We start from the raw sequence: 143,685 nt of genomic DNA on the forward strand, positions 1-143,685 counted from the left end.
CCCAGGGTTAAGCCCTTGTCCACCCAAACCAGCAGCACTACCCCAGTTTACACCAGTGGAGAAGCTGGCCCTTTTTGTTTAGCAAATGAGCTCAGGACAGGAGGTGGTCTGCTGCATAATTGTGATGCAGAGTGTATTTACCACAGCTTGAGAGCTTCTCGTTGCTCCAGCAGCCGCCTGACAAGCTGCCATTGCAGCAGTTGCAGTGTTATTGCAAATTCACTGACTCTGTTGGCAAGATGAGGTTTGCAACATCCAGACTGAGAGTTGCCTTGTCCCCCTGGCTCTCAGCAGTGTTATCGGTGGCATTATTGCTTCCCTGCTGTATCTGAGGCAGTACCTGGTACACAACATTCCAGTGAGCAGGGGGACAGTGGAGAGCCATGGACATGGCTCTGGTGGCAGGCTTAGCTGTAGCAGCAGGGAGCAAGCTCTGCAGGAAAGATGGTTTCACTCTTTCCATTCTCCTTGCATCATCTCTGCCAAAGCCAAATCCCAAAGCCCTTGTCCAGTCCTCTTTCAGACTAAACAGCAGTGAAAGTCTGGGAACCAAAGGACAGAAAAGGAGTCACAGCAGGGAACACTTGGCACTCACTGCAGCACAACAGTGTCACTACTCAGGCTACCAGAATCAAGGAGGAATAAAACCCACATGTCTGCAGAGCTGAACAGGACATACAAAGCTAGCCTGAACGCTTTCAGTGCTGCCTTCAGTCCTCCCTCCTAGTTCAGCAACAGTTTCAGAAACAACCCCAAAATTACTGCGGCTCAGCTATCCCAGAACATGTTCTTTCTGGGCAAAATACACTCTTGTTCCAAGCCTCAATAGCTTTAGAAGGGGACAAAGAATCATATTTTTATCCCATTTGGACCAGACAAGTCCAGAATCTGAACTCACTCCTACCCAGAATGGGAAGTCCTTGGTTATATCAGCACCCACATCTGCAGTGAACTCCTAGGAGAGAGAAAGGTCTAACACCACACAAGCTATTATGGGACTGGACATACTTCCCATGTGGGAACAGAACAATTAACAAAGGGATACACCACTGCTAAATACTCAACAAAGGGGATCTTCTGGTTTCCCTCACGCAGCTTGCTTGCTGTGCAGTCCTGCAGTATTCCCCACCTTCCAAAAACTCCTTTCCCCCCAGTTCCCCACCAACACCTCTAAAGAGCAGTCTATAAATACAAGGAGCTTTTCCTCAAAGACTTGTGTTTTTGAAGCCTGGAGGTCAGAGAGGTGTTTCACAGTGAATACCAGTCATTTAAGGTAATGCACTGCTGAGAGAACAAAGGAAAATGAGCAGGAGCCTAAATCAGGACTGTGGAAGACCTGCTCAAAGGACTCTGTTCTGCCTGCCATGTCCAGCTTTCACATACAAATCTGAAGCAGACCCAAATAAACATGCTTTTCTGACAAAACCTGTGCCTCTGAGGAACCCTGGCCTTTCCACTCTTGTATTCCCCCCAGCCCACCAGGATGCCATTTCTCCCCACACACTCCAACCTCCCGAGGCACATGCATTTTTGCTGGGTGGAAAGAAAAATCAGAAGACAGCAGCACATGACACCAAGCAAGAGCTGTGGTACACACGATCCATGGGAAAGTGCTGCTTGGCAATACTTTGTGTGCTCAGCTTCCAGCCAAGGGACCAGCCTTGTCCCTGTGCCAGGAAATGAGCCATTCAGTGATCAGGCAAAGCAGTGGCCACAGAAGATGGAGAAGCAGAAGGGAGCCGTCAAACCCAAGAGAGATGCTTGCTCTCTTCTCCCCATGTGCTACAACAAATGGCAGGAGGGTAAGGCTGGCTCTGGGGAGAGAGGAACCAGAGACATGCTGTAAATTTTAGCTCAACCCCTTTATCCTTTAAGGAAGAGAACTGCTTAGTCAGTGGTTAAAGATGGATCAAAACCAACATACTGAGATGGTATCTGAGAGCTTAGGTTATGAGGAAAAAATCTTCCCATTTATGAGCTGAGCTGTCTTGGAATGGGAAAGGGTGGCATTTTGTCACTGATTCATTTAGAAGTAGGCAGAGTAAAACAGTCAGGAAAATACTGTTAGGAACACTCCTGCAGCAGGCAGGTCTTTGCCACTGTTGATGCTTCATTTTCTCCTCTTGGAGAGGTGACAAGAGCAGAGCAGCAAGCCAGCAAAGGAGAGAAGATATATAAAAAAAAAAATAAAAAAGGAAAAAAATCTCACTCAAATAAAACCTTAGCTTTATAAAATCTAAATCTGTCCTTTCTGGGAACCTGAGAGTAGAGTTTTATTACTGGTTCATGGAAACTGGTTACTCTTGGGATGGAAATGCTGCTCATCAGCTTCACTTACCTTTCTAACAGGGTGCTGCTGAGGTATGCCAGAGTTAACTTTTCTTCCCATTCTCACTTATGCAAACCAAGAGCAATTGCACAGGAGCCCAACATCATACCTGCTATGGGTTTAGCCCAGTGAGACCTGGGACAGATAGCCTAACCAGCAACATCTCTTCAGCTCCACAGCAAAATTCAGACAGAAAACTTTCTCCTGTAATACATACCAGAACCTGCCCCAACACCCAGAAGTATGAATCTTTCTTCCCAAAAGTCATCAGGCACTGACGAGCTGGGTGAAATTCCCACCTGTGCCCAACAGTGATTTCCTCCCTTCTACTGTTTAAAAGAAACCCCTCTGTCAGCCTTTACAGGTACAAAAAGCCTAAAGGCACTGCTGACATGACCAAAAGCATGGCTCTGACTTTTCTGAAAGACACTCAAGAACATTTTTTCTCCCTCACTGGTGCCCCTGTTGCTGGGCTCAAACCAAAGCTGAATTAATTCACACTCACACAGAGCAGAGGCTTACCAGGAAGGATCCAATGGTGTCAACTGACAGAGCTGAATCCAAAGGATCTGCTTTGGGTGGGAAGACCTTCTCTTTGAGAAATAGTACAGTGTTTGCAGCACCACTGAACACCTTTAAGCCATCATCTGCAGTTTTGAAAAGACTTAGGGAACATCCCAACAGAGCTCTCCAGAGGGCTGCTCTGCTGACCAGCTGTGGTGAAAGGCAGGGGCAGACACAGGCTGTCTCTCACACAGGCAGGGGATGCAGCAAAGTGTTTGACTCTGGCTTGTATGAGTGGCTGCAGCCTGAAGAAACGGGCCAATCATTCTCAACTTGCCTCAGGCCACTGATACCTTTCCTGAGGAATCTGAATGAGACCAATTGCTATAAAACTCCTTGTGGCCAGTGAACAGCAGGTAAAGCAGGGGCAGAGAGTTCTCATTTCTCTGCTGGTCTTGGCTGTGGCAGAAGGGTGGCGAGGCTGCAGCAACATCTGACCCTCTCCATCCTCAGAATTTTCTTACAAATATAAATGCTGCAGGTGGTGTAAATTGCAGGAGACCTATGTCAGGTTCCTTCTGTGTGCACTGTAAAGTACTGTATCTTGCAACTGAACTGTGTCATCAGCCAGAGACATCTTCCCTGGTAGGGGAGGCAGGGAAAGGAAAAAAGAAAAAAAGGGAAAGCTTCAGGTCAAACGATTGATTACAGTTTTGAATTACAAGGGGCTATTGATTTTTCATTAAACACCATGTACTGCTGTAAAGCGGAAAAAAAGTAATTCATTGATCAGAGCTGTGGGCCATGTTCACTTATTGGCTTCCTGCCACATCCCATTATTCCCAGTTCTAAATGTATATTGAAGTCAGTTCATTCTAATCATTGCCTCCTGTCACCAGAAATGTCTCTCAGTAACTATTAGTTTAATCATCCCTTTCTTACAATGGTAATGAGTGATAATATCCAGCATTATGGCAGATTCATGAATATTATTCATTGTATTACAGTGTTGCATTTCACAATGCTACAGTTAAGGGTCTGTCAGCATTTCCATTACAAAGCCCCCAGGCCTGGGACTTTATAAATCACTCCTAAAAATTTGCTGCTGGCAGGAATAAGGAGCAGAGGGTGTCTCAGTTCTGGAGAGAATATTGTTGGAACTGCTCTCTGCAAAAATCTTTCTGGCCACAGCTTAGCTGCATTGAATGAATGCTGGAAAGGGGAGGAAAAAAAAGGGGAGAATGAAGAGGAACTTAGCCAGCTCAAGCTGCTTTTTCCAATTGATTAAAATGCCATCATTTCAAAAACAGGATGATCTTGCTGTTACATTGGACAGGGACTCAGGAGACACACAGACAGCAGCACCATACTACCCTGCTGACAGGGATGCTTTAAATTTAGGAATGTCTTATCTGAAACCTTTTGACTTCCACAGTATGTTTTTCTCTGTACTGACTCCTGGCTTCTTGATAACCTGCATTTTGGAAAAGCTGCTTGCTGTAGTGCCAAGTGTGGAAATCCTCAGATTTTATGTAGCACCTCCTCAGATAAAACCTCAGCATAGGGCCAATGGCAAGCACAGTTTACTGAAAGGTTTGTACCTGATTCCAGAATCCAGCCTGGAGTTTTAGAGGGAAACTGGTCAAATTTGGGGTTTACACCCACATCTGTTGGTAACATTTCTGTTTCCAGTGGCAAGGCACAAAAGCTGCCACTGGAACTATATGCTCTAAAACTGACAGCGGGCTCTGACCCATTATTTTCAAAACTTTGAGCTGATTAAGATGTGCTGAGGTGAACATCTGGTTTTATAATGTCACCAGGAGGAGGAAAAGCAGATTTTGCAGGATCCAAAACTGTGGTATAGTGGTAGAAGCTAAAGAAAAAAACAAAGTGTCCTGCTTTGGGCCAGGATAAATGTAATTTTCTGTCTTGTACTTTTGCTTTCACCTAAGTCTCTTGTAAGTAGCTGCACTTGCTGAAATTAAGACCAAGTTTCTCAGACAGTGTCTGCTTCTAGGACTGATAACACTCAATGTTTATAGTTACAGCCAGAGACTGGTGTGCAGGGCCAAGGACACTGCTCAGCTGTGAGGAACATTTTACCCTCCAGAAGGAGTAAGGAGGTCCCACCTGAACCCCTCCTTTGGGGAGGACTGGACAAGATAGATGCCAGAATTGACCAGAGGATTCCATCCCATACATGTCATACTCAGTATAAAGTTGAGGGATCACCAGGGTCAAACCCCTTCCTACTTCCCCTTCTTCTCCTGTCCCTGTTTGCTTCAGCATCCTGGGAGGATTCCATCCCTTCCTCTGCCTATGCTCCTGATCCATACCAGCCTGAATCTGTGTGTTCCTGCTTCCAGCTCCCCACTTCTGCTGACTCCAGGAGTCCAGCCTGGACTTTCCCAGGGCTGTCCTGCAGCCTCAGTGGAGACATGAGAGTTACTGGGGGAAAGCGGGGAGGAACATGGTATCAATTTTCCTGTATATTTGTATATATTTAGTAATTTTTCCTGTTTATCATTACTGTTTCATTAAAGTTGTGTAGTTTAGTTTCCAACTCATAGGTCTCTCTCCCTTATTCTCTCTCCTTTCTTTATCAGGGAGAAGAGGGGGATTAATAGAGACCATCTGATATGCGGTTTAATTGCCAGGCCAGTGTTAAACCCTGACACAAAGCAAACAGAAATTGACTCAAAACTGCTTCCACCTGCACAGAACTAGGGATGAAATATGGTAGCCATAAAGACTATGTTTAAAAAAAAATCCAGGAGAGCATATTTTAAATGCTACCTTATGTACTAAAATAATAATAACAATAATTATAATAATAATAAACAAAAAACCCAGAGTAACAACAAAAAAAAAACAACTTGTGACTTGGACAAAGTCAGAGAACAAGAACCAACAAGGAGTATCAAGTGGCTGAGCATTCTTAGAATACCTGAGTACCTTTTTACACTCATCATCTTTGCCATAGTTTTCCAGATGCCAAAAGTGCCTCTGATACTCAGAGCATGTACTTGAACTTTTCACAGGCTGTTTGAAATCACTTCTCTGGAAGGAAAGGATAAACTTGCTATGTTCTCTATCAACCTCAAAATAGGTAACAGAACAAGCAACACAGATGCACACATGCACAGAGTAATAAATGTGCAACATTGATTTACTCCAGTATGTGAACAAGTGTAGGAAAGAAATATGTATTACAGGAGAAAATATGGAAACAAAACAGATCAGTGACAAACCATAATGTAGCCTGACACTGATTATGTAGAATTAGTATAATATAGGCCCTCTTCCAGCATGCACACACTGATGGTGGTATCAACAATGACTCTTATCTGTCACTGTGCAGGTATGTTCCAAACCACTGATCCCAGTCTCAAACTCCTACAGTGCAGGAGGAATTTACAGACAACTCATCTCACCTCCTGCACTAGAGTCTCCTCCTGCTGTTACACACAGGCCAAGTTTTGCCTTTATTGCTAAAACTGTTGCTTCTTACTATCATTGTTTAGTCCAGAGGTGCAAGTCCTACCCCTTCCATCAGCATTTCATCACCACTATGTCCCTCACCACTGGCATCCACTGTTGGCTTCAACAGGAGTCACAACAAATAGTTTCCAGTGTTCCACCTGCCCGAGGTGAGGGGCTCTCAGGGACAGATTCCAAAGGGGCAAGCAGGGCAGAGTGAAAAGGACTGAAGAGTGCCACCTCACCCACTCAAGGAGAAAGGAACCTCTGTGAATTAACACATTTGCATGAGGCAGCCAAGGGAGTTTTCTTTTACAGCAGAGGTCTTCAGGCCCTCAGTCCTGCTGGAAAGCAAGTTCCAGCTACAGGCAAAAAAGCAACCATTCATTTGCTTACCCATGTTTTCTTGCATGAAGTGTCTTGTGCAATGTGTTCCGATACATTGCCTCTCCCTGAAGCCAACCTCCTGCTGAAGCTCTTCACAGTTTGTTGCGAAGGAGAAGATGAAGCCTGCTAATTCTTGCTTTTGAGTCCAGAGCCTGCACTTGAGAGGTCAAGTGGGGCTCAGAGTGACCATCTGGACAGAAAAGAAACAGCAAATTCCAGTCATAAACTTGCTTTTGTACAATGGTGCTCTGCAGAGAGAGAAAAAAGGATCCTGCACTCGATGCAGCAGAGACGGTGATGGCTACAGTAAGTAAATTGCACTGAGGAAAAGAACTAATGGGTGGGCTATGCTGCGTGGGAATAAGGTAGAGGATGACTGCAGAGCTAGCAATAATCAGCCTAAAGGAATCAGGTAAATAACACTTTTCCTTTCCAAACACATGCACAGAAGAGCAGCTTATCCATGTCAGGTAGTTATATGGCTCCTATTATCAAGTAAGTACTTTGCAATCTTTGCTGTGTTTATCGTCGCAACACCCTGATGAGGGAGGAAAAGAGAATTCTCACAGATGGGAGCAGGTTCACCTGGGAACATTCTGAGTGTGGCAGGGAAAACAGTGCTGGTGAATCAAAGAAAGTAGGACCCAGACTCTCAAAGATACTTCAGCCTCTATATCCCACATAAAATAACTTGGAAGTCAACGTGCAAATCTGAGGATTCTGATCTAAGTCACTGGCCCAAGCTCACATAAGGAGTCTACAACAAAGCAGATTTACCTCTGATGTTCTCCCAGGAATCTCACTTTCATTCCTGCTAACACACATGCACCCAAGGACAGGAGCATCCTGCATTTGCACAGCTTTCACCTAGCCCTACAGAAAGTTAGAGAGAGCAAAGCTGTTATTTTGGCTGCCTGAGCATTCCTTGTCTCTCAGAAAATCCCTTGCCTGCACCAGCCAAGTCATTTGAAATGGATTGGTTGATACTATTAAATCTACACCCTAGGAACAAAGCCCTTACTGGCAGGACTTGTTTTTTCCTCTAATGTCCTTACCTTGTGCCAAATAAACAGTGTTAATGTCACATCATTTGCAAAGGACAGAAATCCTCTGCAGAGCTGCAACAAACATCCCTTCTCCCACACCAGCATGGAGCACACATCTTGGGGTAATAAAGCCTTCATTTCATGCTTCAGCACACCTGAGCTGAGGCTGGGATTCAGCAACGTGTTCATCGACAGATCAAATTCAACACCAGCCCTCACCACCCAGCTTCACTGTGAACACCTCCATATTTTATGCACATTTAACTTTTAACCCTGGTTTCCCATGAGAAAAAGAATACAAAAAATATCCAGACTCTGTACTTTCCACTTCTCCAGTAACTTTTGTGCATACCAGTCTACTGTAACGAAATCTGAAAGAGCACTGACATTCTTTAGTAGAGGTTCAGCACCTGCAAGAGTCATGAAAATAGGTGACTGGTTGGAGAGAAGAAACATTTTACTTCAACAGCAATTCCTAGCAGCTCTTCAGAGCTGTCTCGTTCTCTGCCTCTCTCAGGATAGCTTTGTCCTGCCATCAGACCACGTGGGTGGTCTATCACAGTCCAAGAGGACACAGAGCACCATGAAATATGTGTGTACTTGTCACAAGCATAGCCTAAATAGTTACAGTGCTGTAAATATAAACAGCTGCTGTACCTTACAGCTCAAGGTAAGCCAGAACAGCTGACATAAATTGTACCAGCGTGCTATCAACATAAAACAACAGGGCACAATATATTACTGAGAGCCCCAAGCAGTTCACATCTGTCTTGATACTATCATAAGTTTGACACCCATCGGTTCAAAAGATAAAATACTGCTTGCCAGGGGAATCATTTTGGCCTTGCATCAGAGAACTCATCCCTACCACAGGGCAGGGAGAAGCACTCTCTGTTCAGGCAGCATTAAAGGATTCAGGCAATGAAGCACGAGGCAAATATGCTGATCTGTTCTGCAGGAAAATACCTGTCAAGATAACTCTCAGTCCAGCTGGATGTTTATGCTTGCATATAACCTCAAGCACCCATTTGAGGAGAGCCACTTGCAGTCTTAAAATTATGCACAGACTTCCACCCTAACCCTGTACCAGGGATGCTAAAACAGGATGCAGCAGGCACTGCCTCACCACAGCATTTCTAACAGACTGTTTGTTATTCCTGGCCTGAGCAAGCCTGGGGCCCAGCCTTCAACACTAATGTTACCATGCCCACTACCAAAAACATCACCTCCCCACTCCTGATAGGAAGGCTGCTCACTTCTGAACAGCAGAAGTCTTGATTAGATTATTTATTATTTAAAAGCCAGCAAATGTGTGCACCCATCAAATAGGGTACAAAACTGAAGGCTCACAGGAAATGCAATACCTGCTCCCCAGATCCAAGCCTTTGCTCATCATAGAAGTGCATGGAAGGGAAGACAAAAATGAGTCATTTTGCATATGAAGTTCTGGGTTTTTTAATGGGGCTTTGACCTGACAGAAGCCCTTGGCTTTTAGTTATTCCCCCTTTAAAAATCCTCTGTCCTGCTATGGCAAAATCCCTTTGTCATGTTTAACTCAAAGTACCTGTGTGACCCTGTTGAGGTCACTGGTGCCACTTGAATGCTGAGTGAGAGAAGCTACAGGGCAGGAGACAAATGTACACTCAGCTCTCCTTCCAGCACGTTCCTGGACAGACTGCTTGACTTTGTCTGGGAGCTAGGAAGGGCTTTGGGATCCCTGGGTTCAGAGGGACCCAACAAATTTACATGTCCTCCTCAAATGAAACTTTCAGGGCTTTGTGGGATGTCAGTCTAAACTGGTTCAAAGAATTTGGGCTGTGTGTCAGCAGAGCACATCACCACAGTCCCAGCCTCAAGTACATTAGCCACCATGCTAAAGCCTGGCACAAATCTAAGCAGCTGGCTGAATCATGACCTGAGACAGAGCTGGAGAACAGGCTATGACTTTGGCCACAACTTCTCCATATTCAGTCTGCATCAATTGAGAACACCATTAGGAGGGTTACTGATTTTCACAGGTAATCCCAGTTGCCTTCCTCAGGTTCAAACCTTCAGACACAACCTTGGCCCTAGGGAACAAACGGAGCAGAAGCAGAGCAGAGCCAGACACAGCAGGCATTTGTGACTGCTAGTGAGCACTATTTCCAGCCATTATGAAACACAGGGAAAGTCCAAGCAAGGCTTTAGCCAGTTTAGATAATCCTGCAGGGAATACTACCAATAGGAGCTAATACATATGCAAGCAACAGCAAGCTGCCTGGGAAACTGAACACTTTGCCTTCAGCGTCAGATAAAATGCAACACTTAAACTGCCTTTGGCCCAGCATTCAGTCTATTATTTAATATACATATATCCCCCCAAAGATTGTTCCTCAATATGTACACAGATCTCATTCTCTTGTGTTCAGAGTTGTAGCACAGGAAGGCAACATTACCCTCGTGGTCTGAATTAAGAGCGACCAGTTTTGCTTGTCTGGAAATAGTCCAGATTTCTCTCTAAGTACCTGGGAGCAGAATTTGCTTAGGTGAAGACATCTTGCAGCCCGGATGGTGACAGCAGTGATTTCTTGGGAGTACTCAGAGCTTCTCTGTTTAATCATCCTATACTGCACAACCAGCATTGTGCTCGACCTGCTGGCTCACCTGCTCTTGCTGCAGACTCAAGTGGTCCTTCCACAACCCCTTCCTCCTCTGCTGGAAGGACTGTACTGCTCTGAACTCTGCCATCCTCCTGCATATACTTGTAAAACCCTGACATCCCAGAGGAAGGGCAAGGGTGAGGGCCCACAGGTGACACAACAGCACTGCTTGCTAAGATCAAAGCTTCCCCAAGAGGGGCTGGTCAGCAGCACAAGTGCCTGTCAGAAAGTCAGTGCAAAATTCAAGAGGCTGAGCACTTCCAATTACAATTCCAAGCTGCCGTTTAGTTCATCATGTTTATTTAGGCATTAAAAGCAATTTTCCAAGCACATGTCTGTCACATTTAGACACAATGGGCTAGTCTGTAATTAGGAAGTATATGACCTCACTGGCTTTAATTGGGAGAACCCTGCATCCAATCCATTTCCCAGATGATAGAAGGCAACTGGCATGAGGAGGGGAGCTCGGTGTCAGCTGGTAGAAGGCACACAATACCTGCTGTAATCATCCCACATTCATCATCATCCCCTCTACCATCAGGACTTTGTCAATGGTTTGCTCATCAATTTGCTTGTGTACCAACACAAGAGATCAGGAGAGAGACACTGCATCATAGTGTCTGCATCAATGATCACAGAGTTGTGGGGGGGAGGACAGGGAACAAAAATAAAAACATGAAAAAAACCCAAAAAACAGGAAGGGCAATTTCTGCTTTGGCAAGGGAACTGGGCAAGCACAGGGCCAAAGTTAGGCTTTGCCCAAGTGGCTATAACTCTGTTAACTTCACACCTGCTTATGTTAGGACAGAAATTAGCCTGCACTGCCCACCAGGGTATGCTATAGCTTAACACACTAGAAAAAAAAATTAAGACTGAAACACCTTGGCAAAAAGCAATAATAAGGAAAAGTCCATTTGTTGCAGCAAAATGCAGCAAAGAGCTCCAAATCCTGCTATATGAGCAGTTTTGGCCTGGCTAAGAACCAAGAGACACAGGCTTGTGTCTCCACTGCACTGCTCCTGGTGGTGGACAGGCCATGTAACCACAGCCCATCCCAGGCACTGATTCCCAAACAAACACTGTCACTGTCAGCATCTCCAGGCACAAACCATCGGCCTCCAAAGAGATCCATGCTCGGGTCCAAGAAGTCCTGCTTTCAAAATGGGCAGGAGAGAGGGGAAAAGCTATTGTGTATGAGCTGCACAAAAAGTTATTATTGCCTTTTTTTTTTTTTTTTAATGTGATAGGCACAGAACCTGCAGCTCTGCTAGGTTAAGAGCTGTACAAGTCCAAGGACATGCAAAACAGGTGTTACAGAGAGGAGAGGCTCACATTCACTTCACCACCAAGAATCTCCCTACATTAAAATCACATTCTCTGTGTTCAGGGGCTGACTTGTCAGCTCCATTTGTTGGTAGAAAGATACAAAGAATACCACATATTTCAAAACAGGTCCCAGGTCAGTCACCACACTTATTTCTGTTGGCTATAATGCTTCACCTTGATGAAAAAAATCAGCTCCACTCCTTCCACTATAAGCAACATTTCTCTTCAGCTAACAATATCATATTATCAGGAAAGAAGAAGAAAATTCAGAATTCTAATGCGTCAGGAATTTCCCTATTAAAAAAGAAAAGAAGCCAGATAGATAGATAGACAGACAGACAGACTGACAGTTTATTACCTTGGTTTGGGATAAAAAGCTAAGATGTCAGAACGTTTTCCAGAACAAAATGCTTGATTCCGTTTTTTAGCAAAAACCAACATGCCATAAACCTTGGAATAAACTACCAAACACAACACAGTTCAGTCGCTTCCTGCAGAGGTTCCCATGAGTCAGACAGAGATTCCTTCCATTGCGAAGAGAGTGACTTTATGCCAACCCTGACAAGAGGATGTGCACATCCAAACAACCTTAAAACCCCACAACACTCTGCTGCCCGAGATGGGCTGTTCCTCCTCAAGAGCCACCTGGGGAAGTAGAAAAGAAGAGCATGGAAGATGAAGCCAGTTATGATAAAGCTCTCTTTGAACCTCCTCTGCATGAAGTGAATTATCTACAGGTCTGACTGTCCTGTATGGGAGTTCTCAGCCCCAGATATCGAGCACTGAAGCCCCATGAGATGTGAATGATGTGAAGTCCTGCAGCATTCCAGTCCACCTCCTGGTTCTGTTGAAACTTGAGGGTTGTTCCCTTCCTCCAAGGCGTGGGGACATTTTAAACCATACACCAGCCAAAGGTCAAACACACGCTCCTTCCTTTTACACAGTTTTCTGATATGGCCTTAGTCATCCACCTCTAACCTGGAGATCAAAAGGAGTGACTAAGCACTCACCATTATCCCCAGAGGAGGGGAATCAGCCTTCTGCCCCCCTGCCAACTGCACAGAAACCTCCAGGTGCCAAGGCAAGCAGAACCTGCAGTGCTGGAAGTCAAAGGGAGAGGTGAACACATTCCACTACACTGCTGTTTCACAGCAAAGCTGAGCACGGGAATGTAATCCAAAGGCCACTCAACACTGTCCTGGTGGTTGGACAGGGGCTGCATCTGTCTACGAGCTTTGCCTTTCACTCTTTTCTTGGGTTCAGACCCTCTGTCCTGGCCAAACCTTTGTTTTAAGACATTTTCATAATTCCACTGACCATACCAGCACAGGATTTACTTTGGAGAAGGAATACTGCTGAGATGCTGATCAGATGTTACCAGTGCAGGGGAAATGCTAAATGCCTAGTGTAGTTAATTCTGGCACTTCAGTCCCTTTCTCCACACAGTTTGGGAAGCACAACAGCAAGACCCAGGTTGACATTTATGAACAGTTAGCCCTGTTTCTTAAAAAAAGCTAATTGCCATGAGTGATATGCATCTGCTGCTGATCAGCAAGATGCTGTTAGAAGCTGCTTGTGGTGAACTCCAGCACAGTGACAGAACAGGCTCACAGAGACATGGGATAATCATGTTTTGTCACTGCTTGGAATACAGTGTGCAAGTGGATAAGCTGGTAGCAAGAAATGGCTAGCTTCTAATAGCAAGATCGTATAACAGAACATTCCCAGCAGATTTCCACCTTTTGTTATTAAAGCTAACTGCTTGGCCTTTCATGGCTAACACTTTATTGGGGCAACAGAGAATAAAAGTGAAGTGAGACAAATATTCAGACACAAGGAAATGCACAGGGCAGATAGAAATGAAGGACAAACGCACATGGTTACACTAGTAACTAGTCTAACTTCTGTTCTGAGCATAAATAATGCTCTCCAACACCAAGAAATTGGCCTCCTAAGAGACAGCTAAAGCATGCACTACTTGTAGCAAGGCCTCTTGCTTCCTTCCATTCACAGTTCCCTCCTTCATGTCTATGCTAAAAAACCCTATATGATTTCACATAGATTTCTGCGTGTAATTCCTGTTGATTTCTGTCTGTGCTTGGCCTGCTCCAGTTTTCCTCTGGCATCCCAACTCACCAGGTTCATCCTGTGCTCCCATCCCAGTCACCCATGGGGTCTGTCTGAAAGACTCAACAAAGAGTGAGAGCTGAACTGGTTACTACAGTGTGCCTGATTTGTATTCAGAGTGCGAGTGGGGGACAGACCCCAGCCTCCAGCCACAGCTTTAGGATATAAAGCAGAGCCAATGAGGGAGAGAGAAGCTGCCTGCTTACTGTTTCCAGCAGACATAAAACGTGATTCCCAATGTGTGCTCCCAGTGAAGAGGGGCTGGGGGGTGGAATTAATGGTCATCGAGCATATCGTGTACTGGATTGATGAGCGAAGTAAGTAACAAACAAAAAAAGCATTCAGGGCAGACATCCAGGGGGAGGCTTACTAGGTTACTTGTGAAAGAGAAGGGGAGCAGGCGACGGGGCCTTGAGGGCCTCCAGAGCAATTCAACCCCCTCACTGGTTTTGGACAGGCAGGGCTGGCTGAGGCTGTGACTTGTGCACAAGCCTGGGGACATGGCAAGCTCCTCTCCAGAAGCTGCTGCTTCTCTGACCAGGGGGAGTCTCATGTGAAAGCTGTCAGCACCAGAGCCAGTTGCTGGAAAGCAGAAGCTGGTGCTGGTGGTGGAGGGAGTGTGGATGGTGGAGGATGGTCCTGCAGCACACAAACACGTGCCCATGGGCTGGGGGAGCCCCCGAGAGCGTGGGGAGAGGGCGTCAGCTACAGGAAAGGCAGTGCCTGGCATTGCACGTGGCAAAGAGTGGAAGAGAACATCATTTCTTTAAACTCATCTTGCATTCAGCCAACTGCATATAAATTTCCCTCTATCTCATCAAGCTCTCACTGTTTGGCCTCCTCTGACTGATATTGGCTCATCATACTTAATCTAGGGTGAAATTTCCTCGTCTGAGCTAAATTACTCGCAGCCATCAAGGGAAACGATATTTATTTTTCGTGGGGCTAATGACCTGTCCCCCGGACCCACCCACTGATGGTTATTTACTAGGGCCCAGATGCTTGGGCTCAAAATGAGTGCTAATGTCAGCGGGGGCCATTTCTCATTCAGGTCTCTGATTGAATTGGAGCGATCCCATTGACATTGACTCTGTGACTTTTAAGGCCATTACCCTCAGCAAGAGATGAACCTCTCATCATTGCTCCGGCACTGACAGCTGATTAGCGACAAATTACAAGCAGGAAGAACCCAAGACTTTGTTGGGTGAGGGAGGGGCGGGGGGAGGAGCAGGAGGAGGAGGGGTTCCAGGGGAAAAGTGCAGAGTTGGGGAAGGTAGAGTGAGTAGCAAAGGAGGAGGAAGGAGTGGGAGGGGAGAGCAACCCCCAGAGCTGATGCAGCCCGCTGGCACTGCTCGTACAGGGATCCAGACAGCCACCTCCCCGTGGATATCAGCCACAAGGAACACCAGCAGAGCTGAGGCCAAAGCTCCCTGACAACCCTGATGCACCTTCCAGTCATGGCCCTTGCCTTTTCAATGCTCTTAGCTGACATTAAGTACCACAAACATACCCCAACACAGTCTCCATGACATACTTCACCAAGCACAGTGGTACCCAAGCTTCTCTTTTCACCAGTATTATTTTACTTCAGGATAAACTTTTGAGAGAATCTGTGCCACACTCATGGATTTGTTTCTAGCCACAGAAACACAGCCACTTCTGTCAAATGTGGGAGCCATGCAGCAGCTGCATGCAGCAGCTTTCTGAAGCAGCTAATGCAAGAGACTGAAGAGTGGGTGCTATTTTAAAGCTGCCAGAGAAAAAAAGTATATATATTAAAGAAAATGCTACCCACTGTGAATATAGTTCTTATCTGGGTGATTTGTGAGGCAGACGATGTTCCCCTACGTAAAAGGGAATATTTTTAGTGACACAATTAATATAAATGGAGCCATCCTGAAAGGCATTACAAGGAGTCTTGTTGCTCTGCATAAGCAGGCTCTGAGACTCTTTACAGCTCACATAACACCAGGCCTATTGAAAAGAAAAACTGGCATAAAGTACAAATGGAGAAAATGCTTGCAAGGCTGAACTGCCACAGTAACAACTGCTCTCTCTGAAATAAAAACTGGCTTTGGCTGCTTGGGCAAACAAATGCAGTATGCTTAAGTACAGTCTCAGCATGCCATGTAAGCACCTGAGCTGTGATTTCTGTTGGTCAAGATCTAAAAATCCAAATGGACTTTCACCAGCAGTCACATATCTCTGAATCTCAGCCTCCTAAAGAAGAGTTGTTCTGAGGGAACCCAAGCCCGTGGCTGAACCTCCTGGTGCTGCTTTGGAGCTGCATTTGGCAAGTGTCTGCCCACCATTCCTGAGGAGCACCAGCAGGAGCAGTTCACTGCTTTCCCCTCTTTTGTCCTCCCACCCTCTCTCCACAACATTTCCTTTACTGATCTCCACAGTTCTCTAGGAAAGACACCACATACTCAGACACCCTAAAAACCTCCCAGGGACTTGGCAACAAACAGTGTATTTGAGTAGCTGTACAACTCATTGCATTTTATGGCCTGCTTAGAACTGTCACCTTCATTCATGCTGATGTAAGTACAGAGCTCATCCACTCCCTGGATTTAGATACCCCACACTGCAGAGCTGAGGGGTTTGCCATCAGGTTTGGTTATAGCTGACCAACAGACACCAAGCCTGGCCAGTGCCTTCACAGGTTACAAACCTAGTCCCACCTTCTGTCCTGCCTGTTAAACACTGGATGGCTTCCACAGACTATCCTACCAGCAAACACAGGTTTGTCTTTTTTACCACAAGCATAAGCCATTGCATGCCTATCAGCATGAAAGGCATGCTAAGGGGTGAATGTCCATCCTCTGATCCTCATGGGAAGTTCCCTGGAGTGCTGCCCAGGTTTTAAGGATCCTGGCAGCAAAATTTCCACCTGAGAGACCACCCCATGAGCTCATTGCCTCCACTGAGGTTCTCTTCATAAAAAGAAATTGTACTCCAGCAGTTAACTATTCTTCTAATACAATTTCCCTTTTTCCAATTGCTTCTGTACCCTTACCAGCCCATCAGTGGGCAGGAACGTGACCTGCCCATTCAGCAGGTCCAACCTGTTTTGACATTGCCAAGCCACCCCCTTCCACTACTGCAGACCTGGGTAAGGCCCTTCCCTCTCCCAAAGCAGGACAACATGTCCTTGGAACACTAAATAGAAATAAAATCTTTCTACAGAAAACAGACTGGATTTGATAAGCTCATTTTGAAGTGAAAGCAATAAAAAAGGCTGGATCAGATCACTCAACCAATTTGTGTACATCTTCCAACTTAAGACAGTCTTCCTCAAGAAAAGGACAGAAACAGAGCATCTTTTCCCCACAGAATTAATTTCTCCAACAAATGCAGGGTTGGGAGGCTTCTGTCATCTTTCAGACTGGAGAAGAAATCTGAGTAATTGAAGTAAATCTTTGCTTCACTTTTAAAGTGATAGACTTTTCAATCTTTGAAAGAGGTTTGATCAGAACAAAAACATTGAGGTATTTAACTTACAAATATTGGTTCTGTGAACATGGAATTAAAATGCAGTTGGCATGATTTACAACATTAACCAATATTTAAATTTTTGAAAAATCTCTCGAGGCCCATGTAGGTAGATAAGTTGTTGGCCAAGAGGTAGAGAATAGGTTTGGTAGAGAGGTAGGGCATGTCACTTGGCCAAACAAAACGCAACTAATGCAATAACTGCAGCATCACAACACTTGGTAATCAAGACTCAGAGTATGCAAATATTATAAAATATCTTGCATCAGCCCTTAAAAAAACAAACACAAGTAAAAGGAAAAGAAGAGACTTCTTGCCACATGTTCTGAAAAAAGCAAAACAAAGTTTGCTACTGTCAGGAGGTCTGAGTGAAGCTCAGAGGTAAAAGCTCCAATTTCTGGTTGCTGAGCATCAGTGGGAAAGAGAAGCTGAGGGAGCCCTTACCTGCCTGGGCAAGCTGGACAGTTGCTGGGGTGAGTCTGCAAGACCAGGCATCTAGACAGGCTCCTGTTGCCCTGGCCTGCCCGACTGGTCAATGGGGATGACATATTTTAGGCAGCTCTGCTTACTCAGTGACTGCAACTTGTACACTGTCCACAAATCCCCATCTGCATCTACAGATGGCCCACTTTTTTTTTTCGCCCCCTTCTTTTCTCTGCTGTGTGTAACAGCTCTCAGAGGCTGCAGCGAGGAGAGCCAGAGCTGCAGTGTACTGTGCTCTGCCACAGAAGCCAGGCAGACCTCAAATTTAGCAGAAGGAAGAAAAAAACAAAATCTGAACCTGCAATACTGTCCAGTCTGTGCTGTCAGGAACCTGCTCTCTGCTTCAGGCTCACACACACAGCATGACCTAACAGCAGCATTTGAGCACTGATGTACATGTGTTGCAGCATAGACCAGAGAAACGTCCTGCAAAGTTTGCCACTATACAATCTTCGTTTTTGCTTTAGTGTTTGATATACTGTATTTCAGACTGTAAAATACTCTCTTATTCTGCACTGCACAAAGAATTATAAGATCTACCCAAAACTGGGAATACTTTACAAAGCCTGGAAGATGGGGTGAACTGCCAAAAGGAAATAAAGATCCAGTTTTATTTGTGCTGCAGAATGTCTTTTCACATTTCCCCATTCCTAACTGCTTTCTTCTTCAGTATTAGACAGTGACACTCAGAAGATGGAAAAGACCTCTTTCACCAGTTTCATTTTGCTTAAGGCCTAGTGAAACTGGACCAAACCCAAGGGAAACAAGTTAAATAGAGAAGTTAAACAAATCCTTTCTTCTCTGTATACATATATACTCACACATACTCTGCTTCCTCTGAAAGAAGAAGCTGGTTTACCTGTGTGAGAATCTGTTGGTGCTGGCTGACAAACTATTGTCAAGACCCAGAGTTTTTGCCTAGGAATTTATTTGTTATTATTTTTTTTGTTGTTGTTATTGTTACCTTCAAAGGAAAACAAATACAGATTCAGCTCCTAACCAGGCTGCAGTTTTGCAGTGGCCTTGATGGGTGTTTATATTTTAATGGAGGCAAAGAAAAGTCTTGTCCTCCCTCAGCTTTGAGCTGGGCTTTAGATGCTCCCTGCTGGGTAAACCAAGTATGTGAGCAGATACCCAGAGAATGACCACCTCTGGACTCTGTGGCTGCAGCACCTAACTGCTTCTGTGTAAGGGAAGCAGCACCAGCCATGGTACAGATAATTTCTTTTTTTTCTTTACAAACTAATTCCACATGCAGTGTATCTGCTCAGAGGCATCAAGCCCCATGGAAAGCCATGCTTCAAGAAAAGCCTGAAGGGTGAACACAAGAAAGCTGAGGAGGAATGTTTTACAAGGGCATGTTACCCCTTTTTATAAGGGGTAATGGATTTAAACTAGAAGACAGACTTAAATTAGACATTAGGAAGAAATTCTTTGCTGTGAGGGTGCTGAGCCCCTGTCCCAGGTTGCCCAAGGAAGCTGTGGCTGCCCCATCCCTGGCAGTGTCCAAATGCAGGTTGGATGGGGCTTGGAGCACCCTGGGCTGGTGGGAGGTGTCCCTGCCCATGGCGAGGGCTCTGGGACTAAGCGAGCTTTAAGGTCCCTTCCAGCCCAAAACTCTGGTTCTGTGACTGAGGAACACAGTACCTCCTGCAGTCCATCTAGCAGCCCTGGTAGTCCCCAACAGCTTTTGTGAGACCTTCCAAGTTACACAGCCTTCCCAGCTCAGCCTGTGAAGTGAGGCCACTTTGTACCCCTGCAGCTGGATTTCAGCAATGCATTTTCCAGGTCCAGCCTTGATTTGTGCCTCCTCCTCTTTCACTCTGCAGCAGGGTGAATTTGCAGGGATCTGTGAAAATACTGCAGGGTGACAGCTTCATTAGGGACCTACAGTTTCCCAGTGGTTCTCATGTACTGTCTTCCTTTATGCTACAAATGTATCTTTCCCTTTGTGTATACGGGGAAGTCCTGCACTTCTAGAGGCCAACCTTGGTCACCCTTAGTGGAATTAAACTTACATTAGTCCAACTCTGAAAATATTTTCTATTATATTTTGTCAGTTGGGCCCAAAACTATTAATCCATTTTTAAAATGCAGACCATTTTGTTTTTAATCACATACTTCTATTTTGAGTTGGGTGCACTGTAATCCATGGAGTTCTGTAATTTTCCACCTCATTTATTCTGGATTTAATGAGCTGGTAATAATGTATATTTCCAGCTGAAATGACTGCCTGAAATGTGGAGCAGAAAGTCACAAAAGTAAAGAACTTGAGGAGGGAACATTGCTGCCTGCAGTTTTATGGAAATAAAACCAAGCAAGATGAAGACATGCAAGATTCAAGAAAAATCAGCCAGTACACGTTGTTTGTTCCATGGCTTGAAGATACAGTCTGCTTTTCCTCTGCTCCAGGAAAGCAGTGATTCAATTGTAAGCAAGAGCAAACAGAAGTTTCACGTGTTAGATGCATACTTATGTCTAGTGCATGTTCCTCTGCTCCCTCTGGCCACATGTCATGTCATGTTACCAAAAAAAAAAAAATCCTTTTTTGTCTGCCAAAAGATATCCCCACAGTAACTTTGTTTCATGTGAAAATACATGGTGTTTTAACCTGGTTTAATTTAAAAAATAATAAAAAAGTTGCATCTTTTTGCACAGCATCTCTTTTGATGCAACAGTAAGTACAAAATCAGCTCAGCTCTCTATTCTTTGTCAGTCCCACCAAGTGGCAGAAACAGGAGTGTTTCCAGCAGCTGTGTTAGACAGCCATGCTCACTGCTAGCACACACAAGCCAAATGCTGTGCTTCAGCACAGCTACTTCAGCAAGGACCTAGTCAGTTCTGGGTCACCTAGATCTCAAGAAGAAGCATGGCAAAACATCTAGTCTGTCTCTTTAATAGGGAAACTGCTTTTAAAGATGATGTTTAAAATATTAGTTTAAATGCTACATACACAGTCCTGCTCTGCAAACTGTAAACAAAAAAAGATTAGCCAAAGACTTTTTCCCTGTCATTAGATTTGCTCCCCAGTTAATAAAAAAACCAACAAAAAACCAAACCACTAATAAAAAACTCACAGGGAAAAAAAAAGTCCTGTGGTATATTTTCACTGCTGTACACAGAATGCTATGAATAATGTAGCTGTGCTAATTGGTACCCATTCGGGCACTGAATCAGAATCCCACTGCACCAAACAGGCTTCCTTTTCCTGATAATAATAACACTTGGAAGCAGCCCCCCAACAATTTGGGGGCTAATCATAGAGACTCCTGTATACAGTATAGCACTGCATTATTCAAAAACCTAATGAAATTCCAGGAAACATCAGATGCAGCAGGTACATGGAGATAATTTTGTTTTTATAACCAATTTCAGTCAGATAAATACTAGAATCCTTTCCAATTTTCCCCCCATGAAACTAAAGTGTCACTGAGATTTACAGCCCCCTCAAGTTCTCTTTTCAGAGGAACATTCATTTACATAAACAGATAATCCCAGATAAAAATTTCCATTAGACAAAGGTGAAATGGATCAATTTTCTCTGCCAAGACAAATCTTAAATCTTGAACAGATAGGGTCATTATTACACCAGGCCCATTTCAGAAATAATGTATTAAAAAAAAATCAGCCGATAGCAGCCATTTCCAGCTTTCCAATTATCTTTAAGAAAAGCTTATTCTGTGGACAATAAAGCACATTACTGCACAATATGATACAGTCCATAAAGATCACAATGTTTTATGAAAGGTTAAAGAAAGCTCAGCACATTTAGGGGAATGTCATAACCCACAAAGTCTTTCAAGACTTAACTGAATCCACGCACAAGCTGTGCAAATATTGTGCTAGGATTGCAGTGCTCCCCTCCTGGTATCAAAACAGAGCCCTGGGAAGCATATGCCACCCTGCTTCCACCCTGGGAATCAGGTATTCACCTGCCATAATATGAAAGCGAAAGGAGGTGCTTGCACAGCTCTCCTTCCTCCAGAGAGGAAGTGAATTCACCCATCCCTACTTCATGTGCTCAAGAGGAAGAGGTGGCTGCTCATGAATACTCACCAAACCATGGGTCCCTCTGCCCTTGCCTTCAGGATCAAATGGCTCTCCTCAGCCCACAGGGATGGTGGCCCTGACAAAAAAACCACATGTGAAGGTCTCTGTCCACCTCATCTGGCATGTTGCCCCTTCCCTCTCCACCTCCCCCCACAAGCTGGTTTCAGCATGAAGGCAGCAGATCTCCTCCCCACCACTGCCCCTCACTCCCCACCAGCCACTGGAGCCCTCAAGGCAAGGCCAGACAGCACAACCATCTCCTCAGCCCTTCCCCTGGCCCAGAACCCCAGAGCAGGACTATGGCAAAGCCAGGCTGGAGCACCCTCCTGCAGCAGAGGGGCCACGCTGCTCTCCAGTGCCACATGAGTTTGTCAGGCCTCTGGGAATGGAGCTTATGAGGGGTGACAGTGGCAAGGAGAAAGTGCTGGAAATCACTGCCTAATAGACACAGCCACCAAAGCAAAGACAAGCAGCAACTCACCTGACTCGTTTGTTCATCTAAAAGGAATAAGATCTGCTATTTAACTAACTGCCCCTTACAGGTATCACGTGGGGAATGGGGAGAGCAAGGATGTAAGGCCCGAGTGAAACCTGGATAGTGGCAAGAAATAATATCCCATCAGAAGACAGAACCTGCAGGAAGGCTTTGTAAGGGCCAGTGCCAAACCCAGGCCTGCAGAGCACTACATCTGCTCATGATTTGAAGAGATAAGGCTGTGTGAATGAATCCCTGGGAGAGCTTTAGAGACCACAGTGCTATAGGTCCATGAACTGTCACTAGCTCTGAAATGAGAGAAACAAGAATTACCTGAAAAATAAATGGAAACCAACAGGCACATCTGGACATGCTTTTCCAAAGTCTTCCTCTGTAAGTGTAAGGCAAAGCTGCTAAGGGCAACACAAGAGCATTGTGTGAACTGTCTTCTCCTGAGGGGGGACACATCTTTTAAGGAGGCTCTTTTAATGCTCTCCTTGAGAGGAGTCTGTTGGCTGAAAGGCCAGTGGAACAGAGGCTGCTGGTTCCCTTACAGCTGCCAGCACTCTAGGTCCCTGGCTCACCTTCTGTCTGGTCACCATCACAATAGAAAATGCAAACCCTACACAGTAACAGCTACTCATCTAAATGCAAGAAAGATGCAAGTTTGCACAGGAAATATTCACACCTCTCCTAGGCCCTTCTGATTTAGCTTCTTTCAGAATTGGTTCGAGACATTGACCTAATGGTCAGTTTCTTCTCATAGAATCGTAGATCTGTTTTGGTTTTCAAAGATCTTTAAAATCACAATCCTATCAAGCATCTGCTAAAACAGAGCCTGGTCACAGTGGTGTGAACCCCACTGATAAAAAGTGATGTATCATCAGAAGTTGTGCCATTCAGAGAGGGAAATCTTCATGATGGCTAATTTGCTCTGTAAGAACTGATACTCACAGAGCAAACATCTGTGAAAATAAGAACTCTTCATTCAGTGTAGCCACCAAAACCAGAGACAGACCAAATCTGAACAGAAAAATGGAACTGTCTGGAATACCTGCTCTCTGTAAAACAAATTACCACATCACCAGGAATGAAAAGTTCCTTCCTGCATTGCTAGAAATGTAACTTCACTGACACCAGAGAAAAACCTGACATTATGCAACTGAACAATTCTACTGCTCAATAAAGCTATATATCAATTAGTTAGCTGACAGCACTGATGCTGAATGAAACTATGTACACTGTAAAAGATTAACACTGCCCTGAAATGAAATCTGGTCAGATCTTTTAAGCAATGTTTGTGCTTATCTTTCTGCCCTATAGAAAGAGGACAGAAAGCCTGTTGCAAATTTCCAGCACTTGAAGCTAAGTTTAATCTACTGAAAGAATCACTCTGTGCAGAATTTCCGAATGACTATTGGAATCCTAACAGAATTCCCCCTGTTTGAAAAAAGGCCCTTTTCTGTGAAGTGAACAGAAGCCCTAGAGATGAACTTAAACAGCTACACAGAATATACATATGTTCTATCCCACCACAAACAGCAAAAAGCTCAGCAACACCACTTCTTTTCAACTTTTTAAACTCCCTCAGCCCATGTGTCAAAGAGAACAGATCTAAAAAGACTTCATGATTTACTGACCACTGCACAGAAGCTGTAGAGGAGGGACTTGGGTGGCCCAAAGCAGGGTCAAATCCTGCTAAATAAAACAAGATAATTGTAACCCAGGAAAAAACAAAAACAACCAAGCAGGCTATTCCTATGAACCAATACAACTATGATAGATCATGATGGGGCTTAATCTGTCTCATTGTGCAACATTTCAGCTGGATTTCAATTGGCTGAAGATACAGAAACCACAGTAAAAGAAAAATAATTTTGATTTTCTAAAGTGTCAGGCAATGTGACTGAAGTTGTTGGGCACAAAAGTCAGCATAGCTTGACTAAACAAACACTTGCAGTTCACTAGAAGATGGTACATGCCTGTCTTCATCATTTTAGAAACTGCTTTAGTTTTGAGATGAGAAAATCATCCAAGTAGAGCTACGGTTCTTTGAACTGTTACCAGAAACTTTTTTTAGTATGTGGAAACACTTACTATTGCAATGGCTGGTGTATCAGTCATAACATCTAATGATGTGGAGATTGTTGCCTTATAAAATTCACAGCTGGGTAGCTACATGGCTCAAGGCTAAAACCTATTTTAAAATCCAGTGTTTTAGGAGGGAGAATATTTATTAAAACATTTTGCCCATTAAAATTATATGACATATCATTGGTCATTCCATATGATGCAGTGCCAGTCCTTTTTTAGCCAGTCCACTTGGGATGACTGCTGAAAACCTGGCAAGTCTACTTGACAAGTCCACATCTTAATAATTTACTAATCCATAAATAAAAAAAGAAAAAAAAGAAAAAAGAAAAAAATACATTCCAGCAGCCTGAAAGAAACTCACCAGTTTGCATGCCCAGAATCTTGCTCCAACATACAGCCACAGTTCTCTTCATGCTGTCTGTCAGAGACTGACATTCAAAAAGATAATTGCTTGATCTCCACCTGTCATGGAAGAACAGAGAAGTTATATTAAAATAATAATGAGGCTGTAAGTCTCTAGATTTTTTTTTTTTTTTTTAAAGGAGGTGAAGAGAGAAACCCTGATAAACATTATTTCAGCAATTCCGCAGGTATTTGGAATCTGCTTCCTTGAGCTGATGTGTGTCTTAACTTGAAGAAGAGGAACACTATGAGGCACCTTGGGGGGGTGAGAACAAGGGCAGGCTGGACTACCTGAATACAAGGAGGTGGCAACTGTGGCCAGACTCCTCAATGTTGGTAGAGTTACCTGCTCTTCATATTTGAGATGCAGAAGAGAAGGCCAAGCACAGAACAAAAAGAGACCTCCCTCAATGAACAGCTGTTAAAAAGGCTTTCCTGCCACAGCAGAGGTTTTCTCTGGAAAGTTCAAGAGGAGGTGCACACAAATATGACCAAGGGACTCAAGAAAGCACAGCAATATCCAGTAGATCTTTGGTTTTACAAGATCCCAGCTTGGCCTTTGCTTTGGACTAACTCTCTGGGAAAAAGAACACCATGTTTTACACTTGAAACAAAAATGTCACTGTTGCTAACAACCAGGGGAATAACCCTCTCCTCATTGTGCATCCACGTGTATGACAATGCATGGATACTGTTATTCATACTTACACTGTACAAGTGTTCCCAAAATGTCAGCCTTTCCTATTGACACTGAAGTGGTTGGAAATTAAAACATAGCTGTGGGCAGGGAAACAACTCCACTAAAAAAAGAGAGACACCTTGGCCATTGCTCATAGCTGCTCCTAGCTGTCTATGGGTTCTATATATTAACTAAGCTTATGTACAAAAGCCAGTTTTTTAACTACTGCCAGCTCTGCAGAGTCAATACAGCAGCAGTAGAGCAAGCTGTTCTGCCTCATGCCTCATCAACATTTCTCACACTCTGTATCAAAGCATGAACATTAGCAAATTCAGCTGCCCTTCAAACTTCTAGCTCCAGTCAGGAGAAAGCATCTGTGGCTGTTTAACTCCTTGCAAGGCTGCTGAAAAACATCTTAGCTTGCCAGGAACACTCACAATAGCCAAGCCTGACTGTCCTATGACACATGGCCGTAGGACAAGCTCTGTTCACTTCCTATGGCTCCCTCCAATTACCTCTCACAATCCCTCCCTCCCCAGGAGCAGGGAGCAGCAGGCTAGCTGTAAGCTTTCATAACTCACTCACATCATTCAGCACATCCATGAGCATCAAAAGATATTAGAAGGGGAAGAGTACACTTCAGATGTTGGTAGGATCACTTCCTAGTGACACAGCAGAAGCTGACAAAACAGTAGTGATATATCTGTCGGGGAGTAAAAAGCTTTCAATCCAGCAGTCATTTCGAAGGCTGTAATGCTGTCAGGAGGCATCCATCAGTTCTGCAGACTGTAGGAAAAGATGAAACAGGATAAAGAGGGGCTTTGGGCAAGAATAACTGAACTCAACTCCTTATGGCTTGGTGTGCACAGCACAGGCTGGGAGTTAAACCACTGCCTGGCTTTACCTGAGTCTAGCATTGCAAGGAGAGACTCAACTTCATTCAAAGGTTATGGAAAAGGAGCAAAAGCACAACAGAATTCTAAAGACTGCTCAAGTCCCAGTGCTCTGCAGTGCTTCTGGGGTGTGCTGATGAGTCCTGTATGACTGACGAGGTATGGTGTGAGGCATGGAGTCTGAACCAAAGGAAATGGGAAGGAAGCTGTAGCTGGAGAACTGCAGAGAAAAAATCTAAGAAATGCTTCAAAGAGTGCTAAAGAATCTTGCATGGACCTTGCTTCATGGTTGGTAATTAAAAGAAACCATCAACACCTTATCTTAAATATCTGGAATTTTCTGATGAAACAGACAAATAACTTGATGAAAAAAGGGGGAAATGATGCAGGGAAGCTAACTAGACAGACAATAAGGATGAGACAAGGATGAACTATACATATCCAGAAGATAGAAAACTAAGGAAAACCTAAACACTCAGAAAACAAATTAACTAGCTGGGGGAAAATCCTAATCCTGGCAAATAGACCACAATGCCTACACTGCAGTCAGCACCATGAGACAATCATTTCCTTACTGTTTCTCAGATCTTTGTGTCCCAAATATTTTTGCAGGTAAGGCAAACTTTTATTTTGACACCCCCAATTCTCAAACTGTACCACTGCTACTAAGCAGAAATTTTGGCGTTTAGCAACAGCCAAGGGGAAAATCCACCATGATTTGCATGGGCTCGTTTTGGCAGATGAAGAAAAAACAAAAGTAAGTGCAGTAAGATGATCCCAAATGCCAAGCCCCCAGACCTTTTTCAGGGTTAAAGCAGCATGTCACGGATCAACTTTCAGAGCACACTGCAAGTTTGGAAGTGAAAATCAAGCTAGGCATACAAGTCCTCATCAGAGCCAAATGAGAACGTGTGTCTCCTGTCAAGTTTACAATGACTCTCAAATACCTAGAGAGGTCAGTCAGGAACAGTGTGGGTTTACAATAGAAGTGCTGGAAAGGGCACCTAATCCCTTGACACTGAGAAACCACTCTGAGTGACCACACTGCTCAAAATGTGCTTAAACATCATGGAAAACCCAGCCTTCACGATCTGTTGAGAAGCTGCCCAAGAAGTTAAAATTGTGTAAAACACAACTGTAATACTAAGGCTGTTTGAACTCTTGAGAGAGCTTTAGAAAAACAAAAAATTTGGGAAATTTGCTGTCAGTCTTTGACCATGCAAAGGGAGATTCAGACTTTAACAGGAATGTTCTGGTTCTTGCTTTAGCAAAGTCAGAAACCCACATGGCTGTCCAAGGAGTGAAATTACCGTATTGACCAAAGCTGTCCACAGTCCCTCACACTCATTATAAATAAATCACACTAGAGAAACAAAACCTCTGTGGTCAAAACAGTTCGTCTCAAAATGCCTTCTGTCATTAAATGAATTTCAGCTGTGACAGAATCTGATGGGCAAGCTGGAGTTACAGAGACCACTAAGTATGGAAAAGAAACCCCAATCCTATTCTCTTAAAATTCAGGACTACACAGGAAGGAGTTCTTATTTTCCCCTACCAATTTCACTGGGGAGCAGGTTTTGTGCTAGGAAACACCATCCCACATGATTAGCAGGCTTCCAAATAGCTTGCTTCTTTCCCTGAAAATCTACCCATTTACAAAAAAAAAATTCCTTTGTCCTTTCATCACTTTCAGCTTCAGAACCTATATGGAAAAAACCCCCAGCCATTTGTCAATTAATTCCAGTTATTTAGGTTTAGGACTATTATGCTGCACAATTTGTTCATACGCATCTGCTTAATATGGAGGGAAAAAATGCAGCTAAAGTGGAAAAAAAATAGCAGGCTGGGCAGAAGAGGTGCCTTCTTCCATTGTGTGCACAGGGCATTTTTGCTGACTGTAAGCTCTCACTCGGCAGGAAAAAGCCCAAATGCCATCCCTGCTCTTGCTATTGGCAGCTGTTCTCTTATCACCAAAGAGAATTTATCGCACCACTGACAGATGCTGAAATTCAGAAGCTGGAGCTGAAAGCCAAAGGAATTGAATCAGGAAACAAAAAACGCAAAAAACGCAAAAAACAAACAAAAAAAAAGGGCCCTACCAAAACAAGTCACTTCACTGCACACACTGCACATGCATCTCTCCACGGGGAGAGGAAAGAGAGCCTGAACCCCCACAGCAGATGTCAGGCGTTCTGTTTTGGGTACTCCTGGAAGCTGCTCAGGCTCTGCATAGAGAAGAAACGACAGAGAATTTACCACGACAATCCTGGTGGGTACAGAGAGAGAAAGCAAGATGGATTTTCAGGGAAGAAGGCCTTGGCATGAAGCTTCTTTAGTGTGAAGGTCACTCTAATGATCAAACACCCGGTAGCTGAGCTTCTCATGCTCGCTCATAAAAGGAGTGCATGGGTTGGGGATTTCTGTTCTTTCCCCTTCCCTACTCTATCAAAGTCTCTTTGACTTCCACAGAGCTACAAACCTGATTATCTTACATACAACTCCACCACACAGCAACCTCCACTGGTTAATTTCACAGATGCTTTGGGTTCTTCCAGTGAAGGATGAGACAAGGTCTGCTTTACATGACAAGGCCCTTAAATATCACCACCTCCTGATGTAAACATGCATTCCCTCCACAGCCCTTTCAAGTTTTCATTGCACACTGATACAGAACCAGAGCTGAATAACTAGGTCTTTATGTTCATAAACCCCTGTCAGTATTTTATTCACAGGCTTTGCAGTGTAGCATTCTGCTGAACACAGAACTCTGAATACACCTCCCTCTTCCCACCCCTTCTTTGCAACCATAGGCCAGGAAAAGCTGAGCTGGACTCTGACACAGCTGTGAGCAGGATGCAAAACCAGGCCATACCTTCCACCAACATGCACAGGTACATTTTCCCAACTTAGGTCAGACTGAGAACAGATCTCAGTCCTGGGCAATGAACTGCCTTTTCTGGAAAACTCAGAGCAAGCCGAATTCTTCCACAGCATCAGATTCCAAGAGTGCCAAAAGGAGTCCCAGGGCACCTCCTATCTCTTTGCTTGCTAGAATCATATAAAAAGCCAGATCCCCCTCTCAAAAAAATGAAACTGGGAAGTGTTTCACCAGGTACTTTGAAAGCAAAGGCTGAAGCAGGGAGGCAGAGCCATCCCAGGAGTGCCAGCAGTGCCTCGATGTACAGTGCTGCAGGCTGGCGAGAAGCGGCAGCGCCGGGATGAGAGCCCAGGCCAGGGCACGGGATCTCTGGCCAGGCCCAGCAAGACCCTGCGGAGCCGGGAGGTCAGCCCGCCGCGGGCCGATAGCACAGTGCCAGGCTGACACCTGGAGGGAGCCTCAAAAATCAGCACCAAGGTTATTTTCACTCTTAGTTTCAAAACTGAAAACTTGTTTGTTCTTTTCTAGGGTCTTTGTGCTCCCATTTCATCTTGAGCATTTGAGATCTTTTGTTTGGATAATTCTTCCTCCAAGTCATTTAGTCATTTGCTCCCTGAAAAAAACCGCAGTAGAATGGAGCAGGATATAAAAAAAACCCCGTTAGTACTAGAGAACCTACACCACACAGTACAAATAAACTTGCTGCTCTCTCCCAGGATTTCCTCAAACATCAGGCACTACACAGGCAGACTGCTGACAACAGGAGAACAGGGCACGGCTGGGGCTAACAGGAATCAGTTCAGCAACCTCCTCGATAGCCTTCCCTACCTCTGACTGCAGGGATGGTGAGAGTTCCAACAGAAAAGCACAGAATATTCAGGCACAGTCATCTTTACTCTCAGCTAACCTTATCTGCCAGCAAAATTAGGGAGACAGTATAGGAACCAGGGCAAGCTACTTACTCACCCATGAGGTCGATTCAGGTCAAAGCTATCATGCACGGATCGCTAATTTCAATCACGCATACAACACAATTGCTCAATAAGCTCAAAATAAATAGTAAGTAATTAATTTAAAGCTGCCCTAATTGTTTCTCAGCTTTCCGTATTAATTAAACCTGTAACACTTCTCCTATCAAAGTTTCAAAGCTTTAACTTAAGAGCCAATTAAAGCTTCTTTAAAGCAAAACAAAACAAAAACCAACCAACCAAAAAAAAAACAAACCACCAAAAAAAGAACCAACCGACACCAGCTCTGTCAGCTCCCATTCCTTCTGACTGAACTCTTTGAAGAACTCGGATTTCATTTAAATTGCACAGGGCTTAGAAACAAAGTAGTTTTTTCCAGGTATAGTGTTCTTAGTGAGCTAATGAGTCAATGGACGCTTAAGACTAATTAAGGTTTTAACTTGTTAGCACTTTCTAATCAGTGTGTGTCTGGAGTAACGTGAGTCAGGGCTGGAGCACACGGTGCATGTCCCCGGGACAGCCGCAGCTCCCCTCGGTTACCGTGCCCGCTGCACTCCTGTGCCTCTAAACGCGTCTGCAGAATCGTGCCTCACCTCCCTCACTCTCCAAGAGAACACAGCAGAGAAAAGCCAGAGGGACACCTGTTAGGATAAAGACTGCCACCATGCAGACGCCACACTGTTAGCTTGGTCACACTGGGCTGCTCCAGAGGTTTCAGCTCCCCAGGGCAGCAGGTTAACCCAAACAGGGCGGTTTCCTACGCGGGGCACAGCTGGCACAGGTCAGCGGGAACGGAGCTGTTCTTCCACCAGAGCAGCAACATCCAGCCACAGCCTGTGGATCATTTCTCTTTTGGACAAGCGATCAGGTAACTCCTTCGTGGCCCCTGAAGACTTATCTCCCGGGACACTTCCAGCGGAATCCCCAGCCCTCCTGTGACCCTGTCAGGTGGGGAACTCACCGGGACACCCCCACAGCTCCACACGGCTTCACTTTCCTCAGCATCCTACCCCCCCACAGAAATATCTTCCTCAAAGAGTTTCTAAGGGATGCACAGCATTTCTTTTTGGACAAAATTACCTGTTGTGACAATAACCTAACATTTTCTTGTACACCTTATGCCATGAGAGCTCTACCTGGAGAATCAAGTTACACTCACGCTGACAACTTCCAAGCAGAGCCGCATTTTTCCCCACGTCCTCTCAGGCTGGGGCACCGCGGGACATCCCAATCGGAGCCCCTCACCGCAGAGCTGCAATCCCTCCTTTTCCAGCCCGGTTTGCTCCCCGAAGGCCCCGGGATCACCGCTCCCCCATCTCCGCCCTGCCCGCTCCCGCCTGAGGGGGCGAACGGCGCCCCCGCGCGCCCAACCGCCGCTCCCGCCAGCAGCGCGCGGGCGTCGCGGTGACGCCATCGCCCTGCGACGCGGCCGCTGCCGCTCAGGGCCGGGCGGCGGGAGCGAGCGGGCCGGGCCGGGGCGGAGGGGCGGGAGAGGATGCGGGAGAGGATGCGGGAAACGGGGGAGATCCCCGCGGGCGGCGGCCCGTGAGGGGGACGGCGGCGGGGCGGTCCGATGCGGCGGCGGGGCGGCGGTCAGGATGCACCAGAAGCTGCTGCGCAGCGCTCACTACATCGAGCTGGGCAGCTACCAGTACTGGCCCGTGCTGGTGCCCCGCGGCATCCGCCTCTACACCTACGAGCAGATCCCCGGCTTCCTGAAGGACAACCCCTACATCACCGACGGCTACCGGGCCTACCTGCCCTCCCGCCTCTGCCTCAAGAGGTGAGGGCAGCCCCGCACCGGCCCGCACCGGCCCTGCCCCGCCTCGCCCCTCACCCCCCGCACCGCTCTGTCTCCTCGCAGCCTCTTCATCCTCTCCAACGAGACCGTCAACATCTGGAGCCATCTGCTCGGCTTCATCCTCTTCTTCACGCTGGGCATCTACGACCTGACGGCCGTCCTGCCCGCCGCCGGCGCCTCCCGGGAGGACTTTGTCATCTGCTCCGTCTGCCTCTTCTGCTTCCAGGTGGGGCTGGGGGCTTGATCAGGAGAAGGGGAGCGTTAAAACACACCAGCAGTGCTTCCACACACTGTGTGTGTGTGTGTGTGTGGGACTGCACAGCAAGATGGACTCGGGTCACAGCTAAAATCATAGCAGCATGGGAGGGTACAGGTTGGGAGGGGCCTTTAGAGCCCATCGAGTGCACTGGACATCTCTGGGCAACATCAGCCAGGGTTTCACTACACTCACTGTCACAAATGTCTTCCTTACGTCCAGTCTAACTTCACCCTCTTTTAGTTTAGAACCATCACCCCTTGTCCTGTTACTACAGGCCCTGATGAGCAGTCTGTCCCCATCTTTCTTGCAGGCCCCCTTTAGTACTGAAAGGCCATTTGAAGGACCTGGGAAGGCATGTTTGACATGGCTGTTCTTTTTACAGACTTGCAGGCTCACGGGTTGAGTTGATTTTGACATACTCAACATCTGGAATAAGCCAGGGAGGAGTCAGCAGAGCTGGTGTAGGAAAAAGGCTCTGAAGGAGAACTAAATTGTGCAGGGCTGCATTCCACAGCTTCAGCAGGGTTGCTGGGGTTCAGCAGTGGCTGCTGCTGGGAAGGGCCATTTCTCAGGGAAAAAATGAGAAACTGAGCAGTCTGTGCCCCTTCCCTTGTGCTTTCCCTCAGTCAAGTCAGGTGGGTGCCAGGCAGATCTGGGCTTTGGGTTCTGCTCGGGGCAGCTCCTGGTCCCACTGTGCTCATGCAGACACAGCCCTGCTCCCTCACCTGCTGTCTCCTTGCTGGGCTCAGACCTGGCCTCAGCAGCCCCCTTGCTCCCCTGTGCAGCCTGGGGCCCTCACATCTTGCCAAGTTCTCTGCTCCTCTGCCAGAGGTGGTGATGTCCCTGCTGCCCGTCAGGACAGAACAGATGAAGGGACGCCCTGGGGGCTTCAGAGCTTGAGCTTGCCCTGCTCGGTGCCGCTTCCCCCGCCACTCACGGGCCCTCCCGCCCCATCCCAGGTCTGCATGCTCTGCTCCGTGGGCTACCACCTCTTCTGCTGCCACCGCTCCGAGAAGACGAGCCGACGCTGGATGGCGCTGGACTACGCGGGCATCTCCATCGGCATCCTGGGCTGCTACGTCTCGGGCGTCTTCTACGCCTTCTACTGTAACAACGTGAGTCGGGAGCACTCCTGCGGGGGGGCCCTTCAGTCCCTCGACCCAGGAAAGGGGGGTCCGGGCAGGGTGTCCCAACACAAGAGGAGTCAGGGTAAACTTCAGAGGCGCTGCTGCTGCCAGGTGGATGAGGCTGATCAGGGCTGATCATCTCCCCAGCACAGGGAATCAAACCCCTCTCAGGAGGCAGAGAGAAGCTTGTCTGTTCCTCTGCTGCAGGACAAGTGCAGTCAGCTCTGTCCATTCCAGCCCCACCACTTGTGCTCCCAGCAGTGATCTGAGATCTCAGCACCTTCAGCAGCACAAACCTCCCCCCAGAGGAGGCACCCACCAACTTCTGCTGTTTCTCTCCCCCCAGTACTGGCGCCAGGTGTACCTGATCACCGTGCTGGCACTGATCCTGGCAGTGTTCTTTGCCCAGATCCACCCCAGTTACCTCACCCAGCAGTGGCACAGGCTGCGTTCCATCATCTTCTGCTCTGTCTCTGGCTATGGAGTTGTCCCCACCCTCCACTGGGTCTGGCTCAACGGCGGCGTCGCGGCCTCCATCGTACAGGTACCACCTGAAAGGGGAGGGGTGAGAGAGCTCTGATGCTGTGTCTGGAGGAGGATGGCAAATGAGGAGCTGGAAGGGACCCCCAGGGATCATCTAGCCCAGCTCTCCCACTGGAGCAGTCCTCTTGCACTGGGGAAATGAAGGGAATTAAAGTTTCTCCAAGCACAGAATTCTTACAGACAATCTGATCCAAATGCAAACACTTAAAAAAACCTTACTGAGAAGCAGTACAGGGGTTGAGTGCATTACATCTGCTTTGCTGATGGAAAACTGCACCATGAGCAGGAAAACTGGACACAAGGGTGCAGAGCAGCCTGTGTGGGTGGGATGCACCATTGCTCCCTGGGGGACAGGGAAGTCTGTCAGGCTGCACCAGTGCTGAAGGGAGGGGAACGAGAAGGCATTGATGGGATGATGGTTTGCTTCCTCTTCAGCTCCCTGGGTTAGCAGCAAAAATCAGAATTTGTCTGTTTAGCCTTCTGTCTCTCAGGCAGCTCCTCAGTGAACAGCAGCAGGAGGTTGCTGAACTGTTCTGCCCCCCTGTAGCTCCTCCTGGGGTAGCAGAGTGGTAAGACAGGGTACATGTTTTGTGTCCAAACGTAAGAAAAATGCTCTGCTTCTGGTAACAAAACTTGCTGTTAGGGAAAACAACCAGCAAAGCATGACTGGGTTGCTTGATTATTTCCCATCCAGTGTGCAGCAGTCCTGTGGCTGGGTTTTAGTGACTGCAATCCCAACCAGTTGATGAGGTTTTGCACCACAACCACCCTTCTCACTTACCCTGCTGGTTCTGCACAAGATCAGTGTGTTGGAGAACATCCTTTTATTGACAAGTCTCAGGCCTGCTCCAGGCTGCACAGAAGCACTCAGGGGCTGGTGTGCTGAAGCAGGGGGATCATGATAAACAAGCTTATTCCCACTCAGAGTTTCCCAAACTTTGGCATTTGCTTCTCTGTTGGATTTTGTCCATAGATAACACAGGCAATGAAGTAAGATTCAGATCTACCATGCCTTTTTTTTACCTTAAGGGGCTTTTTTTATTTTTTTCTTTCTTCTTTTCCCTTCTAAGAGAATAGGAGAGCTTCCTTTTCTTTTGCAGGAGTTTGCTCCACGTGTAGTTGTCATGTACTTCATCGCTGCTGTAGCTTTTCTCTTCTATATTTCCAAAGTTCCAGAAAGATACTTCCCAGGTAGGAAATTCTCTTCTGGGTTTTTTTTCCCTGCAGCTTAGCTTCCTGCAATGTGACAGTCCCTTCTGCCAGTCCTGAACTCCCTGCCAGAACAGGTTGACCACAAACTATTCTGACACAGAGTAAAACATTGTGTCACCAGAAGGCAGACAGCTCCTGATGGAGTTTGTTCCAGAGCTCTCAGTGCCTCCCAGCGAGGGCAGGGTGTGGTTATGTAGTTGAGCTTTGGAGGAGACTGATTGCTACTTGCAAAAAAAAAAACCCAAAACTGCTGAAACTAAAACTAACAGCTTACCCACTCTCCCTCTCTCTTCCCGGCAGGACAGTTGAACTACCTCGGCTCCAGTCACCAGGTGTGGCACGTCCTGGCAGTGGTGATGCTGTACTGGTGGCACCAGTCCATGGTTCACATCATGCAGTACCGGCACAGCCAGCCCTGTCCTGAGCACAGCACCCACCTGTGAGCCCAGGTACAGCAGCTCCAGTGCTCCCTAGCAAGTATAGAGCTACATCATCCCTGTCCTTGTCACACACTTCAGACAACCTTCCTCATTAGCTGTCCCAAGGAAAGTGCTGATTGGTGTGACACTTGGGACTGAAAAAGCAGTGAGCTTGGTGGCAGGCACTCTGCTGGGCCACACAGGATGGGAGGCTCTGTCAGGTACAGTGTCAGGACAGGCTGGACAGAGCCTGCCACATTCCTTTCATCTGTTCACAGTTCTAATAGCCTGGAGCAGTTATTAGTACTTGTTCTAAGCTGCCTTTCCCTCAGGCTTTTGTTACATCTTCAGCCTATTAAACACTGATCTGGTTTTTGGGTTTTTTTGGAAATCAGGTCAAGAGCTGATAATTTCATGTGCACAGTCAGTGACTAAACCTGTTTCCCCACTCTATTCCAGAGGCACAACAATGGAATTTCTGACTTAGAGGGTCTGGACTTTGCCTAAAGAGCTGAGCTATGAAGTTAAGCACTGAGCCAGTTGCTTTTCTGACTCCTGGACTGTTACCTGCTTGCTGGGTGCTACACAATGAGTTTTGAAAACACCAACAGCAGTGCCTGGGGGCTGATGTTTATTTCCCACCTGCAATCAGGTACAAAAACAGGACTTCTGGAGAGGGACAGAGGAGAAGTGGGCTGCAAAACTCTGTTTGGATCACAGCAGTGTTTGTTTTGTTTGGTAAACAAAACCAGCAGAGGCAAGTACCCCTGCTGAGCCCACAGACCTCTGTCCAGCTTTTCAGGGTTTTTTTCAAGTGCATAATTAAGAAACCACTCCTGGCAGCAGGCTTGTAAGGCCACAGGGACTCTGAGGCCTGATCCTGAAGCAGAACCACAGCAGTACAGCATGTTGGATCCTTCACAACCTGTGCCTGGATGGTGTGCTGTCCCCTCCCAATCAATAGCTGACATCCCCTGGTGTTCAGTGGACTCTTGTACTGTTCTGGATGAACTCTTTTTCCTGGAAGATAAAACCACATCATCCACCATAGCTGTATCTTCATGTCAGATCTTGAAAATTAAACCTCCCTCCCAATATGGGTAGTGCCACTACTGCAGGGACTGCCTCTGGCTCCCTTTGGTAACTTGGAATTAGAGTGCTGATGTATTTCAGGAGTAGCACTAAGCCTGTGCATTCAGTTTGTTTCTCTCCTGCCATCAGTGGAGTTGCTAAGACTTTTTTTTCAATGACATTTGTTCAGCAGGACAAACTAACACAGCACACCCAGAGCAGTGAATCTGCCATGGATTCAACTCACTGAACTTTCTTGTCCTTCTCCCATGCATATCCCACTCTGTCCTGGCTGTTGCTGCCCTCCTGGGGATGCAGAGGGCAGGGTGCTGACTCCATCCTCCTGGAGAGGGGTGATGGCAGTTTGTAAGTTCAGTGGCTGGGTTGCAGTTTGTTGTTGGTTTTTTTGTTGTTTGTTGCTTTTTTTCTATTCCAGAAAGGAGCAGTGGCAAGAACTGACTTTGCATTTAAGATTCAGCTCCCAAACCTTTGAGCCTTTCAGTGTACACAGGTTTTTTTACTTTTTTTTTTTTTAACTTGACAGCCAAGCAAGTTTCAAGTGCACTAATTACTACTACTGAAGCCTGACAAGGAAACTACAAGTATAGAAAATGTTTCCAGTGTTGTGTGAACAATATTTGAAGAATGTGTCTATCTATTGAAAAAGCATACTGACTTTCTAGTTTGCTAATGTATTATGTATTTTTTTTATGTAAACTAACTACTGCAGCAGTTTTCACTGGGCAAGGAAACTGCCTGCAAAGCTGTACATTTTTAATACCTTGACAAAATTTATCAAGCTGCATGATGGTCTTCTGTGTACATACTGAACCTGTAAATAAATATCAGTTCCTTGGAAGTTTACCTGGAATAACACCATTCTTGCATCTCACACAGGGAAGTGACAGATGTGAACTGCTCAACTGCACAACTCGTCATCTCCCTGGGTTTTAAATACAGCAGGAGCCAGGCTGTTTGCAGGCACAGCACAGAGAGGACCTGCACTGCCCCAGCCCATGGTGTGTGGAGAGTTTCTCCTCTGGTTTTGGAGCAGTGCTCACTGGAGCTGAGCTCAGCTGTGCAACCTCCCCCCCGGGAGCCAGCCTGACTCCAGGCTGAAGTCCTCCTTATCCTTGAAACACTGATTGAAGCACCAATAGAACAGCCACAGTCACTCGTTTAAGGTGAAGGCTCCAGTTAAACTCTTCCCCCATGGATTTGCTCCTATGAAATTCAGACTGGAAGGGGCAATGTGCAGCAGACAGAACAGGCAGGACGTGAGCTGCTCATGTCCGGGGCTGCTACTGCTCCAGCTTTCCTTCACCCTTTTCATTCTCACTTCAGTTTCCCCAAGAGTGAAATTAGAACATGCAGCATCCAAAAAAACCTGCTTTGGTAAGCAATTCCTAGAAATCATATTAAAATGATGTCCCAAAGGTGAGGGACAGAACCAAGTCCACAGAGGTGGCCTTGGGCCCCAACATAACATTTTGGGTACGGAAAAGGGACCAAGGACCAAGTTTCTGTGACTGCCTCGGGATTGGGACCCATCCTTTGAAACCATTCTGCAAGAAGGTTTTTAAGAGTAATACTGACCCTAAAGAATTAAAACCACTTACATGATCTGCAGGTTTTTAACAAGCTGAACAAAGACAATTGGGCAGCAAATACAAGTATTTAAAAAAAAATTAAAAAGTGAGAGAAGCCTACAGCCACAAACAGCAATCTGGAGAAGCAGCATTACTTCAGAGTGAGTAAAGCCTAAGTGTGAATACTCAGTAATGCAAAGTTTAAGGAGAGCTGCAAAGTCACTGTTACCACATTTGTTTATTTAACAACTGCAAGTTTTTTATGACGTACATCAGTTTCACAAAGAAGTTAAAGTTCTCTCTTTAGTGGTACACAAAAAAAGCTTTAGAAACTTGAAGTCCTAACAAGAAATGGAAGTGTAGTTCAGGAAAGTGCACTTAAAAGCTGAATGCCAGCGATTTCAAAATAGTTTTTACACTCTTTAATGTTAAGTGATGCCTTAGTCACAAATTAAGCTATACACACAAATGTCCTTGATTTTCCTTTTGAAATAAGCACTATGGAAAACTAATGCAGCAGCTGCCCTTTGCGCTTTTCTCTTTTACAGCTTTTACTCATATTCACTCCCTCAAGTCATGGAAAGTGATTGTGGCTGCTGTTACTAAAAACACAGCAACTCCAAGAGATCCATGATGTGTGCGAGCATGTGTATATTTTATATATACTTTTCATATATAAAAATACACGATTTAGTATAAAAAAAAACCTCCAGATAAACTCTTATTCTCACAGTAGCAAATATATCAACTTATTTTCACAGTACTTGGTTTTACTAACTGAACACCCAGAGGGATTACAAATTGTTTCCCCCAAGGCTGGTGCTCATGGGCCCCGTGTCCCATGGGCCAACCAAAGCCACCGTGAGAGGAACAACCCCCCCATCTCACTGTCCTTTCCCTGACCACAACCACTGAGGGCTTCTTTGTACCTTTAGACAGAATCTCTCTCGAGCAGCTGACTCTCAAAAGGCTGTGGTTCAGTCCTTCAACACACTGGAAGGAAAGCTGCCCAGACCCATGGATGGTTTGGGTTGGAAGTGTCAGCTCCCCACCTCACCACTGCTGTCATGGTACGAGGTACTGACACATTCCCTTCGTGACACAGGGATGGGCACACACAGCAAATAAAGGCAAAAGGGCATCTCTCACCTTCCCCAGCAGCACATTTTGTCTCTGCTGAACAGTGGATCTCAGCTCAAGTCAAGCCCAGCAGGGTTTAGTAGTGTGTGAGCAGCCCCGTGCTGCACACACCCAGCTGAGCAAGATGACTGACCTCACCCACAAGGGTAAGAACAAAATGTTACATGGCTGCAAACCCGCCTGTTCTGTAACTAGAATACAAAGAAGAATGTTTATCAAGGCCATTAGAAAGCAGACATCACCAGGCATAACTCCTCTGCAGCCAGAGGCATCCTGACACTGTGGGAGAGAAGTGGGTCCCAGTCTGCTTCTCCCTCCCCCCAGTTCCTGTGCCCAGGTCCCCCTCAGCCGTCCTGCCCTGTGCTGGAGCCACTGACAGACCCTCTGCCAACCCCCAGCCCTTCCACCCCAGGAAATCCTCTGGCACCCTTCAGCCTCCAGGTGAGCAAATGAAAAACATTCCCATTTCCTTCTGTTCTTCACTCACACTTCAGCCCACAGGCCCTGTCTGCACAGGACAGGACAGGACAGCTGCCTCCCTGGCAGGCCCTGGAGCTAAGCACCCTCCCATGGCCTTGGGAACCCTTCCCTCTGGCACCAAACAGCTGAGCAAGCCCTGAAGTTGCTTTTCCAGGAGCTGAAGCAGCAGCTGATGGCTTTGGTGAGGACCGCCCCACCGAGGACAACGGGGCAGCTGCCTCTTGTTTTATTCTCCTTTTATTTCCACCCCCTGCCCCACCAACCATGTCACTCTCCTGGGGCAGGCGAGGACCTGTGCAGAAGGCAAGGGCAGGAAGGCATCTTGTGAGCAGGCAGAGAAACAAAAAGGAAACAAGAGTTAACCTGAGTACCAGAAAATGCTACAAAACTCAGCGAGCGCTTCTTACAGCCTTTGGCACAAAACCCCAGGTGAGAACAGTAGTAATAAAGCCTAGGAAACGCCTGTGCAAAGAGAGCTGAAACATTTCTACTCATAACCTCATAGGAGCTTAATTTCTAAGCCTGATGAAGGCATTCTGAGCCAAGCACAGCTGTAACAGTTCACTTCCACCCCACAAGAAAAATGAAAATGAGGAAGATAAAGGCAATGAAGGTTTACAGATACTGTATGAGCTACCTTCAAACTCCAGGACCAGGGAAAGCCATCTCATACATCCAAGGAAGAGTTTTATGAAATCAAACCCCAAAGAAGTCAAGTAACTTGTTTTTGATGCATCGTTTTCAGCAAATATTGAAAGGGATCCACCCACAACCCCCTCACAGAGCTCTGGGTGGCTGTATAGCCATCAGGAGACTTGGAACAAAAATGCACAACCCTAAATATTTCACTTCACCTCCTGTGAAGGACACACACACACACAGGGACACAGAACCACGACTGCTTATGTCCTCCATAGATAAACATCCAGCTATCTACTCATCAGCACTTGGTGAGGCAGGACAGAGGGTTGAGACCAGCAGAGGAACCTCCTCCTCTTTCAGCCTGCCACAGCACAGGGCAGAGGAATGGCCCCAGCCCGAGGTGTCCTGCTTGGCAGGGGCTGCAGGGCCTGGCAGGGACAGCAGAGGAGCCGTGCTGCACACACACAGCACTCCTACACCCTAGGCAGGGAATCCTGTCCCTGAGGAGCCTGTTCATGTCCCCTGCCCAGCACCACTCCAGCCACATCCTGGGTGCTGGTGTCTCCCAGGGGTGGGTGGGCAGGAGTCCTGCCCTAAGGCATTGAGGTGGGAAATGCAGCTCACTGCCTGCTGCTCACTGCTTCTGTTCCCAAACACATCTGGGTTCAGGGAAAGGTTCTTCAAAGCTCAGTGCATGGAGCAAAACTTTCGTATAAAATAGGCTAAAGTACAAGAGATTCATCAGAACCAAAGAGAACATCAGGTTACAGGCAGTTCATAAAATTATTCTTGTTTAAAAAAAACAACAGGTTTCAAAGAATACAAGTTTTCTTTGCAATAAAAATCTAAGAGAAAAAAAGAAAAGGTATTTTCAGACACAAATCCCAATCAAATAAATCTGATGGTTGCATCTCACAGTCAACTGTAGAAGTCATCTGAAATACTCCTTATGTGCCAAATGATTTCCTCGTGTAAACCAGCCTCTCTCCCCAGTGCACTGAGTAGGTTTCAAAGTGCTGCAAACAAACACATCCCTGCTGGTTCACCCCCCCACATTCAGGTTTTATGTCTCACAAACCACTATAGTCTCCATATCTTTAGTTTTAACTCTAAAATTCCAGTTTGCTATTTTACATTAATGGCACTTATTGTAAAAAAAAAATTAAATTGAATGTTTAGGCACACAAAAAAATAATCTACCTTTCATCTCTGCAGCTGCATAGATGTCTACCAGGTCCCAAGTCACAGCTGTGCTCTGAAATTCTGGGCCACAGCCCCTTGAGGACTTGGCTTCTCTATTTTCATGATTAATACAGGTAGTTTGCACCTAGGAAGCAAAGGCTTGACTATTTCCAGCACACCAATCTGGATATTAGTACATTTTGGTTCTTAAGTCTATGGTGACTGAGACACAAAGAACCACCACAGTTCCACCAGGCCACCTCTGCCTGTGGAAAACGTTTTTCATGTGACCTCTGCCTGTCCCCCCCCTCCTTCTCAGCACATCACACCAGGCTGAAAAGGCAAAGCAAAAGTGCAGAATGACAATCTCTTCCAGGGCCCAGAGTCAGTGACAAGACAATGATTCATTTCTGATTTCTCTTTTCACTCAGGGAGCCATCTGTCATAACAAAATCATGCTCCTGGTTTGGTTCTTTTTCTATTTTTTTTTTTTTTAAAAAACCAACCAACCAACCAAAAAAACCAAAACAAAACAACCCAAAAAACAAACAAACAAAAAAACAAAAACAGAAAAACCCCAAAACAAAACATAACCACCAACCACCACAACAAAAAGAAACAACCAACCCCCCCAGAAAAACAACCCTTGAACAACCCAGCAGAAATTTAGATTTCATGGTGCAAGCTGGCCATGCCTTCTTGAACAACCTGGGCAACCCGGGGCCCTGCCAATTCAACCAGAGAAATTACTCCACTAATTAAACCTCTGTGAAGTCACCGGGAGAGGTGGTGTGGGGGAACCCACTGGAAGCATTTACTGTTTGGAAGGAAAGGGAGCTGCGCCAAAGGGATCTAACTCAAGCAGCTGCTGCTGGCCCTGGGCACTCTGCACAACCAGTTCCGTGAAGGGCACTGCCCCAAAGTCATCTGTTTTCAGCCCCTCTCCTGCGTGCAAGGAGCTCTGCCTGGCTCTGGCAGCCCCCGGGCCGTGGTCCCCCCGGGGCTCAGCGCAGCCCTGGTGCTGGGGATGCCGCATCCCGTCCGGCGGGTGGAAGGGTTTGGCTCCGAAAGGATCCAGCAGGCTCTCGTCGGGCTGCAGAGGGTTGGATCGGTCCTTGCCGTCGGTCAGGGCAAGGCTGATGTTCTCTTTGGAGTCGGAGATGGTCAGGAACTCGTTGCTGCTCTGGGAGTCCCTGCGGGCTGCCCTGCGGTGCCGGCGGGCTCTCTCCGGGGTGCGGTAGTTGGGTTTCAGCCCCTTCTTGGCCGTGGTGGGGGTGCCGTGGTGCCGCTTCCCGTTGCTCTTGGAGCCCTCCTGCTTCATGCGCCTCTGCCGGGAGGAAAGCTTCTGCAGGTTCCGCTGCTGCTTCACCTTCTGCTGCTGACTCCCCGTGATCTCTTCGAAAGGAACCAGCCCGAACAGGTCCTCTCTGCTCCCACCGCTCCTGGGGAGAAGGGAGGGCTGAAACGGGGTGCAGCCAAAGATGTCGACGCTTCGCGGGGAGGTGGGGGAGAGCAGAGGCTCGGTTCCCACCACCTGGGCATCTTGCTGAGACACCTTTTTGCTGAAGGGGGCTTTTGTGAAAACATCGAAGTCATCCTGGTCTTGGTTCAGGCAGGGAAAAGCCATCTGAGAAGAAACATCTTTGTCCATCCTCTCTCTCTGCTGAGGCTGCAGAGTGAAAAAGGGCACTGCCCCAAACACATCGAATTCTGGGCCAGGGATTGTTTTTCTGACAGTACTTGGCACCTCAGACGGGGGCATATGCAGTGAACTGAGTTCAGTGACTTCACTGCTGCCCGCATCATCTCTGAACCTACTGCTCAGGAGCCCTTCCACAGACTTTTGTTTGGTACGATCAGAATCAGAGTCAGAACTTTGCTTCTCTTCCTCCTCTTCCTCCACCTCTTCCTCAGAGTCCATGAGGAGAGGCCGGTGGCCTAAATTCTCAAGTTCTGTATCATTGTCATCATTGAAGTCTCCGTTTTCTCCTTGCAAGACTTCTTCATCCTCCTGCTCTTCCTCTTCCTCACTGCTCTTGGGAGAGGGAGGATCGGATTCAAAATCACTCTCTGATTCATCACCTTTCATCACTTGTCCCTCTGCAGGTTTCTTCCCAGGCCGGGGATCTCTAAAAGCATGGCTCAGTTTTCCACCTTTGGTTGGGGTCCCCAAGTTATTTCCTTGATTGCTGGCTGAGTTATCCACTTGTTTTCCAGGGGAACCTGCAGGTCCAAAGAAAAATGCAAAACAAAACTTGAAATACATTCAGAGCCAACACTTATTCCTCACACACCAAGAGCTGATGGAACATACAGACTGTGCTGGGGGAAGCAGCCACAACGTGGACATGTGCCCACGTGCCCAGGGTTTCTGCCTCCCTCGGGTGTTGATGGGGGGGATCACAAGTTCATGTCACCCTGTGGATACAGAGGTGCAGGGATAAGGATGATTCCCAATTGCTTTGGAATACTCTCTGTTCCTCCCTGCAGCCAGGACCAAAACCATAACCTGGACTCATAAATCCCACTGAGAATTAACCTTGATGGTCACTGCCATGTGGGCATTTGAAAAGGTCTCCCCAGGTGCCCCCCTTGGCTTTGGCAGAAACCACCTCTCCCCGTCACAGCCTTCCCCATGAGTAACCCCAACAAAGCACACACCGGGACGCAGAACAGGGAGAGCTTTTACCTTTCTTCTGAGAGCAATACTTGCCCTGGCATGTCAAACCTATGCTTGGAGAAAGTCTATTTATCTAGTGACCCTGAGGCTCCACATCTAGCCCCTTCCAGTGTAGAAATTCAGGCAAAAAAACAGAACCCAATTAAAAAAAAAAAATCCCCAAACCCTATTCCTCTTTTGCTTTAACTTAGAACTGTTTTCTTGCTTGCTTCTAAACACGATCTGCCAGCTCACTTTCTCTATGGGAAAAATATTTCTCTTCATTTTACTCCTCTGTCTTTATGCCCACTGTTTACTATCTGACAAGGAGAGTTAAGAGAGCAACTCACTGACGACTCTTTCATGGGTTGGTTGCCTTAGAAATACTGGGAGCAGAAAAAATTTGCAGCAGTAAACAAAGCTGATGGGAAGAGCAGGCAGAGCAAAGGGTGCACTCCTCAGGCTCCTGGAAATGAGTTTCTCCCCATGCTGGAGCCCTGCTGCTGCACAGAGATGTTTTCAGGGTGCCACTGACTGCCAGATTTCTATCTGAAGAGAACAAGCAGGAGGAAAATCAGAACACTTGGTCTGAGCTGGGGAAAGGCTGCTTGCTCTCCTTTAGGCACAGAGCCACGCTGTTCTCAGCAGCTATGACTGAGCAGGCAATTCCAGCAGCAGCAAGGTTAACCCAGCTCCTGGCAGGCACAGGATTGTGCTCCTGGCAATCCGTGTGCAGTGCTTCCCCCTCTGGCTACAGCTGGATGGATGGTGTGGGGACCACGCTGCAGATGTGGATGTCAGCAATGTCACCACCAACCACATCTACACCTGCACCAGCCAGGGCTGGGACTGAACCTGATGGCCACAGTGAGCCCCCTGTCCCTGCCACACAGCCACCACCACAGCCCGGGGGCTGCCAGGGGCTCTCAGCTCCAGGACCCACCAGAGGGCTTCTCCTTCAGCCCATCCTCAGCCTGCTGCAGGCACAGCACACTGCTCTGTCCCCATCCTCTCACCTAACACACACTGACACCTTCCAGCCATGGCTTGCTGAGACAACTGCTGACGTTTCATCAGCTCACTGCGTTCAGAGGACTGAGAGAGCTGGGGAGGGATGTGTGCACCACTCATTTCACCAAAATAAACCTGCAGGATCCAGGATCCTGCTGCTGGCTCTGGTTCTCACACCATACAAAAGAGTTTCTTCTTCCACGAGGGATTTACCAACTTTCAGACCAAATCACATTCTTTTTTTCTTTCTATAGTCCAGTTCAGGCCAGAATATTAAGTTTTAAAAGAACAGTTTCTTCCTTTTTTTAACAGGAATCAATAACAGATTCCTTCACCCAGCACCTCTTTTGCTCTTCTGCAATTATAATTAAAGTAACAATAAAATGATAAAAATTCTGTGGCAATATATTTTATGTGTGGATTTAAAACCAAGATGAGCAGAATGACTAAAACCATCAAGTGATTATGGCTTTGAGCTGTTTCTTCTTAGCTTCTGGTGTCAGATTGCTTCTTATGTACTGTAATTTTAAATACTACATATTTGTTTTACCCACTAAATTAGAAACTGGATTATTTGGCTGCTTACTTTAGATTTCCCAAAGGTACAGCCTCACGTTGCTCTATATAACCCTGTCTTCCAAATCCTGCTGTTCCTAATATTTACTGAAATACTAATGTTAACACAAGTGCAATTAGATTTAAAAAGAGAAGAAAAAAGGAAATATTTCTAGGATAGATGTTAACACCACTTACATAAAAGGTTTGGGGGATTTGCTGTGTATGTCAATAACCACAAGTTTACACTCCCAAGGCACGATTACACCATTGTTCATGATTTCCAGATGCAGAGAACAATTTATAATTTTTTCCTAAGAACTGAACCACAGTGTACCTAATATACCTGACTTCCCAGAAGGTTTAAATATTTTTTTTAACTGATGCCACACTTGCTGGAAAACAAACTGCAAAAGACACGGACAAGCCAAAAAACCCTAATCCATCCCTCCATCTCTGACCTGCTGAAGCAGGAGCTGAAGCAACACAGTGCTCAGGTCTCAGCAGCAGGGCTGTCTGGCCAGAGCAGCAGCCAGGACTTGCCAACACATGGCAAAACACTTGCAGCAGTTTCTCACCAACCTGCGTTGGTGCTGGCACATCAGCCATCCCAACACCTCCTCACAGACCCACCTGGGTCTGGTTTTCTTGCTGAGAATACACATCAAATGAGGTGGGGGTTCTGGCAGCCAGACAACCTCATTTTAAGGAACATAAACATCCTAAAGTTCCTTTCTCCAGTCTACCTACCACCAGAAAAACTGGGATGAAGTCAGGGACAGTTCCTTGAGCAATCCCACTCACTGGAGAGAAGTGTTCTACAGCAAGTAGAGACCTCCCGCTCACTGTGGATTATGTATGGAAATTTATGTTCCTGTATTTGGTACAGACTCAAAATCATCAAAAAGCCAATAAATTTTGCAGTGCTTAGACACTGATAAGCTAGACTACCACCAGCAGCCTCAGTGGAGGTGTATGGCCCTATGTGTATGACCCTGTGTGCACAACTGGACAGCAAAGCAAGGGGCAGAGGTCAGGCATTGCCAGGAGCAGCAGCTGCCCCTGCTGCAGAGATCTGAAGCAAGCTCTTTTCTGAAGTGTTTCAGCAGTGATGACCTGACTGCTCCCACATTTGTGTTTTTCAGGAAAGAAGCAGCATCCTGCTTTATTCTTTGGTTTGTGTTGAGGTGTTGTGAACAGTCATCTGCTCCAAGCAGACATTAGTCTGTGCTCTGTAAAGATATTTAACACTTTACAGTCTGACAAAGCCAAACTCTGTGGAAAAAAGTCTCTCTCACTGCAGTGTTTGTGGTTTAATCTCAACAACAGGCAGAAAACTGCAGCAGACTGCTGTCAAAAGCAAACTAAAACATGTATTAGCTCCATTAAGCTACCAATTTTAAACCCACAAAAGGAATATTCTGTTTGGGTTTCTGCACTTCCAGTTCCCTCTCTTTCATCCCTAAAGAAGCCAGTGAGTTAAATAAATACACACAGCACTACAGACCTGTAGTGTGAGGAAACATGGCCCAAAAAAGGAAAATGCCCTGGTTAATGACAATTTAATGCTCTGGCCAAATAGATTTCAAACCAAAGTGTTCTGTCATGTTGATTTCACGCCACCTCCTCAACCTACCCTGCTGCAGAGACTGTTCAGATACATCCTTATAAAAATGCTGCAAAATGTTGAGTAACATCTGTTTGCAATGTCCTGTTCAGATTACTACACTTCTAATCAGGTTTGCATCTTGCAGGAGACAATTGTTCTGTGCTCAAATGCGAGCCAGGTGGAACATCTTTAATCGCATAAGAAGATCCCAATCTTCAAGGAAATTTTCTGTTCTGATGTTCTTTTTCAAGACATCCGATTATAAGAGGATGAATTCCCCCTAACAACTGCAGTAATTACATGCCTTCTGCTAGTTCATCAGTTCAGGCATTGTGGGGGTGGCAAAAGAGCAGGGCATAAGGGCTTTAAGCTCTCTTTGAATTGGTAACATACTGCCACCATCACTGCAGAACAATTTGCCACATGTCAGGCCCAAGGATTACTGGCACACTGCAACTAAATCTGCACTAGTTCTTTGACAAAAGCAAGGGCAGCAGCTGCTGAGTGCTGTAATGGGGCTTTACACTGCTTACCACCTTTATTTTCAAGGAGAACAAAAATGGCAGATTAAACCACTCCTGTCTGACATATATTGCTTAGATATTCTTTCAAATAATTAGTCTACAAGTTGAAGTGTGGTTAAAAAAAAAAGTGAAAGGTGATCATGATTGCTCCAATATTTGACACATAAGAAAATAATCACTGAATCCTCTCAGAGAGAAAAGGCACAGCACTGGCACAGCCCACACATACCATTTATTCTTGTGATGTGTGAATAAGTTCAAGTTATTTTGGAAATGTTCTCTCGAAAAGCTAAAGATCATTTTGAGACAGGGAAAGATCCTAAACCTGCATTCAACAATACCTGAAACCACAGCCAAGGAAAGGGCAGGAACGCAACCAGTATTTGCAGTGAGTACAAACAATTATATGAACTTATTTTAATTGTTAATTTACCTAATCTGGAACACTGCACAACAGCCACATCAAGCTGTGGGTCTGGGCAACACTCTACCAACACCTCGAGAACATCAGTTTCCAAAGAAACATGAACTGAGGGCATGAGCTGCTCAGGGTTGGTTGTAGAGTCTTTTTGTTTCTCCTGTTCTCATGTTTTGTAGTTTCTTGTGAAACTGTAGTGAGCTGTTTCACTTAAAGCTCCTGACTGTGCAGCAGACCAAGGACTCCAAAGCTGTGCTACAGAAACTTGTGGTGGTTTGAAACCCTGCTAGAAGCAGTGTACAACAAATGTAACCAAATGCTTAATGGTCCCTCACATTTCTTCAGGGCAGAAGAACAGAAGAACACATTTTTCTGCTTTAACACAGCGACTGCTATGAATTGGCTACTGCAGCTGAGTCCTTTCAGGGGCATCTCGTGTCCCAGTCTCCAGAGGGTTTCCATTGTCCTGCTCTCTGGCACACAGCTGTCTGGTTTGCTGCCAGAGCCACACAGCCACGATTAATGAGCTATGTACCACACCACACAACTGCTCTTCTTCCAAGACAGACACTTATAATGATCATTTGAAGACACAGCCAAGTCTTCAAGTGCAGGAGTCTGGAAGTCAAAAGGAAGCCACTACAGAACTAAACTTGCTTTTATCCCCAGTTTCTGCACAGTGAACATGCCCACAGTGATGTGTATGTCAGAAAAAACAACAGTGACTTGCTCCAGCAGGAGCATGTCTGCAGTGCAGAAGATGGGCTTCACAAACATTCAGTAGAGCAGATAAACACACGGCCTTACCCCAAGCCAGAGGAGAGCTCACAACAGCAAAGCACCCAGAGGACAGCTTCAGGTGAGCACTTGCCAAGAAATTCCAGTCCAGGTTTCCCAACCTCTCCACTTCTCACAGTCCTTCTACATCATTTTGGAGATACATCAAACTTCTTATTACATCTCTAAGTTCTAGTACTAAGCTGAGGGAAGCAAAGGGAAGCAAAAGGCAATCCAGCCCACTTTAATTGCAGAAAGAATCAATGTAAACAAATATGAGATGGCAAAAAGCTACTGAGTACAACTCAACAGCAAACTGTACTATACTCATGACATTTCCTTCTTATCATATGAAGACAGTGGAAAATGCATCTCTCCTGAGTTTCTGCAATACTCCATGTTAACAAAGGATGTTACAACACAAGTGTTACAACACACAGGTTTGAAGCAAAAGCTTCCATTCCAAAACACTGCCCCTGGAGCCAATCCTTCCACTGCCACCAATGCCAGTGTTCCAGGCATTTAAGAACCAGAATGTGTTCTCCACATGTTGAGTGCCTGTCCTAAGTGTTCCATTACTGGCTATTCATCTGTGCTTTCTTCTCTCTTTTTCATAAAACACTTGCAATGTTAGTTTTGTTTCTGAACACTGCAATTCTTCCTTAAGCCAACTCTCTTTTCCATCCATCTCAACTTCTAAGCCACAGACACTCAGACATACAATCACACATATAGTGAGCTTAAATGTAGTCTTTGTGAGAACTCTTCTTATAGGATACACACCAAGTGCTTCTACACTGTTTTCCTGCCAGCTACAATAAGAGGAACCCAGGAACACATCACTTCTCACAGCATTCACCCTCTGCATCACTTGTGCAGGGACACACATGTTCCTGGCTCTCCATTCCCACTGAGAAGAACAAGCACAGAAGCTCTGGTGGGTAAGCAGCCTCAGTTCACCCAGCTCCAGGTTCTCTTTCCTGATGATCCAGCAGCCCTGGAAGGCACTCTCACACCCACAGGGAAAACCCCCAGGGCTCTCAACTCCCAGCACCCCCAGGGTCCTTTCCAGCAATTCTATCATTTTAATTAAATGTCACCCAACCCTCTGCCTCTCCCTTGTGCCACCTTCCTGGACACATGTAAACATACCTGACAACAGTTGTTTTGCTGGGCTGCCAGCACATTCTGTTGACTTGTAAGTCAAAAGATGATCTGTGATCTTCACTTCTTGCTGCTACCTCACATCAGATGATAGAAATCAGTTCACTATTTAGTCAAGTGTTGCTTTCAGCAGAGAACCCATAAGCCCCCCAAAAATACTCTGGGTTACTCTACTGAGCTATACCCCATGTACAACATTTATGAACCTGACATGTATGTCACACAGCTAAAAAACCAAGATGACTGCAGCTCCAAATCTCAGGCTGTTAATACAGTAGAACCCATCTTCAACAGGAATCTCCGTTTTTAAGAAAGTAAAAGTTTCTTTTTTTATTTGTTTTAAATCAACACTTCATCACATCATGATTCAGGAATTCAAAAAGCAGTCAGAAACCAGGCTGGACAGTGACACCCACTCCATGTTTGCTCTCAGTTAGGAAGTGGCACTCCTGCTCCAGGAGCTCCAGGCAGCTGCTCACCCAGCACTGCAGCTGTGCATTAAACCTCTGCTGCCTCTGATGCCCTGAGTAAGGCACACATGTGGTTTACTTAGTTAAACCTTTTACAATCATATGGAACAATCCAGAAAGAACCTACTATACAGAAAGGCTGACTGCAAGGAGAAAAATAAACTACAGATAGCCCCTCAAATTGGTCCTGGGTAGCCCTCAACCAGAAATACAGTTTGTCTCAGTCAGCTCCATTCTCCTTTCCTTAGTTGCCTTTCCACACCACATTTCAAGCCATTTCCAAGAACAGTTCCATGGGGAAAACAAACCAGTTTTTAAAAGATGTAGCTTCAGAAGTAAAGACTCATCATGTTAGATTTGGCTGCTCAGTGTAATTCACTGTTAACACAGAATTAAAAATACCTTCCTTGAAATCTAGCCAGTATCTATGCTTGTTTAAATCCCAATTAGCAGTCAGTAGAACAAGGCTATTGAAAAACAACCTTATTTTTTTTCCAATGAAACAGGTAACAGTACACAACCAACTCAGTGCTTCTGAAGCAGTCCGTTTCTTCAGCCATAACTCAATTTGATTTTTTTTATTTAAGAAAAGGCACCTCCCCCTTGTTTTTGTGGTATGTCAAGAACTAAAGCTTGGATTCAAAGTAACAAAAATAAAATGACATAAAACAGTGAGGCCATTCATGACAATCTAAGCTGTAACTATCTGAAGAACAGTAAAGAGAAAATACATTTCCAAGACCTAGGGTGAAGAAAGTAAAAAATTAAATAATAATAATAAAAAATCACTGGTCACACGGGTATGACAAGGACTCTAGAGAAGGGACTAAGCAGCTGATAGTCACCATCCCAGATGAAGTATAAGTACTACTGCTCATTTTGCATGGGAATTTAGGCTCTGCTATGAAAACAACACAACCTCTTTAACCAAGACTCCAGGGTGAATCCTCCCCAGCTGCCACCTGCAGACTGCACTTCCAGAGCTCACAATTCACTGAACAATTGCTCCCACTTTGTAGTGAACTCCTGGCTGTTCAAAGGATGAGGGCAGGTAAACTTGTCCTTGCTGAACGAGCAGAACAAGAAGAGAAACTAAGAGCACAGTAACAGCCCAAGCAGAATTAATTTGAGTCTTTCTGACAGCAGGAGCAGAGAGGGATGCAGAGGTGTGCTTACAAAGCATACAGGAGTTACCCAGAGCACTCCTGGTTAAGCAACCCCAGCAGAGGATCTTCAGGAATAAAGATGACAGCAAAAGGAAACAGGGATGCTGAGGTTAACCCCAACTGGTTTATTTTAAGGTATGTTACCTGAGCTTTGGAACTTCTGTAGGAATGGTTTTTAAAATTTGTATTAAGGCACATTTATCACACAAGTACACTCCACAAAGCTTTGGTAGGCACTGAAGAGGCTCAGGAAGACACTGAAGCTCTTCTTACCATTCAACTGTCATCCAAGACTTACTTTGCCAGTGGTACAAAAAATATGATTAAAGTGCTGATCAAATGTTCAAACTGGCAGTTAAGATGATGCAGTCTCACCATCAATGCTCACATATAACCCCCCCAAAAAAAAGTACAAATAATATATATTTGGTGTCTTTTGACATAGTTTTTACCAGAACTATGCAGTAAATGCAGCAGAAGATTACAGTCTTAACTTGGCTGGGGAACTGATCAAAACAGACAAGTTGGAAGCAGAGAAGAGGGAAGTAGCAAAATTTGGTCTTAGCAAGTAATTTGCATTAAACAGAATCTCTTCTGGTTCTGTGCAAGTGATTCACACTGCACTGGTCCAAGGTGCTCACACTGCAAAGTGGTTTTTAATTGGAGATGTTTCAACATACTGAAAAAAAAAAATCTCTTTAACCCACCTACTGTCATGAGACAGCCAACCCGTTTCTCATTCTGTGGTAATTTAACTAGATGTACATACTTCAACAGATACATAGAGATCTATACATATATGTACATATGTATACATATATATGAGCTAGTGATGCTACAGATGTAACTTGCCTGGGTGAGAAATGAAAGGAACAGAACCAAAGGGATCTTCAGGAGGGTTTTTCTGTGGAGCAGAATGTGGCTCCACATTCTTATCTGAAGATGCTCTCCTGTCCACCAGCCTGTCTGTAGAAAACAAAATGAAACAGAACAAAAAATAAAATAAAATAAAAATGGCAGGTCTTATACCTACACAGAGATATCTACTGTACAGAGTGAGGGAGGAACAGACTCTTAAATAGAGGATTTCTGATGTTTTAAAGATGTTGCACACCTTGAATTTATACTTCTTGATCATTCAGGACCATTCACCTGCACCAGCCTCTTGTTAATCCCCCTCATCTCCCCAGGAGCAGATGTATTTGGTGCAGGAATGCTTCAACTGAAGATCTCTTACATGCTATGCAGAGCCTAGGGGCTCTAACAGGAACCACTAGTCCTTTGTGCTCTTGAGGTTTTAAAGTCAGAATTACTATGTTATCTACAGCACAAAATTATTCTTTTTATGCAACCCCTGGCCAACCTTAGCCACAAAAGAAGTTGACAATCACAAACAAAATAGGCAGGAGTACTTTTTATTAAACATGTAATTAAAACCAATCTGAGCCTAATCTAACAGAAATGTAGTGTTTGTTTTGTATGCTCTTCAATGCTTAGGAAACCAAAATTTTTTCTTCTTCCTCTTAAGAGGCATACAGGTGGTTTTTAACTGAGTCAAAAATTTGAAGCACTAGAAGTATAAAGACAAGCTTTTCTGCCTAAGCTCTTGTTCTGCCACTGCTGCCAAGATCCAGCCCAAGCACCATACTGCACTGGAGGGTGCAGCAGCCCCTGGGCCATTCTCCTGTGAGAAGGTGGAACACCTGCAGCTAACATCCTACAGCAGAAGACACAGCATTTTGCTGCCCCCCGTTTTCACAGCAAGCAGCTGCTTTTCCGAGCAGCCTGCAGCACAACCTTCTTGAGCATGTGCCCCTGCAGAGATGCCACTGAACTCTGCTCTATGAATCAAGCTACCTGCACGTTTTCTCTTTAATCCTTCAATGCAGGAACCAGGAGGCTTTACAAAACACCCAGGGACCAGCCAGCCAGCTCCCCTGCCTCAGGTGACACATTAACCCTCTGTGCAATGCCCAGGAGTTTTGGAATGACACACCAGCTTTCACAGAGGAGTGTCCTGCTCACATGATGGTCTAACATAACTCTTACTCTTGCCTACTGCCAGGCTCTCCACAGAAACACGAGTGGGAGTTGTTCCACTACAGACAGCCCCTACTTCACACAGCTCAGCCCAGCTGAGGGCTCCTACAGCAGACTAGATAGCTCTCACCTCAAAACACACATATTGAAATCAGCAGAGCCTAACCAAAACAAACCAAGTTATCCTGCAGTGGCAGCCATGCAGAACAGGATACCAGCCAGGATGCACAGAAAAGCAAAAAGCAGCAGCTGGAGATTTTATACCATCAGTGCTAAGCCTTGCAGACAACTGCCAAGCATCACCCCCAACAGCAGTACTTATCCTTGAGTCTGAACAGTCAGACCCACACTGCTCTCTCCTCAGCAGGCAGGCTTTTGTTTTGGAGGTTGGTTGTTTTAGGGGGGGTGGGTGCTGCTTTGTTGGGGGGTTTTTTGTGCTTGTTTTTGGTTTTTTTTTAGTTTTGTCTTAGAAGAAATGTACTTGACCTCCAACTTGCATCTTTACAAATGCAGGCTGAGTGAGGGATGCTTTTGCTCTGCTGTCCCTAGTGTCTTGCCTCCAGAGGAAAACCAGTTGACAGCTGCACAGTTTGCAGGCAATCACATTCTACAGGAACTCTCTTAAAATAGAGTTTTTTACTCTCTTTTAAAAGTGCAACCAACTTGAAGTCCCTGCCAATTTCTGGCACACAAGACTATGCAACTGCATGCCCCCAGGTTCTCCCAGTTTGAGCAGCAGGATTAGGGGTAGTAACAGAAAATAAATCAGATTGAAATGGTAAGGATGAAGGAAAAAACAAGGTGAAATGAGTAAATACAAGGTTTCAAGTCTTCCTTGGCACCTAGGCACATAGGTACTGCAGATATACTTTGCTGTGAAACAACATTTAAAGTTTGTTAATTTACCAAATGTAAGGCTATTAGAAAAGGATGAGCCAAATTTCCAGTTCTCTGAAGCACCAACCATCTCTTCACCTTGCAACAAGATCCAGTTCTCTTTATCAAAGTGTTTGAAATAGAAGAGACAGGGAAGGTTTTTCCAGCTTCAGGCAAGCAGAAGTAGATTCAGCAGGACTAGCAGTATTACAGATCTTTTTTCTTCAGATGTAACTTCCTTACAATACAGATCCAAGTTTTTTTTCCCCTCAGTGAGCAATCACACAACCAGACTGCTAATGGAGACATGCCAGGGGGCACAGCAGACCCTACTGTAGGAAAGCACACTTATTGCAAGTGTGCTTGCAACAAGGAATCCAGCTGTTTCCATCCAAGTGACAGGCCCAAGATTCCTCAGGAAAACAGCTCTCAGGACTTGTGAATTATGAGAAGCACTTGCACACAAGGAAAGCCTGGTAAGAACCACAGCTCTTGCCAGCCCAGGTGGCCCTGGCTGCCTTCTTCATTCTGTACATGCTGCAAAGGAGATGGGCAGGAGAGCTCTGTAGGCTTGGCAGCCACAGGTCCCTCTGCTGAAGCACCAAGATGATTCTGGGCCTGTGAAGAATCCTTGTGTCAGTCACTGGGAAGGCTGTACTGGTATTTTTTCCTGGTGAGAAAGCCAACTCATGGTTACAGGGGCTCTTTGTAAGAAATACATTGCTTCTCAGCATCATGTCTTGCTTCTGGACTGCCATTTCCTCCAATGATAACAATAAGAGGAAACAAGAGTGTGCACAACAACCAGGAACTCAGCAGCCATGTTCTCCACAAGGTGCCAGCTCAGAAATGTTCCTTCCATCCCACATCACATTTTACTGCAACTGCTGCTCCCTAGGAAAACCTTCCCCAGGTGGAAGCAAGGTGCTGTGCTTGTCAGGTAGCTCCCTTTCTACAGGAAAGGGGATCAATCATCACCGCAACACCCATCACTACACTATGACATCCAGCTCCTAAACGCATGGAATGGGACAGTAACATCAGCCTGACAAATGGTGATGACTCCCTGGGTATTCAGCTGCATGTGCATCACTGTCATAAACACAACAGCTTTAAAAATATTTGGCAGACTTAAAATAATATTTTTAATTCATCTATAGACCATTATCTCAATAATACAAACCAGGCTTTTGGAAGTGGCAAAAAAGGGTTAGTGCTCTGAACACTACTCAGCACCATGTAACATGGCAAAAAGACAAATTATGTAATGCTGAGTATGGGCTGTAAGGACAGGACAGCAGCTGGATTTAGTAACAAAAATTATCAAACCTTTATCTTCAATTCTCCTCCCTCTAGATGGCAAAATGAATACAGTAAACTCCAAAACTGAGCAAGAAAATTACTTGGTACTGAGCAGTGGTTCTCTTTTGTGAGAAATAACCTACATCTAAAGAGAATTAAGCCTTGCTCCTTAATATATTTCTGAGAAAATTCCAGGCAGAATTATAAAGTTAGACAGTTTTGTAGGTATAAGCCTTAACTGTGCAATGAATCTCCCAGATTTCTCACTAATCCAACTAAGTTTGAGAAAGTACCAAATTAAGTATATCTATTTCTGCTCTTAGTGCAGTAAAGGCATTAACACTTCAAGGGAAGTTCATGCCATCTTTGGCACAACACCCTTAATAACAAAAAATAAAGCTTAAGGGATCTGAAGTCTTTGATGTGCATACCTGTGTACACACCAATACCCACGGGCTGAGGTTAAACCCAGCAATGCTCCCTCTACCAGGCCTCTACCCCAACTCATGCCAGAGCCCTGAGCCAAGCTGTCTCTGCATCTCCTACCCATGTGCCCAAGCCTCCCACTTAATGTGCCACTGGACAAGAGAAGAATTTTTAAAAAATAATTAGTTTTTGTATTCTAGTGACTAAAAAACCCTAATGCTGGTTGTTACTAAGCAAAACTATGCTATTGTACTTCCTTTACTGATACAGATCTTTAGTGCATTGAATTATCTTTACTAAGGAGTGAGCCAAAGCCCATCCTTAAGTAAATTTAGTCCTTAAAAACCTCAGACTATTTTCACAAATGTAGTACAAAAACTGGATAGTGGGAATTACAGTAGTAGTGAACCATTCATTCTGCTGGAGATTTACAGATGGCAGCAGCATTTAGCTCCAACTTACTGTAGCCTTTACTAAGTCTGTTCCCACACAGTTTAATATTTCTTGTATAGCATTTTCCAGTCACTTGAAATAAGCTCTGGTTAATATCTTCTTCTGCACTCATTTGTCCAAAATACATGGCTTAACCAAATCCATCACACAGAACTTACCATAGCTACAGCAGTCCAACACTCAGATTACCCATTTCCAGACTCTTTATGTTGTTCTGACCTTTTGGTTCAAGTCAGCCTGCTCCAGATTGAAGAGCAACATTTCAAGAGCTCTATGGCTTTGACTGGAAGCAGCACACCGAAAGAGGTTAAATTCTATTTTTAAGTAATTTCAAATTCTAAACTTGGATTAAGAAAATATGACTCTTTTTCAGCAGGTACATTATCCATATTGCCCAACTAGTAGTAAGACATTTTACTGTAAAGTCTGTGCAGGCTACAACCAGATCTCAAAACAGGAGTCTCATGAGATCAACACAAGATAGAAGTGAAAACAATCTACTGGAGTTTCACAAAATAACCCAGACAACTTTGCTTGAGGTTTAGCTGGTAGTGTGCATATCTTGTTCATCTAGATTTAGGAACACGGAGATCCAGGATGAAAAAGATTCAACTGAAGGCAGAGTTTTGGGGTTTTTGTTTGGTTGTTTTTTTTTCAATTATTTGAAATTCAGCTTTACTGCACTTTTAATTGAAAGGAACTTGCTGATAGACAGCCAAATATACACAGCCTGTTTTTTGACACCATCACACCTCTACAAGTCTCACTAATAATCCTCATCTTGACAAAACCAGTTTTAAGAAGAGCATCTAATGAGCATGTGTTAAGCAATTAAGAAAAGGAAGTAACTTCAAGTAAAAACCATTGAGATAACTGACTTCAAGAAGAAAAAGTTTATTCAACTATTGTCATATCAGAACAACAAGGCAGCCCTTACATGTAGCCACTTATCAAGAAGGACATTACAGAACATTAACATAATGCAATAGATCAATTTCTTTCAGGCATTTTCAAAGGACACATCAGACCCGCAGATTCTTCTGTTCTGGTGTGCAAGAAAAAAAGCTGGAAAGGAATAAAGCAAGCAGCCCGACTTCCTATCTGACAACATACCTCTGCTGTTCAGAGCTTCTTGGCAATCCAAGTGACACAAGCAGTATTGAAGAGCTAGGATATAACCATTTCTGCAGTGTTTCAGCCAGTAGCTATCAGGCAGGGAGTTCCTATTGCACACGATTTCAGGAAAGGAGAGGAGAGAAAGAAGACAGGCCCAAGTGTGCCCTCAAATGCTCAGAAAGAATATTCTGTACAGACTGCATGGCCCTTTGACAAGACAGGTGCTGGAATTGCTGAGCAACTACACAGCCCTTATTTACTGGGAAGCAAAATAAGCCTTCAAGCGTCCCTTACTTGATCTTAGCAGGTCAAATTCTCTGTCCAGCAGCTCCTCCTCTGTCAACTTGGAAAAATTGTCATCTCCAAATGGGTTCCAGCCTGACATATCAGGTGGGTTACTGATGCTCTGCTTTGGGTAACTGGCAACTGTTTCAGCATCAGGAATACCTGACCTGCAAGTCAGATAAAGAGAAACACGACCAAATTGTTTATCAGGTGAAAATCCATGACATGATTCATTGTGCCAAAATACTACATACAATAACACAGGTACACTAGCAGCTTAAGATCTGAAAGCTAATTTAAGGAAAAACTGATCACTTAAAATGTTTATTTTATTTGGCTCTGCAGGCACAGCTCTAAGGAGAACCCTCTCTCCAAGGGAACAGAAAGGGTAAGGGGCTACTTCCTGCCACCCCCCAGACAACTGGCTCTTCCTTCTGAGAGAAGGAGAAACTTGCCACACAATGCAATGCATTTAGTATGCCAAGGGAAAATAAACTTATCACCACTTCCTTTGATACCTGAAGTCACACTTGTTGTTTACAAGATAAAAAGAACCCTGTGATTTTGTTTTTAAATCAGGAAAAGAAGGGTTCTTTTTATTCCACTGTTTTTCATAAGAATTCGCAGAAAAGTAATTAATTATAATTTATTCATCAAGGACAAACCCACAGACCCCAAAGGGCCCATAAAGGTGCACTTTATTCTCTAGCATACTTAAACAGAACCACTGATCAAAAGACAAGAGTTAGAAGCACTAGCAAAAAATGTTAACTGTAAAGTCTCTCAAAATTGTCTTTGAGAGGACTTTCACATGCCCACAAACTCATCAGCACAGGCTACAGACCATCCTAACTGAAGTGGGTAGCAGTCAGCTCCTGCAGTAAGTCCATGAACAAGAAGAAGTAGAAGACAAGTTCTTTAACAAGTTATACCAGGCTCATCTGCTAACAAGAGTCACACTCTCCTCCCAAAATATCTTTTACCATTAAACAGCAGCTACTCAACAGCTTTAAGTACCCTAATGTTTTAATATTTTAAATATTAAACAAATATTTTAATAACTTAATACCCTAATATTGAAGCAAGTAATTTCTGAGGAAAGGCTTCAGCAGTGCTCATCACAATTGGGAAGGTAAGCAGCAAGCAACCCTCGGGTACAGCTGTGCCAGAATACTTGCCTGCTGGCAGGGTAGGGAGAGTCTGCCACTGCTCCAGTATGCACTGGAAGAGACCCAGGGTAGGAGATTAAGGCTGGTGAGAAGTCTTGAGGAGAAGTGATATATTCAGGAGACTGTGCCTGTTGTGAGCGCTGCTGCTGCTGAGCAAGCATCTGCTGCTGTAGGAGAGCCTGGTGATATTGCTGCATCTAAGTAAGATAATGATCATGTCAGTAAAAAACCCCTGGGCCAGGAGGAGTCTCTTCTGCAAAGCAGCCTTGCAGCCCCATGCACTAACCACCACCACACCACAACAGCTCAGTAGCTTCAGCAGAAGCTGGAAGCCAGACCCACCCATTACACTGGTGAAAAGCAACTGCCCTAGCAGGGCAGTGGTACCCTTTTCCTCTTCCAACACATTGCCATTTATTTTTTTGTAAATTATTGCAACCTAGGTATATGCTACTGCAGCACTAAGTTGTTAGTTTTCCTCATACCCTATTCCTGAATATTAATAATCAACATTTCATGACAATTTCTCCTGACTTTTGGAAAACAAATTACACCAGTTTGCCCTGTAGCTTTTAAAATAGGAATTTGAGGTAGCATAACATACACTCAGTGCTGTGGTTACTACTGGAAACTGTAAGCATCAAGTATGCTTCAAATTAGTATACACCTCCTTAAGGAAGGTTAGGATACATACCATACAATTAATACATAAGTGCAACTCTATACAAGCTTTTACACCCAAGTCTGGGTTACCCTTTTTCCCCACCTGAATATCATCTCAGATGCTGAACCTCACAGTATTTATCATCTCCATAGCTCATTGCAGCTACCCACAAACTTCTCCTACAGAACCACACAGCAGACTAACAAATAGGAGGTGTTTCAAGACTGTACCATCTACACTCTACTGCTGACATACCACAGCAGGGTATGGAGACTGGGAAGGTTGCTGCTGGTATGCAGACTGCATCAACAGCTGCTGCTGGACCATCTGCTGGTGCATTGCTTGATGATACTATAGGTGAAAAAAACCAAAGAAACAGCTTTAGCTTTAGGAATCCACGCTTTGGAAATACCCAGATATTTAGAAGCATCATCAATTAAAATACCACTTCTGTGACTCAACATCACTTTCCAGTTAAGATGTGACATAACCAAGAATCAACTTGCAGTTCAGTCACTGAATTTTTATAACTGCGTTGGAAGCTTTTCCTTGTCTTTTTTCCTCCCAATACCAGCCTGTTTAACAAAAAATTAGATGACATATGACATATTCAGCACTGCCTTTTCCAAGGCAGGACAATTAATATCCCAAGCTTTGCAATTTTCATCAGTGCTGAGCCCCTTTGGAAAATAATTCAGGTGTGTTTAAAGAATAACATGTCTCAACATGAGAAAAGAGGAGGAACATCATTAAGTGTCTTGGACAGGATGTGAAAATTCTAATCTGATACAGCTATCTTTATGTTCTGTTTACAGTTATTTACATTACATAGCTTAAGCAATTATACTTGACAGTGGTAAGATACAAGCTATCCATGAAAAATCTGGGCAGACCCTAAGGAACTCTTCACTGACAAAGAAAAACTGAAGAAAGCAAAAGCTGCAAAAATCCTAATCAGATGATGTATGTGCAACCACGTACTGCCAGCACTGCATCACCACCCAGATTACTCTTAACATTTGTCTCAAGGATGTTTACACATGCACAAAATCTTTACTTGGGCCACACAGTGAGGATTCAAAGCAAGCAGGGAGTCAGGGTCAAACTGCAAAGACAAGACACCACAAAGAAAGCCCCTGCCTAGAATATGCTTTACAGTGCCTATGAAGAGACAAATCCAGGTTAACAAGAAGGGGCAGGAGCCCCTTCTCTCTCTCCTAGCAGGAAAAAAATCCACACGACGACAGCAGGGATGCTGAGCTAGCATGTGATTCTAAGTGTTATTAAACAAGAGTAACACGCCTGGTAGCAACTTGCCAAGCAGACTTGAGTGGTACCTGCTGTAGGTAAGTGTCCTGCAGTGCAGGCTGGTGGTGCTGGTGCTGCAGCTGCTGCAGTCTCCAGTCCCCCTGCTGCAGCTGCTGCAGCACCCGGTTCTGCTGCGGGGGGTGCTGGCTGGTCCCTGCTGACAGGAGCACTTCTGGCCCGTTCCCTGGTCGCGGGGCTCCTGTGATGTTCAGACAACACTGGTGACACGCTGGTCGCTACAGTTCAGCTAGAGAGGGCCCTGGCAATCAACCTTTACACACTGCTAGGTGATGAACCTCCCTTCCCAGTCTGACAGCTGACACAGAGAGCAGGTACCGGGTCCACTTCTCCAAAAACACCTCCCAAACAACTCTCAGTGTGCTATTTCTGCTTACGAGATGCAGGAAACTTCCTGTGGGCTCACACAGAGCAAGCTGGGGCCAAGACTTCTGCATTACCAAAACCCAAGTTGCACCTTCTACTATTTCAAACCCAAACCCTCAAAGCGTATGGTTTTGTATTGTGATTTTGTACATACAAATTGATTTATTTTTAAGGGAACTATTGTCTCACTTGTCAAATCCCCCTCTAAGCCCCATCCAATTATTTTTGCTATTCAATTGTTTTTATAGCCATTTAAGTTAGCAGTTACTAAATCCATCTTTTTCTCTCTCACTGCATTTATATTCAAGCACTCAGGAAGGATCTGTTCTTCGTGATAACATGAAAAGCTTTCCAAGTTGGATATTATTTGGATCATGTCTAGTAAAACTTGTTTACACCTGGGACAAGAACATTCTCAGTGGCCTTTTGACTGGAGGCTTTTCCCAGTGCCATCCCTTTTCTCAGTACTCTTCCTGTACTGCAATAGACATGCTGAAGTGCAGCCAGGAAAGTATTCAAGATATAAATGAAAACTAGGTGAATATTTATCAGAGCTGTATCTCTTTTGAAATGAGATAAAGAAACTCAAAGGATTTAGTGAAAACCCAACTGACTCGATGGAGTCTCCCTCCATTACTGTCACCCCTCTGTGGCACCCACAGTGCAGGGTGAAATGCACCCTGAGAAGTGAAGCTTCCACATGGTTCCAGCCTATATCTAATGCCAATAGATTATCACACAATTCAGAGGCACAGGGAAAATATTCTTCCTACTAGGATGAAGTTAATTTGTTACACAAGTGCTTTTTACGAATTAAGTCCAAACAGAACTTCTCTCACAGTCCACAGTGGGAAAGTTAGTTCAAAATCAGTGATAAGCACGACAGAAAAAATAATCTCCAGTTCAACTGTTCAGATTCAGTTTTTGTGACATCTGACCAAATTTATTACCTGCACATTTGAAGCCTTTAGAAAAGGATGAAGATTTGGGTTTTGGCATATTTAAAAAAGCAGATGCATTGGGATTTTACATGTTATCCCTTCTAAAGCAAGCAGGATAAGAAATACAAAATTCATTCCCCTAATGTTTTGGTCCATCCTTAGACCCAGTCAAGTTACCTTTTTGCCCATGATTACCAAATTCACCAGGAACTTGTACTTTGACTGGAGTAGCTGAGCTCTGGATCGCCAGCACGCTGGAAGCAGCAGTGCTCGAGTTGGCCTTTGGTCTTTGTCGAGGTGCAATTGAGGTTTCTGTTGGTCCAACAGCATCTGTTATTCTGAAATGGCAAGTTTTCCCATAATAGAAGAGACTTGATACAAAAAGACATAAGAACTTCAAGTTTGGCACAGTAAATCTCTGAACAGCTCTAATGTTTCAACCAAGCACTGTTCTAATTATGAACTGGATTGAATACCTTAACATTTGCTTCAAAAATTCCACTCCCCACCCACTGCAGCCACAGGATACCTGACTGCTGCAGATCACCACAAAGAAGTAGCTGTGGAACAGCCTTTTTCCCCAGGACACCATGGCACTGGATGAAATTTCCCTGGAAAAGCTTTCCTCAGGGCACAGAAGTCAAAGTTATGTCCAACACTTGAGTCATGGATTATCAATAGGTGAAAAAACAATGGAGCAGAATCCCTAGAGAGACCTGAAGCTCTTGAACTGCAGTTTATCTGCTCTGATGACCTCTGCTACTAAGATAATTTTTTATTTGATCACAAGCATATGGAAACAGGTTTCAGACAAAACTATAGCTTAACAATATCAGAAAGAAAAAAACCCTAAAGCCACATTGCTGCTCACCTTGCTTTTATTTGGCTTTTTCTAGCAGCTGCCTCACTAGCTGTCATAGGTTCAGGAAGAGTTGAAGGGACAGGAGAATTCTTGGGAAAAATAAATTTGAATAAATTAAAAAAACAAAATCCTGAAAGAAAAAAATCATTATATATTGAAGAGGAATACTTCAATTCTTGTTTTTCATGTTACAAGGCTTCATTCAGAGCTCACTTACATGTCTGTAAATTAAAAGTATTTTAATTTAACTGTACCTCTATGTTCTCTGATCTGTTGCAAAAGTAAACCAAAAACTTCACTGGTCTGTTTTGTCAACTACTTGGCTTCATGTACACACTACCAACTATCAACAATCAAGTAAAACATTCTCCCAGTACAGAAAACATTATGTAAAGACTACTTACATTAATGTTGGACACTGGACAATCCTTTTTGGCAAGTTTAAAGGCAAAGTAAGATACCTGATAAATATCAGGTCTCTGTTCTTGATCTGGTTCAAGCATATATCCTGCAAAAATCAATAAGATCAAAGTATCACTGTTGGATACCAAAAAGCCTGCTGAGATGGTGTGCTCTCAGCAAGAAGAAAGTCAGCTTACCCCTGAAAGAGTCATTTTTATTGTTATCTTATTAGCTTCAGACAGAAGCAACATAAAACCAACTCGTGTAACTAGAACCTTCTAGGGCTAATACCCTAATGTTCTACAGGTCTAGTTGGCTATGCACACCTTTGTACATGAAAAAAAAATCCAGTTCCATGGATAAAAGGACTTTTCCTAACAAGACACAATTTCTGATGTCTATTTCAAACATTAGCTTCCCAAACTAAAAAGTGTTGGCATTTCTGAATCAAATAAAACTTAGTTTATATTTTTTTACAGTATGATAAAGAGTACACCATCAGGAAATCTTGCCTAAGTGACTGGAGAACCTAAATTAGCAGTGAAATATATTTTCTAAACAAGATAAGCCTCTAAAAACAAGTTCAGCCACAAAGAAAAAGAACAACCTGTGGAAATTTAAGTTCTCAGTGTTGATGAAAAAAACTGAGCTGCATTTCCAAAACTGCTCAGTAATACAGCCAACCTTCAATAAGATTTCTTTAAAAAAATCAAGTAATAATTTGAAAAAACAGTAATTTTAGCCAGATCTTACAATTTTAGTCAAAACCATTATTTCATGGCCAATATAGTCCACAGCAATTTTTGTTTTTAACAAGTTTTACAAAATAAAACAGATTTGAACTTGAAGTGACAGCACCATTAAGTGGAAACAGAACACTTACAATGACACATGTCCTGCCACTTGATGATGAAACAGTAGATTTGAGGTGGAGGATGTTCAGTTTGTGTCCCCCCACACCTTGCCGTATAAAAGAGCTGAGATGAAGCCAGAAGTCCCTGAAATACCTTTTATGACCAACTGCAGCTTTTTTTGGCTTCTATTCCAAATGGAAAAAAAGGGAAGTTTACATTATGAGATTCTTTGCCACCCACATATATTCCATGCCACCAATAATCATCTTGGCACAGCAGCTCATTGAATCTTAATAAATCAGTGTTCATACTTGTGTGGAGACAGGAATAAACCCAGAACTCTTCTAGAAGTAGCACTGTGACAGGGAAGTGTATTTAATAACTAGAAAAGTCCTCTCATTTTGTCAGCTACTAAGTCTTTTCAGAAGGTAAAGGCTTAGCATAGTTAGCAGCTATCTCTCATTATGAATGTGTGCTCAAGGAAGTGGCTGGGATTTGATATTTCCTATTATATAGAAGCATAGGCTATGTGGTAAACACATTTTATAACACAAATTTATTATAAGAGCTCCTATTCAACCCTTATGAGTTTTCCATTTTCTGTTAGTCTCTTTCTTCCAAGTAAACCTGCTCAAAGCTGAAAACAGACAACTGGAAGGACACACTATTATTGTGAATATTAGACCCTGAACCTCTGTACTCAGGTAACAGACTAATCAACAAACCTCTGAGCTTCTTGTTGTTCCAGACTTTTCTTCAAACTTATCAAACTTCAAACTTTTGCAAGAGTTCACATGTGACACCTGGGGATCCACAAACTTCCAGATTTTTCTTCTGTTTTCAATCTCATACTTACTATAAAATTGCCCCCAGTGCAGTTCATATCAGCTCATCTATTTTTCTAAACTCAATTTGAACTTAAGATTCATCAAACACAACAGCACAGCTTGGACATAAAAATACTATTAATAGTTGACATTCCATAGAGAAAATACACTTTAGAGCAAACAAGAACTATGAATAAATTAAGAGCTACTCTTAATTCCTCTTATCCCTTTGTGGTTTATGGCCATCTAAAAAACCCAACACCATGCATGCCTCCCAAAGAAAACAGAAAGGTCTTTTAACTCCACCAAAGCTTCTTCTGAATTGTGAGGTCTTCTGCACCGTTTTATTCTCTTTCAATTCTGAAGTTACCATCAACTCATCCATTAAATGCTCAGAATACAGTATCTGATTTTAACACATCAGCTGTCCAGGAGAAAGCCTTGTTCATACTTCATTCACCTGTCTTACTTTTAGCACAATTTGAAATAAGTTTTCTGGAGGCTTCTGAAATTCCTCTGTAGGCTGGCACCTGGGTTCTGTACCCTGCACAGCCCTCCATCAAGCCATGGGACAAGCAAGCCTCCCTTCCATGGCAAGTGCAGGCATTGCAGGATGGATGCCAGCCAGGAGCAACACCCAGTGGTCACTCCAGAACCCATCCAAGTCACTGCATGCATCTTCTGGTTGCTATTTGATTTATGAGGCAAAAGAACTGCTGTGCTGCCCAGATACTTACTTATCAAACAGTGTATACTAGGTGAGTATCTGGAATTGTCTGGAATGGTAAAGCTTCCATCACAAATAGCAACTTGACTTTCTCCAAAGGGAAGTGAAAAGAAGCAGAGTTTATACAGCAAGCAGCCAAGTGCCTGTGAAAAAAAAGCAAATCCAAGCACTGTAAAGGGATCAGAGTCAGCCTTTTACACACAAAAGCACCAACAAGAAAGAAACTGCAAAGTTACAGCTGCTGCTTACAATGTGATGTAGAAACTGGTGTATGATTAAACACACAGTGGATGTGACAAGCTGGTACAAAAAGCAGCCCTAGAAAGGCTTCCCTTCCCACCAGCTCCTAGATTAGACAAACTAACAAAATCAGAGCATACTCCAGGAGCTGCATCCACACTGTCATATCCCCCAAAGACACCACCAGCGTTTCTGCCCAATTCAACCTTTATTTACTTCACTGCACATCACCTATTAAAACCCATTTTCTTTACCACACTGACAAGAGGTTTCCAGGAAGAATCACTGGTAACTATCAGGCAGCAACTTCAGATGATAAAAAGGGAAAAAACCCTAAACCATGTCCCCCTTCCCTCAAAATAACCACCACATGTCATTCATTTTATTTACAGAAAACCTCACTACTGAAAACCCTTCTGTCACATTCTACACTGCACAGCTGCACAACAGATTTCCTTTCAAATCATGAGTTTTTCCCTTAGCCAATGCTGATCTTAATTCCCTCCCAACACCTCTGAATTAGTTCCACACTCACAGCACCCAACTTCATGCTTACCCATATATCTGCCTTGGTAGTAACTGGTTTTCCTCCATAGAGATTGATCATTTCAGGAGCTCTGTATGACAGTGTTGTATACCTAGCAGCATATCACGAAGAGGACATAGATGAGAAGTGTCCCTCAGAACAGAAAGATGTTTTCCTATATCTGCTATGCACACACCATTTCCAGATCTGCACTTGAGCTGTTTTACACAATGCAAGTCATGTATTGCATTTGCAGCACCACAGAGTGTACCTGGAGTAGCATCATAATACTACCATACACAAGAATAAATATAAACTCAGCAAAAATCCACTTGTAATTTCCCAGGATTGCACTTTTGCAAGAGCCATTTTGCTTAGATACTGCAGTAATCAGTCAACTCAAAGATACATTCAAGAATCCTACAAGACTATATTGACATACTGAAAGATACAGAATGTAGCCTTCAAAAAACAACTAGTATCTCAACATAGCTGCTAAACTGGTAGTAAAAGGTTTTTTCAGAGTTGGGAAAAAAACCTGTATCACTTTATAACTTGAGAACAATAGCCTATGTTTATTCCTCTGCAGTGCTTAGCCTGAAGGAGTAAAACCTAACTAATAAATGTTTTCAAGAATGTGCTTGGAATCAACACAAATATTTTTCTGATCAGCCCTTGGAGCATGAACATGGACTTTGATCTATAAATATGACTATGTAAATACTTAGTTCTTTTACCCTCATAGCACTAAGATGTAGTAGCACACGTTTAAAATACTAAACTCTTAAAATTGCCAGTAAACAGACATTTTTTAACAATTTCAAAACAGCTTTATTCTTAAGAATCAGTTTTGCAAAAGCAATTTGTGAATAAACAGCAGAATGTTACCAAATGTTTCTACTGTTTCACTGTATGTCAATTATTAGTTGAAATTCAACCATTAAGTTCAATTAGTTCAATTTGTATTAATAAGATATAAACACACTGCCCAATGACACAACAATCCTTGCTTATGATAGAAAGGCTATTTAAAAAAGAACTTACTTTTTAATTTCTTCTTCAACCACATTAACACCATCTTTTTGAGGATTAAGGTACTTGTTAGTGGCACTGCCAAAATCACAGAGAACATAGTTCCCACTATCATTTAACAATATATTCTCCACCTTGAAAGGAAATCAACACACACAACATTAGATGAAAATAAAGGCATCCATTGCCAACCTCATTGCTATGATGTATTCTCACACACAACCAACCAAAAAATCATCTGTTAGCCCTGGCAGAGGCAACAAATGATGTCTTACAGTTCAGTCTCTCTCCTTACATCTCCACCAAGAGCTTGTGCTTCCCTAACTAGGGCTCAGCCCCTGTGACACTGTGACATGCCTCCTGTGCTCACAATCCTTTTGAAGCAGATAACTGATTTTAATCTAGATGTTCCTTTTGATTCAGTTCCTACCTTGAGGTCCCGGTGAACTATGGGGGTTTTGCACTGATGGAGCCGGGCAACAGCTTCACAGGTATCACAAAATATTCTCATCACTTCTGACTCAGTAAAACCTGTCTGCAGACGCTGGTTCATCTGGTTCACAACCTGCCCAGCTAAAGAAACAACAAGTGGGTTTCACTTTTATGTTTTGTTAGTAACTGCTACCATGCACATAAGTAAACACTTATTAATACACACAAAATTTCCACACATAAGATGCAAGAAAGATTTCTATAATTCCTGTGGAAATTACTGTCTCAAATAAAAAGAGTCCCTGTGACTGAAACCTGCCTGGGACAAACAGTCACAAAGCAGCACCCATAACACAAAGGTGTTTCCTAAGAAGTGTCTTGTCTCTTGTGCTTACCTCCATAGCCAAAACCCTCTCTTTTATCTTTCTGGGAGACAAAATAGAGAAAAACCAACCAAACAAAACCTTAACCTAGCCTTCAAGAAGGACCTCCCTTAACCACTTCAGAGGTTTCTTCCTAAGCTGGGGAATCCATTCTTTTCCTGTTTCCTGAAATATTTTTACAAGATAATACCAGGCTCTTCCTACCAGAAAGCTCACTAAAAGATGAAGCAAGGCTGATGCAGGGCCTTGGTGAGCATTCTGTTGGAACAAGGATGCTTTGAAAAAGAAATCATAACACTGTCAAGTCATCTGACAATTGAAATCCATGTGGCTATTATATATATACTTATACATATAATATTTATTTCTTGTAACTAAATACTACCAATTTGGAATCAGAAATGACTTCCCACAGGAGTATAGAAATTCACCCATACAAGCTGGATAGAGGGCCAAAACTGTGACCAGCTTTCAAGTTCTCTTTATTCCCTTCCCAAACTGTACATCAAGGCTGTCTTTGGTGCCTTATGGCACTAAGTGTCATGCTTGCTGCTTCTACTGAAGTAGAAGGCATGTGAATCTCAACTGAGAGTGTACTTGGAGTATTCATTACAGACAACAGGGTGGCTTTTTGTTCTAGTCTAGAAACATCTACTTTGTATGTGCAGCACTTGTTCTAACATCACCACCTATTTGGGTTAGCCAGCATCCTGCATTACAAGGTCAGTGCCCAGTTACCCCAAACTCCAGAGAAACTTCAGAAGTTAAGCCCGATGGGAAGTTTATTCCAATGCTTATGTGAGATGAGGGGGAAAATAATCCAGAAAGTATTTGTGTTAAGATATGGTTTGAAACAAAGTTACACTCTAAAGGAGAACCACAGGACTATTTTTTTTTTTTTGGCCAGGATTACCAACACTAATTGCACCATGCTTCTTTATAACAAGTCACCTCTCAGGTAAGAGTAAGGCATCTTTAATATTACTATGTAAACCAAAAACAGCAGAGGAAGCATAGCAGTGAAAAGCTACATAAACAGAACAATTTCATTTTATCCTTATACAATTTACCCGTTTCTAATCAATTACAAAACAGTGTGAAACTGACCTTGACATGTTCTCAGTGCCCAAGAGCTCAGTGCCAACAGCAACAACACAAACAGAAAAGCAACAAGAACTAATTGGATTCCAGCTGTCAGATATGAAAACCTTTCATATTAAAGGAACCATTCTATGTAAAAATCCCAGGTAATCACTACAGTTTCCCTGCATTTACTCTGAAATCCTCAGAGGTGTCTCTTACCTCGGCAGTACTCCATGAGAATGAGCACCTCCCAAACGTTATCACTGACTGAGTTAACAGCACAATCCAAATAGCACACAATATTCTTGTGCCCAGATAACTCCTTCTGAAAAAGAACACATTACACTTCAGCACAGAAAAATTACAAGTTCGTACAAGCTACCAGACAACCATTGATGATTACAAGTTAAGTTAGTCCTTGTCCCACATCCACTGCTCTTGACAAAGTGTCACACACCATTGCTGGTGGCTGCCAGCAATGTCAGAGCAGCTGCTGCACATCAACCACAGTGCAGTCACTGCTCAGGAAAAAACATTTACTTGCTGCTTTATTGGACAGTGCAAACACATCCAAACTGCTGCACTCTACAACAACACTGTGAAGCAGTCATTGCTAGATATGTAGGAGATAAAGCTACTTGTGCCCATCCTAAGCTAAGATGAAAACCAGTCTCTAAAAGTTATTAAAAAGGTACCGGGAAAAAGTCACAACTGTTGTAGTGTGAACTTTTATGGTTTTATAACTTCTTACACACAAGCAAGTTAAGGTGTCCCCAAGGAAAAGAACAAAAGCAAGTTTAAGAGTCATTTTACATGCAGAATTAAGTGATGGTTATTTCACATCTGGCTAAACGAGTGCTGTCAGCTGTACTGCAGAGGTGGTGTCTATGAGATACCTTGAGGCTAACATAAAAGCACCTCTTATCAGATAATGGGATAGGTGCTGCTATCATTAGCACATGTGTAAGCTATAAGTATAGGGAGATGGGAGATAGTCTTCACAGTATCTGTTGGAAGGCATTAACAGATGCCCAGTCAGCAACTAATTTATTTTTCTTTTAATTACATTTCACTTCACCATAAACCCCAGAGTGCTTGACTAAGCCTTCTAGTTTCTCCTTCCTTTCTTCTCATCTGCTGGAAAACAACAGAAACTCTGATGATGCAGGGGAGTTCAGCTACACCCACATCAGTTACCTCTGCAGCAGACTGCAACTTCAAGACCATGCTTATGCCTACTCAGGATGACAACAGCTGTGGAAGCCACCAGCAGCATCATGCAGCTCTGTGGCACACAGAGGCCTTGAGAACAAGTTACCACTGGGGAACTGGAAGAAATGACTTTCTGTTGGGAACCAGATGCACTGATCAAATTGACTGTGGTATTAAATAATGTTTTTCTAATTGCTTTAGAAGTTAATCATGCACCAACCCTAAACTCAGAATGAGTTTCTGAAATGAATTGTGCAAAACCAGGACCACAAGATCAAAAGTAAAGGTGGTCTAGATGTGATTATCAGCAAAGTAGTATTTGATGTATGTATGTTACTAATGAATACATTACATACTTACAAATGATGGTCTTCTTACCATAATTGTAATTTCTCTCTTGCATATGTTGAGGTCTGGCACATTATTAACACACATTCTTTTCAGAGCACAACGTATCCCACTGTGGGTACGCACGAGAAACACAGTTGAGAAGCCACCTGGGAAAAAAAATTACAAGCAATGAAGTTACTCAAGTTTGTTCCTCCTCTAGCCCACATCCCTACATGTTAAGAAATGAATAACGCACGTGAAAGGAATCATTACCCACAGAAACAAAGTGAAACAGCCTATCTAGCAAATGCTGAGGCCAGCCCAAGGGGAAAATGACTCTCTCCTGCCTTAGCTGCCTTCTGTGAGCCTTAACCACTGCTGAAGGGTCCAGCACATGACATTAGCATCACCCCAAAGTCCACAGGCACAGCCTTCCCACCTCCTGCCAGCCATGCTCTCCTCCACTGCCTGCTGTCTGATGGGAAGCAGCTATCACCATGGGGACTTTCAACCAGTGCCAACACTCAGGTATCAATCAGGACAGAAATATGTAAATTCAAAAGATTAACTACCTTGATAACCAGGCAGCCAATTGAAATGCACATGTCTCATGTTTCCAGACACAACCTGCAAGCAGTGTGTATCAAGTGAAATAAATACACCTCATCTGACACAGGTCTCACATGCTGAACAAACGTACACCTAGTAATCTACAACTGAAGCTAAGTTTCCCAATGAAACTGTTAAGTTTCCTTTCAGCTTGATTGTTCATTTAGCCAAATGAGATGCCAGCCTGTCAAAACAGAATTACTGCCACTTTTGATACAACACCCAATGCTCAGCAAAATGATTATACTGATCCCAGTCTACACAGGGCCCTCCCCACACATGCACAGGACAATTGCTCTAAAGTTACTCAGATTCTAATACCAAACTCTACCTAGGGCTGCAGTGATCCTATAGTGCTCCTCCAACGCCAGCCTGGGGAATTGTGTTAAGAATGTACAAACCTTCATTAGTGGAGGATTTTTTTGTATTAACCTCTCAAGAAAGACTGCATTTTAATGCACCAATACTCAATCAAAAATATAAAGCAACACTCAGGTAAAGCACAAAAATCTAACCATTAGAAGACAGAAATCACTTCTTGACTTTTTAATCCGTTTTACAGCCTTAAATTCTCTGCGACTAGATGGAAGAGAGAGAACAAAATGCCACCTTTCAATTTGCCCTGGCAATTGTTCTTATGTAACCTGAGCAGACATGACAGAGTAAAAACCATCCCTAGCCAAGTAGTGAGAAAAACCGAAATAATCGACAACTGCTCTTCTCGCCATTAGGTGGCAATATTACCTAATGCTTGGACCCAGGCAGAGCCTCTAAACCAGACCCATTCCCCAGTCTGCCAAAGAGAAGATGGGAGACCTGGAATAGTTTTCCATTAGTAAATACCACTGCTATTAAAGTCTGTTCAAAGAGCCAAGTGGCATAACTCTGAACAAACCCTGAGTATATTAATATTTACAGAAAAGATTCTGGGAATCTTCATGCAGCAAAACTCTGAACCACTAGACTTTAAACCTTTGGAATAACTTTTGATGTTAAACTTCTCACTGAATGCACTAAAGCAAGCAACAGTCAGTACCATAAACATCCATAAACACTCGTTTAACTCTGCTGAGGGGAGAAGGAAGTGTGTACATACATGTCCTTGTCCCGTCCAGAAACACAACTAGAAATCATGAGTAGTTGCTTGCCTCCACACTGCATGCAGGATGACCACAGCTACACCTGTATGTCTATCAGCATAGGACCTGGCACCTCACCAACATGTGCAAGAGCTGAAATGTTTTTCTTTTATCTCATGTCACTGAAGACAGAAAATGCACTTATCCTTCCACAACACAATGCATAAAAAATTTGTCATAAGCTATGGCACATAGAAAGATGACAGGAAGCCCCAGATGTTAAGTCACCATCTTTACACATTTTTGTTATTTGCCACCCCTCATGACAATTCTGGTTGTCTCTTTAATTCCTCACACAGCCAAGTCTCAAGTCCCCCCACAGCATCCTACATCCCCATCTTCCCATGGGCAAGAAATGCCACAGCAGGGCACAAGGTAGGAATGCTGGCACTCATTCACCAGCACCTGCTCCTCAGCCACTGGGCAGGGACACACAGCTTTGCTGATTTTTAGGATTTTCTATGAAAAGGCAACATAACTTTAGGTGGTCTTGTTTATGACAGCACCAAAACGTACAGTACCTTTGTTAAAAATGGACAGAAAGGGCACTGGGACCAAGTGTAAAAACCTAGCAAAGTGACAGAGTGCTCAGGCTGCTGACAAGTTTGGCAATTCAACTACGTGCACCTCACTGCCCTTAGTCCCCGTAACACTACGGGTAGGAGGCCCTTTGGTTTACTTGTCTGGAAATAGTTTTAGATACCATCTAAAAATTGTCACTAATGTATTCAAGACAACATACACAGGGCTGCCAGGCACAGGCATGGAGCATAAAGTCACAATCTGTTCTTTTTTCTCCTTGGTTCCATAAGAACTTGAGGCCACAGAAAAAGCGACTACAGAAACCCTAAGGCCAGTAACACAGTTTGCACTCAAGAGCTACCTATGGGACTGCAATTCTGAGGAGACTCACATGCAAAGCAAGAAAAGCATCACCCTGTAAGATGGCAGCAGCATGGTGCTCAGCCAGCCTGCACTGCCCCACATGAGTTTTTCGATATCCCCCAGCCTTGTGTGAACCAAGGAGGCAGTGCAGCTGTGGGCCTCACAACCACAGCTCATCCCTGTTACTACTCACAGACCCTGCCACAAACAGCTAACAAGATGCTGTCTTTCCTCTCAAAGCACACACATCCTTCTCACTGTGTGCTGCACTCCTGGCATCGAGTGCTCTCTGCCCCTTTCCCAGATCTGAGATCTGTAGTGATCTGTCCTGCTGAGCAGGGCTCACCGAGCACCAGGGCCCCTGCTGCTCCCAGGGAGCAGGGGGACCCAGCCAGGACAGCTCTCCCCAACAGACCAAAGGATATTCCAGACCTAGAACACTGCTCAGCAATAAAAGCTGGAGGAAGAAGGAGGAAGAGGGAGGATGTTTGCAGTGATGGTGTGTGTCTTCCCAAGCCACTGACCTACAGGACACAGCCCTGTTTCCCAGGAGGTGGCTCCACACCTGCCTGGGTAGTGATGAATAAATTCCCTCTTGTGCTTTGCTTGCATGCACAGCTTTGGCAATACCTATAAACTGTCCTGGTCTCAACCCATGACTTCAATCTTGCCCTTTCATTTCTCTATCCCACTAGAGGCGAGTCCCAGGGGCTTCATGGGGCTCAGATGCCATCTGGGGTTAAAGCACAAAAGACTTGCAGGAGCCAAGTCTCTTCAGGTCTTGCTGCTATGGAACTCAGAGCCTTAAATATTTAAAAGTTACACAGGAAAGTCATATTGCACAAGTCCCTTTCCTTGAAATCCTTGCTAAAAAGCCTTTCTTTAACATCTACAGCTATGCAAGTCTGTAGATATTTAACAAAACTAAAACCCTGAAGATTTGACAAGTAAAAACATTAAAAAGCTCAGCAAGCTGAAATTTAATTCACACCTCTTTCTTAGGTCATTTCATTCATCTTGAGCATTCACTTTTGGGATTTGATTAACAAGCCACCTAGCAATGTTTCAGGGTTTTGTGGGCTTTTTTTTTTTGCATTGTTTTGTGAGCCATTTTTTAAACTTATACATCAGCCACATGTTCTAGTCTGTTTTCTTCCCTATGCATATTAAGGTCAACCTTGAAAAATTTCATGGGCCTCAGTGTTCTATTTATGCTTTACCACGTTACATTCCTGAAACTCCAACCTGGAAACAGCATAGCTGTCACAATGCAAAATATCCTATTTGCTTACTCAGATAGAAGAAAATAACAATCTTCCAGTACCTATACCATCTTTCAGATGGCTGACAATGGTTTTGTGAAGACAGATTATAACATTACCAGAGATACTTTGAGAAAAGTTATGCCTATTTCAGATATAGAGACAATAAAATGTACATATATATATATATAATTAAAATACCTAGAAGCACCAAGTGTTTCTTCAGCTGGTGAACCACTGGACTATAACTCAAACCTTAGCCACACAATAGAACCTCACGAGCAGAAGGAATTTAGCTGTATAGTCACATGCAATACCCACCATCCCTCACCTGTAAATGCTGAACCAGGAACAGGAGCTACTACAGTCACTCACAGAACCAGCAAGGTACAAAACCCTCCCTGCAAATGCAGGAAAACCTGGCTGCCAACCAAAGCCACAAGACTCCAGCATGCTCACTGCCCAGGAAGCACTGCATGGAGGGCTGCCTGCTGAATAAAGGCAGGATGAAATGACACTAATCATATAAACACACATTTACATTTTTATATATGCTTGTGTGTGTGCATGTTTACAGTAAAGTCTCTTCCACAAGTCTTGGTCACGAGCACAAGGCTCAGACAGCTCCAGCTGGAAGAGCACTTGACAGATGTTGCCTGCAAGCTCAAGAGTTCACTGCAAAACCCAGAGAGCAGAAATAGCTCACTTACTCCTAAAACAATTCACTTCTATGCACACACATTTTGGAGTTCAGTATTTATCCACTTGAAGAGTGAAGACAACACATTCCAAGGGACATACCACTGTTCCTTTCCCACTGCCCACACAAATTCCCAGTGTGGAACAGTCTGACTACCAAGGCTGGCTTAGACAAGAAGCACTGCTCACTTCAACCAGCATCTGGTTTGTGCTGTGGAATCACAGCCCAGCAGGGCCTGAAGCACACCCATCCAAAGCAGCTCAGCTCTGCAAGCCTGCACCTCCTGACCCTTAGCCCTGCCATCAGCAGTCACTCTCACCTCCCATTTGGTCCAACTCTGCAAAAAGCTTGGATAAAACCCCCTGAAACTACCTGGGGCATACGAGGACACTCCAAGTTACTGAGGTTATTAAGGTTTGCTATAGATTTTTGTGAAATGTTTTCTAATTTAGTAACACCTGCACACAAGAGATGCCCAGGTGCCCAGCCAAGCAACAGCCAACCTGGTGCTCTTGTTGGGACAGAGAGAAACTGTTACATTGCAAAGCAGAGCATACAGACCCAAATGCACAAATCACTGCATTTTTTAGCCTTTTAAAAATAACCCAACTGTAAAGTCACAACCAAAACCCACCAGCACCAGTGATGAAATTAGGTACAAGTATCTTCATCATGAAGCAATAGTGAAGCTTTAACCCCAGCAGACTTTACATCCTTAAGAGACTCCAATATATGTCAACTATACTTTCTCTTACCACCACACATCTCAAATGCTTGCTACAATTAAAAAAAAAGTTAACTCATGCAAATTTAATTGCTGCACAACCTGCTACAGGAAGCTGCCCAGAAACGTGAGGAAATCCCCTCACAGCAACACAGGCAATAGGACAGATGAGGAGGCAGAATACAAAGAAACATTTAAAATATCAGTCCCAAATCATCATGTTCGTTCAAATCTGAAGAAGTATTCCTATGGTATTGACCTCAACAATTTTTCTTCACGGTAGTGATGCTATTATTCATCAAAAAGCCTTAGCAGGAATTCCTAGCCATCGCCTCTGCACTGCTGTCATTCCCTTCTGGCCTGTAAGGAGCAGGAAAGCAGCCTGAAATAGTCAATGCAGAGACACTCCAGCTGTTTCAGGGAACACTCTGCATTTTGAAAACCCTATCCTCTGCTTTCCTCCCTTCCATCGAGCAACATCCCTCTCTCAAGGAAAAAATATCCAGGGTGAACAAGGCTAAAGCAGGCGTGTGTGTTTGTGTGAGCAACAATCTCAGATACTATTAATGGGCCTCTGAACAGGCAAGTTTCCATGGAGTCCAGGAGATGTCATTTTTCTTGCTACAGCCAGCACTGTGACTTCTTTGTGAGACCCTCACAGAGAGAAGCTTGGATCAAGCCCACCCATGCACTAAAGGGCTTAATTCAGACACCTATTCTGCCAACCCCAGTATTAAGCACATTTTTTATAAATCATAACTGAATGAGGTGATACAGACCAGAAAATTGTTCTCTAGGCAAGAAACCTGTTGCAGTCAGCTAGGAGTCCTACAGTTCTCTGATGGACTGTCAAGTACACCTCCTACAGACAACTTCAAATTTCAGTACTAACATTGTAGCTGCAGATGTGAGCAAATTTTGTCTAACAGCTGGCTGAGTGAGATGCTCAAACTTGGAACAAGCCAAGAACAAAAGGAACAAAACTCAGCCTCCTGTAGTAAAACAAAGCTTGCTACTCACCCTACATGCTTCTCATAGTATCCAGGTGATCTCCTATCCACAGCTGAACACTAGAATGACAGCACTGCTCCTGTGCCACCTCCAGACTTTCTGCCTCAGCTAGTTTGCTTCTCGAGAAACAAATGAACCAATTTCCTGGTGCAGGGAAATTAAACTATTCAACAGGAACACAGCTATGGAAAAACACACACTTGCAGCTCCTGCAATATTCTGCAAAGTTTTGGATTTTTTTCTGAAAAAAAGCAATTTGATAAACCCTGTAATACATCTCATGCATTCTAGACAAAACATTGTATTTCCTACTGCAAAACTGATCCTTTTGGTACCTCATATTCCTGTTATAAGAAATATGAAAACCCCCTACATTTCCATTAGTCGTAAGGGATACTTTCATAATACTATGTTATCACCTCCTCTTCCTTTCCACTGAAAATAAATTTAATGCATTCATCTGTAAAACTGTATTTAACAGATTCTTCTACTTAAGTCAATTAGCTACCTTCTCTTAATAGGGAAGAGAGTACAGAGCATGACTTAGTAGATCACCATCAGTTCAGTTGATTGTGAAGAGGAAGATGTTAACCTCTTTCCACCTACAGATTCCAAGATCATGTTGTAACAGAAATTACTTGAGAGTATTAACAGGTGCATAATCTACACTAGCAGAAACTGAAAGTAGGAAATTATGGTAAAACCTGGCAACAAGTCCCAATGTACTGGCCTTCACTCACAAAGCCAGCTCTTAAGCCTCGGGGACTACACTGGCATGGAGAGACTTGCTACTTGATTTATTAAAAACAGAATATAAGACAGAATATAAGGGGGAGGGTTATGGATGGTTTATCTCACAAAAAAGAACAAGAGCTTTCTTCTCACAGAAACAGGGCAAGTATTTATGTTTGAAGAGATTAATGCAGCCTGCTCCCAGCACTGGTGGGGACCAGGGAACACTTCAGCACAATGCAGTTATCAGAGTTATCTTATGCAGATTGGAGTACAGAAACAGGAGAACCATTTGTTTACAGACACCTCGGTGACAAAAGCTAAACAGCATTCAGCTCAGCAGCTTCTACATCACTGCACATGGAGCCTCTTCCAGACTGAAAACAACCATGGATCTTCAAGGATCTTCAAGTTTAACTGAGTACAGTAATGCAACCAATTCATTTATTTTCTTCATACTCTTTCCTCCTTTTTTGCACAAGTACTTCTTGCACACCCCAGTATATTTCAATGAACATGCTCTCTCTTTATAGAGCAGGATAGTGCTTTGAAAGCACGTTTCATTTGTACAAGCCTCCAAATTCTGACAAGTCTTGATGCTGAGTTTACACTCCACAGTGTGTTACAATGAGAACTGTACCCTGTACTAACTTGGCACTTTCCAAACCTTTCTGCCTGTCATAAACCAGTTCAAGAATTAAAAGGGGAAAAAAAAAAAGTTGAAGAAACAAAATCCACATTTCTGAAGTCAGCAGTGACAGCTGCTTGCAGAAGCAAGCAAGATTTTTCACCAAGATACAGAGCTTTGCATTCCAAATGTAAGCTTCAAGAACAAATAGAAACCCACAAAACAGAACTCCACCAACCAGCCTGAGCACTGCACTTCTTTTTGGTCTCAAACAAGACTGTTGAATAAACATTTATATAAGTGATTATAGTGTGTAATCTAGGCCGGATCAGTTAATTCAATTCCCTTTCACTGTGCCACTAAACCTCTAGTCTCTCAAACCTCAGCAGCCCAGACATACCATGTTACTCAAGGTGTAACCAAGGTGATGCCCTTAGGCAGCATATGCTTCCTGCCCAACTTTTCACAAGAAAGCTTATCAACTTGTCCAAGACATTGCTAAGACATGTATAATGAGCATCCACTAGCACACCGTGGAGGAAAGAAAAGAAAAATTAAAAAGAAAAAAACCTCAAAAAACCAAAACCCAAACCATCAACAACAACAAAAAACCCCAAAACAAGACCAACTGCTGTTTCAAGTTTTTTGGTATCTTCAACAAGTGGGAAATGTTCCCCCCATCTTTCTTGAGCTTGTTCACTGAACTCAGCTCCATCTGTAGTTTACTCTGAACTGACAACAGAGGGAGTTTGACAAGCAGAACGATGGCATTATCTGTGAGTATAGACTGGACAAGAAAATGAAGTTAGTCATTCTACAGCACTGAGGCTATGATCAATAGAACCCATGAATTAAATTCATTTTATAGACCGATGTTAGATGTCATTTGCTAAAGCACTTTTAAAGCACTCAGTTTGTTTTTAAAAACTTGTTTTGAACTCCAGTATAATAAACAAACATCTAAATAAAATAGTTACAGAATGGTCAAATCAGTGGGTACAGACACATTATATACCTAGTATGGAAGCACTGCAACTTTTTTGGATCTAAACTCCATTTCCATACTAAACAGCTACCACACAATTAAAAAATAACACCACTTCTTTAACTAACCCTTATTTGCTCTGCAGTTTGTTTTTCATTTTCCTTGAAATCACTATTTTAAATATGTGATTTAAATATGCAAGCATAAGAATCCAAAGCAGAGAAAGTAAGAGAATGGAGTTAACCTCACACATGAATAACTCAGCCACTGAATACCACAAAGCACAGAAACAAGGCAAAGCATAAGGTTCCCAGCCTCAGCAAAATGGCTGGTTCTACAGCATCTTGGAGAAGTGCCACGTTTCATTGCAACAGAAACAAAAGAGTCACCAGGCCATGCAGAGATAAACCAAGCAATTCATAATGCTAGAAGCATTTCAGACTAGGGCAGATGTCACAGGAAGATTCTCTGGGTTCCTGTTTCTCTAAGGCATCATACACCTACTGAATTCACAAGATGGAACCAAAAGGTAATACTGCAAATTCAAACCAAGATGGAAGAAACTTGCAGACATCTACATGACCAAACTAAAGTATCTGCAGCACGGTGGTTTCTTGTGATGAGCTCCTGTGTGATTACACTGCTTTTAGAACTACCATAACAAGGTAAGCTCTCTTCTGAGTACCCAAGGACCCTCCCAATAGGTCATTCTGAGACCAAATAATCCTCCTGCTCCTTTCATGAGCTCTCATTCAGTAAAAGAGAAATGAGATGACACAAGTGACAACTCCTCTAAACAGAGCTCAAGGTGAAGGTCTCAACTCTACATGTACAGACCACTCTACTGAGCTACTGGGGACAGACAGCTGGGCTCCAGTTACTTCATTTCAGGGTGTTTCATTTTTTTGTTTTGTTTTCAGCAAGTTTGCTGTCCTGCACATCATGCACACAGCAAACCGATCCCCTATCTAAAACTGACATGACAAACTTCGTTCATACTTCCTCTTCTGGTCTCATGGAGCATTTGCTATATTCAAGTCAGGTCCTTATTCACATCTAAGTCAGAGTAATTACAATCTTTGTGATCTTATAACCTTTAATCCTCTATTTGCTCTACATCTGAGACAAAGTTCAAAACCAAAGTACTAAGAGCAATCACACCGCTGTGATCCAAAAGCACCTGGTTCTGCCAGAGTTCTTAAATAACACAAACCAACTCCAGGCACAATTTGCAGTTAGACAAAGATTAGCTCCAAGTTTTGTTCCTCCAAAGCTTGTTGCTCCAAAGAAACGGCTGCTTTCATAGAGCTTCGTTAAAGCCATTTAGTAATAACCCAAAACAAGAAAGGAAAAAATGTTTAATAACACTCTTACTAAATAAAAGCACATTAAGTTTTTCAGCCTACAGGAATTGCAGAAGAATAGCAGAATACATCTATTAATCACTGATTTTGAAAATTGTATTTTATTTTATAAGAAAAGTGGCAAAATGCTGCCAGGAAAGGAAAACTCATTAAAATTGCTACTGAAAGAAAAGATGCACAGACAAAAAACAAAAAAGAGGAAAAAATGATTCAGTAAACAGAACAAGAACTCACTCTCACATAATCGTTTCTTCAGTATTTCCACCATTTGCTGCATCAGGAGTAGCTAGGCAGGAAGCTAAGGAAAGTCTATCACCCCTTTATGGGGAACACTGCAAGTTAGCATGAGTCCTCAGTTCCACAGCACAGGTGTTTGTAACATCTGCTTTCATGGTGCTCAAAACCAATGCAGCAGCTACTTATCTTTTGCTACTCAAACCAAAATATTTCCCATTTAATTAAAACAGATCCCTGGGACTATCTATTTTATTTCCAGTTGTTAACTTGTACTCCTATGTGCATTTTCCTCCACCATGCTTCTGCTCAGAGACCCAAGTTTCACAACCAACCCCACCCAGCCCCAAGACACTGCTACCAGCAACAGGTAACTCACCTAGACAAGCATGCACAAGGATGGATGAATCAGGAGAGGAGGGGAAGGACTCCTGCCTTAACCATGACAGTTAAGAGACTGAAACCCATTCCCAAGACAAGCAGAAGAGGAATTCATCTTCCTTCCCTGTCAGCAGCTAGACAATGATGAGGAGAAAAACCAGCCCAGTCCTTCAAGAGAGCAGCAGTGTCACGTTCACTGCCCAAACCTGAGCTGGAGAGGAAAGGACGGGACATCTTGACCACAGCAGAGCAACAGACTAGAGATGACATGACCCGTGTCAGAGTACTGCTGCTTGGCATCACTGGAATCTGCAAACCAGCCCCAAAATTTCAGCTTAAGGTATTAGGAATAGGGGAATATCCCCAACATGTCAGGAAGTATCATCAGCTTTTAAGCTAAGCATATAAAAAGACACATGGAAAACCTTCCATTCCAAAACAGATGCTTGCAAACCCAACAGTTTCTGAGGAAAAGGACAGTATCTCAAGCACCCAAGTTACAAGTAGGTGACTGACCACGTCTGTGCTCCTGCTTATTCCCAAATGCAGAATAAAATCTGTTCAGCAGCAGCACTTTGGCAGACAGAGCACTCAGTGTCACTTAACTGCTTACAAACAGCAACTCATTCCACTGTGGTATCCTACCTGCCTAGACTGTTAAGGAGGCAAAAATAGCCACAATAGTGACTACAGAGTCCCCAGGTTAAGAAATTAATCACTTTCAAGAATGAAAACTGAAAAAGAACCAAAGCCATGCCAGAGAGAAAGAGCAGGACCTGCTTACCTTCAACACTCAGGGTGAAGTGTACATGGCAAGCAGCAAGACATTCATCAGGCAGCATGTGTGCACACATCTACAGCTAAAACCAGCCAACATCGACACCTAAAAACATGTCTGAGTTCACACAATTACTGGGCATACATTGAAGGATGCTCATTCTTCCCAAATGCAGAAAGAACACAAAGCCTGCAACTACTCTGCTGGGTACAGACAGAGTGCCAGCTCTGGCACTGGGTGCAGGTCCCCAAGCACAGAACTGTACAGATCCTGTGGCCATTACATGGGTAATGTACTGGCTAGTGACAGCTCTGACACCACCCCAGCAAAAGTCCAGAGAAATAAACACCCTCTTCCCAGAATCACTGGTTCCCAATTAACACCTGCTGAAAATGAATTATACTTTCATTGGAAAACAAAGTTTCTTTTCTGCGTTGACATGCAAAATACCAAAGCTTAATAAAAAAAAAAAAACAGGAAAAAAGCACCTTTCAGTTGAAGCAACAAAACACACCCCCAAAGTGAGATCTTGTGCAGCTTCTTTTAAAGCCAGGCCAAGGCTTTCAAAGACAAAGCTAATATCTCCTCTATTATTACATGCTGCCTTACCCCTTGAGGGTGTCCGGGAGTTTCATAATAAAAACACCTGCACACACACACCCCTTTTTAATTACTGCTGCAACATTAGCATGCTTTATCAAAACGTCTCCACAAGAAAAAAAGCAAGTAGATGGCACATACATTTGTTACATCTGTCTTTTGTCAAAATTTGGCAAAAGAAAGATGGGTTGAGTTTGTGCATCATATTAACCTGATACTGCTATAAATCAAGTTGCTTCTCCTATATAACCATCTGACTCTTGGCCTTGCTCCTAAAATCTTTGCTTAGAATTACTAGATTCCAAAGTACTTGCTCAGTATTTAACTACTTCTGGGCACAGAAAAGTTAAATTGATAAAGCTCTTGAAAAAGAATGGAGTGATTATGTGCAGATAAGAGAGGGATGGGATTCCATGTTCATGTACCTTGCAATGCAGAGAGGAGAGTCCTTATGGGATACAAAGACCCATAACTCAGCAATCAAAGAGCATCAGACCACATGTCCATATGAGCTGAACTTGATCTCAGCTGTACAATAGACACCTTTGTCAGCCTACAGATGCTATTTTCTAACCTAGCCTAGCCTGTTATTTTCTCCATTTACAAAGAGGCAGCACACAGATCTCTGGAGAGCACAGTGAGAATGGCTGTTCTGCCAGGGCACCACCAAGGTTCAGTTAGTACACCAGTTATCTAACAGAAAGCACTCAGTTCATGCACTACACTACATAAAAACCATAATTTTACCTGCATATTCTTGCAAGCCTAGGATCACATGCAAATACCCTAACTGTTTCCTGGTTTCTTTTCTTTTTTATTGCACAGAACAGAGCGACATCCTGTAACAAGCAAAACAATGCTCTTGTTTCAAGTTACTAGGTGCCTTTGTTAGACTTGAAAAGCCTGGAGATAAATCACTACTGCACTACAGCACAGGCTCCCTATCATTCATTACCCAGAGATCAAACCTGGTTCAGCACCTCACCACCTGCCACTCTGAAACAACACCTGAAGTAAGGCCTGCTACTGGGACTGCACAAAAACTTCACTGCACTATTTTACACACATAGCCAAAACAATAATCAGGGTGTTTCAAGTACTCACACTGCTTTTTTTCCCCCCCACCTCTGTCCTCCCTTTATCTTTTAAATTTGAACCAACCATTTCTGCTGCTCAAATATTAGCAAAGCAGAACTGTGTGAGAACAGGCTTGACCTTTACAGTCATGTGTGAACAAAGATTCAGTAATGTTACACTCTGGAAAAAAAAATTAAAAAAAAATCAACATGATCAGTCCCAACTCCAATCTGACAAGGTACCTTTCCAGACAACCTTCCAGCTCACAACCCACCTGAAGAACTGAGCTGGATTCCAGCTGGAAATAAAGCAGTGACTACTGCAGAGTGACAAGTCACATAACCACTGAAGCAACCAAGAGCAGCAATCCTGGGCATGTCAGCTTGCCACTATGAGGAGCCTGCCATGCCAGACAGAGATGACAGACGTGAGCCTGCCACCAGAAGCTCTCCCCCTGTACAGTCAGAACCTCAGAGTTAAAGTGCCGAACGCTCTGAAGTTCTGAACTTGCCAGATCCCTTACAACAGCACTTCTCTTTATTTGCCTCTTCAGAACAAAGCAACAGCAATCAAGTCACTTCACAAGAGAAAGCAGAGCCTGCTCTGCAGCAGCATGGTTAAAAATTTATACAGGCTGCCAGAGTTGCAAATCCCCAGCATAACTTAAAGACCTAAAAATCAGGGTAAGAAAGGTTAATTGAAACAAGGCTTTACAGAGCACCCTAGAAGAACCACCTTATGCACATCAGAAAGTTCTTCTATTTGGATTACTAACTGAACTGCTATTGCTAGAGACACATAAGGTAGAAAAAAACACCCACAACACAAGACTATACTAATTATAGGATTGATTTTGAAAAAAACCTCTTTCCTGAACAATAAGCAATTCAAGCTGTACCATAGCTGTGATGCTGACCAAATGTTAGAACACTCCTTCCCCTAGAAAATTAATTGAAGAACCTCCAGAAGAAGACATTTGCACTAAAAATTAAGCAGCATGACAATCTGCAAACACACAGCACAAGACCTAACAAAACAGGACTTGGATTTCTCTGCATTATGGTGCTCATTTTATTAGGCCCCAACTGGAACACTATAAAAATAAAAGAGCAACTGAATAATAAATGTCACTCAATAAAAGTATTGAGAAGACTGCATGCTTGATTTAAGTAGGACGACTTGCAAGAAGCTTGCTCTTTCACTGGTGTGCCAGTAATGAATCCAGGAGGTTACAGTGCAAGATAGACTGTAAAAGAAAGGAGATTCAATTTCCAGTTTCATAAGGGGAAGATTTGAGGTTTCACTTGTCCTTCCTTTTGAGAAAGTTCTTCTTCACACATAAGTATATTTAATAAGATATTTAAAGCAACCAAGACAAATACTCTGTATTATAAAAGCATTAACCAATTAGCTTAAAAGCAATCACCACTTGAGTGGCTTTTTAGAAAAACAACAGCTTCCTTAGATACAGCACCAGAGGGCTTAACACCACACAGCTTCAAACTCACCATTTTATCAGCTGGAACAATAAAAAACCAGTGTAACCACTATTACACTTCTTTCCACATATACTAGGGCAGAGGAAATAGAGCAAGTTAAAGCACAAGAGCAGCAATGTGTCACGTTCAGCCTCTCCTATCCAAAGTCTCCAGACTCAGAAACACAGAGAAGCACAGGAGCAGCCTATTGCCTTTTCTAAGCACAGTGACATTACATACCAATTGTTCACATCCAGTTTGGGTGCTTCTGGCAGCAACCTGCACAGGGTTTCACCCAGCTTCTTCCTTGTAAGCCTCCAGCATCTCACCTCCACTTTCACAAGCAATGCACTTGCTGGTGGGAGGGTTAAAATGGAAAAAAAATCTTAATTAATGACAAAAGAGTTCTGCTTCCTCTAAATACAGGCAGCCTAGTCCTTCCTCAAAGGCCAAGTGTTTCAGATCATCATCTCTGTGTGACATATTTATAGCACAATACAACATTCCTCATCCGTAACCAGGGCTAACATCTGTATCACAGGCAAACTAATTATTGGTTAATCCTGTGAAATCCAGTTCAGTAAAGCTCACTCACAGACAGATTAGCATTCCCAGTGTGTGACAAAAAGAAAAAACAAAACCACCAAAACAGAACACACACAAACAAAACCCAAAACCCAAACAAAAAAACCCAAACCTCATGCTTGTTTCTAAAAAACTGCTTCTTTTACTTCAAGGTTCTTTGCTGAAGATGACTCCAAGTCCAGTGGCACAGGCCCAGGACATAAGTTTACCTGATAGGTACCTGCTAGGCACATCATGCTTTTATCATGCAGAGTACCCCATCAGAACATGCAAGCTCTAACCCTCCTTCTTACAAGTAAAAACCCCAGGTGCCCTAAGCTTTGCTTCCAACCATCTCCCTTCTTTCAATAAGGGAACAAGTCCCAGTTCATTTCTTTGAAGCACTTCTAGCTTCATGAACCAGGAGAGGTACAGATTTCTGCCTCTCTGTTGCAGAACTTACAGTGGGGCAAATATTTAGGCTGTGCCCTTAAACCCAGGTGGAGAGTCGGGGCAGGGACCCACAGTGGGGTACCACTGCCTGACAGAGTTACCCCATTTCTCTGTTGGGCTAATTGTATAATTAAGAAATCAAGAAGTGTCCAGATAGGGTACTAATTGTCCTGGACAAGCCTGAAGGAGTCCTTGAAACTATGGTATTTTCAACACCAGGTCAAGCCATGCAGGACACTGGATGACAGCTTATTTGCTATACCAAAGGAGGGAAAACCACTACATAGTATTACTTTTTTTTTTCTCTTTCCCCCCCCCACCCCCCCCCTTTTTTGGGTAACAAGATGCAACAGCACATGCCCCACAGCTCCATTAATCAATTCCACATAGGAAACAATGAAGGGAGTATGATGAAAGAGTCTAGTGCACATTTCATATAGAGTTTCCTTCTGTTCTTGTTTTTTAACATCCATAACTGTCTCTGCTTGCTGCAGACATTATCTGCACACATTAAAAACATATCTACACACTACAACTAAATATTTAGCATGCCCACTCTGGTCTGCTCATGGCACAAAGACAACTTCCAACCTGGAAAAGTCTTCATTTGACTTAAACACCAAGTCCTGCCAAGCAGTCAAGGCAATAGGACAACCCAGTACCTTCTGACGCCCACTAAGAGTCTCTAGAAAAATTAGTTTCACTGCAGTTCTTACACTTCAACAACTCCTTTCAGTTTAACTCAATGCAAACAATGAAGCAGTATTACCCCCATGCCAAGCCACAGCTTTTACCTCCTCCTTATCTAACTTTGGCAAGCTGCTAATTTTCACTTTCCTTTTCACTCCTCATATCACAAACTGCTTTGCACTAACATTCTACATCTACACCTAAAAGGATGTTTAACACTTTGTCATGTCCAGTTTATTGCAGCTTCTGAACTAGAAAGTCTTTTTGCAATACTGGAGTCACCATAACTAGAGTTCCCTGCACAACATCTGTAACTCTGAACAAAGAATCCTCTACATTTTGGTCAGATTTAATTTTTTAAACTTCATCTGCATTGCACACGTTCTTGTTCAACAGAATCACATACAGAGAAGGCCTTCACTCTACCCGTGTCAGGCATTTATTTCACGTACCTCTATCACCCCCTCAAAATGGATAAGAACTCTTTTCCTATCAAATCTTAGGCCAAATTCATTGTTCCCCCCTCATCTCCAAGAACTTAACCTAAAAGACAAATTCCTCCATCTAGTAACATCCTAACCATTGGGTTATGAAGGCAAAGCTGTCATAAGAGGAGAGGTATGCTTAAAAAAAACAACAAAAAATCCCATCCAACCGCCTAATAGCTACAGCTCTCCAACCTTTATATCTACTTTGTTACAAAAGGAGCAAAAACAAAAGTTGCTTTAAACAGCATTACATGAATTCATGCAAAAAAACATAGATTAGGATGTGACATACTTCTGCCTTTAAAATACTGCAAGATAAGAACATTGCCAAGAACTCTCAGAAAATCACTTTGAAGGCAACATGTCAACATGGGGAATCTACCAAGAATCTACTGCAGCCCAACCATATAGTTAGAACTTCAGACTTTTGGCATCACTACTGCCAGTCACTCTGGCTACTGGTGGCCTGAGTCCTCTGCAAAGCCAAGAGCCAGCTTCCTAAGACAAGACAGATGCAGAACATGGAAGGGGTATATGAGGAGGGGTGGTAAAGGTGTTTAAACAGTTTGCATCCCAAATATATATAATGCTGTTAATTCTAATAAAAAAGTTAAAAAGACCATCCCTACCACACCATTGCTAGCAGAACATTACATATTCAGTCTGAAATAGGCTTAAGTTCATTGCATTCATTAATTTATTAGCAATGCTTTGTGTTACACAACCTAAAACTCTATGAGCCTCTTAAAGTAACTTGTACATGGTATTTCATCAGCACTGAGGAACAGGACCTACCTGGCAATCCTAAGACCCTCTGTAAAACTGTGTTTTAGAACATGAAAGAAGACATTCCTTATGTACATAGACTAGAAAAAAAAATTGTTCCCTCCTCACCCCCACAAAGAAATGGATTATCAAGCAGGGGATTTATAAAGTGTTAAATATTAATAACAGATTGCAATATGGCTAATATCAGTATCATGCAATTACCCAGTATTAATTGTTACTAAGTCAAGGGAAATCCTGACAGTCAGCAAGTAATTCATAGATAAAAAAGCAACCTCCTCATTCATAAACTGTTGTGGTCAGTAAGAAGCCCTGGCATCCCACTTGAACCCTTCTCACCCATCACCACGGGGCGCACAACTGCTCCCCACACTGCCCTGTGAACCCAGCTGCTTCCCAACAGCCAGGGACTTGTAAGAGGATCCTTCCCCACCTCCCTCACTTCTTCCCTGCTACCTCAACCACCCCACACCACCTGTTATTTTCTTCTCCAAGCCTTTTTGGGTCCCCCCTACTGAACAGCTGGGGTGCTGGGTTAGAAGACTATTCCCAAGATGCAGCAGATTTATGCTCCCTGACTCTCAGGAGTTAAAGTCCTAGGCCACATAAAAGCTGTAAAAGACTTTCTGCTTCACCCTCAAAAGTAAGGAAGCCAATTTGCACTGCTCAGCTGCTAAAATTTGTACCCCCACTGCCTCCAAGGGCTATGAATTTGTTTCTGCAAGCTAAAAAAAGGAGGAAAAAAGCTATATGTAGTGGCTCTTAAAAGAGCACACAATGAAAAAACTTCATAGAAGATGCTAAACTCAACTAAGCACCATTTTTTCCCCTTTGAACTATGTGTATGGTTTGTGTTACCACCTCCATTTGTTCAGGAGGCTATTTCCCTAATTTTTTATGAAGTCTCTATCCTGCAACCCGTCCTGCAGGGAAAGCACCTTCTGTCAGATCACAGTGACTTTGAAGGAGCCCTCAGCAAGGACCTCTCATATTTTAAATGCAAACAGATATGCAGTTGGATAGGCCCTGACCTCATTTTCATCAGCCAAAGACACAACATTGCATTCTAAATATTAAGTACCAATTCTACTACACTTTTAAAACTTTTCCAGACAGCAATAAAAATTAATACCACCTATGTGCTTCTATTTTAAATAGTAACTGAATGTGCTTGTTAAAACTGTATCTTAAATCTTCATCAAGTAACGAAAGTTTACAAGTACATCCATGCATAAACTAGCTACACAATACACAGACAACAAAAAGAAAAAAACAAAGATATATTATTTCACCCACAACATCCCAAGCAGTGTGCTGTAATGCTGTGAAATTCAGTAACTGTGAAGCATGCAGGACGGGTCCTGAGCTCAGTGGCCTAGGAAGTGAATTAAATTTCATACAGCTCCGGCTGGTACCAACTGCGAGGCAGAACCCGGTACCGGTTCCCCCGCCGCTCCCAGTACAGCTGGGTTGTCAGCACCGTGCCCCCGGGCAGGGGCTGTGCCAGCCGCACCGCCCGGGACCCCCGCCCAGTGCCACGGCCACCCGAGTGCATGCAGCCCTTCGACCAGACCCAATGGAGCTCCAACCACGCCAAGCCCAAGCTGGAGACCACAACGAGAAGCCAAGCGCCCTGCAACAAGGGGAGGACAGCGGCTCCCGACAGCAGAAGTTGATAGTGCTGCAACTTCACTCGTGACCCAGAAATCCACGGCATTCCACCAAGGAAGATCAGGGCTTTTATTCTGGGTGCGGGTGTTCCTTTCTGGTTTTTTATTCTTGTTTTACGGGGCAAGAGCCCACCACGGGCTGACACCGCCCTGTTCGGCGGCACCGGCCGCACCATCCCCAGACCCAGCCGAGGTGACCCGGTGATCCCCCAGCCCCACCAGCAGCCCGGGCTGGCTCGGACACCAAGTATCGGTTTACTCACGATATGCCAGGAGACTCCTAGCGAGCCCCGGGCACCGGCCGAAACATTAAAAAAACAAACGAAAACAAAAAAAAAAAACCCCAAACCAGAAGCCCCGACCCCAAAGCCCCTGAGCCGGCTGACGGCGGGGCAGCAGCTGCTGGGGGGCGGGAGCGGGCGGTGGCGGGGGGCCCGTCCGGGCAGGGAGCGGGGCAGCGGGCCCCCGCCTCGCCCCGCGGCCGCGCTCGGCCTCCGCCGCTCCTTCCCCTGTCCCAGGGGCACCCGGCACGGCCCGGCGCGTCCCCTCACCCCCGGTACCTTCCGCCAGCAGCTCCTCGGGAGTCACTTGGTACCGCCCCACGGCCAGCACCTTGCCCAAGGCGACGCCGCTCCCCCCGCTGCCGCCGGAGCCCACGCTCGCCGTCCCGCCGCCGCCGCCGCCGCTCCCCTCGGACTTGGGCATCCGAGAAAACTTCTTCATGGCGAGCGGTGGCCCCGCAGGGCCGGGTACCGAGCGGCCGAGGAAAAAGCCGCCGGGGTCACGGCGAAGCCTGAGGCGAGGGGCGGCCGCTGACCCGATAGCTGCCGGCGCGGGGATGGGGATGCCCCGCTTCACATGCCGGCCGCGGCCCCCACCCCTCTGCTCCTCGCCAGCCGCCACCACCGGCTCCCTGAGCTCCGTGAGGAGGAGGAGAAGGAGGAGGAGGAGGGAAAAGGAGGAAGGGGGCGGGCACAGCCCGGCCGCAGCCCCGCGGCGGCGGGACGGGGATGGGGGGGGGGCGGAGAACCCGCCTGGCCCCTGCGCCGCCGCACTGCGCCTGCGCGGCCTCGCGGCCACACCCCTCCCTCAGGCGGCGCGCGGCGGGGCGGGCGGGGTCCCTCACGGAACCGACTGCCCCGGGTAGAGCACCCATAGCCCCGGGTACGGCACCCATAGCCCCGGGTACGGCACCCATAGCCCCGGGTACAGCACCCACCGCCCCGGGCAGGGCACCCATAGCCCCGGGTACAGCACCCCCCGCCCCGGGAAGGGCACCCATAGCCCCGGGTACAGCACCCACCGCCCCGGGCAGGGCACCCATAGCCCCGGGTACAGCACCCACCGCCCCGGGCAGGGCACCCATAGCCCCGGGTACAGCACCCACCGCCCCGGGAAGGGCACCCATAGCCTCGGGTACGGCACCCATAGCCCCGGGTACAGCACCCAGCGCCCCGGGCAGGGCACCCACCACCCTGGGTAGGGCACCTACCACACCGCGCCAGCCAGGAGACGGATGTACGGATGTACCCTCAGGATGGGGCCTGTGGAGGGGCACAGCCCGGCCCTAGTGAAGCACCTTGGGGGCACAGCGAGCTCTGCACACCCTGGTCAGGCCTGTAGCACATCCGAGGTCCTCCCAAGTGTGTGTCCAGAGGGAGAAATAACTGCAAAACTCTAGGGGAAACAACTGTAGGAAGCGCAGAGGACACGTCGAATTCCCAGTGGTGGTCTCCACGCAGGCACTGAGCTGAGTGGGGACTGAACACCAGAGGTGAAAGGACGGGAGCAGGGCAGGACATGAGGTGAGCGTTTCCCGCTCTCTGCGCGTCCTCCCTGCAGACATTGGCACACCGAGGAATGTTCCAGCACAAGCTTATTTCACCTGTGAAATCTTCAGAAGAACAAGAACTGTGTTTGAAAATGACACGATTTTTCCCAAATTCAGGTTTCTGAACCCCAAGAAGCTCTGTGTCCCACAGGCCCCCCCTGAAGATCACCAGCCCTACTGCCAGGCAGGGAGCCGCAGCAGCCGGGAACCAGTGGCTGTAGGTGAGGCTGTTGTCACCTTGCTGCTCGGTGGCATGTGTGGCTGTTTGAGGCAATACTTGTCAGAGTCCCCTAGAAACAACACTGGGAAACACCCTACCCTGCCAAATTACTTACCTCAAGTTTCCAATTCAAATCCACATTCAGACTGAAACCACATCCCAAGCTGTCAGAAACACCAGTGACATCCAGGTTTTGTACTTAAACAGTGATTCTAGTCATCAAAAATGGTGGGAGATTTGTCACTTAAAAGGTAAGTTCACTCCAAACATGTTCTCCGTGGGTAGTCTCCACTGTGAGGTACTGTAAGGTACTTGTGCTCTTTTTCTTTTTTCCCCCCTTACGAAACGAAGCCACACAATGCAACCAAAATACTGTGGGATCTTCTGTCAGTCTCTCGTACAAATTAATGTAGCTGCATTTTTGGCATCCATAGTAGGAATTTGACAATGCAGCCCTTCACACCAAACACCTAGCTTTTGGATTGATGTCAGTTGCAGCTGTCAGCTCAATAAAACCTGAAGAAGCCAGAAGCTTAAATCTTTGGGATAACGTTTCAATAATCAAATTAGTTTTGACTTAATCATATTGCCATACTCTGAGTCAGTAACAAACCAGCAATATTTCTCTATTGAAGTGACAACTTGTCATACATTGAAAGGACGGATACAGCTATTTGCATGAGTAGTCCCCTTTCTGTTGTCATTGCTCTCCTTTCAGTAACAGATCAATTTTTCAGTAGCACATAGACCATAATTCAGTTTTTCTTAGAAAATAAAGGTATTCTGACTGCAGATGAAAGAAACGGAGTACTGTGAGAGGAACAGCATGATCAGCAGCATTTCTTTATTAAGGACGTACATACAGTCCTTAGATTTATGTTTTTAATTATGTCTTTGAGAAAAAATGCAGCTGGGTTAAAAGCACATAAGTTTTATGCCAGTGAGTAATACAATTTTGCTTATCATCAGTTAGAAGAAATGTATTTTCTGCACGTCACTGTGAGAGGGTAGGATTGGCCTTTAGGTTAACTGGTAAGTTTCTCCTTGTTTTGGGGGGTCCCTATCCCTGCTCATGTTTTCTTTTTTTTACAGTAAGAGGTTGAATTATTGAGTTATTTATAGGCTGGACAAAATGAGCACTCCTGTTATACTGGGATTAACACTACTAATCTCTGTCTTAACATCCTGGAGGACATAGAGGTCAATTACTAGGCATAGGCAGCAAATAAGTGTATCAGTGTCAACACAGAGTGGTGGTGATGAACATGTAGGTGGCCACAGAACTGGCTGCTTTCTTGTAAGACTTAAAATTACAAACCTGGGACCTGCTTAGTTTTTTCATGTAAAATGCCAACATGTTGTGAGGAGGAGGTTTTGTGTCACAGATTCCCTTTTATTAAGTATTGGTCAATGAGGTTGAAAAAAAAACCAAACAAGCCAGTAAACAAATTCTAAAACCTTGAGAGGACCCACAGGTATGGTTATTTTCTGGTTGATGTGCCACGTTAGATGGTTTGAAGAAAAATCCAGTGACAAAGAACACAAAATCAGAAGTATGAACTCCAAAGTGTGGACACATCAGCTACAGAGGTGGAGGAGGATCAGGGCTCTTTGTGCAGAGGCTGCACCAAAACCAGGGTATCAGTTAGCAGTGTTGGGGTATTGGTTGCTATCAAAGTTCTTTCTTAAACCTCCAGCTTGATGAATCCTTAAGTCAAAGGAGTTATTCAGCTGTCATTATTTTTTAAAAAAGCAAAGTGCAATAAAGGTCATCTGCTTTTTATAAATGTGGAGTCAGCAGTGAACTTTCTCTGTATGAAACCAGAAAAGTCCCAGCCACATGCTGTGTATGTCTCCATCTCAACACTGGTACGCCTTGCTCCTTCCTTCCTTTTATTGCCTGGGCTCTACAATGCTGATACATTCTTCCCTTTTAAATAATTTCATAATGGAAGATCTATAATGGCATGTAAATTATTCCATTTATTGTCTATATTCAGCACAAAATACACATCTTGGATCTCCTCTCACAGCCAGTTACACAAAAGCAAACCTCCAGTTGTTTGGTTTTTTTTTTCATACAGCTATAACTGTATCCTCAGTGTCAAGACAGCAAAAGTCATAGCTTGTATCAAGCAGTGTATCTGTGGCTTTATTCAGAGTGCTTGAAACCTGGATCCTCCTCCTGACTCTTGGCTGCTAGGCAGCCATAAACACCTCACTATAAAAAAACCAAAAAAAGCAACCAAAACAACCAAAAACCAAACAAACCATCCCATCCATAAAATCAGGATAAGGCAACTTTAAGCATGAGGACTCACCTCCATATATGAAGAATTTTTCCATCTATAAAATTAGGGCAATCACTATTTACTCTGTTGCAAAGTGCTTTGAAGATTTATGGAGGAAAGCTCCATGTGAGAACATTACTTGAAAATGAGAACTGAGATATTTCACATGAGTGTGGAGTTGGAAACGTGATGAATTAATCCTCTTTAAACTGCTGAATAGTTCAAATGCCTTTACCTTGATTACTGTTCCTTAAGCATTGCTCTCCTTACATCTCTCACTACTCATAACTCTTTCCTCTGTACAGTACATAAATTGGTTTTAAATCAGTCCCATGGGAATAAAACAGCTTCTTGCAAAAGTGTTACATATCCCTTCAGAAAGCAGTTATTAAGGCAACTTATTAAGAAAACTTTCTATGTGGAAATGTTGCTTTGGAAATGTCTCCTGCTGTTTCTGGACAAACCCTTTTAATTCTAATTACCCAAGCTAAACACTAGAAAGTAAAGGAAAAAATTCTAATTTTCTAGAAACATGCTCTTTACATATTAAATTATTGTTTTTAAGTGTCACTTCCTTATTTTCCCCCTTCATTTAAAACACAGAGATCTGTGTCTTTGTAATACAGACTCACAAGCATTCAGCAATTATTGCAGTAATTTTTTTTGTCCTTATTCAGGTATGTTAAGTTTATTTTCTATTTTGTAACAATTCAGAGTCAGTGTGAACAGAGCACTACCAGAAAGGAGGCTTTCCCAGTAAACACACTTCCTTTTTCCCCCCCTTCTTGTCGCCTCATTGTTGTATGTTTATTTTCCTCCAGGTCCCCTGGGAGCTGTGAGAAACATCATTTTACACAGAGAGGCAGCTATACCATCTTCCTATCTTAGTAAATACTGTTACTTACACTACTCATACTACTGAGCCTGATGTGTCTGTTCCAGACACAGTTACTAAAATCAGAGAAAATGTTTATGATGAACTAAAAGCTAAGAACCCCCAGGAGACAAGTGGTTTGAGTTTGGTTTTGCTTTTTTCTAGGACCAAATAATATCCCAGCTCCACATCTCAGAGACAGCAGTGGTAATTAAAGGCTTTTTTTGTTTGCTTAATTACATAAAGGAACAAGCAGAAAGATTTTGGTATGTTGTGAAACATACTGGTATGGAAAACACGTTGGTATGAGGGAAAAAAGAAAACAAAACCAAAGACGAAGTCTTTGTGCAGAGGGGTGGCACAAATCAGCTCGAAAGTTGGTGTGCCATCTCCTGCTCTGCGGTGCAGGCTTTGCACTGACCTTGTGAACAGAGACAACTTGCCAGTGGTTTCAGTTTCTATCAGCTGTTCTAACCCGGAAAGAAACAAAGAGCTGTGGAAAACAACTAAGTCACTGGTTTCTGACGTTAAAATGGAAACAAACCGAGGAGTGAGCTGATGAAAAAAGCTAAGGGACAAATAGCTGACATCAGCTTTGGTGGCACCCAGCACAATTCCCACTGATACTGAGGTCAAGAGTCTTATATTGCAACACAAGAGTTGGTGATTTGTACCACAGCTGGCCTTGGGACCAAGAAAAATATGAATTGCTTGATGATACAACAACCCTTGGCAGGTACAAATCAATGGAAAACAGCTAAAAACTGCTGTCTTTGTGAGAATCTAGGTAGAGATTGTGGAGGAAGGAACAGTAAAAAAGTTACTATGGGTTCAGAATTGTTTGCATCTTGACCTGGTAAATTGCTTTGTAACAATCCATTTCCTTTCTGGAGAAGAACAGTCTCCTCTCTTTGTCCTGATGTCCAGGACTCGTGCATCTTTGATATAGCAACATATTTATGTAATGTAACAATAAACCCTCACTTGGTAAGAATGTTCTTAGATCCCCACTTGACCTCTTGCTGTTGAATTTCTCCCAGCCTTTTCTTGTCCAGGTGCCTGGCTGTTCCCAGCTCACTGCCAGCCTGCATCACTTCAGTCTCTCATAAACAAAACCAAAACTCCACCAACTTACTTTTGCAGCCCTAAACATACCTTAGAAGTTTCTTAGTTTTGCTCCTATGGGAATGAAGTATGCTCTGTGCAGCCTTGTGAAGGAAACTTCAATCCTAACTTATCAGAAGTCTTAGAAAGTTACTTTCTTCCTTGAAGAGGATGTGTGTGTGACTGAAGCACGTGGCTTTTCTCAGCAGTTCTTAATCCCTGGTACACTGTTCATGTCAGGCCTGGTGAGAGCTCACAGACATGGCTGGTGGCACAACATTCTCCCTTCCTGAAAGCTAAACCTTGTTACACTAAAACTAAAATACCTCAGTTCCAACACCAGTACTCTTCTGTTCCTGCAGTTGCTATTGAGATAGAAAGGCCAAAAGGTGAAGGCCAGGCACAAATGGCAAGTCTGAAATATCTTCATTTCAACAGCACACAAGTTAGAATATAGCATCTGACATTTAAGAACATTTAAGTAAACATAGGTACATTATTTTATAGCACTAGAAAAGCCCAGACACATTGGCATGACCAAAAATCACTTGGAGCAGTAAGAAGTCATGGAAAAAACACAGCTGACATTCAAAACTAATGATTTTATTTCCAATCTTTTTCTATTTACCCTGTTTGCAGAGATAGGTTTTAATGTTATAGGTGTTCTACAAAATGAGTAATGACAAGTCTTTTTGTCCCACGTATTTTTTGAGTCTTATACAAGTGTAAAAATATCCCTGGTCATCAGTCCTTATGCTAAAAATACTTACTTCTTTATATAGTCTTCTGTGCTGGAAGGGAGGGGAAAAATCCTTGGAACCGAGAGCCTGGGAAGAAATCATGTCTTCTGGGTCACAAATGAGCAGTCTTTGTGCTAGTGTACATTGAAACATCAAAATGGTGTAACTGCAGGGACTGCAGCTGTCATTGCTGCCTGACCTGTACCTTTAAAAGACCACTTATAAATACAGGTATGTTGCTTATAAATTGCTTAGTATTGCAAACAGGTTATTTCCCCTCACAAACTGTTAGCTGAAAATACAGTTAAGATACCACGGAGATGTGAACTCAGGTGTTAGTTTTGTTTGGTTAGTTCTTTAGCCACTAGCACATGCATCCAGGCTAAGGAGAGGTAAGATTTTACCTGCCAAAACATTACTAGTGGGAAAGACAGAGAAAAGAGAATTGCTGCAGTTTATAAACTATACAGGAAGATGGTAATGACTGTTCATAATTTTGCAGAAGATCATACTCCTTAGTGCATGGCAACAGGAGAGCTGAGTGTGTTTCTCTCAACTCCATTTCTACATGTGCATTCAGGACAAGGGGACACTGACTCAATCCAATTTAATGTGACATGTAAAAAAGATATCACAGGCCTTAAGACTCAGCGGTTCCAGCCTGCAATGTGCTGGCTGCTTTCATTTACTCTGCTGTTCTTCAGTGTCCTGCTTCCAGCTGGGACAGATTTTTCTCCCTTGTAGCTGGTGTCATCCTGGACATTAGGATGAGCTGAATTACTGGCAACTGCTGTACAAGGAAGAGATTTGGTCACTGAGATAGCTCTAGAGGAAGCCAGAGGGACAAAACCAGGGTGCAGGGAGGCTGAGGGAAATGGGAGAGACTGTAAGTTAACATTGGGGAAGGGCAGGGGAGGAAAAAATAACTTAAACCCATGAGTTGTCTCACTTTTACCCTTTCAATTCTCTCCCCCGTCCCACTGCAGGGTAGTGACTGGGTGGCTGTGTGGTACTTACTTACCCACTGGGCCTAAACCACATTGGTTTAAACCAACCCATTGGTTGGAATGGGTCTTCAAACTGCTGTAATGTTAATTTTCCGGAGAAAATGATTCCAGTTTTTATGGATAAGTCACTGAAGCAGTATAGGTTAGCTTTCCAAGCACATGAAAACTAGCTTTAACAGTAGAAGGAAAAATTAGTCGTGTGGCAGAAATACCAGCAGAGGCCCATAAATAAGGATTTGTGACAGGGGTATGTTTGGAAGGAGGGACTGTAAGCTAAACCCAGCAAAAGCATAAAATGTTTTTCAAGTTCACTTTTTAAGCTGGCTAGGAAGTTGGAAGATGATTAAAACAGCCTGACAACCTCTTAGGACATACATTCTTTTCAGAGCATGCATCAGCTTTTCAATGCCAATAAAATTGTGTAATCCATTTAAAAGACCCTTTTTGCATTTTTCCCTTGCTTTTTCTCAGCTTACAATTGCAATAACAATTTCTCTGCAGGATCTTGGCCCATTGCTTCCTTCCAGCCTTTTATTAAGTCTCTAGGAAATGCCTACACCTAGTCATTACTGCTTAATTGGAGCATCCCCAAATAATGGTAATACTTTGGATCTTTACAAAGAGTGATGAATCAAGTTTTTCAGTGTCCTTGAGAGAAGATTAGGAAAAGCAATCCAAAGAGCCATGAACAAAGCCTGGGCACTGCCCATGTAAACACAGTTATTGCTGACAAGAGCAGAAAGAAATAAAAAGGCATAAGCACTTTAGACTGCAGCCACCAGAGCCCAGCTCTCCAGCAGCAAGTGATTCATCATTCATGAGCTGCTCCTCTAGATCTTCAGACAGGCCAGGCCAGGCACAGGTTTTTAGCATTTGAACTCTACATATTTTTTCCCCCCAAATCTTACCAGGTAGAATTGTCTAATTATGAACATTCCTGTGATTACACCATTCCCAGCCTCTTCCCTCATGAGGCTGCTCCATCTTCACTGGTTCATTTTGTCCACAGGTAACAGGCAGTGAGCCTGCTGCCTGTGAGGAGGAGGTATCCCTGGCAAGTAGCATGGCATTCATGTTTATTTGTTGCTATCCTGCCCTATATAAAACTCAAATGTCTAAAAAATAAATCAGCAAACTGCCACACCCAAATCCCAGGACAAGAGTATGTGAGGGAAGAGTAGACAGGGCAATGCTGATAAGGCTATGACCCTGGTATTGGTATAGAAAACTATGAATGAGACAAGCTTATTTATTTAGTATGCTCTGTATTCATGTTCCAAAAATAATATAACCAATTAAGCCCAAAAGAAGCTGGTTTAAACTGTTTCTGAACAAAAATAAAAATATACAACAGCAGATAAACATTAATATACATGGAAATACTATGTTTGTATATAATATTGGATGAACCTGTCAAACTCTTAGCCACTAAGGGTATGGATATTAAGGTATATCTTAATAGGTATGTGCAAAGGAGACATCTGTTTTGAGAATGAGAAGAGTCACAATTACCTCAAGCAGCTTGATAAATTATTGTCATTAATGAGCACTAACTTTAGTGCTTCATTCCAGATAATGAGAAGAGTCTTTATTATTTCCATACACATAGTTTACTGTCTCCTGATTTGTCTAGACTTTGAAAGTGAAGCACACTACATAAATCAGCATCAGTTACCAAGCTGTACTTCATAAGATATATTCTAATGTTGTTTTAAAAATATTCTGGTTTACCTAAACAGCTCATCTATCTTCAGAACACATCTGTGTATGCTAGAATTTTTAAACAATAGTAAACATCTTCTAAAAAATACTGTATTTACTTAAAATCAAAATCTACTGAGGGATTTGCCTTCTCCTGAGAGGAAGTATTATTGTTTTCTTAGCTTTCTTACATTACATATAGTTTGAGAAATGAGAAAGACACCACTGTTGTGCTTCACTTGGTTTGTACTCACTGACTCACTAAGTGCCCTTTCCAAAAGTGTTTTCAGGCCCCACTGTCCTTATGCAGCCAGATACTTTTCAGTTATCTGGAAATGAAGAGCATGGGCTGTGACCTAGGAAGGCAGAACCTTCTACATGCACTCCTGCTTTTCTGTCACACTAAGGCAGCTTAGTGACAGCTGCCTTGATGCTTAAGTATCTGAGGTGAAACTTATGAGAACTGTGAGAAACTTGTGGTTATGGTCCAGATCCACCAAAGATCTTGAGAAGCTGCACTGGTCTCTAAACAATCAAAAGCTGGGGAGAGTTCAGTAGTTTAAGACCATAAAGGCTTTGGTAAGCACAAAGGGCAGGGGAGCACATTTTCCCTCCTGTGCCATTAAAACCTCCTTTTTTTAAATAGACAGCTGTCCAGAGCTAAGATAGGAATGACTTTTAAGCCTTAATGGTGGTTCTTTTTTGAGTCAGCTCAGGTGGTTCTGCTGGAATGGTCTTTGTGCATGGAACACATGCAGTCACATGGATGTGAGTGCAGGCAACAGTACAGGCAATCTGCAGCTATGGTCATCCTCAGTTACTGTTGGAGCAGAGCAACACTAGGCACTCAGAAGTAACATTTGGTATATTACATTGCAGAGGTTCCCTTTTTCTAACCCATTCAGCTGGCAATGTGTTACTCCTTAGGGAAGGTATGGAAATCTCTGCTTGGCCTTCTGTCCACCTTGGCTGCTTCTGAGAAGATGACCACTGCTTCCATTTCTGAATGCTAGACTCTCATATATAAAATGCTTTAGGATATGGAAGAAAAACCAGCCCAGACTGTCTTGGCATGGGCTTGGTACTGCAGGCCCCTGTGTCTGCCAGAAAAGCACATTATGATGTACTGCTGTGTGGCAGAAGCCACAGCGTCACAACAGGACTTGTGACTCATTTACAAAAATGGCATCCAGGCCTTTATTCCTGCACAGCCCACTCCTGAAGCCTAGGTGAATGAAGTGGGATGTTTTGTACATTGCAGATACTGCCACAGAGATCTGGAACTTGCCTCTTTTCCTGCAGAATAAATTGTCTTTTAGAGCAATGGAACTGTTACAACAGAACATAACGTGTATGGAGCCAACTTGCCATTCATGCGATGATACAAACTCAGCTTTTTGATGAGGGGGAGAGCATAGTACAAGTCATCAACTCAAACATTTCCATATCCATGGTGAACACATGTACATGGTTAGGACAGAAGTCAATACCAGCACACACTAAAAGCCTGCATGGTCCAAAACCATCAAGGACTGCTAACTGCAGCACAGGTTTTCTTCTTCTTTGCAATTATGTCTGAGGCTTAAAGCTATAGCCTACTATCAAACTAAATAATTGCTCATCTGAAATTAGGTACATTGCATAACTTTGAGCCAAGCCAACCCATAAATGTGGTTTTGCTGTTCAGAAACACTGATGCTGCTAACCAGTAACAGAAGGCAGAGGGGTTGCATTGTTTCCCACAAAAGCACAGAGAGAAGCGTTTGCCCACAAGTTTCATCATAGGCTCTTACCACAGCACCAAGCTGGTGGTGGTGTTCAGCAGCATCACTTATGCACAGAAAGGACAGTGAGGGCATGCTTGTGTGTAAACCCCAGCTGACACCCTGTCTGAGGTGCAGCTTATCCCCTGATGTGTCTCACCAGCTCTGATCATCACATACATCTGAAAGTATTGAAATATTCCCATACACAAATGCTAAACCTGGGCATGCTGAAAGGCACCAGAGGAGATGAAACCCCCATGATGACTGAGAAACAAACATAACACTGGGAGCCCTTCCCACCCCAAGGGCCAGAGCACCCACTAAAGCCCTCCATCCCAATGAGGCAGATGGGGCATGGTCATCCCATCCTGCCCGTGTCCCTGCAGCAGAAGAGGGAGAGATCAGCATCTAACAGAATTAGCAGCAAACAGTCTTTATATTAGCATCCTAGAGCTAAAGCCTATAAGAAGGTAGAAAACATGCTACTGAGAGTATCAGCCTGATAAAGTCACCACAATACCCTCAATCTTGATGGCAGCACGAGTCCTCTGCTGAGCTGTGTTCTACAGTTCTTCCCCAAATGTGCTTTGTCTCTGGAAAAACGCATGTGCGGCACCATTAAAAGCAGGATACAAGCTTGCCTGTCATTGATGAAGTAGATAAAGAATGGCTTGATGTTCTTTGAAGTACAGAACACACAGCATATCTAAGAGTGCAGATTAAATTGCCCGTATATTCCAGATGAAAAACAATGTCACATTATTGAAGGCACACTAATGCACCAGAGAACAGGCTTAAGGCAGCAGACTCCTTGCTTTGGCTTCCCAGCCCAGGAGGTGTGTGTATTTCTATTAATGCTGCAGGACTCACTGGGAATTTCACTGTTGACTGTTGTAATACCCAGAGTAAACACCCATAATAAATCAAATCCTTCTTTTTTGTTTTTCAGGAGAGGTTGAGCTGAAGCCATCCTTACCCTGAAACTCAGTGACCTTTATTCCATCATTTAGCTCAACAATAGCTTGTCTAAGTGTCTGCTTTTAATTGGCAGAAAGTTAAAAGAAAGTTTCAAGTCTGCATAAGGCAGGCAAATGTGCAGCCTTATTTTAAGACAGAAATCACTACTTGACCTCCTGTGAACCATTTATACATTGAACAATGAAGATTAATGGCTCTGGGGTCTGTCTTGGCTAGTATCAAGCTAGCTTCTGTTGTACTGTTTTTTGTTTCCATGATTGTTATCCTAGTAACAAGGAAAGCTCCCTTTGCCCAGCCAAGCTTACAATGATTACACCAGGCAGCTCATCTCAAGCTTCTCTTGCACTGCTCAAGTGGAGCACTAAGCCACGTTCACAAATGTAATTCCAGCCATTCGTTTTGTACCCTCATACACCAGGCAATGTTAGGCAACTACAGGGAAAAAAAGCACAAGTGATAAAACAAAAGTCCAAGGGACAGCTTAATACAGCAGGAAGCAATTCAAACAGCTGTCTCGGTTTATCCTTCCCACAGCACAGTGTTTTCTTCATTCCTTAGCCAGCCTATCTCTTCCAAAAAGAAAAATCAAACCTTTGTTAGTACCTACTAATTGGGAAGAGATGGATGAAATTGCCAAAGAGTTTCTTCATTTGTTTCCCATTTAAAATATAAGGCTTTGCCTTTTATGCTACTGTGAGGGTTGTGTCTGTACAAGTTCATGCTTTCAATTTGCAGGAATTAACTTGGCACAGACACTAAATGTATGGAGACTTGCTACTATTTGCAGACTTAAGGATTCCTAGTATACTCAAACCCAATTTTTCCTTACAGCAAAAGGCAAAGAAAACAAAAATACTCCATAACAGAAACATGGAAGTTGAAAAATTTAGATGCCCTTTCTCTCCTCGTTCCCCAAACACAGGAAACATAAAGCACTCAGCTTTTCACAGATATTGCATTAGCTAGAAGTCATTCAATAGCAGTCCCTCTAACAAGTGAAAGGGAATTAAATAAGCTCTATGTGCACATAAGAACTCTACCTGTTGCATATTTAAGTCAGTCTGCTGTTAACTTGGCCAACATTCTGCAGTTAGTTTTCCCTCTCCTCCAGCTTCTATCATGCAATGTTATCCTTCTTAGGTAAATTCTTTTGAAGAAGGAGCATAATCCCACATTTTGGAGAAGCACATAGCTCGTGAGTCATTCTGTCAATAAATATATGAAGACAGCAGCCCTGAAGTTGAAACTAAAGAAAATCACAGGGCTATCAGAACTAATAATTCCCCAACTTAATCTTAGTTCTTCTAAGAATTTACTGCAAGTTACTTGCACTAAAAATGCTGAGATAAAATGAGTAAATGAGGAGGGAAGGGCACTCATACCACCCTGTCTCAAAGGGATGGTGCAGCTGCTGGGGTAAGATAGGAAGAGCATTTAGGGGCAGTGGTAGGAACAAAGGCAGCCAGAGGAGCCACCAGAGAAAGCTCCACTGAGCATGAGGCCTGGGTCCTGCCTCAGGGCTGATACTGCATTTTGACACAAGCAATAAATCCATCTGGTCTCCTCCTGAGGGGACAGTGTTAGGACAGCCAGAGATAAAACCTGAGTACCTCCCCTGCAGCAGGTCTCTTTCCTCCTGGTGAGAGCACACTGTCACTGCACATCCAAACCCACCACTGGCACGGGTCTCACAGGCTCTTCTCATGCTGTAGCCCAGCATGAGGCTGTAGAACACAGCCATGTGTGTTGGCACCAGCAATGTATCTACCTGCTTATTTCCAAATTTAACATTAACATACAGGTCCTGCTTCCAGTTCTGACTCGAGGCACTTCGTGCTGCCTGACTTGTCAGTGAACTCCATCTGGGAAAGCAGTACTGTAGTCATTCTTCTGAGACTCTCTGCATGCTGATGCAAGCCTGAACATGATTCCCTAGACTCAGGTTGGGCAGAGGAAGCAAACATGTTACAAAATATACCTGGAGATAAAGTCTTGAAGTACGTTAATTTTCATGTACCAGTTCACTTTAAAAAGTTAGCAGGACAGAAGGAGTGAGTTTCAAACTAACCCCCCCCAAACCTGTGCTCACAGTCGCCTCTGGAAGACCCAGAGCTCTGAAATGAAGAAAGCCTTCAGCAGGGCACACAGGCAGAGGCAGAACTGAAGGTATCTCAGTCCCTGTGCAGATGAGATGTGTAACAGGACATAACACAGGCCAGGAGGAGACAGAAGGCCAAATCTCTCCAGTTTAACCTCTACCTTCCAGTGAGTCACATTGCCCCACAAATTTCTGGAGCCTCTGTTTCTTTAGAAACTTACCACGAGGAGGGAACACATTCTGCACCACAGCATCAAGTCCCAGGGAAGCTATTACAAAATTACCGAGGAGATCCTTGCCCTACACAGATCTCTGACTAGAAACTTCTCAAAATAACCCGATTTCTATGGCTTAAACAAACAAACAATACAAACAAAACCCCGCCAAAAAAACACACATAGAAATTGTTTATTCTCAAAAAGACCAACCAAACCATCCTCTGCACTCAGAAGTCCTCTCCAGAACTGATTCCTTCCATGCCACCTTTTCATCTAAACACACTTCTTTGATTTTAAGTGGTGTGTTTAAACTGTGCATCTCTTGAACACCACCTACCTCAGACTCAGGAAGAACACCAGTATTCCTTGTGGGACTCTATCATGAAATATTTGTATATGCTGGGACAATTTTGTAATATTCTGTAATATTTTTGTCTAACATTTCCTGGGTTAGTTAATCTCAGCTTTTTAAAAATGGAGAGCTCTGTGAAAGGAAACTGCATTAGAGGGAAACCAATAAATGCTTCATTCACTGTGCTGGGCTAGAATAGCTCACTGGATCTTGGAATGAAAAGACCCTTGTCCATAACAACACAGATATTAATTACAAACAAAGACAGGATGGTGTTGCCTAGAAGGGAAAAGTGTCTTGTAGCATTAAGGAGAAGGGGTCAAAGATCTTGGTGGGAAGGGCAACTGGTCTGATAGTTAGGAAGCTTATACTGGGGAGTGGGGAAGAGATGAGAGGTCAGCAGTGCATGGAGAGCAAAGTGAACCTGATGTCTTCCTAAGGAAACCCTCTTGTTCCCTTCCTGCCTCCCTTAAGAGAGTATTTAGGATAACTCATCACAGAAGCTTTCCACAGAAAAAATACAATTATCACTCTCTCCTCTTCCATTGTTCTTTAGCTGAAGTACCTACTTGAATATTACACTTGACTGAACGCTTTTCAGTGTCATTCTTCCATCCCTTCATCTTGACTGTCCTTTTAGCTTCTCTGGTATTAATCTGCAGTTCCCCTGTAGCTCCTCATATCTCTTCTCTCCCAAGGATTCATGCTGCAGATGGCAGCAGCCAAAGCAGATTGAGGTGCACCTTAGAAGCCAAACACACAGAACCTGGGCACTGATTTGACACAGTATCAGATCCCACAGCTGTGCTAAAAAAGATCTGACAAAGACTTAGTCTGTAAAAAAAGGCACCATTCTTGACCAATCCCTGTTTATTTGCCATCAGTTAGTGGGTCCCCAGGCTAATCAAAATGACCCTAAAAGTTTCAAATCAGAAAGCTGCAGAACTGAAGCAGTACTACACATCCCAGAAAGGAAGCTTGGGTGAGGCTCAGCACTTCACCATTTTCCCTTCTTGCTTCCCTGAAACTCTGAATTTGGTCTCAACAAGAAGGGCCAAAGAAACAGTAGTAATGTCTAAAACAAGCATTTTATTCTGATAAGAAAGTCACAAAAAGTTAGTCTTTTGGCACGGCTATAAATGCAGAGTAGTGTCAAATACAGGGAAGACAGCTCTGCAGTGCTGCGATGTGGCAACTGTTCTGAAAGGATCTTTCTGGTATCACAGTATTTCTCTCTCCCTTCAGGGAGTGCTGCTTTCAGTCCCTCCCTTGATCACAAGTTCTCTGACAGGACTGCCTGGGAAAAAAAAAATGTTATTTTCAAGCTCTACTTAGACTGCACTCTTTTCATAATCACAATTGCTAGACTTCTATTCCATGAAAAATTCAGACTACAGAGACAAGACAGACATTCCCCCCGCTTTGAAGTACACAGGAAATTTAAGTTAGAGAAGTGCATATAGTGAGCAGCTCATGGGATGCACAGTGAGCAGCCTCAGGTGCTCTTCCTGCTACTGTACCAACCTGCAGTGACACAGGAATAACAGGGCTGTGATCCACCTGCCTACACTGATAAAAATTAAAATTATGCATCAATTACTCCACCATCATGAAACCTGCAAATACAGAGTCAAGTTTAGAGTAGGAGGAGATGATGTCCCATCTCCCACCACGGGAGCAGAGTCTCTACAGACAGTGTGCCCTCATGGAACTCCGCGTTTTGAGAGCAAGGGGATGGGTTTTGTTCCAAACCAAAGTGCTTTCTGAAGAGGCTGCTGCATGTGTTCCAGATGGGCTTTGCATTAGCTCTCCATACTGTTAGGATACACTTCAACAGCACTGCCAGCAGCAGGAAGTTGCTGATGTGCTTGCTTGCATGTTTTAAGATGCCTTAAGGTGAGCTGCCAGATTTTCAGACAGAGGTTTTTCTGTTTTGCATGCCAAATATTTCTTAAAGAAAACATACTCTGTTTTCTCTTGTCTGTGATATCACTCAGTTGCCCATGCCTGGCACAGGAATTACCTTCTAGTCACATCACAGGAAGAATACTTTGGTTTGTTTTTTTTTTTTTTTCCCTGGAAGGGGTACCAAACCAAATAAATAGCTGATTAAATTACATCTTCATCTTGAACACACCCCATGTAAAAAAATGTGTCTGTCAATATTGCTGTCAGCTTTCAGGGGGATAATCATCTGTAGCAATACCAGAAGCACTCACTGACCTTGCTCTCAAATGGAAGGTTGTCACAGCACATGCCAACATTGTCTTACACCACTGTCTAGACATGGCCACAATTACTCTCATCCTTTGCTGACACTGTTACGGGGACAGAGATAAGTCCATCATACAGTTTTTCAACCCAAACAACACAGTGCAAAGGAATTTCTTCAACTTGAACTAAAAATGAAACCAGACAAATATATTCCCATCTTGGCCTACTAATGCAAAGCAGAATTATTTTTGCACTCGCATGTCAAAATGAAAAATGTGCAGCTGAGTTATTATTTTAATATTGTAAATAAGAAATTAACTCAAGACTGGAAAAAAAAAATTGAACTAAGGTTCATTTTGCTGAAATCTGCAAAAAGCCACGGAGACTTCCTCAGGGAAAGTGCCAAAACCATCGGAAATTTACTCAATTAAGTAAATGCACACCAACTCATATGCATCTGCTCAGTCCAAAATCAAAGCTCCAAAGCTTTCTTTTTCTCTCATTCCTTTTTAATTATCACCATGTGTATTCCTCCTTCTCAGCACTGTGAGGCATAGAGTGCAACAAGAGGGTACACCAAGCTCTGATTTCCCAGCTTAGCATGTGCTTAAAACTACAGGGTCAAGGAGGCATTGCCAAACCAAGGCTTAAGCTTTACAGGACAAAAACTGCCAAAGACAACACCATTTGAAGATACAGCTGTTTCTGGACTTCACATCCTGGATTTAATTCTCACATTATGTAATGCCATCTTTACCTAAGCTACTTCACCTGTCCAGGTAATGGCACAGTGAACTGAGCTGAACATAGCTGCCTGCCAGTCCTAACCCAAGAGCCTCTCTCTACCTGGGAAGCTGCAGTAGCTTACCTGGCTCCAGGACAGCCTAACACACATGCTGCTGCTTAGACTGCACACAGCAAAACTCTTCTCTTCTTTGGTAGGACCAGATTTTCCTCCCATGGAACCACCCCCCTCCTAATCTGGTCAACAAGCCACATTTTCTTTAAAATTATAGTGCAAATGCTGGGAAACAAGAGATCGTGGGTTTTGGTTTTTTTTCTAATAATAGCTCATTTATCTTTCTTCTAATATAAGTAACCTAGTAATGATGTACAACATAATTCTGCTCTGCCTTTCCCATCCTACTTGCTTCCCTTCAGCTGACATCACTTTTCCCAGGTAGCAAAGCCTCTTCTCAATCAAGTCATATCCCACTTGATTGTGGAGTTTTCTGCAGCTGGGGCAGATTGTGTTGCTACCTTCCTGGCTTAATTTATGTTTTAGAACCCTTCTTTTCCCTGTGCCCACCCTGCAGTGTTTGGTTTCTTCAGGCTAAAGCTCCCCATTTCTTGGTACACTTAGCACAAGGCCCAAGCACAAAGCACAAGCTGCTGGTGCAGCTGCATTTTTGTAAAAAAGGCAATTAAGGGGAGGAAAAACCCCTTAGTTTCTTCATGCTGGAGATGAGCAAAACAATTAACCACTGGAAAGCACAGTTTGCCTGATAGTGGTTGGTTCCCACACAGGTTCCCACCCACTTGCCAAAGCAGCCATGCTGAAAACCACGCTGTGATCATACAGCCCAGGCTTCAGCACACTGCACAGCACCTGGGAACAAGCTATGAACATGGCTCTGTTCCCTGTGAGATGCAAAAACAATACAAGATTGTTGTTCTTCTCTTTTTAAGCATGACATACAGCATTGTCACTACAGTTCTATCACCCCATATCACTTAACACTAGACAGGGGGAAAAAAAATCACATTACAGCTCAAAGAATCTTGAGTGGCTTTAAGACTCACTAGTATTTGATATCTCAAAACATGTACTGCATAGTCAAACTAAATTTGATTCTACTTTCATTTGTCTTTAATTGCCTTTGGGGTTTTCCTTTCCTTGGATACTCAGGCTATTCGTGTGTGCACAAACAGAAAAGCTACATTTCTTACCTAAAAAGGTGACAACAGAAGCTGAAACAAACTAATACTGCAAAGCACACAATGCCAGATGCTCAGACTGCACCTCTGGAAGCACCACTGAGGCACAGGACTGTGGTTACCTGGTCTCTGCAGCCAGTTCACTGGATGGCACTGGGAAAAATGCTTTGCACAGAGACACTGACTGCCTCTGAGTACAATGAGCACAGGACATCTCTCCCAGGGACTGACTTCAGGAGGAGCTGTGCTTGAGAACGAGTTAAATAAATATGGGCTCCTTCTCTGTATTAGATGACTTGTGTATCACAGGCCTTACTCGGAGTCACCAGCTACTCAAAACAGCTCTTTTGAAACCTTGGAGTTTCCCTTTAAGATGTGATGAGATCTATGTCATTCAGCAGCTCGTTTTACTTCCTCAGCATTTCCACTTCCTCACTGTATGTCCTGGCACTCATGAGCTGATCATTTCAGACCAGCACCCTTCTGCACACGGGCAGGTTTGAAGCACCAGCTCTCATTTCACACCAGCACCAAGCCAGCAAAACATCACTAAGTCCTGATTGCTTCATGAGGTGAAAAGCTGATCCAAACTCATTCAGAAAATTACAAACACAGTTCTGCAAAGTATTGAAGTCTCTTACTTTTTCAGACAAGAAGCCCTGGTTTAAAGAGAACTGAATCACATTAAACTAACTCTGTGTTACCATCAGAAATCAAGCTTGCTGCAGATCATGGAGTTACAGTGTAGTGTAAGGAGCACACACCTTGAGCTCAAATCAATCTAAAAAAAGTTGTAAGGGATGTAAGGCTTTGTTTTCCAGCACTCTCCCCTCCCACCCAGTGAAGCAGTAGATGTTTGTGTCTCACAGAATTGCCATTTCACTTTTGCTAAAGCATACAGTGAGTGCAAGGGCTCATTTCTCTCCGCCTGCAGTTCTCAATTTCAGAGGAGTTGTGCCTGCCTGAAATGAGAAGAGAATCAGACATTCCATCTCCAGTGTTCTTGTTCCAAAGATAAATGGCTGTGTTTTGCTGCTTTCCCCATGGCTTATTCCAGAGATCTGCTGCCAGTTCAGACTGGCTCAGTGTCAAGACTTGACACACAGCGAAAACAGTTGAAAAATAGCAACGTTCCATCTGATCAGCTCATTTGGCAGCTTTGTGCACTCAGAGCAGTAACAGTTGGGAAGGCAGCAGACCCACAGCATTTTTAGATACCTGTTTCCACCAGAGTGCTTGCAAAAGTTTACTCTGAGCTTTGGACAGGAAGCAGATGAGTTGAGAAGCTTAAACATAAAAGGGAAGAGAGGAGGAAGGGAGAGAGAGAACAGAGAAACTGCTAATTGCTATAGAACACGTGCAAATGTAAACGTGCAGCCAAGCAGGACGCACCAATGTGTCACACGTTTGGACAGAAAATAAACTGGAGGTCAGCTAGGACAGTGCTGCAAAGACAAACTGATGACATACAACTGAAGTCTCTTTTTAGAAGAATGATCTAGTTCCAGTGCTTTATCCCCTGCAAGCATTCACAATTTTTAAACAAATTTTCACAAGAAAAAAAATATTTGCTCCCTGCCTTAAAGACACTGAAAGAAGCAGGGCCAGATTCATTTCCTTTGAGGCTTTTTGTAGAGATCTGTCAGAAAGAAACATATCCATAGAGACTTAACACCTTTCAGCTCCATCTATCATCAAGTCCACATTGCTGAAAATAAAAGTCCTAAAACACAAACAACAACATGTCCATAGGGAAATTGTATTTTGCATCTGCTCCAAAGCAGACAATCACATTCCCATCTACAAGTAGTTTGCACACAGAGTACTGTTTTGAAGCAAGTTCTCAGTTAGAGCAACTGCTTTTTATCAGGAGTAACTCCTAGAACAACAACATGTGTGAGACAAGAGTTCAGCCCCAGTCAGAGGGACGTCAGCTGTTCGTGTCATGCTGTAATGTGCACAACTCGTTAAAAAACTATTCAGGCCACAGACTTCAGCTTCAGTCTAACACCTGCTTCCATACAAACCACCCCAGAAGTTCTTCATGCAATCTGGAAAGGAAGCTTCACCCTGCAGGGTGAGTCTGTATATGAAGCTGTTTATTTTTGTTTCTTTTCTGAGTGCACAGAGCTGCTGACTAATCAAAAGGAGACTCTCCTGCTTTTCTGCTCCTCTTGGAACTGAAGAGCAAACATAGTAACAGAAGAGAGACTTCTTTATTCTCACACTGTCAAGAAAAGGGTTTCAGTACTGTTATTTACAGGATGCAGAATTTTAGTCCACTGACATCTCACCTGTAAGAGATGATAATTAATTCAGGGTTTTCTCTTCAGGATGTGTGCAAGAAAACCTACATGAAATGTCAGCATCCACATTTTAGCATTAACAGATAAAACAACAAAAGGAAACTTCCTGCTTCTCAGCTGCTGGGGTTTGCTTGGGAGAGACACAGAGGGAACTGCTCAAGATTTTGATTCTACATGGGGTGTCATCCCCTATATTTTATTTTTTTTAATATCAACTTTTAGAACTAGGACTTCATTTTCAAATCTTCCAACATAAGGGCCTGACTAAAAATAGGCTTTTGGAAAAAAAAACTGTTCAGTACTGCACAGTGCAAAACTCCCATCGAATAAGAAAATGAAGATGACAGAGTCTTGGGCTTGTTTTTACAGAGACCACCCCAGCTGCCCATCAGCTTAGAAATGGCATCAAAATCCCTCTCTTTGAGGGGCATGTGGAAGCAGCTGTGGGAGAGAGAAGAGCACAGTAACTCAGCTCTGAGCCCAGCCTCAGCCAAGTAATTTAGGATGCTCAAGTGTTCCTAAGGGATGAAACAACATCTTCTGCACTGATGGCTGCAGCAGAGCAGAAATGTTACAACCAACAGATGGTTAAATTCACTATACTCTGGTGACTGTTTAAGCAAGCTTTATGTAAATACTTCAGGAGCTTTTCATTCAAAATAAAATTCCATCATCCTACTCCAAAAGCCTTGATGCTACTATCTTAACCAGGTTGCTATCTCTGCTTTGAAGCTTAGATTTCTACATTTTCACTGATACTTGTTAGAGGTGACTCTTGGCATAAAGATCTCTGGTCTGTTCTCAAGGCCATAACCCTTGAATATAAAGAGTAGAGGTGCTCTTGGTTGGTGCTCTTGCATGCTGATGGACTGGTCCAAAGGCAAATGGCAGCTCAGATGAGAGGACTCAGTAGCATTACACCACTACTGGCCTATTCCTCCAATTCAGAGATGCCCACAAACTCACGTTAATGATTCAAGTGTGCTTTAAGAAGGCAGACCATATATTCAATTAACTTAAGCCAGGGAGTCCCAACCCCCACCCAAGTCGTAGTGGGGGGTTTTTTGGGTTTGTTTTGGTTTTGTTTTGGTTTGGGGGGGGGTGTTTCAGTCTGGAATATTTCTTTGCTGTGTTTTATGCTTCTGGTATTCACTTTTCAGTTTCTCCTCACCATCATGAAAGAGGCTCATTTAAAATTCCCCAGAAAATTCTCCCTTAATTATAAGGTTTCCAGAGCTGCTATTTCAAACAAGGAACAGCTCACATGAGATTTGTGGTTTATAGCGATAGAGTCAATACCACCAACCTGCCACACCTCTCAGTAGCTTCACATTCTTTAACTGACATAATAAAGGATCTTTTTGCCTCTCTAAAGCACAAAATCCTCCACAAATTGAAATGAGAACTGCATGAGATCATCTACTGCCAGAAAGAGAAGGCAGAATCACTCATTCAAGGTAACAGAGCTGACTGCCTTCCAATTAAAGAGGCATTCCCTGGGATGGAGATCCCTTTTATCTTGGACATGGAAACCTGGTGGCCTCTCTCCTCACAGACAAGAAGATTGTATAATCCTTACAGACAGAAAGCTCCAATACCCTCACATAGACAAGACAAAACAGGCATAACAAATCCTCCACGTTCTTACCAGACTGAAAGCAACATGCAATGCTGCAGAAGTAGCTATTTGGATTTTTGGGTTCTGTACTTTAGAAGATCATAAAGCAATTTCCAAACCACAGCCCTCATATTCTGTGGAGGCTTAAGGTCAACCATAACCTTACCGACTGGAGCTGGAAATGAACAAAAGCAAACAGAGCAAGAACTGGGCAGGGTGCAAAAGACCAGGAGCTCGTAGCTATCTTCCCTTCTTTATGGCTTATTTTGAGGTTAATTTGACTTTTGTATAGAGGAGGGAAAGCAGGGGAAAGAGGGAGGATACACCCTGCCCTGAGTTCTGGAGCAGACATTTCCTGCCCAGTGTTACAGAGGAAGGTCAAAAGCATTCCCTCAGCAGCCAGGTCTCAGTTGTGCTGCTTTTTCAATGCACATTCAGTATTATCACTGCATGCATCACACACCTTTCCGCCACCTTTATTGGCACAAGGGCCAATCTACATTGCATTTGGGGCCAGGTTGAACAAAGGCTTCTAGTACTGTGCAGCATGTAAAGGGAAATTTCTGGAGTTATGTTCCATAAATTCAATAAAAACAGCTAAGGCAAAGTCTTCTGAAAGCCTTGTACTGCTTCACTGCCTACAAGAGGATTTTAAAATATTTCTCTCTAAGAAAAATAGTCAGTGAAGGACAAAACTATCTTTTACTTCTCCTGGACGGGGACAGAGTCCTAGTGTCCCACAGAGGCTAGAGCTGCCTGTCACACCACCACCATCTGGCAAGACTTCACAAGTGCCAGTTCTGTACCACAGAACTGTACTCCAGTTCTGTACCACAGCTCTGCACCAGTGTTAGGGGAAAGGAGAGGGGAGAAATCCAGGACAACACACAGACCTGGATTCAGAAGCACTAGATGAACATGGAGGTGAGGAACACATCCATCACTACAGATTAGCTTTGTTGGAACACATCCATCACTACAGATTAGCTTTATTATACATTTCTCCTCACCCAACCCTGAGCATCCATGATCAAAGCATTGGGGAGCTCCAGAGGAGGAGTGCCTCCCAGCCACCAGCTGCTACCAGCTGGTTTGTAGATACAGGTGTGAGTATCACTCCTACTACACAAGATAATACAAGCATAAAAAAATCCCTCCCTACTGTTCCATGGGTGTGGGTAAAACAATAAATAAATAATGTAACTCCTTCCCCAGCTTTCTGTGATAAATGAGGTGTCTGAAGCAGAGAATTTCTTACGGACCCTACATGTCCCCTTGTCTTACCCAGGGCTACTCCAGAGACAAAGGAGACTGGCATGGGGCTCTGACTTCACTAGTCACATAAAGTCTCTTCAGTGATAAACTGCTGGGAGAGAGAAACTTGTTTTTAGAGAAGCCTGAGACACTGGCTAAGAAAAACTCCAAGGATACTGTGAAATGCTGAACCCATTACTCACCAACCACATAAAAGAAACTGGTCTGAGATCCAACTGCTGAGAAATTCTGCAAAGTGACATCTTTTCATTTAGTTTGGGCAGTCACACAGTATTTTTGTTTCAAGCTTAGGAGAAATACTAATGCTAGTACCACAGCTCAGCAAGAAATGCCTTAACATCTGTACTTAGCTCACATCTCTAGAGAAGGGAGGGCAGGCTGGCTCGGTACACTGCATGAGAAATCCACCTCTAAAGGTGACCACACACCTCAATTGCACAACAGCAGTTCCAATTATTTGCCAGGGTATGTGCCTTGTGGCCCAAGAGGTACCTTTTTCTAACCTCAAAAAGTACCCATCAACTTTAGTTGGGATATGAATAGCTAAGAGAGCCACAACTTGCCAAACAACTGCTTTCCTGCTTTTGAATCTCAGGAAAATCGTGTTGGGTTGAAGTCTGTAGGCACATAAGGGTTAGGCACTGCTGCCTGGAAAGCAGCAGCTTTTGGGACCTACTCTTGGGACCTGGCTGCTGTGTTCTGACAAAACAGCAAAAGAAACAGTATGCAGGAAAATATTCTAGTGGAAGCATGAAAACTGCTAGAAAACTCTAGTTATTAATAATCCACTATCCAGATGGAAAAATATTTTTTGCAAGTTTCCAGAGTGGTATTTTCCTACCTCAGTGCTGTTAAATGTTTTCACAGAAAATCTGGGTGATACTTATAGTAAAAAATATTAGAGATCATTGCTCTAAAACCTGATACTGAGCCAGGAGGCCTGCACATTCCACAGAGGAATAGAACTAGATTGAAGTGTGACTTGGAAAGCCAAGAGGGCAGCCAGGTACAGGCAGAGGAAGCCACTGCACTGCAGCAGGAGAATGGAGGCAACCACTCCACCATGCTGCTGAGAGGGCTGGAGGGGCTCCAGCAGATCAGGACCTGAGGTAGCTGTGTTGCATTGTGGTTTTGACAAGAGGCAGACACTAAGCAGGGCTGCATTAAACAAGAATAGAGGATGCCAGAGGTGTGAAGTAACTCCTCCCTTCTATTCCAAATCCACAGGAGTGTTGTGTCCAAGTAGCTTCAGAACAAGGCATGGACAAACAGCATCAGCTCCAGAGGGTGTCAGTGGCAGCCACCAGAAGTCCAGGAGCCATATGGCCTGTGAGTAAATATTAAGTGGAAGGAGTGGTTTAGCCCAGAAAAAGAAAAAATGAGTCAGTACAGAGCCTGTTATTTACAAAAATAGCAAACGGAAAAGGGGCAGTCTGCACAGCCATGTTCTTTTTAATCAGGGCAGATAAAGGTGTACCTAAACTATACCAAATGAAATGTAGGTTAAACAAATTTTAGATTAAACAAGTTTTGTAACTGCAAGGAGAAGTAAGTATTGAATGAGTTCCTTGGGGAGATGAGGATTCCAGCACAGGTAGGTTTTTGTAATGGGTTAGACAAACAAGTGTAGTTAATCCTGCTCTGGGGTAGGAGAAGAAACAGGGTGAGCTTGTGAGATCTCTATGAGGCTCATCCTGTAGTCTGCAGTTCCTCCTTTCTTCTACAAGTGAAAACAAGGGTACAAGTATGTTTTCAGAATACAGTTCTTGACCAGGCCTTTAGTCCTCCTTTACCTGGTTGGTCAAACCTTTTCCTTCCTCCTCTTTTCCCCTAGCTCAAAATCAAGCATATTAGTTTTAGGGTATTTGGAATTCTCCAGGCAGTCCCTTTTCCCTGTGTTCCCTTGCTCCTTCCCTGAGGATTACCTACTTGACCACCACCCTCCCCATCTCATGAGCATCAGCTAACAGCTGAGGGTGACAGGTTATAGATCCCATACAAACCTTGGCAGCTTGCTTGGTTTTGCAATTTACTGCTTCTATGTCAGGCTAGAATAAAGCCTTGTGTGCCTTACTGTTGAATCTGTTCACTGACAGTAGCTTACACAACAAAGATGAACCTTCTCCACACCATGTGGCTCAGCTAGAGCCCAGACCAGCACCACTGCCAGGTCTACCTGCTGTCCTCCTGCTCCCACCTGAATCCATCAGGTCGATTCTCATGCAAGGTTTTGCAAGGGCCGAAAAGCAGACATTTCCTGGGCTGGCTGACAGAACCAGAGCCCAGAGCCTTGCCCACTGACAGCTTCCTCTTTGCTGAGAGAGTATCACTGAGCATCCATTGGTGGTTTTCAGTGTGTCTGTTCCAGCTCTGGAAGTTACCCCTCTTTAGCATTCTGTGGTCAGGCTGTCTCCGGTGCCTGCTAACAGCTTTACAGACAGCTGCTACAGAGACACCAAGCTGCACAGATCAACAAAATGAATGCACATTTTAAACAGCTGCTTTCCAAAAAAGGTTTCTAGGGCTTAGTGTACAATGGGCACTTTGCACCCATCTAAAGACACTCCTTCAGCCAGGTGGCCCGGCAAAACAAAAATCATCCCATCTCCAACTCTTACATCGCTGGTACTCTGCAGCAAAGCCCACATCCCTCCAACTGGCAGGGGACCACCTCCGTGGTAGAAGGCTTAGCATTGATGCTAGCTCCTAGAGCCAGTGTGATCAAGGCCTTTCCACCCATTTCAGGATGGGTGGCTAACCAGTTGCAGTCATCTCCTCCACCCACCAAGATACTAGCTGACAAGTAGTTATCCGTGATTCCTTATCATTTCCTTATTAACATGGCATTTCTGCTCACACTCTGATTTACACACTGAGGATTATGAGAATTTCTTTTAGCTAAAGCTTGTAGCAATTCTGCCTGGCTCTGCTCCCAACAAGATGAGGGAGTTTGTCTTCAGTCATTGGTCATTGGCAGTCTGTCACTAAAGCTAGCTTCAAATAGTCCAGTCCCACATGACAGTTTTGCCTCCTGGAGCCTCTTATTTATCTTCTTGTTCCTCCTGAAGGTCCCATGTCCAGGAGCCCTAATCTTTCAGGAAAATTTATGTAAGTTGTCCCTGTAATCATGTGTATAAATGTGTATAACCTTAAAGACAGACACCACACTCCACAGGCAAAGAAAGCACTTGCATTTACAGTGTGAAGCCTGCAAGACAAGTTTTCCTTTAACCTACCACCTGATAAGTAGAGAGCCTTAGCACTGCTGTCAGAGTTCCCTGAAGCAAAGGCTATGAAGAAGTAGGATTTGGCAAGAGCTGCTGTCATCTGCAAGGCTGCCTCTTTGATCCTCCTTACACTTCTGTAATCATGCCAACATCTCTGCAAAACAGAGCAGCAGAGCTGCTGCATAAAGGCAGTCTCCTTCTCACTTCCTCTTTTCCTCTGATAGAATTTTTGATTGGTGACATTTCTTATTTTGTGCAGTAAGAAAAACCCCACACCTACCTTCCCAGTCTCTACCACTTCTGCTTAAGCTCCTGGGAACCCTGACTCGAAGAAGTAGCACTGGGCAGGAGGCAGGGCATTGGTCTGCAAGCAAGGAGATCTTCACACTGCCAGCTGTGCCTCTCACCAGTCATGAAAGCAAGTAATTGAGCATTTTCCTTGTGCTGCTTGAGCTTTACAGAATCACAGCTGGTCACTGAAGAACTCCCTTGCACATTGCCTGGAAATGGCCTCCGATGCAAATTGGGGTTGAGTAACCCAGACTGATTCCTGGCTTCACAAGCCATCTCCCAGGCACCACAAAAGCAAAAAGTGCAGATAAACCATGATATATGATCCCCAATGTACATGCATCACTCCAGACAGTGGCTACTCCATGTCATGTTATGGGTATTTTGTCTAATTTCTCACCCTAATTTCAGTAGCATATGTTACACAACAGCTGAAGAGTAATTAACAAAGTCAAGTGGGAAACCTTGTCCTGGAGAGTCAGCCATCACCAAGGCCTGACTCTGCAATGCCAAAAGCTGTGGCAAACCTCCAAGCAGTCTGTTCTAGGGGCTGGCATTCACATGCTGCCAGTATCAACCTTTCAGAACACAGTCAGTGAAGACACCAATAAAATGAAGGTGGTTTTTCTTTCCCCTTCTAGTACTCTTGATTTCTGAGCCCTGAAGGTAAGCAGCAGCCACGTCTATGAACCTTTTGGCCTTGTTCTTTTTAATACAAGAGGGAGATTTTCCTCTCAGTGCACTAACACAGAAAGTTAGTCTATAAGACAAGAACCAAGCAGTGGAGGACTCCAGAGTGACATGGAAAGGCTGGCAATCATCACTTAAAGCATTTGAATATCCCCACAAGTCCTGCAATAAGCCGCATCCTTCATTAAAGGGCATCCATGTCTACATTTAGCCTCTATCTAGGGCTAAACCTTAGCACTTGCTCTTTCACCTGATGACCCCTCCCCAGCCAAGAAATGGAACAGAGAAAAGGGAGAAGACTTGAAGGTTGAAATGAAAACAGATTTAACAAAAGCAGCAAAACTTATACCAACACCTACATGAAGTCTATAGAGTTATGCTCAGCCCAGTTCTCAGGAGCAGGTGAAGCAGGCAGATAAAGAAAAACTCCAGGAAAAGAAGGTCCCTGCCTTTACCAAGCCTTCCCTTATATAATGTGTGATGTTTATGGTATGGGATACACCTGTTAGCTTGAGTCAGCTGCCCTGGCTTAAGCTCCTGACTGACTCAACAACTGTTAGCACAGCCTGCCTGCCCTGCCTGCCAGTCAATCCCAGAAAAACCAGGACAGCAGTATAAATGTACAGGTGGAATACAGAGTCAGACAGAAATTATGATTTTGCTTGATACTCCTTTGTACATCACAGATGAAAGGTGAGGAAGATAAAACTCTATGTACAACTAGCATGCAAGCTTTCACTTGCAGTTATGATCAAACCACCAAATCCTTCTCCTCCTTATGCTTCACCAGACTGTTTGTTTTTGAAAGGAACTAACCATGCCCAGGCTACTGAACTATACTTATTTAGAAAACATGAAACCAGAGCTTCCCAACATGTGCCTTTACAGTTAACATCCACCACATAATTAGTACTTTCTTTAAGAACATATGTTTTTAAGTGGGAGCATGTTTGGAACCTTGGAATAGGTATTTTTAGCTTCAAAAGCAAACAGAATTTGGATGCCCAAAGCACTGTCTTTATTCTGTTTTGTTATATCAGCCAGTACAATGGGTTCACAACCAGAGCTCCTATAAAGCTCCAGAATTTGTTTTTTAAAAAACCCTTTTCTCAGTGTGAAAATTATGTCCTTTAAGGTATCTTGAATTTTGCATGATTCCTGATTATTTCCTTTTTAGAGGCAAACAGCAACCTTTCTTTAACCATTACTTAAAATAAAAGGTACCATTTAGAAATGATGCAATGAGGCTCTGTCTCAATTGATACCTGCAGTACAGCTTAGTATTTCAGTGCAGCAGCTGCTAGCACACTGAACAGAACTGGAGAGGGAGAGCAAGTTAAGTACAGTATTCATCAGAAACATGGCATGAATTCACTGACCCAAGGCATCAGGCCAGGTCCAAAAGTTACCAGTTTGCATTTGACCTTAAATATTAGGCTTCTATTAGTATCTGTATTTAATCATGTACCTAATCAGGCATCTTAGTCTTTGTATAGTCACTTGTACCAGTGCAGAGACATGAAAATTTATCTGAATCAGAGCAGTAACATATGCCATGCACTCACTGAACCCTTCTGTCCTAGATATTCATCAGTTTGTTTCTTTCCTTCAGTCTCTGTTTACATCTAAGATGACATTTCAGACCACAGAGCTGTTCTCTGCATCACAAGGGCCAGGTTCCACCATGCCAGATCAACCAAATCAAAGCCTTTTGGCTCTGCTGTAGCTCCCAAGTGCTTTGTGCCCTCTCTGGGCAGGTGGAAGGGGCAGTGTGAGGTGTAGTGGCAGGGCAGGGGATGGCACCTGGTCTGTCAGCCTGCAAGGTGAGCAGACAGCATCCTGTATGCCAGCACTGCAGCTGCTCTTTCTTGCACAGGCATTACCCAGCACTGTCTTGAGCTCTGAATACAGTTTTAGCAAAAGAATTTAAGTGGAAAATCAGGTAAAATTTAGGGCAGATTGGTGTGGAGATCATGTTGATCATTATTGAACTAAATTACAGTAAACAGGAAAACAGCAGACAGAGCTGCTCTGCTTTCAGCCCACACTGCGGGCAAAGAACAGCCCAAGCCATATTTGTCTGTCTCTATGGCATGATTAAAAACCTAATGTAATGTACTGGTGGGATGCTCTTCACTTGAGTATTGTGATACCAGGGGGAGGCAAAGAGAAATCCCCCATTTGCTTTTGAAATACCAAAACCCCCCACCAAAATTTAAGGGTCAGATTGGAATTATTAAAAACAAAAAACAAAACAGGTGGTGTTCCCTGGTGATGCCTGACACTCAGGTTTTCTAACCATTCTTTCAGTTCTTTCATCCCATAGCACAGCCTTCATTTTGGGCCATTTCAGCATTACTGTTTCTCTCTTTGTTGACCCATTATGAAAGGAAAATACATGACCTGTGCACTCAACATATTCCAACATTTTGATGATCTAACACATGTTGTCATCAATGGAGTTCAAACACCTTGACCCTGATAGTCTGAGGTGTGTCTTTAGCAGTCCAGAAGCAGTGTCACTGTGAGGGGACCTAGGCAGTATGTTTAATGAAGGCAGTGAACCTGGCAAACGGGAGCCTTTCCTGGCTCACCTGCTCCCCAGCAGGCTCTGAGCACCAGTGCTGCCCTGGCACTCTGCAGCAGCTCCTGTTAGTGGATGGAGCACTCAGTGACAGAGCGGGCTTGCTTTCAGACAGGTGGCAGAGCTGGGAAGCCAGAAATCTTCCAGGCAGAGCTCCCATTGACTCCTGGTACCCATTTCCAAAGGGAACTGTCATTTCCCTGCGGGTAAGTTTTCATCTGGGTGGCTGCTGACAAGCGTCCAGCCAATCCTGCCCACACAACCAGTTGTCTGATCAACAGGGAGAGAACAGGAGCTAGACCTGAAAAGGCTTTTGGCCTCCTGCTGTGCTTAGATTATGATTTAATGCTGAAAAGTTGGCATGGCAACCAAGTGCTTGGCAACAAAATGTCACGGCCAAGGAACAGGTCCAGAAGAACACCAAGCAAAAACGCTGCCCAACTCTTCCACGGGCAGATCTGTGCCCTACATACACTTCTTGTCAGTGCTTCTGCAGCATTGAGGCTTACATCAGAAGGAAGCATTATTAATAAACCAGGCAGGTCTGCAATAAGTGAACAGCAAATTTCTCCAAAACACTTGAAATGGACCCTGGCACCTCGTTCAGGCTCCTTTTGCTCCATCCACCGATTGCCACACGTTGCCAGGAGACAGCCTTGCTCCACACGAGGATTCACCACTAAATGCCATTGTGCTCCCCCTCTTTGTCCCCCTCCTCCTCGTCCTGCCCTTGATTCCCCTCAATGACAGGAGCCTGGCAATCCCCTGTTTCTGACACAATTACCTCTTCTAATTTGGAAGTTTTCAAAAGCTTTTTGCTTTTTGTACAACGATAATCGAGCAAAACCCCCAGCCTGCACAACTCCAGACTTGCAACACACCGGCTGGAAGAGGGATAAGGATAGGGCTGACCTAAGGGAAAGTTAGTGAAGTACACTGTGAAGGGCTTGTGTCAGGAGGATCAAAGACTACTCATTCACTGCATGAACACTGTGGCTGCATCTCCTGCAGTCTAAGAGATTAATCTTGGCTGCTTGGCTAGTGCACACAAGGTTTGTTAGCCTCATTTGCTCCAGGAACTTTTAATAACCCATTAAAGCATACCCTTGGTTGTTTAAATGCTCCCAGGTTTTGTTTCACCAAATAGAGCCTCCAAAACCTCCCTTGCCTTTGGATATTGGCAAGGTCAGTCCCATGCACATCAGAAAACAAGCCATTCATCCTTCAGCCTTCCTGAAGTGCTTTCCTCGTGCCCCTGAAGGGAAACCTTTTGGATGTAGTCTGGTATGAGCCAGTACCCCATCACCTTCTCCAGCCTGCTGGCGCCAGTGCCAATCTCTTACTTCAGAGAGCTGGGCTGCTAAGCAGATAAGTGAAATTAAAGGCTAATCACTTCCAGGGCTGGTTTGCCAAGAGCTGTGAGCCAAGGATCGGTTTACGCTGCCATTTGGCATCGTCTTCCATGGTCAGAACAAACTGAAAGGTGGCAGCTGAGGAGGAGCCCACTGTTGTAGTAGAGACCTCAGCACTGAAAGGCTCCAAGAGAACAGTGTAGCTAAGGCATAACTGGGCTTCAGCTTCCTCAAGGATCTTGGAAAGCAGACAGAAAACGAGGGAGGATTTTAACGCTCCATTTGCAGGAACAGAATCACACAGCTTGTCCCTGCACCTATGGGGAAAGCTATTCATTTGCACGTTATTCTCAGTACTGTGTCCAGACTGAAGCATCAAGTCATCTTGCCTCACCTTGGATGAGAAATCCTTCGCTGCCTGCAAGTAAACTAAACTGAGCATCCGATCTCCATCATGCCCAATACTTCTTTTTCTGATTCCAGCATTCCAGTTCCCTGTCCTACACTTCACCACTCCCCAACTTTTTCCCCACCCTAATGTCATATTTTTGAGATGCTTGTAGACATACATCAGCTGTTCCCCTCACATGTCATTTAACCTGGACAAACCGACACAAAGAAAAGAATTTTAATTAAGTGAACAGGCTAATTGGACTACTTGATCTCATTTCACCAGAAGTTCACTGTTCTGTTTCCAGTTCAGTCTAGCACCATGGGACACATTCCCCTCATTCTTCCTCCAATCACTAGGAGCAGTGAGAAACTACTTACATATTGTTACTGGTTTGAGACTCCACTGTTGAAAGTGATGTTGGAAAATAAAGCATCAGCCTCACTGTTTCCAGCTTTCACAATCAGAACAGGGCTGCTGGCTTGTGCACCAGGAGCGATGAAGCAGAGGAGTGGGTTCTCTAACAGCAGCCCTGGCTCTGTGCCTTACCAGCTGACAATAAATGGCTGATGTTCCCTGGGAGGAAATGGAAGGGGAAGGTCAGCACTGGCATGCTGGGCAGCACCTTGGGCAGCTGAGCAGTGTAGAATAAAGGTACATGGGTAACACCAGACTGCTGATTGCACCTTCTCCCACCGTGCAGTCCTAATGACCACGTTAGCAACCAAATTAGCCATGCTCATAAGCCTCTCCAGGATAGCTGTTTTGTTTATAGAGCTCCATGAGGTAATTGTAGCTGATCCTAATTAATCCAAATTTACTTGCCAGCTCCACTTTTACTAACGTGGAACTACAGAAACATTTCAGACACAGCAGAGGCATACCACAGGCCCAGCACAGACAAACTGGAGGTCTCCCAGTGCATGGAAGGGCTGTGTTCGCCTGTCGCTGCCTGCCCATCCCTCTCCTTTTGTCTTTGATTAAAGATACAGGCCAAACACTGACCAGCACGTGGACAGCCAGTAAAGTAAGTGCAAGGAGGTTCACAAGTACACACACACACAGCTGAGGCTTTGTTCCAGTCATGTTTACTTGCAAAGCAAACAGTTAGGCATTGTTTCTGTTTGACAAATTGTAACTGTCCAGCTAGGAGAGATCTAGTTCCAGCTGGTTAGAGCTGTTTTCATTTCTTCTCTCCTCCCTCTCCCTTTTCAATAACTTACAAATCCAGCTTACTCAGGGACAAAAAGAACAAGAACAAGCTGTCTGTTGGCTTCCTTCCCACTTTGGATTGACACTGACCTAGCCAAAATCCCTACCTCTACTGCCAGTAGAGGTAAGTCCTTATGAAGCATGGCTTAAAAGTGAACTTACTCTTGACAGGTGTCTCAAAGAAATTAAGATCCTGCACTTTTGTTATTACTGGGAGCAGTGAAGAGAGAGACCTTTTCATAGTCCCTGCTGAAGGTCTTTCAGCTTGTCAGACACTGGAGGGCAATGGACATCTGATAGTGTGAGAACCTCAGAGCTATTTAGTACCTAATCCCTTTTTCTGTCTTGTCTAAGTACCTGGTGCAGCAGTTACTGATCATCCACTGTGCATCAGATGTCGTGCACAACTCTCAATCCCAGTTTCAGAAAATGAGTGTGAGCTCTCAGTCATCACAATGAAGCCACTTAATTTCTGTTAGACAGACACAGAAAAGCAACACCAGAATGCCACTCTTTGATTTACACCCTCTTTCCATCAAGTGAATTACATTACTTTTTTAAAGATAACTTACTGCTTTAGAAGGACATAAGCCTCTATCACAGCAGAGGGAACCTGGCCCTAAGAGCTGGTAGTCTTCACAAAGAAGAGGTGGCAAAGTCAGATTGATGTTAAGTGACATAACATTTGTTATAGATCTGCAAAGAGCAGCCAGTGGTCCTAAGAGTACAGAGCCAAAATGCACTGGGTTACTGAGGGAGTCTTGTTCATACAGACATCAGCATGAAGTCTGTCCAAACAGGTGATCCTTAAGCTTCACCTTTCTGTCAAGAAGGTGGTTTCAGAACCATTTCCCCATCCTGGGCACCTTTCCTATGAACCACAGTGTGGCTGTAGAGAGTGGGACTGCAGTGAGGACAGAGTTAATCCAGGTAAACCACAACTCTGACCTGAAGTGAACTGAGCAGCACACCTCTTCCCATTGCCCCCTACGGAGCTTGGGCCTGCAACTGCAGTGAAAACAAAAGCATTGGGCAAAGCCTGAGGAACATCACCAGAGACAAGGATTTCTTTCTGTGTGTGAGATTTAAGTGCACAGGACTAGAGATTGGTTCCACATATCTGGATCACCAAAGGCAGATCCAGGGTCTGGAGTGTTCACACAGCCACAGCCACTACCAGAGCAAAGCAACTCCAGATTTGTTTTCCAAATAACCTCACTTATGTTATAAAGCATTTTAAAACTGTTTTCCTTTTCAGTTTCTTCCCCTGTGTAATTAAAAGCTGATGTCCTTGACCCAGTGCTGAAATGCCTCCAAATAGCCACAAACACACAGTGAAGTCTTTCAGAGCATAATTTAAAGCTGAACTTGTACCATCATCCAGAACCCTAACTGTTGACTCCTGAACAAACAGTAGGATTAAAAGCTAAGAGCACAGTACATGTACATATAATTTGTGCTTATAGATGTGGTTAAAGCAGTGCATTTTAAGGACTATAAAACATGTCACAAAATCCAAATGTGAAAAGCAGAACGCGAGCTTCAAAATTCTTAATTTACCAACCCTAACATCAGCATACCAACCAAGTCTGAGACAGCAGCATTAACATTTCTGCTGCACTGTGTTTACCATGCTTCTTTAAAATGCTGTACCTGACAGCCTGGTGTGTGAGAACTCAAGACCTGCATGAGCCAGACATCAGTTTCCCCTTTGGCAGCAAAAATTGTTCTTGTGGGCACTGCTGAGGGGAGGCATGCTTAGCTTCAGTTTTGTAAGGCTAGCTCATAGCAGCAGATCTCATGACTGCACCTCTCACTTGTCCCTCCAGTTACTGAGAATGCTACAGATAAGGTTCAGTGTCTCTGAAGGGAGGAAGTCCCCTCCGGATGCAGCCAGGAAGGACAGCAGCCCATTGCTCAGAGCAGTAGCTGCAGAGGAGCAGTCATTTTCCCATGCAGATGGGAAAACAAGGCTGTTAACCACTCGAGTGCCATGCCACTAATTCAGCCTGTGCTGAGCTCACTGCTTCACTAAACTGTCAGGGAAGGCTTTTGAAAGGGAGAAAAGAAAACTATGGAAGCTCTGACACCCTGAGCTGAGAAAAATTGGAAGTTTTAAAGTTAAGAGGCCCTGATGCAGGGATTCTATGCCTTGCACTGCAGCATCAAGCCTTTCCCTGTGCTCTTGACTCCCCATCTAATTCTGGCTGCTTGGGCTAAGTGATTAGCCAAGAACACAGCACCCAGGAGAACTGATATTGCCAGCCCAGTTTGGCTGTCAAAGGTCAAGGCAGCTGGAGAGGCCACAGTATGCTCAGGTCAGCCACACAATTGTTCCAAGAGTCATTTCTTTGGAGGGCACTTAGAAAAATCAAGCTGATCTGAAAGAACATAGGTAACCAGGGCATTCTCTTTGGGAAGTGCTCTGCTCAGTTGTCCTTTTTTGCACAAGTACAAAGTCTGAAGGCAAGTGATAGCACCTTGTATATTAGCACTTCCAAGTCCCCAGTGATGTCTGTCAGACTGTACTTGTGACAGACAGCTGTGCTTCTGTGGCAATAAAGCACATCATGCCCAGCCCTCAGCTCAGAGGCACCAGAGCAGAATGTGCTTCAGGTACTCAGGAGCAGCTTCAAATGTATGCCATGGCTCTTCCTAGGAAATGTCTTCACCTAGATCAGGTACCTTTTTGTGGGCTTTTGGCATGAAGGTAGACAGAACCAACCTTGGTTCAGCTGCTAAGCAGATAACATATCAGGGGGGAAAAAAAGAATTTAAATAAATAAATAAATAAAATTAAAGCTTCAAGCCTTCAAGGGTAACTTGGGTGGTTATCCCCCATTAATCACTTCTTCTCTGGAGGGTTGAAGCAAGCAAACAGATTCAAGGAGAAGTGCCTCCTGAAGCCTAAAGGTGAGCCTGCCTGTACTGAAAATTAAAGAGTGGTTTGCTCTATTCCAGCATGGTGTAACCCAGGCTGTTGGCTGGCAGTCACCCACAGTGCTGGCTCTTCTCTAATGACTGAAGCAAGTGAATCAGGATCTTGTTTACCAAAAGCAGCCACCTGAGTTCGGTGATGGTGACCTTGAACCTCATCAGCTGGGAGAGCTTAAAGCATCCTCAGGGGTGCTGCATGTGTCCCAGCCCAGGCCTTTGCCCCATCTTCTCACATCTGTATTATGGGGGAAAGTTACAGTTCACAGTCTGCATTGTCACTTCAGTTGTTTAATGCTCTAGGACTAAGGCTCTCCAGAACTTGCTCACTTAAGAAGCCAAGGCCTATCCACTCAGTCTACTCAACCAACAACTTGCCACTTGGCCAGCCTCTACTGAGGCCTTATATCTGCATATCCTGATAAGATAAGGATACATCAAAGGTGTGACTAACTCCCAGCTGCCTCTCTGAGCTCCTTTAGCTCTGCTCCTGCAGCATTATGACTTTGAAGTGCAAGTCATTTGCTTCCTACTTACATAAATCCTTGAGGGAAACCGCTCCCTGGGGTTGAGCACAGCCTAGCTGTCCCTCTGCCAGAGACAGGTTACAGCACAAGCTCTGAGGAGCCCCCGGGAAGGTTATCAGCACTTATCAGCACTAACAGCCACCCTGCTCTGAGGCACAACTCACCCCATATGCCTTGGGTGTCACCTCACTGATCCCTTGGTGCAGTGCTCCCCCCCATAGAGTCACTGCCTAACTCAAGGCCATAGCAGAGCCTGAGCCAAGTCCTGTGTTAGTACACGTGCTCTCTAAGGGGTTTCAGTTCATTAGTTTATTTTATTACCTCTGCTGAAGGCTGCCTTCCTCATCCCTTCATGAAAAGCCTAACACTGTACACAAACCACCTCCAGCACCAAGCCCAGCTGTTCCCCAGCACTTAGTGCAGGTCAGTTGAGCAAAACCTCTCCAGATCAGGATTAAATACAGGTGCCTCCTGCAGGCTCTGCTGAAGGGACAGCAGGCACCAGCTACCAGCAGCAATGAAACCAGTAACCCTCATTGCATCAGCCCCTACCATGAGCACAGGATCTTCAGAATTGTGGTATCAAGGATTTTTTGCTTACACAATTTAAGGTTTCAATGGAGTAATTTTCAGTTACAAATACAACCAAAATACACTATGATGCACTGTATGAGGGCATTGCACAAGCTTACATCTATGTACAAGGAGGGGCTACACAAATACCTTACAGGAGAAGAGAATAAAGAAGATGTTAGCACCCATGAGCAGACTCACCACAAAGTAAAGAGCACGAAAGCTGCTCACTTTCCTTTGCCCCTTGCTGTTGTTCACAGGTCAGCTCCAAGGTTCTGACCGGCCCTTGCTCTGGAGGAAGACAGGCATTTCAAGAGGCACTCACACAGTCAGGCTCCTCCTTTGGCATGCCAGGTGAAACACAGCAGAAACCTTTACACATCCCATTTGAATTCTAAAACCAAGTACGTGTCCATAATCTGTTTCTCACAGGCTCTGTCACTGGTGAAAAGCATTTTTTAAATAATGTAATCCAGGTCTGTGCTGCATCACATTGCTGACCTCCCCTGGGCAGCACACCTGTAACTGGGAGTCCCAGCTTCACCCCTTCCTGAACCTCTTGGCTCTTAGCACAAAATCACTTTTTTTCATTCCTCTGTTCAAGCTGTCAGATGTCCCACACGCTGAATCATGCAGATCACAAAGTTTCAGCAGGGTGCTTAGCCTAAAGCACAAGCAGCTGTAGCCAAAATTAAGATTCCTCCCCAAATTTGGGGCTCCACCCAGAGGCAGCCACCACTGGTCAGTCAGTGAGAGCAGTTGAGCCATTTGAACAACCTTCCCTTGCAGAGTCTTGCTATGCTTTCTGGACAGGACATGGATAAGCCAAGAGCTCTGCACAACCTCAGATGGCAGGGGTGGTGTCAGTCTCCTGGTCACACAGGTTGGCATGATATGTGTCACCCAGTGATGGGGACACTTCATTATTCACCCAATTAAGAACAATGCCTAAAGCAAGGGTGAAGGATGTTTCATGCTTTCTGAACTCAGAGTCTCTCAGTACACCTGCACCTGAGGCACAAACACCTGGTAGTCACAGTGAGCCCTCTTTTTAACTATACATTTATTTTATCTAGTAAAACATCTGGAAAATATGGCTTGGCAATTAAAGTCTACTGTAAGGTACAGAAAAAATTATTTTCTTCCTTTGAAGATATTCAACTGTGCAGATAATTCAGTGTTTGCCAGGGTTACTTTTGGGCGATGGGAGAGGAGCTGCACCTCTCTTCATGCACTGAGCACACTGACAGTAGAGGTGTGAAAGACAAGAGCCAGTCCAGGCTGGGAAGGAAAGGGAAAGGGAAAGGAGGGGGCAGTGCAAAGCCTGGAGACAGACCTTGTAGACTACACAGGAAGCTCCAGCCAGAGAGGAAGTGCTGGCTTACAAACATTCTTCCGTGCAACTCCAGACAGCTAGTGAGAGGTGAAAGCAGCCAGCTTTCTGCTGATTCAGCACCTTAAAGCTCCTGTTCTGCAGGATCCAGAGTGCTGTGTCTTTCCCTGTAGGAAGGGATGCAGCTTGCAGCAGCTTGTGCTATCACTGTGCAAGCAGCCAGGAACCAGCCTCCTGACAGGCTTCAAGCACACATTTCATTTCACGTGCACAGACTCCAAGTACTATTTCAGATGGTTTCTAGAAGTAGCTGGGACATGGTCATGATCCTTCAGCAGCATAGGTTCCTCCACCTATTTGGAAGCAGCTTGTCCAGTGATGAGAACAGCTACATCACAGAGCATCACCTCCAGTCTGGCTGTCAGGACACTGTGCAGGGGGATGCTGTACAGCAGAAGCCTTGAGAGGCCCAATTGGCATGTCACTTCACCCCTAGGACACTCAGAAAGAGTCTTCTGGTGTGAAGGTGCTAAGATAAAACGGATTAATTAGATGGCAATGACCCAGTGTGGCCATTCCCATTTAGAATTAAAGTACTGTTCATTTGTCTTACCTTATTTTGTGCATGAGTAGGTAGAGAAGAAGCTGGGTCATTTCTAAGTGTTAGGAGCAATAAGTAGTGTGTGAGCAGTAAGGAGAGGCTAGAAGTGGCAAGTGCAAGAGCCATCATTGTACATCAGGCTGTCATGGCTGATAAGTCCCAGGTATCACTGTCACCTTGGCATGGTCACTGCCACACAGCTCCTTCCTTCTGTGAGCTGAAATCATTACAGATACTTGGCCTTTCAGACCCAGCCTTTCTCCAAACATCCATGGGTACTTCCCATGAATGAATGAATGAATGAATGAATCAATAAGCACTGTTCTTCCTAACTCAGACATCTCAAGAAAGAATTGAAACTTCATGGGCCTCAGTTACAACTGTCCATTTAGTTTGTTAAATGCCAGGAGATCTCTTGAGCAAAAGCAAGTCAGCTTCTTAAAGCCAATTTAGATAATCCCATGATCCCTGGGACAACAAACAGGCAGAATACCCAAGTACAAAGATGGCCCTGTAGTCAGCATCTCTGAAGTTGAAAGACTCTTTGTTTCATGCAATCAGCATCATCTCCAAGTTTTCTCAGAGGCCAGTGCAAAGAGGACCTCACTCTATCCTCCATTTTGCAGAGGGTGAACGTCTTTTCCCTAATGTGCAGGGCTGCTCCAGCACAGAGGGCAGTTGTTGCAAGACACACACAAACCCAAGCACACACACACACATCCACCCAACCTCCTATTGTTGCTCTGGGGATCAGCAAAATCTATTATTCATTTTGCTGAGTAGTCTTTTCTTTCCTACGAATGGTGAAAGGCAGTTTTCAGTTCACCATCAATGGTGATGTCTAGCTGACAGGCCAGTGAAACATTGCATAAACCACAAAAGAGTTTCCTTTCCTTGGCAGCACACCCGATTCTGTCATATTAATGCTCTGCCAACAGCTATTGTCCTTGACAAGTGACTCTGCACCGGCAGAACAGGATCTACTGAAAAAAAATTCTTCCCATGTACTATGTTGCTAGCATCTTCTGAGTCCGTAGGAAGGCTAAAAGATCTGCCAAGGCTGGAAAATTCATATCCTCTAGAAAAAACAGCTATTTTACAAAGCTTGGGGACCGTCACTTGGCACTGGAAGAAAGAAACGCCATCCAGGAGAAATGAACTACAAAGCAGCACAAAATGCTACCAGAAGACACCTAGGCAGACTCCACAGAGCCAAGCAAGACACAAGAAACTGATGGATGAATCTGTGTTGTACTTGTGCTACCTTCATTTTTTGTTTGTTTGTTTCAATGTAAAAATAAGTTTTGGAGAAGAGGAAGAGATACTTTCACATCCAGGAACTTGTCTCCTCATCTGAATGGGTCTTTACTTTTGTCTCATCACCTGGAAGAGAGCACAGATGAGGAAGGGGAAGTCTCAGGGTGGGTGCAAGGTTAGGGGTACAGTTAGCAGACCAGTCAGTACATCACTGGCTTCTTCAGAGACTGGCTTAGGGCAGAGGGCAAAGAGCACTTTGGTCACCACTACGTGGTTTGCTAATATTGAAACATCCTGTTGGGTTCTACTTTGTTAATACCCTCTCGTTGGTGATGAAACAAAGTGCAGAAGAATTTCAAAACATGAGATCAAAACATTTTCTTTCAGTGAAGAGCAAACTCTTCTTCCTCCCATTGCAGAAAGCTTCTGGCAGAAAGTTTTCATTCTGTTTAGATGCATTTTCCAAGAAATAAAATGCTCTGTTGCAAAGCTGTCAGCCCACCTGATCCAAGCAGGACACTATCAAACTGCTTAAATACTGCCAGGAAGAATATCGCTTTTTTAAAAAGGGAAATTAAGGAATGAGTCACAGAAAACTTCCCCCATGTAAAATCAGAGCTGAAGGGGGGATTTCTGGGAGCCAGTAAGTACAGAACTGGCATGTTGAGCCATCCATGAACACCAGTACAGGGCACTCTAACCTTCAGATAGCTCTTACCTCCTGCAGAGGGACTGCACCTCAAGCAGGCCCTGAGGAAGCCTCTAAGTACTGATCCTCACCAGGGAGCAGAACTACTTGAGTGTGCCCAGATCACAGCTGGGCACTTTCTACAACTGGCACAGCTTTGTACTGCCAGAGCAACCTTGGTTACAGCTGCCACTTGTCAGCACACCATAAGCTGCTAACCCAACAAGAGAGGTGTCCCCATCCAGCTGGGTGCCCCAGGGCAGAACTGCCTCAGAGGGGCCCAGCAGGCAGTTTGCTGACCCCCCGGGAAGGTTCTCCCGTGCTCAAGGGGACATTCATGCTCCTTACCAGTAAATCAGAATGTGTTAAGCCTGAGGACATGACGTGTTACAGGCAGATAAACCTAGGAGTTAAAAGGACACCCAGCTCTGTCAGCTGCTTCTGAGGGCAGAGACCTCATCGTGTGAAAAGTCAAATGATTCAAAGCTCCAGCTGCTCACCTTCCAGCTAGATAAATTTTCTGGCACTTGGTCTCCTGTCGTTGTCAAAGGTTGAACTGGGTGATCATGAGGGTCTCTTCCAACCAAAGACAGCCTGTGATTTTGTGATCTGCAGAGGATTCTCACCCCCATCACTTTTGCTCTGTTTTTAAGACAGGAAAGGACACATGTTCCTTTCAAAGCACCTGCAAGTCTGCAACAGAACATTGTGTGTCTGTTTTACTTAACTGTTGATCCCATTCTTCCTTTGGGATATTTAGGCAAACCTTCCTTTCTCTGGTTTAAGAGCAAAAACATATCTAAATCATGAACCCCACATTATGGTTGCAGACTTTAAACAAAAATCCATAGCTGTTGTGCTCTGACACTTGTAGCTTTTGCTTGTCTTTACCTTTCCTCTTTACATACTTACACAAGGCTGTGCTTCCTCCTCCACCCCAGGGGATTGCCCATGAGTTTTGAATAGAGCCACATCTTAAAATAAATTGAGAAAGTGTTACCAGTTTTATAGATGAGGGTCACCTATGCATGAACAAAGCTTTAAAGACACAATTTTCAAAGGTGGCTGGGGACTCAACTACACAATTAAACCAAGAGAAATTGAGTGTCCCAATCCTCTGAGGTGCTTTGGAAAAATCTCTTGCTAAATGTCACATCTTAATGAAGATTTAAAGATACAGAAAGACATTTTAATCTTTTTTTCTTTCTTTCTTTTTCTGAAAAACCAAGTCACTTCCACACAGTAGAAACTTGACAGGGGCAAATCTCATTTCATCCCTTTGGGCTTCAATCCGGTCAGCAGCCCTTTTGTTTCTTTCCTGAAGTGTAGGTAAATTACATGGCTGGGGCAGTATTTTGGAGCTGCCTTTCCACAGGCAACACAGCAAGTGGCACATCAGCATCTGGCAGCATACTGCTTGGGTCATGGTGACTGCAGGTATAGGAGGTATTTGTACAGCTCGGGTGGCTTGGTCCAAGCTCACACCTCCCTATTTCCATTCCCATTATCATGAGATAACTGACATAGAAGGTGTCAGGGTGCTGAGGGCACCTGGTGACCCTGTGTCTGCACCACACAGCCTGTGCCCATTGGCCCAGCAGCCTTGTTTAGGCTCAGGCTCATTTGCTTCTGTACTGATGCTGTGCTGGTTCCCTGGTTTGTGTTCTAGCCTGTGTCTCGCTGTCCTGCTGCTTTGGATGCATTTCAGGGTTCTCTTACTGCTGTGGGGTGGTCTCTTAAAGCTTAGCTTGTGGCTTGCTGAGGTTGTCTTCCCTAGACCTGTTGCTCCTGCTTCATTTAATTATTGTGGGCTGTGCCCTGTGCTGCTGAGGCACAGCCCTGCCTGCTGGCTGCAGACCCTGCCTTACCTTCTTCCACCTTGGCTGCTTTTGCTGCTCCTTTGTGTGGCCATGTGAAGCTTCACCCTGTCCCTTGCAGTGGGCAGCAACAAAAGGGCTTCAGTAAAAGGCTTGAGAACCAAATCCCTGCTTGCTGTGAAGTGCAAGGTACCATTGCACTATAAACATACTTAAAGCTTAAGTGCAGCTGTAAGTGGGGATTTGATTGCTCTGTAAATTGTCATCACATTTTTTTTTTGGCTGGTAAATCCAACACAAGTATATAATCACTTTAGAGAGCTTTGCTATCCCATTACTTTTATATGTTGAAAGCTTTTTAATTTACTGTTTTGTTTGATGCAATACAATTTTTTTCAGCTGGTCCCTTGGTTTACTTCCTTTTAGAGCTGTGTACATGAGCTTGGTGAGTCATCTGAGAAACAGGGTGAGAATCAGAGGAATGAGATGGGTGCTGATGGGTTGTTCTGGTTATTGATAGGCTATATTTTCCATAGCTGGATGTATAAACTTACTGAAAGAAAATTTGAGAAAGATGACTGATACTATCTAGGCAAAGGTTGTTATGATCTTTAGAGAAGAATTATTTGCACAAACTCTACAGCTCACACAGTAGCTGAGGGTTGCAAAACATCAATCTGGTTAACTTCCTTGATGTTTGTCTAGGCAGAACCTGTGAAGTGGTTTGGCTTAAGTGTTAATTCAATTCAGATGTTGGCCTACAAGGAGAAAAAGTATTTATTAAGCAGAATAAGTCCCTGGTTTTCTTGGTGATAAATTCACCAGATCCCCATCTTGTGTGAAGGAAACAGCAGTCTGAACAGTGGCAACTTTGCAGGAAGCTCTACATCTTATCAAATGCCTCACTTAAACAAGCTGCTGACACCCACCCAATAATGACATCAAGCTTTGTTTTTGCCAAGTATTCATGGTGTGGGAAAGGGGGAATTGGGACTGGTTTTACCTTACAGACTAAAGTTTCCTGCATTCTGGTGCATTCACTAAGCAGGATGCAAGTTGGGGTGATTTACTATGAAAGGTCACAAAGTCTGTCAGCAGACAAGTGCTTAAGGGAGGGAAGCTTTGGGATTTATTTACTTGGAGAGGATCAATTCTAGTTGTTAAGGAAAACTTTCCTCCTGGAGGTTTGCTAGCTAGCATGACTTTGCACCTGCAAGCTCTCTCTGGGAGCTCTCGGTTGTTCCATGGGTGCACTCTGGGGATGTTTTCACAGTGCTGTCAAATGCTGACACTCACCAAGGCAAATCAGGGATAAGCTGTGTCCTGTTGCCATCAGAATTGAGGTACCTGCTTTGCAAATGGCTGCAGGTAGAGTTTGCTGTAGAAAGTATGCAAGTACAGCTACCCATATTGCTAGAAAAACATTGTTAAGCTGTTACTGAACATGTGGGGGGACTGGAGATAAGGAAGAAGGAAGAGAAGATTTTTAAAGTAGTTTAAAACTTGTTGTACTATCTTTTTAAAGTGACCTCTTATATTCTGTGCAGCTCCCCTTCCTGGCACTCAGTTATCTTGTCTTCAGTGCTGCAAATTAAAGTTAATTGATGATACTGATAGCCAAAGCTGTTGTTCTGACAGGGAGTGCTCGCAGGGAGAAATACAAACCACACTCAGCTCATAGGGAGGGTTTGTCTGCTGAAGTAACAGGGTGTTAACATTACCTTCCTCACCTGCTACGGAGACTTTAGCCAATTTCTTGTCAGTTGTTTCTTTTAATCTGTTCCTTGCATGGAAGGATTTTTGCCACGCTGGAAGCCAGACACATAAAGAGAAACCTATCACTGATTTTTCAAGTGTTTTATTTTGCTGGTCTATAGGGAACTTAGTGGAGATAAATTTTTATCCTGCAAAGATTGCAAAGATTCCATGATTTAATCTAGAGGCCACCATACTGAGCAAGAGGTCACTCCCTGGCTTCCTGACCAAGTTTCCTGGGGCTACAAGATGTTCTTCCAACCGAGGGTTAAGGAAGCAGCAGAGGCAGAGGTGAGCTGGACTGCCAGGGTTTGGCTTCTCCCTCTTCTGCTGCAGAAGTTCAGTAGTCAAACTACTTCTCATTTTAAAAATAATTTTTTGCTTGAGGTGCCAAATTCCTTCAGCAGTTTTTTATCGAGGTACTGGAGAGAAGCTTCTCCTGCCCTGGTTTCCAGTTGCTTTGCTTTTATGACTGTTTGGGAATCATAACAGTGCTGACCCCCTTACTTCTGTGACATGCATGAGCTCTGGCCTGCTACAACCAAGGGTGGGCACGTATTCTGGGAAGCAGTTCTCTTAGGAGAGAAGCTGGAAAAAGCAAGTATTCATCTTGACTGTTCCTGCTGGAGTATTTTGATCACTGGCAAATAGGAGATGACCCTTTCTCCAAACCCTCCTGCAGAGAGATAAAATAATGCCAGGGAGAAAGTGGGAAGGTGTGAAAGACTTCATGACTTTATTACAGCAGTGATAGCAAAAAAAAAGAAAGACGAGTATGACTTTTCCCATCACAGTAACAAGTGTTTCCCTTCTGAGACAGCCTGTTAGATTTAGGGGGTTTCTAGAGCAGACTATTGATAACAGCTCCTTCATCCTTAACTGCCCAAGCTAATGACCAGATTAGCAGCATCTGAATTGAGATCAGAAAGACACTTGTGCAATAACAACAAAGCAGCTTCCAGAAAGGAGACTTTCTGTGAGCAGAAATACCCAAGCTGAACTGAAAGTGACCATGCAGGAATTGAGAAGACTGGCCTTGCAACTTGTCCCACATGTGAGGAACAAAAAAACCCAACTGCATCATCAGATGACAGCTGCAAAAGTGTGGCTGGTGCAGCACTGCAGGACACTGTCCCTCAGCCTCCATGTTCTCTGATTTATGCTGGACAGAGCCATCCCTTGCCATGTACTTGCCAGTTTGTTATCATTTCTACCTTCAGTTTCAGAATTGCAGACAAGAATCTCTTTAGTTAAGGGTTGCTGTCTCTTTTCACTGTGATGATGCCAGGACAATTCTGAAACTCTTCTTTAAAGCTAAGTGCTTCCTGCAGGACTGGTGAACTCTGTGGCTGGGACTTACCCAAATGAAGGTGGTCTCTGACTTGAAATGCCACACAGGTTTGAGTGGATTTATTGGAAAAGAATCCAGGGTTTAGGCAGTTAGCTGCTAACACAGTTAGGAAAAAAAAAACCAAAACAAAAAAAGGGATTGGAGGATGTTTTACTACTGTCTCTTTTCTGAAGTTAAATCACGTTTTCTTGCTGCTGTACAGCTGTTGAAGGGCTGCTAGTACTTTCCAACATGTGGTTACCTTGCAGGCAGCCACAGTCTTTGTATTTGATGGATTCAGCCTCTGATCATTTTTAAGCACAGTTCACCCAGACCACAGCATGTGGCAAGATAACTATCAGCCACTGCCTGAAGAAATGTGTTAAAATAAGCATATGTTCACTCTGATGCTTCACGAGAGAGCAGATAGCCCATTGCAATTTTACTTACACATTTAAAAACTTTGAAAAGCAAATGACAATAAATAGGAAAAAACTTACTAGTATTATTCTCATGCCTCCCCTGCAGTCTGTCTCCTCTGGGGAATTGCTGTCTGGTGGTGGAAAAACAGCTGTGTTCCTAAAAGATCAGCTTCTGCTATTGTTAGCCTGTGTTCACCAGGGAGAAGGGCACTTGGCAGATCCCAAAGGGTACTTCACCAGGCTCTGAAGTGGGTCAGCAGCATCTGTGCATACTTGATGTTCCTGAAGAACTGAGTCACGCTGCCACTGATTACACCAGTCAGTGAGCCAAGACTAGAAACCTGCACCATCCTGCAGGGGAACATCTGATGTGAACAGGGAAAGGAGTGTGGGACACTGCAAGTACTTACCCTGGTGTCCCCTCCAGCAGGGCTCTGGGGTCTGTTGGAGTGCAGGGCATGCAGCTGGTAGCCCCTTCCAAAACCTCTGTCCTTCTGGCTGGTTCTCTGGATGGTCAGATGGTACTGGTAACTGCTGGGAGGAGGTACAGGTGAGAAAACAAGAAAACTCAGCATTAATGTGGAGTCAAACCCAAAGGTGCTGAAAGCCAAAGGTTTCCGTGTCTGTGCCTGGCACACCCTGGGCAGGGTTGGCAGATTCATGCTGTGGTATTTCTGCAGAAGCACCACTTCTGGGTGCCCTGCAGTCTGTGGGACAACAGCTAACATTCTCCTTCCAGGAACATGCTGATACCTGTAAGTTACTGCCTGAGGTTGGAAATACTACCTGTAGTAATTACCTTAACAAAAGTATCAGTAAGAAACCCAAACTCAGAAATAATAACTGCCATGCCAGGGTTTTGTTGTTTTAAAGGCTCTGTCTTTCCCTCCAGAGTTCTCCTACCTGTGCAGGGCCAGCCCAGGCCCTATGATGACTGTGTTTAATAGCAGAGTAACTGCAGCTCACTGTTCCCTCCCACCTTGCCCAGAGGAGCAGCACACCCAAACACAGCTTGGAACATATACATGCACAGAATAATTTTTGTATCACATTAACAAGCTTTGACACCAATGCTAATTCTTCATTAGGATTAAAAAACACAAGTAGGCTGCTTTAATATGCATTTAGCACTGAAAGGCTTCTAGCACACACACTGGGGTTTTTATTACAGCTTGACAGCTTTGGGGAACTAAATGCTCTGCTTAGTCACAGAGGAGATGCAGACAGCAGCACAGCTTTTCTCTCCTTGGTCTGAACTGTGGTTGATGCAGGGACCATGCCCTTGAGTAAAGGCACAGGTATTTCATGTTCATGCCTGGCCTGTTTGCCCTCTCTCTGCAGACAACTGCAAAGGTTACAAAGAATGTGGAAGGAAGCAGAGGTTGTTGCTGTCTAATAAGTGACAACCTGTCCTTAATCAACAAGACTTAAACATCACAAAGATGAAGTGGTAACAAAACTTTTAATAATAGGGAAGAAAAATCCAAACCCAAACAACTAAGAAAGGGTGAATTTGCACAGTTTCTGCCAGGCACGGTGTTTTCAGAGCTTGGAGGAGCTGATGCAGACCTGGCTGGCAGGTTACAGCCAGCCCTGCTATCCAGCACTCTGAGAGGGACACACACAGAGGGAGGAATGGGCTGTAATGAGGGTACCGGCACCTCCCTGGTGCTCACAAACCCGGCAGGTACTCACCTGACCAGTCTTTCAGGTGAACCTGTGACACCTGATTTGTCATTCACACGGGATTGATCACTGGTCTGTAGAATCCAAGGGGCTCCCTTCCTCCTCAGTGCCTCCCCGGACACCCCTCGGGTTCGTAGAGCTGGGCAGTCCCGCAGCTCTACAGCCCGCGGGGCTGGGACGTGTCCCCTCGAGGGACCGTGCGGGTCTCCGGGCCAGATGGAGCCCGAGTCAACAACCACCCGGCCCAGCCCGGCCCAGAACACGGCCTGCGCTGAGCGCTCAGCAGCGGATCGTGACCCTTTGGGCTCCTCGTTTGGTTTTGTCTCTCCAGCGGGACCGGGCGGTGGTGCCGGTTCCTGCACGGGTGCCAGCGGTTGCTGAGGACACGGAGCGGGGGCTGCCCCAGAGACCTCCGCACCGCACCGGCCCGCAGCGCTGGGTAAGACCCCGGGGAGAGGGGGTCCGGCGGGGGCGGCTCCGGAGCGGCCCAACGGGGCGGTACCGGTACTTTCCCCCGCCCTGCCCGGGCTGCAGGCAGCTCCCCAGCCCGGCCCAGCCACACCTCCCGTCGGGTCGCTGTCCCGGGCGGTGCTGCCCGGGCCGGGCTGCCAGTACCGCTGCCGAGCATCCCCCGGTGCTCGCCGGGGCACTCTGCCGTCAGGAAGCCCCTCCCCAGGTTCTCCCAGCGCTCCGGCTGTGTCCGGGTTCGCTCTCGGCCCGGTTCCCCTGGGTTCGAGTCTGAGCGAAGAGGAACACCTTTTGAAAACCCCCACAGGAAGTCGTGCGGGCACAGACACAGCCCCGGCTCACCCACCGCCAGCCCCCTTCCCTGCTGGGTGACACCGGCTGGGCCCGGCTCCCTGACCCCGCACCCGTGCTGCGGACCACTGGTACTCACCGCTCGGCTTCACCGGTTCTGCGCAGGGTCCTGAGGTGGCTCCGTGTGCTCGGTTCTGCTCCGGTCCCGGTCCTCACTGCGCGCAGCGCCCCCTAGCGGTAGATGCCGGCACTGTGAAGAGCGCCCCCTGGCGGTGCGAGGCGGCGCTGTGTGTGTCTGTCGCCCCCCGGTGGCCGCGGGCGGAGCTGCAGCGCCCGTGTGCGCACCCCGTGAGGGGCCGGGAGAGCCCCGGGACGCGCTCACACCCCCGGCCAGGGCACCCTGCACCCGCGGCTGGTGCGCGGCCAAGCCGGGTGAGGAATGACCCCCCTCTCCCATTAGTAGCATTAATGGATACCCACCACCACTCCCACTGGCGAAGGAGGGGGAGTATTGCTCAGGAGCCCCCCCGTGGCCCCCTCCGCCAGCCTTCACCCCCGGCAGAACCCCGGGCTGAAGGTGCTGGGTTTGTCATCACGTTGTTACACAGTCCGAGAACGTCAGCCCAGACGTGCTTTACAGTCAGTTTTTCTGTGTTTCTCTGCTCACATCAGCAGGTTGTGTCACACATGAGGGGGTCAGGGTTCCCTGCAGCATCGCCTGCCCAGCCTGCTGTGCACCCCACAGCCTCCTCCCACCTGATGCCCACTCATTAATTTCTTCCCACAACACAGGAAACTCAGATTTTACTCCATCCCTGGAGCCCGGAGATCTCCTCATCAGGCTCACGGGAGATTCCCAGGGTCTCATTTCTTCTCTTTGCTGAGGAGGCAGCCGAGCCAGAGGGGACTTGGTCCTGATCATCCAAGTATTCACTGACCCCATACCCCAGATGGATGCACAAACAACCCCCACCTCCCTCCCGCCTGCTCGGTAGAGGCACAACAGCTCCTGCAAGTTTGTGTCCATAGAACCACAGAATGCCAGGGGCATGAAGGGACCTCTGGAGATCATCTTGTCCAACCCCCCTTCACCCAGGGCAGCCCACACAGGAACACAGCTAGGTGGGTTTGTAAAGTCTCCAACAGGACAAACAGAGTGACAACACCTTGAGCAGAGCAGCATTTCAGCAGCTGTGCTCTGGGAGTCACTCACTATGGAGGCCACGGGGCCTGACAGAGTTTTTAAGGTGTCAAAGTGGACATAAAGCCCACCAACATGATACCCTGTCTGACCAACTGTGGTTGAATTCCTGTACCTTACTTCTCAGGGGACTTCTGGGTCTTGAGGTCAGGGAACCAAGGCAGCTGAGAAGAGCATTGTGTCAGCCTCTGCAAAAGCTGTTCTCAGATTTATTTCACACACGTGCAAAAACACACACAGAGGTTGTACTGCACACTGTCCCCACGTGCCACGTGCCATGGGCTGCAGAAGCACCATTACTGAGATGTCTCATTTCAGCTCAGGGCTGGGAGACACCTGTCAGAACATTAGACAGGTACACTGACACCCCAAGCTGGTTCCCTTCCCCTGTGAGAAGCCAGACTTTAACCTGGACACCAAGAGGATCTTTCCCAAGGACCATCAGGCAGCCTGTGATCTCTTCTTCCATCATGCCCAATAAACCTTCCACGCTGTGTTTCTCCACATAACAAAAAAAATCCTCTGGCCATCGCTGTGACAGCAAAGGCCTCTCTGGAATCACCTCCCTTGAAACATATGGTACCTCAGCCAACTGTGCCCTTCCTGTGGGACATCACCTGCCCCCAGACATCTCCTCACTTCTCTGTCTCCACCAAAAGCCCTCCAGTCTCACTATGGCATGCAAGGGGATTGACTTTTACCTGACTCCAGATCAGCCACATAAAAAAGCCCCAAAATACTCAGAGGCTGATGATTATGCAGATCCTCAAAGCCTGCACAGCCTCAGAGCTGATACCAGGTGCTCTTGAGCTGCTTTAATACCTCCAGCTTCACAGCACACCCAGGTCCTGGTTGATCTTGTCTGGTTTCAGCCACCATCAGCTCTGCCATCTCCTCCCCAGCCCCAGGGGAACACGAGTCTGCAGTTTACCTTGTAAAGCAAGGTGAAGGTCTGAAGGCTGCAGGGGACAGCACGGAGAGGTTGGCATTTCCACATCTTGTGGCTGCTGGGGCTGCTCCTCAGAGGGTTTTTTGGTGACTCAAGCTTCAGGGTCTTGTACTGGATCCGTTTTATCTCAGTATTTCAACCCACACAACCAAGACACTTTTCACACTCCCCAGCTGCCATTTAGCAGAAAATATTCCAGCCAAGACACACAGAGGGCTTTGGGACACAGCAAAGAGCAGCTACCAGGAACTTCACCCCAACTACAGCTCCATAGATTCTGTGACTCAAGCACAATTTACCTCCATGCAGTACAAGAATAACCCTTTCAGCAACCCTTTGGGGTAACTGCTGGCAACTGGCAATGCCACTGAACACAGGAAGGGAAAA

The 143,685-nt window shown here is 44.5% G+C and overlaps 3 protein-coding genes across 6 annotated transcripts; 1 reads left to right on the forward strand and 2 right to left on the reverse strand.

The window, feature by feature from the left end:
- Nucleotides 1–31,689: 31,689 nt before the first annotated feature.
- Nucleotides 31,690–37,554, forward strand: PAQR3 (progestin and adipoQ receptor family member 3). Of its 4 annotated transcripts, none has more exons than XM_030450184.1 (7): nucleotides 31,690–32,041; nucleotides 32,123–32,285; nucleotides 33,278–33,433; nucleotides 33,792–33,989; nucleotides 35,089–35,179; nucleotides 35,501–35,649; nucleotides 36,079–37,554. In XM_030450184.1, exons 1-6 carry the CDS (start codon nucleotides 31,857–31,859, stop codon nucleotides 35,641–35,643), a joined length of 936 nt encoding a protein of 311 aa, XP_030306044.1. In that variant the 5' UTR covers nucleotides 31,690–31,856; the 3' UTR covers nucleotides 35,644–35,649; nucleotides 36,079–37,554. The 4 variants fall into 4 exon arrangements, with proteins under 4 accessions (XP_030306044.1, XP_030306045.1, XP_030306047.1 ...); XM_030450185.1 differs by having other exon boundaries at nucleotides 31,785–32,041; nucleotides 35,506–35,649; XM_030450187.1 differs by lacking the exon at nucleotides 35,089–35,179 and having other exon boundaries at nucleotides 31,785–32,041; nucleotides 35,506–35,649.
- Nucleotides 37,555–42,337: 4,783 nt separating this feature from the next.
- Nucleotides 42,338–92,095, reverse strand: BMP2K (BMP2 inducible kinase). The gene is made up of 16 exons (XM_030450147.1): nucleotides 91,749–92,095; nucleotides 71,999–72,117; nucleotides 70,628–70,733; nucleotides 68,941–69,083; nucleotides 68,523–68,644; nucleotides 67,509–67,590; nucleotides 66,723–66,855; nucleotides 64,307–64,410; nucleotides 63,912–63,991; nucleotides 63,218–63,378; nucleotides 61,745–61,914; nucleotides 60,663–60,758; nucleotides 59,753–59,940; nucleotides 58,584–58,741; nucleotides 52,929–53,042; nucleotides 42,338–43,946 (listed from the first exon to the last, which is right to left on the reverse strand). Exons 1-16 carry the CDS (start codon nucleotides 91,909–91,911, stop codon nucleotides 42,538–42,540), a joined length of 3,348 nt encoding a protein of 1,115 aa, XP_030306007.1. The 5' UTR covers nucleotides 91,912–92,095; the 3' UTR covers nucleotides 42,338–42,537.
- A 44,956-nt stretch (nucleotides 92,096–137,051) lies between these two features.
- On the reverse strand, nucleotides 137,052–142,818 carry LOC115598256 (collagen alpha-1(I) chain-like). Its single transcript, XM_030449919.1, has 5 exons — nucleotides 142,759–142,818; nucleotides 141,288–141,379; nucleotides 140,399–141,127; nucleotides 139,114–139,237; nucleotides 137,052–137,627 (listed from the first exon to the last, which is right to left on the reverse strand). Exons 1-5 carry the CDS (start codon nucleotides 142,816–142,818, stop codon nucleotides 137,589–137,591), a joined length of 1,044 nt encoding a protein of 347 aa, XP_030305779.1. The 3' UTR covers nucleotides 137,052–137,588.
- Between the last annotated feature and the right edge of the window lie 867 nt (nucleotides 142,819–143,685).

Source organism: Calypte anna, chromosome 4A, assembly GCF_003957555.1.
Source record: "Calypte anna isolate BGI_N300 chromosome 4A, bCalAnn1_v1.p, whole genome shotgun sequence".
NCBI classification, from domain to species: domain Eukaryota; kingdom Metazoa; phylum Chordata; class Aves; order Apodiformes; family Trochilidae; genus Calypte; species Calypte anna.

Bases quoted from the DNA above. Each gene is read 5' to 3' on its own strand.
- PAQR3 (XM_030450184.1), top strand. From the start codon at position 31,857: ATGCACCAGAAGCTGCTGCGCAGCGCTCACTACATCGAGCTGGGCAGC. The intron at 32,286-33,277 runs GTGGGGCTGGGG...GCCCCATCCCAG, and splicing joins TCTGCCTCTTCTGCTTCCAG to GTCTGCATGCTCTGCTCCGT. The intron at 35,180-35,500 runs GTAGGAAATTCT...TCTTCCCGGCAG, and splicing joins TCCAGAAAGATACTTCCCAG to GACAGTTGAACTACCTCGGC.
- BMP2K (XM_030450147.1), bottom strand. From the start codon at position 91,911: ATGAAGAAGTTTTCTCGGATGCCCAAGTCCGAGGGGAGCGGCGGCGGC. The intron at 68,645-68,940 runs GTAGGAACTGAA...TTTCCTTTCAAG, and splicing joins TAGTTCACCGGGACCTCAAG to GTGGAGAATATATTGTTAAA. The intron at 60,759-61,744 runs GTACCACTCAAG...TTTCACCTATAG, and splicing joins AGGACACTTACCTACAGCAG to TATCATCAAGCAATGCACCA.
- LOC115598256 (XM_030449919.1), bottom strand. From the start codon at position 142,818: ATGGAAGAAGAGATCACAGGCTGCCTGATGGTCCTTGGGAAAGATCCT. The intron at 141,128-141,287 runs GTGAGTACCAGT...CTCTTCGCTCAG, and splicing joins AGAACCGGTGAAGCCGAGCG to ACTCGAACCCAGGGGAACCG. The intron at 139,238-140,398 runs GTGAGTACCTGC...ACCTCCTCCCAG, and splicing joins TCACCTGAAAGACTGGTCAG to CAGTTACCAGTACCATCTGA.